This window comes from Mytilus trossulus, chromosome 2 (genome assembly GCF_036588685.1).
Source record: "Mytilus trossulus isolate FHL-02 chromosome 2, PNRI_Mtr1.1.1.hap1, whole genome shotgun sequence".
In the NCBI taxonomy this organism is placed as follows: domain Eukaryota; kingdom Metazoa; phylum Mollusca; class Bivalvia; order Mytilida; family Mytilidae; genus Mytilus; species Mytilus trossulus.
The window spans coordinates 12,363,938-12,506,485 of NC_086374.1; the positions used below are offsets into that span (position 1 = coordinate 12,363,938).

General features: G+C 31.4%; 3 protein-coding genes across 3 annotated transcripts; 2 read left to right on the top strand and 1 right to left on the bottom strand.

The window, feature by feature from the left end:
* Positions 1 to 14,604: 14,604 nt before the first annotated feature.
* Positions 14,605 to 33,805, bottom strand: LOC134706515 (uncharacterized). Its single transcript, XM_063565526.1, has 13 exons — positions 33,417 to 33,805; positions 32,721 to 32,822; positions 31,166 to 31,264; positions 22,963 to 23,061; positions 21,947 to 22,045; positions 20,476 to 20,576; positions 19,878 to 20,217; positions 19,490 to 19,681; positions 18,264 to 18,538; positions 17,501 to 17,762; positions 17,105 to 17,408; positions 16,352 to 16,408; positions 14,605 to 15,158 (listed from the first exon to the last, which is right to left on the bottom strand). The coding sequence occupies exons 1-13, from the start codon at positions 33,543 to 33,545 to the stop codon at positions 14,857 to 14,859; spliced, it is 2,361 nt and encodes a 786-aa protein (XP_063421596.1). The 5' UTR covers positions 33,546 to 33,805; the 3' UTR covers positions 14,605 to 14,856.
* Positions 33,806 to 44,911: 11,106 nt separating this feature from the next.
* LOC134705607 (degenerin deg-1-like) lies at positions 44,912 to 83,388 on the top strand. Its single transcript, XM_063564330.1, has 13 exons — positions 44,912 to 45,174; positions 69,998 to 70,336; positions 71,351 to 72,210; positions 73,039 to 73,116; positions 75,307 to 75,398; positions 75,782 to 75,945; positions 76,872 to 76,961; positions 77,801 to 77,942; positions 78,799 to 78,877; positions 79,904 to 79,961; positions 82,168 to 82,259; positions 82,524 to 82,599; positions 82,989 to 83,388. The coding sequence occupies exons 1-13, from the start codon at positions 45,040 to 45,042 to the stop codon at positions 83,184 to 83,186; spliced, it is 2,403 nt and encodes an 800-aa protein (XP_063420400.1). The 5' UTR covers positions 44,912 to 45,039; the 3' UTR covers positions 83,187 to 83,388.
* A 43,790-nt stretch (positions 83,389 to 127,178) lies between these two features.
* LOC134705608 (amiloride-sensitive sodium channel subunit beta-like) lies at positions 127,179 to 136,648 on the top strand. Its single transcript, XM_063564331.1, has 7 exons — positions 127,179 to 127,264; positions 128,240 to 128,331; positions 128,893 to 129,056; positions 129,749 to 129,838; positions 133,640 to 133,722; positions 135,917 to 135,992; positions 136,490 to 136,648. Exons 1-7 carry the CDS (start codon positions 127,224 to 127,226, stop codon positions 136,646 to 136,648), a joined length of 705 nt encoding a protein of 234 aa, XP_063420401.1. The 5' UTR covers positions 127,179 to 127,223.
* Positions 136,649 to 142,548: the final 5,900 nt, after the last annotated feature.

Genomic DNA, 142,548 nt, shown 5'->3' on the forward strand with positions numbered 1-142,548 from the left:
TCAAAATAACCATTTCATTATTCAAAATTGGCTATTTCTTAATTTTCACGCGTATTTCGACATTTTAAAAGTCCTCTAATATGCGTTACTGAACATGTTGACTATAAACATTTTGTTACGCTCGTTATAAGCTTTCGAATGAGGTATAAAGTTTATCTATAATTGGGATCCTAAAGGGTCGCAGCAGTCCATTCCATTATTCAAAATAACCATTTCATTATTCAAAATTGGCTATTTCTTAATTTTCACGCGTATTTCGACATTTTAAAAGTCCTCTAATATGCGTTACTGAACATGTTGACTATAAACATTTTGTTACGCTCGTTATAAGCTTTCGAATGAGGTATAAAGTTTATCTATAATTGGGATCCTAAAGGGTCGCAGCAGTCCATTCCATTATTCAAAATATCCATTTCATTATTCAAAATTGGATATTTCTTAACTTTCACGCGTATTTCGACATTTAAGTCCTCTAATATGCGTTGCGGAACATGTTGAGTATATGCATTTTGTTCCTCTAGTAATAAGCTTTCGAATGAGGTATAAGGTTTATCTAAAATGAGGGGCTTAAGGGTCGCAGCAGTCCATTCCATTATTCAAAATATCCATTATATTATTCAAAATTGGCTATTTCATAATTTTTACTCGTATTTCGACAGTTAAGTCCTGTAATATGCGTTGCGGAACATGTTGACTATATACATTTTGTTCCTCTCGTTATCAGCTATCGAATTAGGTATACTGTTTATCTATAATTAGGGGATAAAGGGTCGCATCAGTCCATTCCATTATTCAAAATATCCATTTCATTATTCAAAATTGGCTATTTCGTACTTTTCACGCGTATTTCGACATTTAAGTCCTCTAATATGCGTTGCGGAACATGTTGACTATATACATTTTGTTCCTCTTGTTATAAGCTTTCGAATGAGATATAAGGTTTATCTATAATTAGGTGCTAAAAGGTCGCAGTAGTCCATTCCAGTATTCAAAATATCCATTTCATTATTTAAAATTGGCTATTTCTTAATTTTCACGCGTATATTAACATTTAAGTCCTCTGATATGCGTTGCGGAACATGTTGACTATATGCATTTTGTTCCTCTCGTAATAAGCTTTCGAATGAGGTATAAGGTTTATCTATAATTCGGGACTAAAGGGTCGCAGCAGTCCATTCTATTTTTCAAAATATCCATTTCATTATTCAAAATTGGCTATTGCTTAATTTTCATGCGTATTTCGACATTTTTACAGTCCTCTAATATGCGTTGCGGAACATGTTGACTATAAACATTGTGTCCCTGCCGAAATTAGCTTTCGAATGAGGTAGAAGGTTTATCTATAAATAGGGGCTTAAGGGTCGCAGCAGTCCATTTCATTATTCAAAATATCCATTTCATTATTCAAAATTGGCTATTTCGTAATTTTCACGCGTATTTCGACATTTTAGTCCTCTTATATACGTTGCGGAACATGTTGACTATACACATTTTGTTCCTCTTGTTATAAGCTTTCGATTCAGATATAAGGTTTATCTATAAGAAGTGGCTAAAGGGTCGCAGCAGTCCATTCCATTATTCAAAATATCCATTTCATTATTCAAAATTGGCTAACATGTTTAACCCCGTCGAATTATTTATGTATGTGTCTGTCCCAAGTCAGGAGTCTGTAATTCAGTGGTTGTCGTTTGTCTATGTTTTACATATTTGTTTTTCGTTCATTTTTAAAAATAAATAAGGCCGTTAGTTGTATTGTTTAAATTGTTTTACATTGTCTTATTGGGGCCTTTCATATCTGACTATGTGGTATGGGCTTTGCTCATTGTTGTAGGCTGTACGGTGAGCTATAGTTGTTGATGTCTGTGTCATTTTGGTCTTTTGTGGATGTTTGTCTCATTGACAATAATACCACATCTTCTTTTTTATATTTCCTCATTTTTATGCATATTGTGGCATTTAGGTCGTCCGTAAATCCTCTTATGGTCATTGCGATCAAAATATAGCTATAAAAGAGGGACGAAAGACACCAAAGGGACAGTCAAACTCGTAAATCTAAAATAAACTGACAACGCCATGGCTAAAAATGAAAAAGACAAACAGAAAAACAATAGTACACATGACACAACATAGAAAACTAAAGAATAAACAACACGAACCCCACCAAAAACTAGGGGTGATCTCAGGTGCTCCGGAAGGGTAAGCAGATCCTGCTCCACATGCGGCACCCGTCGTGTTGCTTATGTGATTACAAATCCGGTAAATAGTCTAATTCGGTAGGTCAAATTCATGAAAGGGAAGGGGATTGTAGTTACGACGTAAGGAACATATCCATAGTGTCACGGTCAATTTTTTTTATATTTTTTTTCACTATTCACCGCTTCAATTTGAATAATGAAACATAAACCATTTCATTTTTCATTATTCATTTTTCAATATTGAATAGTGAATAATGGACTATTTCATTATTCATTATTGAATAATGAATAATGAACTATGAATAATGGACGTACTTCAGCCCGGTCTTTTCAACCAAATTTCCGAAATCGCTTTCTCCGTTAATTTCCTTCAAGTTAACGTACGTAAACGCTTCGAAAAAGATTATGAATAACCATGAAGGCATTTTTTTGGTACAAATATTTCGCAAAGTATAAAAAAAAAATCAATGGACCATAGAAGCTGATATGTCAACGATTTTTCTTGGTAGAAAACCAATATCTTATTATTCTTAGTCAATTTGCACTTACAAAAGGCAGAGATTATGAATAACTATTGAAAAATACTTCTTTCTCAATTGGATCAATGTTTTAAATTTCCTACAGTTTTAACCATCGCATACGATAGACTTATTGGTGGTGCAAATTTGGTAAGAATTTTTGAGGAAGCACAGTGTATGTGATAGGGCCACGTCAAGAGCATGTATGTTGACATGCTACATTTATTCATTCAATTGACAAATTTTGATTTTTTCGTAGATATTCAAAATACAATAAATGTTCTACCTCAGGCGTATATATTACCTAAGCCGTATTTTAAATAGGATTACGTGTTTTTAAATATTCTTCGAAGTTTTACTTGGTTCGAGCGTCACCGATGAGTTTTATGTAGACGAAACGCGTGTCTAACGTAAACAATCGATCATATGCCTGATATCTTTCAAATTGAATTGTTATTCACTATGGTTGTCGTTAGTTGCTTTTTATAATTTTTGCTTTTGTTTGTAGTTTTAAGCATGAATCAAGCTTTTTGGGTATCTAATTAAAATTGTTTTTGAACCTTTATAGCTTATTATACAGTGTTGGCTATTGCTTCTTATTTAGGCCATACGATAAGCTATAGTTGTTTACCTCAAAGCATTTAGTCTCTGGTATACAGATATCATAGTGTCCTTTTAATCATACTTATCAAAGGTACCAGGTTAAAATACGATATCGTTAGGCTTCTTATTCTCAATACGGATTAACAATTTAAGAGGAGTAATGTCAGAGGGTCAACTATGACCTGACACTTCATTGAATTCTAGACATGGAACAACTGTGTGCTGTTTACGACTTCTCTAACCAGTGAGAATTATGGTTAGCGATGCACCATGTTTATTGTGCATGTATAATTGTTTTTTTTTTTTTAAATATATGTACCTTTACCAGCAGTTCATGCTCTTACATGTACAACTTTGTACTTGTTTTGACTTTCGAACTTTTATATCTGGGCGTCACTGGTAAGTCTTGTGTGGACGAGGCGCGTTTCTGGCGTATTGAATTTTAAACCTGATGCCTTTATTTATCTATTATTCATGTGTTTCTTTGACTAATATGTTCTCCTATTTATTTGTATTGTAGTCCTGTAATATCATATTGTCATTTCAATGTTATATGTAACATTGCCATTAAAGTGCGAGGTTTGGCATGCCACAAAACCAGGTTCAACCCACCATTTTTTTCTTTAAAAATGTCCTGTGACAAGTCAGGAATACGGCCATTGTTATATTATTGTTCGTTTCTGTGTGTGTTACATTTTAGCGTTGTGTTTCCGTTGTGTCGTTTGTTTTCTCTTGTGTTTGAGTGTGAATTCACATTACTATAAGACGTGTCACGGTATTTTTTTCTATCCCAAATTCATGTATTTGGTTTTGATGTTATATTTGTTATTCTCATCGGATTTTGTCTAATGCTTAGTCCGTTTCTGTGTGTGTTACATTTTAATGTTATGTCATTGTTCTTCTCTTATATTTAATGCGTTTCCCTCAGTTTTAGTTTGTTACCCCGGTTTTGTTTTTTGTCCGTGGATTTTACGAGTTTTGAACAGCGGTATACTACTGTTGCCTTCATCTAACAGCTCATCATCTATCTTTGTTCCTACGAAAACTCTCTTTTAACGCTTTCGAAATCATCAATATCACAAAGTAAACAAAATTCATTTTGACACGTAGATCGGTGCTACAAGAAAACTCTAAAGTGTCCGAAATCAAAAATAAGTATGTATGAGTCTAATCAAGACGATTTTAGCAAGCTACATATCAGACTTCCAACCAAAAAGGTTACCATTTTGTCACGCCTACCAACAAGTGCATCATCATTCAAACTACATGTTCTGAAAGCTAGCAAACAAAGACATGGCGTCATAACAAACACATACGGAAGTAGGTTTACCCAAGTATGAGTACGGATGACAAAAGTGGTCTTAATACGTCATACCTTCTTCAGGATTTGATAAATTTGTTCTTGTGAAGGAAAATATATGCATTAGGGAACTTGTGCCTGTACTGAAATCATTGTAAGCCTTTGTTACTCAGAATAATGCCAGTAACAGCGAAGTATCAGGAATTGTTCTAGTAAAGCAAAAGCTTCGCAGGCTCAGTTTTAAAATATGAATTTCGACTGTCTTATATTGTCCATAAATCACAAAATTGAAAATTGTATTATTTGTAATAAAGTAGATTTAATTCGTTTCTTTTAAAGAAGTAGATTATTCACAGAAACTCCTCCAGAATGACAAAAAAAACTGCAAATTCATATTAGTTGATAAATATCTATATCTATATATCTAAGATTTGAATACTGGTAAGAAATTAATGCTTGCATATTTTACTGCAAACCTTTTGACTGCACAAATGTGAGTGAAAATAAATGCAGTCGTAATAAAAAAAAATACGTTAAGAAATTAAAGTGTTTGTAAAGTAGATAATTCCAAATGTCAAAATAAAAGTCACCGTGGGACCTAACTTTGGTTTGTAAATCACCGCATTCAAATTTTGCATCTGGGGTCATTTTCACAACAAATCTTACGACTAAAGCTGGTCGTAAGTCATGAATAGTTCAGTTTACTTACGATTAATCTTGTCTTAAGTTTTTTTGTGAAACCGAATTCTGTATCTGAAGTTAGGTAAACCTTAGTTTTGCAGCTATATGTTGCGCGGAAAGGATTCCATTATGATTGGATCCATATCACAGTGACCTGATTTTAGTTTTTGACCATCTCCTATTATATGATGTATATGCATACTTAGTTTGGAAAACACAGATTCAACGGTTCAAAAGATATGGACCGGACACAAACCAGACAAACACGAATCGAACAATGTTTGAAAACTTGACGGCTCAAATATAAATGTCAATGTCAAAATGAACTGATTTAATTTATGAAGAACCACGTGCCATCCCATTATACATCTCTGAACTAAGTGTGTTTATCATCAGTTCTATAAAACAAAGCAATGCATTTTATATTTGAAATCGTTGTTTTTAGGATGAACTGTATATCTGTATACATGTTTAAGTTACCTGATTTAATTCGACACGGGCCGCAAACAAGTGGGGACTGACGGACGGACAGACTTAAAATGTGATTCATATATCCTCTTTAACTTTGATTGTGGTTGTATTAAACATTTAAGATAGTGATTTCCGATCTTGACACGGTGTGTAGGCTGTTTACAAACAGGAGTTTATTGCCACTGTTGATGTGACAAAGACGTAAACTTTTTACTCTCTTTATTGCGTTGTTTTCTCTCCCTTTTACTCGTCCAACTTACAAATATTTCATCATAATTTTTTTATTTTACATGGCACACCATCAATTACAGTAAATATTAACACATTTAAGGTCAAATATTTGTTATTATACGTCGTTTTTGTAGAAAGTACCGTTTTACCTATAGCAGAGTGAAAACGTCAAAATGACGTCAATTATCGCCAAACCATGAACGATATGCAACTAAGAATCAGAGAGGCGTTATCATAGTATCGTGTAAAGTAAAATTTGAATTTAACTCAGTTTCTCCGAATAGAATCACGCTTTCGCTACGCTCTCGCTACGCTCTCGCTACGATGGTACAGCGACCTTTGCGATAGTGCGCTCTCACTACGCTTTTACTACGACCTGATTTCGCCTCGACCGCACCACGATTGTTTTTAACATGTTCAAAGTTAGCCACGCTCATCACAATCTTGAAGACCTCACCACGACCGTGACACGACCATACTGCGATCTACACGATCCAACTACGATCATCAAAATTTGCATTTTTTTCACAGATCGTAGTGCGATCGTGGCCTAGTGAGACTGGGATAGATGTTATTATAATAATGTCTATTACTTGTATCGTATCGGTTTTTAAACAATGCTAGAAACATACGTTGTCATATTCTTAAATGTACATACTCTATGTTGTACGACCTGCAAAAGCAGTATTGATTATGGATCTAGGTTTAAGGTTTGTGCATTCCAAAATGTTAGTTATTATGAAAACCTTTAATCAAATTATCAAATGTTATGCAATGGAATGAAATGTGCAGTAGAATCTACGTTTTTCATTTCTCTTTTAGAAAATCAAACGGGTAAATTATTTGTTACATTTGATGGATAACGTATCAGTTAAAATAAAATTCAAATTAAAGTACAAAATGTGTTCACTGTCACAATTTCTCAATTTGTTTTAAAATCTTTATTTTATTCTAGATATCGTGGCGGTTCCAATAAATACATTCGCTTTGATTTCCCAACTGATCGATGATAAGCTCAAAATTGAAGTATTAAGGGAATCGTTCTCATGACGATTACACTTACTCAAGAACTTTTATAACGTTAATTGTCTTATATTGTTTCAACAAATGTGAATTGACCATGTAATTTGATCATCAAATATTTTAAATGGTCAGTTAAACAAAACAGAATAATTTCCCAGAATAGTAAACAAATGTATGTCTGTTTTTAATAGTAAATTGGACATCCACGCAATTTGCTTGATGATTAGTTGAAAACACTTTTTTTATATTGTTCTTGCTTTAAAAAATTTGATGAAATCGAATTGCAAGTTAAATTGAAAGATTTTTGTATTTAATATATTTTGGAAACACAAGTTTTGTTTTCACAGATATAATTGTTTTACATAATATTTACGTATGAATGGGTTTTCTCTTTTGTGTAACATCTCTGTGAATTAGCATATTAGCTGGCTGTTTGTCGTTTCTAACAGATGTATGCTATTATGTTTCCATTTTAATGTTTTCTATACAAATTTGTTTCAAATTATGGCCTTAGGGTTTTTAACACATACATATTGAATAATTTAGGTCTTTCCTTTTTCTATAAGGAAAGATCTTACTGTTTTTCTTCTGATTATTATTATTCTTTCCGCCAAACTTTAACGAAATTTCCCAAAAAAAGTACGCGACATGTTGAAATGATATTAAGTTTCTAGTATTGGCTGACCAAAAGCTATCTTGTGGTGAGGGCACGACCCCGTAACATTTCCTTTTTATCGGTTATCTTCCCCAACATCGAAAACCTTGTTATCATTCTAACTTAATAACCATAATAGGTAGAGTAAAAACAAAGAGTGGAATTTGTTCAGGAACAGACCCTGGTTCTTCGTTACGTTTGGATCGAAAAGATTCAACGACTCCTTGGTAGAGTTATGCCCCTTTGATAATTAACCAATGTCGGTTGGCCACTAAAACTCAGAAACCATAAGTTGTAGCCACCTAGGATCATCACCAATGATCATAAATTCACGTGACCATGAAAATTTACTTAAAGTCAAAGGTCAAGGTCATGAACTAGATTTTGACCTTAGCTTGTTATCGGATTTACTCAATAACCGTAAAAGATGACTGATAAAATGTAACGGGGAAAATGTGTATGAGTGGCCGTTCATGTCATTTGCGCGATTATATACGCGTATATAATTTTCAACGCGTATATATACGCGTATATTGTGGTTTTCAACGCGTATATTGTGGTTTTCAACGCGTATATTGTGGTTTTCAACGCGTATATTATCGTTTTATACGCGTATATTGTTAAAATAAACACGTTTATACTTTATTCCAATTTATTTATCATATACGCGTTAATATACGCGTTATTTGCATAAATATACGCGTTAATATACGCGTTATTTGTGTTAATATACGCGTATGAAATCATTATATACGCGTTAATAAACATTCGTTTGTCTTATTGTTTTAACCAATGAAAGCTGCGTTCTTAAACTGGTTTGCATGTGACAATTGGGTTACACTAATGACTGGACCGAATGACAGGACCGAATGACAGGACCAAATAAAAATGCTAATAACTTTTTCATTTTTCAAAAGAATTATCTCAGATTTAAAAAATAAAATGATATGTCACAGTTTGAAATATCTATGTTATAAAAAGTATAGATTTATTGTCAAAAATTTTCAAAAACGTAACATGACCATCGCTGACTGACAGGACAAACCTCGACAATGACCGGACCAGATGGCATTGCTAATTACTCTTTTATTTCTCAGAATATTTCTATGAAAATTTAAAATATGAGAAGATTACACCATTTTATACATAAATATAAGAAAAAGGTATAGAAAGCTTAATTGCGGAACTGTGACCAAAATAACGTTGCCAATGACCGGACAATCATCTACAATTAATGACAGGACCAAATAAAAATGTTTATTATATATTTGTCAGAATATTTCTCTCAAAATTTAAATAAATGACAATTTATACCATTTCGCACATCATATAAGAAAAATATAGAATACAACGTATTGAAAGCTTGCGTTTGTGTGACCTGACCAACATCAGCTATGATCTGGCCGATGATAAATCATAATGTCTTTCTTATTTTACTGAATTTGTTCAATTCTGATCCATAATTGATAAGATATATCTTATTCAGGAAAAAATATTGTATGGTGGTTAAAAATCTTGATCTAGCTACTAAACATATGTTGGCGGAGAGCAACAGGACAAAAAGACACGAATGATCACTATATTTAAGAAAGAGATCTTGAAATATTTATATGTTATAACATATAATCATTTTAAAGTTTAAGAGATAGTTCACATGCAAACCAGTTTAAGAACGCAGCTTTCATTGGTTAAAACAATAAGACAAACGAATGTTTATTAACGCGTATATAATGATTTCATACGCGTATATTAACACAAATAACGCGTATATTAACGCGTATATTAACGCGTATATTTATGCAAATAACGCGTATATTAACGCGTATATGATAAATAAATTGGAATAAAGTATAAACGTGTTTATTTTAACAATATACGCGTATAAAACGATAATATACGCGTTGAAAACCACAATATACGCGTTGAAAACCACAATATACGCGTATATAATTTTCAACGCGTATATATACGCGTATATTGTGGTTTTCAACGCGTATATTGTGGTTTTCAACGCGTATATTGTGGTTTTCAACGCGTATATTATCGTTTTATACGCGTATATTGTTAAAATAAACACGTTTATACTTTATTCCAATTTATTTATCATATACGCGTTAATATACGCGTTATTTGCATAAATATAAATGTGTGTCTTGTCGAGATCTAAATTTGGTATGTGAATTCAAAATTATTGGACCAACTGTTATGGAACTAGGGCACCAAAACTGTTTTTGGGGTCCGAAATAATGATTTTTTGCTTATAACTCAAAAGTGGTTAGAGTAGAAAGAAACTTTGAATTGCAAAAATGTTCAGCATAATAAGATCTACAAAGTTAGATCAAGGTTAGAGGTCAAGTCCCTAGCAACGACATAAAATACCTTAGCAACCATATATTTTTTTAACCTAGAAGGCTATGAATAATATAAATATGAAATTTTTAATACTGGAACATTTTTGTCCCTAGCATCGACATATAAGTCCATAGCAATCACTTTTTTTTTTAAATTTAAATACTATGAAAAGTAAATATGAAATTTTTAATACTGGTAGTAATATTTTTATCCTTATGAATGATTTTTGTCCTTAGCAACCACTTGTTATGAACAAGTCCTTAGAAACCATATATATTTTTTTAACTAAGAAGGCAATTATTAAAATAAAAAAGGAAAGAACTTTCAATTGTTAATGAACAATTGACTTTTTAATTTGTATTACATTTCATTTTATAACCAGTTCGTACTTAAAGCAATCAAAAGTAGGAAAGAATGTTTATTAATTGCTCTGACACTGTGAGAGATCATAGAATGCCATCTATGAAATACGAAATTCAATTGAAACTTATAAGTTGATGACAAACTTACAAAGTAATGGCAAAAAAAAACCCAAAAGACCAAACACATACAACAGTATACAACACACAACATATAATACAATGCTTATATTGAGCTGACTATACGCTATGGTTTTCTCATTATTTATAGCTTTGTAGTGGTATGAGCATCTATATTTGCTACATCCACAATTGATGGATTGTTGTCTCATTGCCCTTATATCACATCTTCTTATTTCTATAGAATTAAAAAGGCAGTATTTTTTTAACTGGTCTGTACAAACACTACATTTGGTTTGTCATTACTGTTTTCTTCAATAAAGAAGAAATAGTAATGAAAGATTCTTAAATTATTAAGATTTCTATGAAGTATTTCAAATTATTCAGGCTTTGTAGTCGTTTTTTGCCATGTTCATTTTACAGTTTTCTTTCGACTTTATATTCTATCTTTTCGTTTCTGTTGTTCAGTTTAAAAAAAAACAACATATTTTGAAAAAAAGGAAAATAACAAAACTACTGAACTCAGAGGAAAATCAAATCGGAAAGTCCCTAATCACAGGGTAAAATGAAATGACAGAACACATCAAAAATGAATAGACAACAACTGTCATATTCCTGACTTGGAACAGGCATTTTCAAATGAACTGCCAGACTATGTTTAAACCCCTGAATTTACGAAGTAAAGGCATTTTCACATTTTGAACAGGATTTTCCTACCCTTTCGGAGCACATGATATTACCTCCATACTTTGTTGTTGGGTTTCTTGTTGTTTTCAGTTTTCGATGTTGTGTTTTGTACAAAGTCGGTTGTCTTAAAGTCGTTTTCGATTTTTTAACATGAATGTGTTTCCTTTTTATACAAAACAACTGAAATAATGTTATTAATACCTTATTTCTAAATGTACACAACGAAAAAATTAAAAAACCGCTGACAAACACTAACGAATTTTATTATTTCAAAATTATAATATAGATCATAAGTCATTAAAAACAGTCTTACTCAATCAATGTATAATATCATGTTCTATAAAATGTCATGAGGTATGAATTCTTCACAGACATGTTGGAAGCCGATTTTCAGTACGTGAGCATTCAATTCATAATTAATACTAAATTAAACGGTACGAATGTTACTGTACAAGGTGCACATTTCCTTAGCAATGACTATGAAATGTTCATGCGGGAAACAGATTTCTCCAAATGATGTTTTCTTCTTTAATAACAACAAACACCATTAAACTTTATCAGTATTTTTATGACAGTTCCGAAACCCTGATTGGATTGAATCTACCGGATATTGAAATCCCAGAAGCAGACGTTAAAGACCAGATGGTAGTATCAAATTTAATGGTACCAATGCTTATGCACGAGATGACAGGCTTAATTATAGGACACAACACCTATGATTACATGTGGCATACTTTTTATGAAATGACATAAAACATACATATAGTTATAAACACGGAAATCATTTTGTTTTTATAAGACAGTTATGTACAAGATTAGAAATTTCGGCAACATTGTGAATTTACATTTCAAATTAAAACAAAATATAGCAACGGTCAAAAACTGATATTTGCTATGATTATAATGGCAGACGTAAACTTATATATTTCTGCGACATTATTTCTTTCTTTCCCCTTTTCTTGCAAAAGGCCGGTATGCTTGTTCATAATTAATTACTGTACGAGTCCTTTTTGAGAAATGGTCAAAAGTTATTTTCTCAAGCACTTTTTATAAACTTTATAAAAAAAAAAGTCAAAATGTGCATACTGCACAAACAGATTAGTCATTTGTTTTAGCTTGTAAAATTGGCCAAAGGAGGATAACTGCAATAAAGCAATATGTTTACCCTTCCGTGTTTAGATATATTTTATTTAAATTATGGGTTAGATGATGATATAACTTGAAGTAGATTTTCAGGAACTAGATGATGTATTAAATACATAAACCATAGCACAATTTTAAGACCGATTCTGGTGTGAAAAAAAATAGTCAATGAGAAAATTTTCCAATTAAAATTAATGAATGATATAAAATTTAACTTTTTTATAACTTCCATATACAAATAAAATGTTGTATGAGTGTTAATGAGGTACGACTCTATCGAAGTCACGATGTAGAAACAAAATTACAATTATAGACCCAAATCTTGGCTCACACCGAACAACAAACTATCCCAAATAATATGAATTTTAAAAAAAAAGTCTTGCATTACTCAATAGTTATCCCAAAAGCCCTCGCAGGAGCTGATTGTAGAGGTATTGTAAAACCTGACAACTGAAAAACAAATATTTAGTTAAATATAACTAATAAAACAAGAAATGATTATCCGGTGGTAAAAAAGACTTGCCGTATTTAGCGTATTAAAATCAAAAACTCGAAACTATTTTTGAATGTATGTATACGCCTTAAACATTGTGCAAAACAACACTAAAAAGAAAAAAAGAAACAATGAAATATGTAACATATATCTTTGATCAGTATGAGTATGACGATCTGAACTGAATAATATCAGTCTGTTCTGATTTAACTGCAACAATATTAACATGTATATAATTGAATACCGAATAACGCTGGTATAATTCTAAAACTTCAAAAATGACGTTATTTAAGTATTTACAACAGAGACTGCAGATGTATGATTCTAAACGGAAAATTTATATGCAATATACACTGACACAATTCTAAAATTGCACATGTGGCAACGTTAAGTTCTTAATGGAGAGACTGCGCAGAAGATAGTGTATATGGATGTCATCCTTCACGATCTTGTATACATGTATCCTATAATTATTTGTTTATTAATTATTAATTATATTAGCAGATTAATTTTAAATACATCAGTACTAATATTTAAATCCTGTTGCATTATACAACGACCTACAACAGCGAAACAAATTTGCATACTTATATTCCCCTTGTTCATTTAACAAACGATTACACAAGCCTCTCTGGGTTAAATCACCGAGTACTCTTTTCATCACCGAGTTGAAATCCTTAATTTTATCCGTTCAGTTATATAGCATGATTTAGGAATATCGGTTACATTGTATGTTAACTTGAAAAATTTCACTTTACAGTAATTGGAAACAGAGTAATGCGGGGTTCACACATTGCCGATTATTGCTCCCGTTTGAGATCAGACAGCAATACGATATGAAAAGTGAAAAAGTCGGATTGGTATCCTCAATTATCTGGAATGTCCTATCATTGTCTGAACGCATTCGTTTTAGTTCGTAACAGATTCCTACGGATCGGGAAGGGTCCGAATAGTTCGGCAAAGCATCCCGACAGTTAGGTGCGTCGCGTAACATTCGGGGCAACTCAGCCGATTTTGTCTAATCGGATAACAATCGTGGCTATGTCGTGACAGATTCTGCTGTATCGGATCGAATTCCGAACAATGTCTTGTGTATTCTGGACGGTGTCCTGTGAAACGGGAATGATCCGGAGTAATTTTTCATAGCTGTTTTTCTGCCGATTGAGTCCAGATTGCATCCAGATCTTGTCGATTGCGAACCGTTTTTTGCCGAAACCGCTCCGAAACAGTCCCGTTATTGATACGAAATTTGTCAACGATACCCACGTCAGAGTCTCGACAACTACAGAATACAATACGACTGAGACCAGACAAAGCCGTTTGCAATGCGATAGAGCGGACCGTGATAGGATTACGTTCCGACAGTACCTGATCATCCCGAATATGCCGACAGTTTTCGAACAAATAACTTCCGTCAGCGTCGGTTCACTGTCTGGTCACTGTCTGATCTCAGTCGGATTACATTCGGTAGAGTCGGGACGCAGTCGTGACAGAGTCGGTCGAATTTTACCTGGCGAAAAATACAAATCGGATTAGAAGCGGATTCAGAACGGGATTATCGGGACTTATTCGCTTAGAAACGGTTGAATATCGGTGCTTCCTGAACACTATCTGATTGTTGTCGTGATCAAATTATTTTTTTTACAAATTTTAATTTAAGTTTGAATTTCCATCCACGATTCACAGGATCTTGATCAGACTTTTAATAAATTTTAATCGGGAATGGTCCTGTCAAGAACGGTAGTAAAAATCGTGAATGTGTGACCCCAGCTTAAAATAGGACGTTATATTGATTTTCATTCGGGTGAAATGTCAACCAGTTGCGTTTTGGATGGGTATATTAAGAATAAAACTATAATCCGAGTGTTCCCCAATGGTTCTTATATTAAATATATATATTTATAAAATCAGCAGCATTTTTCCAACTCAAATCAATACCAGAATATTAAAAAATTATGAACGAAAAAAGAATATCAAAATAAATAAATGTTCTTGTCTATGTGTTATCCATGTACTACTAAATTATCAATCAAAACAAATTAGTCTTTCTTCTTTGTGAGCTGCTCTGACCTCTGCTGCCTCCAATGCTTTTCCACTTCTTTCTAATGCGTTACCCAGAGCCAAAGCCTGGCTTGCATATGGACGCTTCCCCCTCCATTTCCAGAATACTGCATCACAGAAGTCATCAATTGTAGGGAAATCTCTAGCTAGTGCTGCTACTTCAGCTGGGGTCAATTTTAGAAATGTTGCTACTTCCTGGGCCTCAGTCATGTTAAGTCTTTTCGTTAGTTCCTTTAATGAATTCATCTTAAGAACTTTTATTATACCTACAATCAAATACGTCAAAAAGAAAAGGTAGATTATTTCAGTGAATATGTGTGTCTATATAAACAAAAGGATCAGATTCTGATTAGCATAAAATATTATATCGTGTATACACGTATATAAATTCTAACACTGCATCTGGTGTTTGACAATATTTATCTACTTAAAGCCGCGGTTAGATTTTCAAATTTAAAACGTCTAGATTGGAAGAATATCGTATCACTCAAGTTTCGATTTTTGAACCAGTTTATCTGAGGTCTAAAAACGAAATGTAAATAAAGTCTCTTATTATTTTCAAATGATATGCAAAAAGACGTGATATTTCTATGAGTCGTCGTCAAAGATGGTTATTTTTTTTTTCGTGACGCCAACGCCACAAGCACAAAATCCAAAGAAAGCAAAACAATATTAAAATTGTGACCAATGAAAAATGGAAATCAAACAAGGCTCAATTTGATAATAAAGAAAAAAAAAGTCATTTTGTCGGAAAAATTATAAATCTACTTGGAACAATTATACTATACAGTTTATTCACGGAATAATCAGTTTAAAAAGTTTAATGAAGCATTATGGATGAGAAGAAAATTTAGAAAAACTATTTACATTTTTTCCAAGAAAAGCCGAGTATCAAAAGTTTAGAAGTTTTCGTCATATATTTTTTCTATCGAATATTTTTGAAATCAACAATTTTAATTTTGAACATGTGCATGACAGTCGCTATCCATCTTTATTTTTTTAAATTCTCCACTTTAGAATATGTCTCATATTTGACAACTAATTGTATCTAATTCAATTTTTCGGATTTTGTTTCAAATTTGAAAATAATGAACATTATTATTTAAAATTTTAAGCTTCTGTACAGTCGTAGGCAAACAATCTGTCTGCAAAATGCATGTTTTGTTGTGTAATGTTAAAGTGTAGAACTTCTTCTTTAAAAAAACTTGTATTACCCGTGTTCATAGATCTGCGTCTGACACTGCATATCGTATAAATTGAATATACAAATATCATTTAACTAACTTAATTTAACTTAATAATTGTATTGCCTAGTAGGAATTTCCAAATTTTAAGGATGAGGTGGGTGATAAGGATTTATAGTACTTCACATAGTTGAAAGTAATAATGACAATTACTCTGTCTTCATGTAATTGTTTAATGAAGAAAAAACAACAGAGCTAAATATATTGCTACTCACAGTCATTATCGGTCAAAGGCTGGACTACCTTCACTTCAATGGGTTCAATGGGTGGAACTGTAAAGACAAAAAAATGAAACTGGTAATTAATTCATTAGCGATGTTTAGGCTGAAATAATGTTATTCGGTTTTTGCTTTCTTTGAATTTTTTTCTTCTTCTACTTTTATACATACAATGTATATTTTGTTGTTATCTAATGTACATTATAACTAGAAATGAGTACATATAAAAAAGAAGATGTAGTATGATTGCAAAGGAGACAACTTTCAACAAGAGACCAAAATGACACAGAAATTAACTATAGATCACCGTACGGCATTCAACAATTAGCAAAGCCCATACCATATCGTCAGCTATAAATGGCCTTGAATACAGTTTTGAAATAAGTAACTTTGTCTTTCCTCATGCTATAGTAAAACCGATGCTCAATAAAGAGGATGTCATCCGTTAAGCTGTTCGGAATGTAAAAATAATCAGCATCGGAATGAGGACGCTACATACTAAGTCATGTGTATAAAGATTGTACTGAGCTTAATTTCCGTTGCACATCCTCATATATATATATATATATATATATAGAAATATAGTTGTAACCATTCTGCAGTTAAAGAAGGAAATTTATGTTTATTATCATACTATTGCAAAACTGAATCAATGACTATTTATCGCGCAGTAGTCATACCATGATTGAACACTATCCGATATAATACTCAATCTAAAAACCGAAAAAGTGTCAATACATTTACACTCACCGAGAGCTACCTTTTCTGGAGAAAGGTGCATGGGTAAGGATGTTAGATTCGCGTAAGTCGTGATTGGATCTCTTGTTATTATTGTTTCTTTACTTTTGAAACAATTTTCACTGTCTAAAACTATGATTGGTTCCTGTTCTGTCTCTACTATCAGTTCAATTTCTATTCGTCCAGTCGGAGGATTGCGTTTGTCTAATAACTCAGTGCTGAAAATATGGAAGTTATCTCTGTTTGGATGAAACATAAGCCTTTGTGTATCTGATTGCTCTGTTCCTGCTATTTTTATATTCCCGCCGAACTTAATCTGTAAAAGTATAATAAGGTTATAATAAGCAATCGGTCTCCAAATTTTTCTGAATAATAAAAATCAATATATAAAATAGGTAAACTACTTACTCGAAACCACTGATTGATCTGGACTGTATGACACATTCCTTCAACTTTTTGAGGGCTAAACTGCTGTTTCTCCCAGTCCTTCTTTCTCTTTGCTGCCTTTCTCTGTAAGGCACATTCTATAACTATTGCGTACTCATCACTAGAAAGCGTTTTTGCCAATGCAAAAAATTCCACTTGTCGTTCGTTGTTCAAAGCTTTTTGTATACTTTTACATACACCGGCCATATCCGTCTCAACCTTTTTCTTTGAAACACCTGTAAATCTGCAAAAAAAAAAGAATAGAACTAATACAAACCATCGAATTTGATCTTTATAAACAACGTAGAAATTTAAGAATTTCATAAACGTATGTCTAGGTTGCACTTTGTAAATACAGTGCTTTAAATCATGCTAATACCGAATAACTTACCAATAACCCCATGATACCATCGTGGAATAATATATCCCAAACAGCGGTATCGACCATGTGCTATACAAAATGTAAAATGACACTTTATAAATGTTATGAGTTGTAAGCGATTTCTGGATTCACCTTCACAAGAAACTTTCAAAACCATATATTCAAAGGTTGTGGATTTAAAAGACCCGAAACATTAAAAGAGCTAAAATATAAAAAAAAACCTACACATACCAGCCAAACTCATAGGGTCATTTGTTGGAGATGATTTGAAAATTTAGTTTCTAAATAATTTTCTTGTTTTAAAGGTACTATTCATAGGAGGTAAGGACATTCAGACAAACTATGGTTAACATATAAACATACATGGAGAAATGCGAGATTCTGAAGGAAGCGCGGTTTTTCTCTTTTTTGGCTTCTATGATTTCCCAATCTTTTATTTTCTCTGGATATTCTTTAGACGAAGTTAAAATAACAATGTCATTATCTTCATTTGCTTTCGAGTGCATTGGTAACTTTACGTCGATTGGTTGTTTAGGTTGTTGGTGGTTACTCATGGAGAGATCAATTATATTTGTAACTATAAATGATTCCCTATTCGATACTCCATCGTCAACGCCGACATCTTTAGTCTCTACCACCTGTAAAACATAGTAGACTTAAATGTAAACAATATCTCTTAGATTAATTGCAAATGATCACTCATATATCGCGCCTAACGACAATGCTGTATATATCAAATTGTAAATTAAATGTTTGAATTAAAAAATCAACCATTTGCCGAAAAAAATGTCAAATACCAAAAACACCCATACATTATTGTATCAATATCGTGTATATCTTAAAATAAACTGTATTTTGAAAGACATTGAGTGGTAGTGAGCTGATATAAGAAAGCCTGGAACCTTTTATAGCTGACAAAGCTTTGCTCATTGTTAAAGCCCGTACGGTGACTTATAGATGTTAACTGTTGTGTTATTAAGTATCTTGTGAATAGTTTATATGAAATGACTCGTTAAACCAATTCGTGATGATGACTATAAAACTGATGTAAGCTTTATTTATGTGTGCTATTTTTTGTCTTCAGCTTTTTTGTCATTGCGATGTCAGTTTGTTTTTCACGGTATTGCAAAATGGTTATGCCTTTCGTTATATTTTGCCTCTCATAAAGTAATGTCGATGTCGATGCCACTTTCAACATAATTGTGCTATTTTGTGGTGGTTAGTTTTAAATTGTGGCGGAAGCTGCAGTAACTGGAGAGAACCACCGACTTTCGGTAGGATAACTTATCCCTTATATATTAAATTCCCTTGAACTACACGAGCGTTACGTTTATTTTGTATTCGATATTCTGTTTGGATACTGATGCAATCTAACAAGCCTTTCATTAGGGGTGCATAAGTTATACCGATGGGAAAATTGACTGTCTGTTGAAATATGAATCCAACAAATATGCTGTCGTTCATAAAAGACTTTTAATAGAGCACCCAGAATAAAGCTCATTAAAATGACATGCTGATTCTTAGAAAAATACTCATTAACGGTTATCAGGTGATAAAGCAACTCAACTAAGAATTTAAAAATATCATACATTAAACAGAAGATCTCCCGGAGAATCAAACGTGTCCTTAGGTATATCTATTACAGCATCCGGCTCCAATTGTGGTTGAATGGTCACTGCCCGCTTAGTAATGCCGAATACCTCCGGTTTTTTAATAGTAACAAACATGAATGTAACAACTGCACCATGTTTGATGTTGACAGTAACAATCACATATGTATGCTGCAAGAAAAAAATAACAATCATCAACATAATTTTACCTGTTGTCTTTTTAGATGTAACATATGTCAAACAGAATAAAATTATCTGGATTTAATATCTTTATAGCTGATGTATGAAAATTATTCTAAACCTATGTTGCTTGTGATTATATTTAAGAAAACTAATTTAATTTAAAACAATAGAAGGGTTTACGTACGTTTGTTTCTTCATTCCGAGAGGAGCTGTCGATGTTGACGACATTTCCATTTGGAGAAATGACTTTCAAGGTTTCGTTGGAGTTTGGAATTCCACTCAGTTTTAATTTCAAATTAAATGTAGTACCAGAACTTCCCCATGCTTTACACTCGTATGTATCACTGAACAGTTTTTCCTCTTTACTAACATACTTCTGGACATTTATGTATTCTACATGAATTCTAGAGCAGTAGAAGTAGTAAGGCTTGTGTGTTGACTTCTTTGACATCAGAGTTGCTCCTATTTTCTTCATATCCGTATCACTTCCTGATTCGATGTATTTAACATCGAATGTTATGCCACTGATAAAACAAGAAATAAAGCTCACATAAAATTATACTTTTATTATTGATAACTTAAAAGTAATGAAATATTTGCAATATTCAATGACTGATCGAAATAAAAGAAATTCAAAAAGAAACATTTAAGCTTGTTCAGACGTTTCATGTAAGAGGTTTTGCTTTGCAAATTTTCTCAAAATGTATCCATATTACCCTAAAATGAATTGTTAATTTTGTAGAATAAAAATATAAACATGATTATAAATTAAACATATATACCCATGCTTAAATCCTAGTATACGATTATTGTGCTTCAGGAATATATCAACAATAGACTGATCTTCTTTATCACGTGACTTTATTGCTTCTTCTAACCATTGCTGTCAAAGTAGAAGTGGAAAGATAATACAGATGTGTATTTCCGTTCTCGTATACCTGATTACAGATGTGTATTTCCGTTCTCGTATACCTGATTACAGATGTGTATTTCCGTTCTCGTATACCTGATTACAAATGTAAATAAATCTAATACAGATGTGTATTTCCGTTCTCGTATACCTGATTACAGATGTGTATTTCCGTTCTCGTATACCTGATTACAAATGTAAATAAATCTAATACAGATGTGTATTTCCGTTCTCGTATACCTGATTACAGATGTGTATTTCCGTTCTCGTATACCTGATTACAAATGTAAATAAATCTAATACAGATGTGTATTTCCGTTCTCGTATACCTGATTACAGATGTGTATTTCCGTTCTCGTATACCTGATTACAAATGTAAATAAATCTAATACGTACGTATATAGTTTTTGTTCGATTTTAGATACGTTAGTCTTTTTCACACGGGAAAAGATATACAGCAATTTACTACAAAAGATTCGTTCCCTATTGTAAATCAACTCCTCATGGCTACCAACATTTAAATGATCCTTTTTAAGACTAGGCTGTTCCTTTTAGTCACTTATTACGGTGTGTATATTTCACAACCTGAAGATTTTTTTTTCTTTTCGGAAGTCGCGATTAAGATTTTAATGAAAACATATTTATGCATCCGGAATTTTTTCATAACACATTAATTAAAACCTTTATTGATTTTTTCTATCGCTAAATGGTTTTGAAAGAAAGTTTGCTAGAAAGGTTTCATAAATACATCACAATTCAAATGTTAATGTCATGTTTTTGATTAAGCACATCAACTTAGATACGATCAATGTAAACTCATTGATTATTTGCATAAAAAAGCTAATGACTATGCGGTATGGGTATGCCCTATGGACTTTGCTCATTGTTGAAGGATGTACGGTGACCTATAATTGTTGATTTCTGTGTCATTGGCAATCATACCACATCTTCTTTTCTTCTTTGTTATATATAAATCAAGATGAAGTCCAAAAAATGTTTGAAAAGATGACTTCAACTTATCTAAAAGTAGCAAGTCTGGCACTTTAGAAACTCATTAATATAATGTTATTAAATATGACACTTATATTTTTCCAGTATCAAGTTCAGTGAAGGACGATACAGTCATCTTTTAATAACATTCAAAAGAAACATACAATAGAATTTCGTTTATTCAGGATTACTTCTTTTGTTGGTGAAATAGGGGTATATGGGAGAAAGAAATGAAAATTACTTGTGCATACTTTGGTTTTAAGTTTTTGGTTGCTATATAAATAAAGTTACTATTAATTATTTAATTAAGACTGATAGCTGTTTCAATGGTATATATTACAATTCATTCTTACCCAGTCTTGCATGACAAGATCTGATCCAAAAAGACACAAAGCTTCGATAATCTTTACATGTCTACCAATGACAGCTAGTTCTAAGCAGGTCTGACCTTGCTAAATTATGAATGATACTATTAGTTAGTTTTTTACATTGAAAATTAAAGAACATTGAGTAAAAAGTGTATAATTATCAAAAAAAAAATGCAATTTGATACATCCATTCTTTGAAATCATACAGTTTGGTGAAAATATTGTTACCCCGAAATATTTGTTGCAGGGTAAAAAAATACAATATTAATCACTTACGCATCCCGTTTTTGTGATATTGTCAAACGTTTTTGTATTTTTGTCTTTCATTTTTTCTAATACATTTTGTCTATGTGCCGTTTTATGTTATTTTGATACGTATGTGACATGTCTCTGTACTTATACATCCCGTCGTTGTGTTATTGTACTATTTTAAATTGTTGTATGCTTGTCTTAATGTTTTGGTAACATACTTTGTCTATATGCATTTTATTGCTTCTTTTTTACATATTTGTTTGTTTTGTAGTGATTAAGGTTGAAGCACAATATTGATAGTTGTACCCCTATTTTTTTTCCCCCAATTATATAGAAAAAGGAAGATTTGGTATAGTTAACAATGTGATAACTCTCCATCCAAATCACAATTTATAAAGGTAAACCATTATAGGTCGAGATACGGTCTTCCACATGGAGCATTGGCTCACATCTAACAGCTATTATGTCTGGTTGTTTTTGTTCACACATCATTGACAATATAATAATGTAATTTGATGCTACTGTCATACAAGTGGGAGATAAAGCTAGCTTTCATACCAGGTTTAATCCACCATTTTCTACATAAGAAAAAGCCTATACCAAGTCAGGAATATGACACTTATTATCCATTTGTTTGATGGTTTTTTTTAAGCTCTGAGCTTTCCTTTTTGAAATTTTTCTCAGAGTTCAGTAATTTTGTGATTTTACTTTTTTGCACATTTATTGTTCTTAATGTTGAAAAATCATACCAAGTTTAATACATAAACATTTGCTTCATTTGCTACCAAAGCAACAACGGCTTTCTCATGACCCGAGCGTGCAGCTTTATGAAGCGCTGTTTCACCATTCTGAAATACACAAAAAAATATGTTTATCAAAACATATTGTTGAAGATGAGTAAAAGATATCAGTCTCCATTGTTGCATTGTTTGTGTCATGAGAAATTTAAATTATCCAATGTATCTATGAAGGTTTATACCTTTACCCGTGTTTTAGTGTATATATGGTAGTATCAGGAATGAACAACGTATTTTACAAAATTGTTTTATATTTGGTTGTAAACGCCCTTATATCTGTGTATAGTCTCGTCTTTAAATCAGAATATCAAATCATTATGTTTATGGTACAGGTAGTTTAAAAATATATTTATGAAAATATCTAAATATGTTTTATTCATTGCAAGTTATTTGTGTCTTGATTAAACTTTGAACAACATAGACTGTCTTAAAATAATATCAATATATATAAAGGAAAAGGAAAGATGGCGACGTGTTGTGGTCGTCCTCCGGACAGTGGTCAGAATTCCAATTATAATGACGATTCCATAAGACCAACCTTTACAGAATTAGTGTCCGTAAGACTTAATAGCAATTTAGAAGGTAAAACAAACGGAACATTACAAAAAACTGATGCAATTGATGTATTGAACTCATCTCAATGTGACCAATGGTTCGAGTCCCAAAATGTAAACAATGACATTAGCCTGTCCATTTCGCAAGAGAATATTACATTCAGCCAAGACTCATACATTCCATCGCAGCAAACTATAATGTACTTAGATAAGGTTTTAGATGGCCTTCCCAGAGAAAAATACATTGACATGATTGTGCATACTTTAAAAGGCAACGAATCATTAGTAACTTGGTACCGAAATATTCTGCTATCACGGGCGGGCGAGATAGACGGGTGCCCAAAAGGAAAACTTTGCAATAGAAAAACCACAAATAAATCTAGTAGCATACAAAAATACGCCAAGGATTGTTATATTCTACAAATGTTTACTGAAGGCGACGCCTCTGAGATTGACTCTGTTTTCAGTAGGTCGGTTAATTCAACAAGTGACAATTTGCATAATGATACCATTTGTGAACAAAACCCCGTTAACCAGGTTGATATTAACAGTACATTGCAGTTGCTAATTGAAAGAGTAAATGGGTTAGAAAATATTTTAAAAAGTAAAGACGGGATTGAAAAGAAATTAAAAGCAAAACTTGAAAAACTTGAAAATGTAATCGACGACAACAAACGTCAATTTGAGTTTCTAAAAGCTGAAATTACTCCAAAAATAGTGAAATTTGAATCGGAAATCAAGACCATGAGTTGGTTAGCATCTGACGTGGGCGAGTTCAATTTTATTGCACATAGTAGTAAAATGAAAGAAATCCAATCGGAAATCAAACAAAATCGTACTGCAATTACGTCTTTACAAAAAACATTCAGAAAAAATCAACCCGTAGTGAACCCCAAATTACTAGTAAATAAACAACCGTCAACAATAGGTACGAGTGAACACATGTCTACACCTATGCGTCCCGTTAATACGAATAAATCCACTATGTCAAATGTGTCAATCGATTCATTGATTGCAACCGAAATTGATCGTATGATGTATCCGATCGACCGCCAACAATCCGATCCTATAATACCTGGCTCTTACGACTCTGTAGATTTTCTTGAACATTGCGGTAAACGCCCAACAGAAATCATTGAAACGGAGAAAAATTCTGATTTAATTACGCCATCGTGCGGAGAGGAAATTTCAATAGCAACGAATAATAACATGATAAAATGCGATTCATATAGAGACAAACTTTTAGAAGGCATAAACGAAAATCCTGACTGCGTAGTTACTAAATTGGCAAAACCATTAGAACACGCTTTTCAAATTCCCGTACGTATAAATGGGTGTCATAATGATCCCAAACCAGCAAATGAGAACTTTACCGGTGTAAGCCGAAAACGGACGTCCAGATTTTACATTACAAACATAGATCCTTCCTCGAGTAAGGAGGGCCTATTGAGTTATGCGAAACAACGTGGTGTTAATATTACGCACGTCATTCTATTCAAACCACGCAAAGGAAGAATTTCCGGTAGAATAAACGTTACGATGGAATCCAAAGCAATACTCCAAAACAGTGAGTTTTGGCCTAACAACATAATCTGTCGACCTTGGTTTAATAATCGTGCATGGAACGATCGCATTAACAATGAGAACTCTACGGAGACACATCACTATCAAGATGGCTCTTAGTTACATTCATCGTGTACCTTTTGGATATTTAATAACTATATTAATGCTTTCTCTAGTGACTTGGAATGTACGTGGTATCATGTCATCATCAGTCTGCTTATCTGAACTCTTTAAGTATACGAATTGTGACGTTGCCATATTATCGGAGCATAAGTTATTTAACCACTCTTTGCAATTTCTTAACACACTAGATAACAATTACCATAGTTTAGGTATAGCGGATACAAGTGTTAATATTGAAACCAGTAAATGTGGAAAAGGTGGCGTTGCAATTATGTAGAAGAAAACATTGAAGTTCAACATAAAACCAATAAACTGTCCCGTCTCCGAAAGAATACTAGGAATTGAAATACAGTGTAACGATAACTACTCTATATTTGTTTTCTCGGTATACTTACCCGCAGACAGTAATATTCAGAATTACAAATATGAAATGAACATTGTTGAAGATTATGTCAGCAACTTTTCAAAATTTGGTCCCGTAATTGTAGCCGGTGATTTCAACACTAGTTGCAGAGTAACCGACCTTGATCGAACCAATGTGAATAAATCTATCGTATTTTCAGATTTCATTTTAAGGAATAACATTATCCCTGTTAATGCAAGCACGCTTTGTGATGCTTCATCATTTACGTACATCCCAACTCGAACTTTGCTGGATTATTTTTTGGTTAGCGAGGAATTAGCTAGTGACGTAATTTCCTGTGAAAATATTCCCGAAGGAACATTAAGTCTTACTTCGGATCACCTACCTGTTTTCTTACAATTGAGTATACCGTATGTTTGCAATTCAACAAACGATTGCAATAATGTTTGGCCGTCGTGGCGCAAAGCATCGGAAAGCAGTCTTGGTGCATACAACGAACTTACCAATAAAATAGCAGATGAGCTCTTGGACTTGCCGTTATGTAATTTGTCCGATTTAAATACACTAGCAAACAAACTTACCGATAAATTGAAAGACTGTGCAAACGAAACAATACCGTCGGGAAGGTTTAATCCCAAAACTAAGCCGTATTGGTCAGATGAAGTAAAACAAGCACATACAGCTGAACGTTTGGCTCGTTGGAAATGGATTAACCATGGCAGACCCCGAGGGGCGAACTTTCCTTCTTACGTCCAATACAAATCTGCGAAAAACGAATTCCGGAATCGCCAACGTTATGCCTATAATGCCTACATGGACAATACTTATCGTGAAATCGACGAAGCAGCTGAGTGTGATATAAGACTCTTTTGGCGCTTAATATCACGTCAGAAAAACCGTAAAACCAACCAAATTTCAGAAATACTACATCACAACCGAAAATGTAAATCTCCAGAAGATATTTCAAATGCTTTTGTTGACTTTTATGCAGACGTTTATACACCAACCGAAAACGCCAAATTTGACAGTGATTTTAAGGCTCATGTGACTGAGTTCGTAGATCGCACACTCGAGTCATGTGCATCAAATAATGGCCTCCTCCCAGGAGGTGATATAACCTTATACGAAATCGAAACAGTGGTTAGAAACCTCAAGCTACGAAAGGCACCTGGATATGACAAGCTGCAAAACGAACATGTGAGATACAGCGGCAGTAAACTACATACAGTCATTCTCCGTATTTTTAATGCAGTGATTAGATTTGGCCGTATTCCGTTGTGTTGGAAACATGGCTTATTGATTCCATTGTTTAAAGGTAATGGAAAGTCCAAACAGGCGCCCGAAAACTACCGTCCCATATCGCTATTGCCAATAATGTATAAGCTGTTCGAAACTATATTAAAGAAGCGACTAATAACCTCTTTGCAAAATGATTTGTTCCCAAATTCACAACAACAAGGTTTTCTTAATGGACTTAGCTGTATCACTGCCTCCTTCAACTTCCAAGAAACTATATATTACCTTTTAGAATTAGGATGCAAATTGTACGTTGCGTTTCTGGACAGTTCCCGTGCGTTTGATACGGTGTGGCATAGCGGCCTAATTTATAAATTGTACCAACTTGGGATAAATAGTAAAGCTTTAAAACTTATTTCTGATTGCTATAGTGATATAACAAGTGCCGTTTACGTCAATGAACACGTATCAGTACCCTTCAAAGTCCGACAGGGCGTCAGACAAGGCGGTGTACTATCGACCATCCTTTACTTGGTGTACCTTAATGACCTTTTAAATGCATTATAATTAGTTGGAACCGCAAATATTTCAAATATTCGTACAAGTAATCCATCATTTGCTGACGATGTTGTTTGTATTGGTACTTCGCCACAACGACTCCAAAATATGTTGAATTGTGCGTACGATTATTCACTTAAATGGAGATTTGAGTTCAATCCTCTGAAATCTGTTATCTTAGGCTACAGAACTGAACTAGATCTTGTATTCAATCTAGGTGATAACAGTGTTAGCATTTCAACTGAGACCAAGCATCTTGGAATATTAAGGACGGTTGACTTATCACCGAGCACAGATATTCAGCATTCATGTAGGAAGGGTCGCAATGCTTATTTTGCTATAGCCGGTACTGGATCTTATTTGTTAAATCCGTTAACTGTATGTGGCCTCTACAACAAAATTGTTATACCAGCGGTACTTTACGGATGTGAGTTATGGAACGGGATAAAATCAAAAGACACAAGGTGTCTTGAAACTTTCCAACATTTCATTGTTAAACATATGCAAGGCTTTCCGAAACGAACACGGTCAGATATGTGTGAATCTATGACCAACCTCGAGAGACTACCTATACTAGTAGAAAAACGGAAATTGATGTTCCTGTATAAACTTTGTGAAATGAAGGCCCAATCACTTACCAAACAGATTTTCATTTATAGACTTTATCAGTATTTCGGAGATACCAGTAGGAAACAACATGGATTCATCCCAGATGTGGTTAACATTTTATCAAAATATTCACTTTTGAACTTTTTGAATAGCTATATGTTTACCGGCTGTTTCCCAACCAAATTACAGTGGAAAAACATTGTCAATAGTGCGATTAACCTGGAGGAGAAACATCAAAAGGAAGAGCGAATGCGTAGTGACAACGATTTTACACGATTTCTAAGATTGTCTGAGAACAATGGCTATGATTTTATATGGCGATATGCAAAATATACTGGCCGACTTCGAATTGCTAAACATGTAGCTAAACTTTGGTCTACTCCCCCGACAAGCGGAAACTGCAACTTGTGTGGACACTTTATTCAAGATACACTTTACCATCAAATTAAAATGTGCACAGAACTTCAAACACAAAGACACTTGCTCTATAAAAGATTATCAGAAATTACTAGTGACAATTTCTTATACACACTTCTTTCAAAATCAGACGAGTACGTGTCCTGTTTTCTGCTTGGCAATCACGAAGCTCTATTGGACTTTTTATCACCAGAGCATTGTTTAGACGTCATGAACGAAGGCTTTTCCTTTCTTAAACACTGTAGACTGTAAATACTTTTGATTTCAAAATATTTAGTGACATTAATTCTATTATCTAATTTCAAAACTTTGTAATTGTACATAATTCATATGCATTTTGTCAATCTCCTTTAGGAGGAAATAAAGTATGATGATGATGATGGTTAACCGGACTTTTTTCAATTTAGATAAATTTGATATAAATCTGTATTGAAATCATAAAAATTGTCGTCGTGGTAATTAATTTGACAGATCAATTATCCAGTATATTGATTGCTATAATTGTTAATCCTAAAAAAAATTGATTAGAGTTGGGGGCAGGATCTTAAAGAAACTTAATTAGTATACATGTTTTTTTAACAGTAACTTTAAATCAGTAATGAGATTAAATTTTACTAATTACTTCATTATTTCGTTTTTGATCTGATATAATTGTGTTAACCTACATCTAAATGTGCAACCTCCGTATAGTAGTGCAAGGTCTTGCTTTAAATTAAAATGTATTAAATGCAAACCAATGTGAACGTACTCAATGTATATACGTGGTAGTATGAGTAACACACTTCAAGAAAAAAAAAGCAAACACAGTAAAGCAACAGGTCGTACGATGACCTATAGTTGTTAATTTCTGTGTCCTGTTGGTCTCTTGTGAAGAAATGTCTTATAAGCAATCATACCACATCTTCTCTTTTTATAATTTATCATTTCAAATTGAAACACTACACATTATTTTGGGAGACAACAAGAGAAAAGGAAAGAATAATCGGTTTCAGACATAATTTTGACATATTGAATTCTACGAGATTAAGAATTTTTTTTCAATCTGAAGTTGGTACAAACGCTGTAGTTGATACGGTGTATTTGATTACTAGTATCAAAAGTCAAACTCCGCCAGGAATCCTCATTGACAAGCCTAAAATTCTAAAAGCGTATTTATGCCAAATTGACACTCATACCACATCTTATATCTATGTGTATGGTTCTATTGATAAGGCTTTCAAACACCAACTTAAACTACCGGTTAACCGGTTAATCGGTCGAACGAATATCCGAGTAACCGGTTAGACAAAAGTGTACGATTTGACAACACTTATAACAATCACACTGATTTTATCGTCAGTAATTCAATAAGACACTTGTGTGTTGTATGTAAAGTATGGTTATCCTTCCAGTGGACTTGAGATTACTTTTTTTTTTAAAACGTAATAATATCTTTATTGCATATAATTTGCTGTTACAATGTACTAAGTTTACAGCTTGTAACTTAGTATCATGTTAGTTTACCTGATATTTTAGGGAAGCACTATTTGGTAAGATATAACTTATTCATGATACTAGTAGCTATAGTATAATTGATTTCACAATTATATAAAAAAAAAATATTGTGAATATACATATAGATCTTTGTTAAAAGTTTCTTGCCTTTTTTTTATACATTAACCGGAATTTTTTTCCGTTATCGATTTCATCAAATGATCCGAGTTCCATTGAAAAAAATTGGGCATACCGTTGGTTCGGCAAGCCTGTGCGTTATCGCATTCTCGATTGTGTCTAAATACCAACTTCAGATTACGCCGGATTTTGATAGGTTTCGTGTTACTCAGTTTTTAGTTTTTTCTTTATTGAGTTTTGTATATTGTGTTTTGTGTTTGATTTGTTTTGTTGTTTTGTCATGGCGTACTTAGTTTACTATGACTAATAAGTTTGACACCACCCAACAGTAAGTATATATTTCCTTCAAATGAAAAAATTGATAACCTTTTAGAAAACTGCATTTCTGAAACCTGCATATATGTTTTCGATCAAGAAATGAACAAAATACAAGACTTATTATTACGCCACAGATCCATTCAGTATACCTAGCGTATTAACTTATTTCAATATAGAGAACGACTTTTAACGATTCGCAACAAACACATTAGCAATCAGAATCATTTGAGTAAAAAAGCTCACCAAACAACAGAACGGTTTTATTTGATAAGACTGTGTGGAAGTTTAGTTGAGATAGTCTAATAATCATTACTGATGATATTTGTGTAATTAAAGCAGCGAGTACAAATTTGAAATTTTCAAATAGTAAGAAAAATATAAAAGCTAAGATATGGCAATTATATGATTAACATTGAAAATAAAATTGGAATGCGCCAAAGAGTCATCAACTAGCAGAAAACAGCCCATCGCCACCAATGGGTCTTGATTGCTATTTGGTCTACTGTAAAGAGTAAGATCAGGAATGAGAAAGAATTTATGATATTATAACCAAAAATGTATGTATAGTTGTGTTTGGTTGTTTTAACTCACAACCTCTACATTATTGGCTGCTTTGTTCGTCATACCTGATTATTAAACTCGTCGCAAGTATATGTATTTGATCATTTTTTATTGTTTCAAAATTAGTAGTATGTGTGCACATTCAAAATGTCCTGTTGCCAATGTTTTTCATGTATTAATTACAAACTGAGTCATTGAATTTTAAGGTATAAGAAATTTATTGAATGTAAGAAACACTTACACAGTCCTGTAAGTTAACACTGGTACCTTTGGAAAGAAGTTTTAAAACCAAACCATCATATCCTGCTCCAGCTGCGTAGTGTAATACATTGCATTTTGTCTGAAATAAAGAAGATCGAAGGGAGATATGCATAATTAGTATAACATCTTTACTTTAATGTAAATATTTTTTTTAACATATTTACACTTTAGCACGAAAAAGACAAGTACTTGATAAATACCTGGTCACTTATACAAGGATTTTCGTTTAGATGCATCGACTCAATTGAAACTTTAAACAGGACAGTACTTTAGGTACATGATATTACCGCATCAACAATTTACAAGGAAAAACTGTAAAGCATTATTGAGAGCAATGTTAAGGTAGATCATTTTAAACCACTATTACCTTATATGTATATCATTTGTGTATCATAAGAAATAGATTATTAGAATTTTTTACATATTAAGTGAATAATTTTAAATCTAGAAAAAAACTCTATGAAATAATGTATCGGAAATATATAAACAAATGTATAACAATTAATGAACTTTATGCGGTCGAAACGCTGTCCTGCTTTTACCCTAATAAGAAACACTCATTACAAAATATTTGGAAGCCAAATAAGTATAAAACCGTGATATGTAAAGGACTGTATGACCAAACTGGACCCAAAAAAAATATAACGTTTTCAAACTATTTTCAAATATAATATCTAACGTTGTCAAATTATTATTCTAACATGACGTCCTTCAAACGCTTTGAGTACACACCCGTGGTAAAATTTGAATATATTGCATGGGCTGTTCCGATCGTACTCCCACGTCATATGTTTTTTTATGAATGAGTTTCGCGACGTCATAAAACGATGACGTTAGAATATGAGCATTTTACGGGAAAATACACGCTTTTAAATCCGAAAATCATCACAACATGGAAACGTAAACAAACGGTGCTAAAATGTGTTATAAGCCACATCTTTTGAAAAATTTAAGACATATAAGTCAATTATCATTTAAATTAATCAAAAACTATCTATATATGTTATTTTAAATAGTTTAAGCATGTCACTAATTCAGTTTGCTCCGTTCTTTTACGCCAATTTGATGGTGCGTTCATTTATGGGAATGGAACATATTTGCCTACACCTAGAGCGCTTTGATCCAAAAGAATTGCCGTATTAGACCTATTAGAATCGAAATAATTCATGAGGGCTTGAATATATCTAGATTTTACCACGGGTTGTCCCTTTATGCCGATATGTTACCCCTCGCTATCGCTCAGGGTAAAATATTTGTCATAAAGGGCCAACCCGTTGTAAAATCACGATATATTCAAGCCCCAATGAATTATTTCTTAAACAAATATAATATATGAATACAATTTTAGAACATGACATGTAAAGTGATGTGTTTAAAATAGTTTTTAAGCCCATTGAATGAACGCTGTTATGATCTTTATGCAATAAAGGTATGGTTTACCACCAGGATAGACAACACGGTTTTTCTCTTTTAAAAAAAATCAAAAAAAGGATGTCAAATTCAATACATAAAATAACATTGTGAAAATATATTACTTGATCAATAAAGTGTATATCGGCTCCGCTCTCCATGAGTTTTAAAGCTGCTTGTTTCTTTTTGTTCTTCGTGGCATACATGAGTGCAAAACCCTTATTGTCCTGAAAGTTAAGCAATTTTCAATATCATTATGTCAAAATTAGATAGAAGTAAAGCATTACGTAAAAATTAGATAAAAATACAATTGAAGCATTGCAGTAGTATAAATTAATCTATAGTAAACTCATATTAGATACCAGGATTGAAATTTTGTATTAGCGCCAGACCTGCATTACATCTATAAAAGACTCATCGGTGAATTTAAAAGTTAAAAAGCCCAAATAATAAAACATACTTATATATTGAAGTGACATATACAACATCGTTTACGTGTTGTTCTATTTGCACTTTATTATCATACTGTGAGGTGTATACTACAACGGTAAATTGTCCCTTTCTTATTTCATTAGCATCTTAAAACTTCACAAACCTCTTTTTCACGCTCACTTGAAATACATCCACAGAGAAGTGGATAGCACACAAAGCGTTTAAATAAATAGTGTGTGTTCTCCTTTATCGAATGGAACCAATTAATACGGATCAATTTTGTTATATAAGTTATTGGTTAATCATAATAAAAAAAATACAAATTAATATATTTATCTTGCATTTTATAATTCACTTTTAAGCTATGCAGTTGACCACATACAACTAACCTCTTGAATGTCATCTTGTATAACTGATATTTCTTCTCCTTTTGTAGTTTTAGCCGGGAAAACCTTGGAAGAGAATTTCGATTTAGGTCTGTTTGTTCTGTTCTCAATCGAAGCTATTTCCGCAGCCATAGTTTAGGTCAGATATGTTCGTTTTCTTTGTTTCTTTTGATATCTGTAATCATGCAAAGTTCTTATTAACAGACTTGGAAGATGATTAAAAAGTTCAAGGACACATGTTGTTTTTAAACAAAAAGGGTCAGGGTGGGAAGCACCAGTAATTTAAATTTAAAAAAAACTATGTATGCACGAATATGATATCAAAAACCAGAAGTTATCACAAAAGATAATTTCAAGGGACTATACTATTCAATTTGACGAAGTTTCGATACTAAAATCTTTGATACAATTACACTACACTTCCACTCAATCTTATCAAACAAAACTTGTCCTATTTAATGAATTAGTCAATTTGAAAACAACATATTTGCTGCAACTTAGATAATGCTTTCTTATGTAAATTTGCTAGATATCCTTACTGGAAGTGTAATCAGATGTTTGAAGCTGTAAAATTTGGCTATGAAAAAAAAATTGTAGAAAAAAGAAGATGTGGTATGATTGCCAATGAGACAACTTATAACAAGAAACCGAATTAATAACATGTAAAACAATTCAAAGGAGAAAACTAACGTCTTTTTTCGGCAGTGAAGTTTTGACAGGTTGTAGTTATTCAAATGGGCCCTTTCTGATCACCCTTTTACAGCAGATTTGTTCTAATACTATTATGAATTACAGTTTATGGTCAAACTTAGTAAACAACCGTCGAAATTGCATATGATTATTTCATTCAACAACACTTCTCGTTATCTTGATGATACCTTTCGTTAAATAATCAATAATTTTGTAAAAATACTGCCGAAATTTACCCAAAGTAACTTACTTTAAATACATCATATTAAAACGGTGATAACTGTCCATTCCTAGATTCAGTTATTTCAGTTTAGTTTTACACGGAAACTCTACACTAAAATATGACAAAAAGGATCATTTTTTTGGCTCCCTTTCGTTTATTTTTATAACTGGGAAATTAAATACTTTTACTAAATTCTTCCATAGATATCAATATTTCTTTTTGAATTTTATTACCAGAAAAAAATTATTTCAATCAGGATAGCATATCCTTATTTTTTATGAAAATGTAGTTTACCGGAATTTAAAAAACAATTCCGGTTAACCTGTCGATCCTTTAAATAGATTTAATCTAAAATGTGACCAGTTCAAGCCTGCAGTTAGATCTTTGAATTATACTGTTATTGGTATTACTATCTTTGCTATATTTATAAAGATAGGATTTTACATTTGTTAATTGAGAAGATTCTGTTTGTAAAAGAATATTAAATAAATAAAACAGATAAAAGGAAAAACAAAACACCTTCAAATTTCATATCTGTATTTAAATCTCTCCAAATTGAATACTTATGAGTATACGAATTCACAAAAAACAACAAAGGTAAAAGTTTGATGCTTGTGACGAAAACCTTCCTCGATCACCAGACCATATAATACCAATACCTTGTTTATTTGTCATTTAAAATATTCAAAAGAACCTACTTTCTTTTGTGTTAAAACGAACAATATTATGTACAGTTTTTCTTAGTAAATGCCACAGCCATTTTAAACGTTTATAAAATATACCTCTATTAGTATATTGACATGAGCTTCTTCCTCAAAATAGCAAGATATGGAAAAGGCACCAAGTAGTCAGTCAATATTTTAGGCACGAAGGACAGAAATATCCATAACCAATTAAAAAAAAAAACACCCAAAAACCCATAATATCTCACTAAATTGTACCTTACAATTTGACAACTAAATGTCAATAACAAAATAGGGTGAATTGGTGGTCAGACATGGCAAGTACCACCTAATCTAATATTGACACCCGTTATATTGCTCATGACAATTGATCAACCTGTGATCAGTTGCTTTCAAATAAACTAGGAAAGGAGGACACGCTTATAACTGCGACAAGTTCAACAAAGTCATCAGTAACACATATTGTATGTAACTGTAATTATAACGTTTACTAAATGTTTAAGATTAATGTTATAAACATTTATTCATTGAGAAACATACAATTTCCAAATACTGATGATCTTTTTTTTTAAATTGGTTTAATTGCATAGTCCTTGATGTAAAATAAAGATAACTCACACCTTGCAGTAGTCCTTATAATATTTAAAAATTGAATTGCTTGGAAATTGTTAAATCAATGTCCCTTTTACAAAAATTGCACGCAAATTCAGGACAAATACAAATTATAAATGAATAAAAAAGTTTTTTGCCCTAATAAACGGTTTAATCCTAAATTTATTGAAATGTCTATTCAATGTGCTAAAAAGCGTCGTTTACTCTCTATATAAAAAAGAAGATGTGGTATGATTGCCAATGAGACAACTATCTACAAAAGACCAAAATGACACAAACATTAACAATTATAGGTCACCGTCCAGCCTTCAACAATGAGCAAAGCCCATACCGCATATATCAAGCTATAAAAGGCCCCGATAAGACAATGTAAAAAATTCAAGCGAGAAAACTAACGGCCTTATTTATGTAAAAAAATGAACGAAAAACAAATATGTCTAGATGACACATAAGATACTATTATTATTTTTTAAATAATCTTCTGCAATGTGTTTTTCCTAAGTTTACACTCAGTAACAAAAACGTGTTATGTTTTGTTCATGATGACTGGATTTTTTTTTAGAGAATTGTTTACTCAAACAAAGACTTATTTCCGTAAGATGATTTCATTTGCAGTAAATTATCTTTATCTAAACTAATATATATGTTTTTACACCATTTACATTATGTTACATATTTTAATTTTGATATTTAACAATTGACACTTTTAAAAGTCGAAATAGATTATTGTTTTGTGAACAAAAAAGTGCGTGTTAATGTTCGTTACACTTTACAATTTTGTTTAAATTAGTTCTGTGCTTCCGAATTGATTTTCCTCTAAGTTCAGTATTTTTGTGATTTTACTTTTCGTTATTAGAATATTATTTTCCAATTCTAAATTCTTACGTCAAAAGTCAACCCCTAGTTCAGCAACTTTCTGCTCACACACTGGTGACGTTTAACAAAATCTGAGTTGGAGCTGCAAGCTCGTGAATACCGAATGAAAAGGGAAATGTATATTCCATATGCAGGTGCATTGTCTAAAATTCTTGCTACTAAGGTGAGGAAAATTTCAAAATTAAATCGTCTCCTTTATCTCCATTCTGGTACTCAGACGACAATGAATGTCAATACGAGGTATAAGTCTAAACATGAAGTTCTTTTACTCGAAATGTCACTCTGAATACGGTTTTTGGTAAAAGACTTTAATACAAATACTTTTTCAAAGAATGACGAAAGATACCAGAGGTAGAGTCAAACTCATGTATAGAAAATAAACTGACAATGACATGGCTAAAATTTAAAAAGACGAACCGACAAAATTACAGAAGACACAACATAAAAAAGGCTCCGGAAGGGTAGGCAGATCCTGCTCCACTGTGGCAACCGTAATAATGGAATATTACCATGTGACTAACGGTACGTGAAGCATAACAAAAAGATGAATTCAATGCGAATATTGACATAAAAATTATCCTTAAAACTAGACCGAGTTTAAAATTTGAAGCAATTACACAGAAAAACAATAATTGAACTATTTTCTATATACTGAAATGAATGTTCATAGTCAGGAGCATAACAATTGTTTTCCATTCGTTTGATTGGTTGAGATCTTGATTTTGCTATTTGATATAGAACTTTCCGTTTGAATTTTCCTCATAGTTCCATATTTTTGCAATTTTACTTTTACTTGTTTGGATTACTAATAAACATAAAATGAGATTAGAAAAGCAAGCAATTTTCTCAAAGGTACAAAAGTAAGAAAATATCTGTCGTAAACTCTAATAATTTAACTTGCACTGCTGAGCAGCCTCACGTCATGGTTAACGTAAAAGACTTATGCCATTATGAGTCAAATAGTCAGCACTTTCGTGTTGATATCAAATATCATTTGTTGCAAATTTTCTGTATACTTAGCTTAAAAATTGTTGAATTATTCGAAACACTCATAGGCTTATCCAGATTTAGAGTAAATTTTCTGAATTTTCGGTTTAAAATGTTTTCCATCTTTTCTCATTAAGATTTTCAATATTAACAGCTTGGCGGTGCGTTTCCTTAGGTAACTCCAGCCCAGCATAAGATCATGCAGGTTTACAAATAGTTTGTTGTAGTCTAGTAAAAATTATTTATCTGTTAACTGTTATTTCTCTAGATATAGATTTCATTTGATGTTAGATTACTGCAATTTAAATGGTGAAATAAGCAGATTGGTAATTTCATATGATACTTATTCAATGAAGAGTACACACGTGTTCATTCAATATATTATTTCTACTTGTAAATAAGACTCTTGAATAAATAATTAAAAAGAAGCAACAACATACCTTCAGACGTTTTACGTGTATTTAAACATGTCGTCTAATTGTATACTTATATAAGAACGGATTCAAAATCTTTTTAAAAACCAACAAATGTATTATGTTGATGCTTTGTAAGAAAAAACCTGTGTCGATCACCTGACCATAACAAAATAAATACAGGATCTTAATTATTTGTCATTTTAATTTTGTTTTGGCATGTGTAAAAGGGAACGGCACGTTTTATTCCAGTTTTTCTTGGAAGATGTATGAGCCATCGTATAGGCATTCTGAAATCATTTTCATTATAGTTCAACAATTGTTTAACCAACAGACTCTAAAAAGGGAAATATTAAGGGGTCAATGCATTAAACAAATAAAGACTTATGCTTGTATGACAATTTCATTTATAGTTATTCATCCTTATTTAAACTGCTATATATATATATGTTTTGTAGATTAGATGTTATTATTTTTTATCTAAAACAAATAATAATGTAATGGTGGACTGTTTTTATACGTGAAAGAGTGAACGATTTAAGCGCTTTGTCGACGCATCATATTGTAAATTGACTTCTTAGTGAACAAAGACTTCAGTGTTACTTTTCATGACCATACACATTTGGGTTTAACCAGTTTTATCCATATTTTGGATAACAGTTTTTGAAATGAAAAGGGAGCACAAAACGAAACTAGAAACGATTCTCAACAAAGGCAAACAATAAAAAACGTGATGCATATGTTAGGTAGCCTATACTTTAATATACACAAAACGGTGCAAAATAGCACCCATTTCTTTAAAATGAATGGTGAGTATGAACTTATGTCAAATCGTTCTAAATATTTAAAAAAAAATAAACAAAACATAATTTTGAAGGATGTGAATTTAAACACGGATGCAACTTGGGTACTCGTTATTACAGAATCGGGTGTGGTTTTGAGGTGGGTCAAACCCATTTTTCTATGATTCAATATCAACTCAAAACTACATTGGTGTAACTATGTTGTAAATACGGATTTATATAAGGTGAAATAACTGCCAAAATTGATGCAATTTGTTATGTGGGGTTCTCTACAGACGAGCTATACTATGTTAAAGAGATAAATCTCCGTTAGACAAAAATCCTATTGAGTCCCAAATCTAAAGATTTATCAACAAAAGATCATACAATTAGTTCATTTAAAGATAAATATGTTTTTCATAGACATTTTAATTACAAAGAAATGTAATTGATGTTGTATAATTGTTTATCAAAAAGATATAACATTTGTTAAACATGACTCTTATGTTACATGACAAAAGACTTAAAACCTTAAGATTTAATCTGACGAACTTTTAAACTTGTTGTAAACCCAATGCCTGTATCTTTTATTACATTAAAATCAGTATGTAATGTTTTTTTGTGTATAAAGTATAAAAGTACACATTTTTTTCTTTCATATGAATCTCTTACAGTTTGCAAAATGTACCTATCAATTTCGTAGACGGTAATTATTACGACAACACGTATCTCACAAATAAAGATCTGATGTTATTATGGAAATCGTTAGTGGTAGTCATAATTCCCACCTCCTCCATAATTACTGAATAGTTATCAAAAGTACCAGGATTATAATTTTATACGCCAGACGCGCGTTTCGTCTACATAAGACTCATCAGTGACGCTCAGATCAAAATAGTTAAAAAGCCAAACAAATACAAAGTTGAAGAGCATTGAGGACCCAAAATTCCAAAAAGTTGTGCCAAAATACGGTTAAGGTAATCTACTCCGGGGGTAAGAAAATCCTTAGTTTTTCGAATAATTCAAAGTTTTGTAAATAGAAAATTTATAAAAATGACCATATAAATGAAACGCGAAGCTGAAATTAAGCCACATAAAAAAAAATGTGCCTTCCTTGTTTAATCAAGAGATAAATTCCTACAAATTGATGTTAATCAAAGAAAACAAAAACTTAGTCCTCTCATTTTACATTCGAAGTAAATGAATAATACAAATAGATCACATTATCACGAATGATCACATATAATGTAGAATAATGGAATCAGTTCTGTGCAAAAAGTAACAGTAAAGTCCCTAATCAAATGGCAAAATCAAAAGCTCAAACACATCAAATGAATGGATAACAATTGTCATCCTCTTGACTTGATACAGGCATATCCTTATGTAGAAAATTGTGGATTGAACCTAGTTATATAGCTAGCTTAATCTCACACTTGTACGACAGTCGCATCAAATTCCATTATGTTGACAATGATGCGTGAACAAAACAAACAGGCACAATAGGTATTAATGTAAAAATAGGGGTACAACATTCAACATTGTGTTATCATATTAAAAAGAAAATGTAACAAAGCATCACAAAGAGGCGAACATCAAATTTAACAACCTCATTCAATGCTATTTCATAATACGCGTCCGATCGGAGATATACCGTAATACTTTTTTAATTTGACGTCATCATGCAATGATGTTTTTTCATGAACTCACTATGTAACTTTAAAATTAAAACAAACTTCATATCACTTTTCATTACAAGACAGGGACCTTATTTGGACTGAAACTCCAAAGAACATTCAAATCGGAAATGGCAAAAATCAAAAGCAAAAACACATCAACAGTAATGGCAAATAACTGTAATATTCCTGATTTTATACAGATATTTCATCAGAGTTCAAAATACATTAGTTGGTAAATACCCATCTCATCAGGTTGGGTCATTGTTAAAGTATTTGAAATTTCGAATATCAAGTCGTAGTGCACGAAATAATTTTGACAGCATTTCAGATTTTAAATGAAATTTTATTTGCATGTTTAACATGCGTCCTAACCGAAAAAAGTAAAAGATAGCATTGATACTTCCAAATGTTGTTAAATAGATAAATGTTAAAAAAAATACATTGGTTTTCTAAAAAACTGGTAAAAAAACTATTTCTTTAAATTATTTTCCATCGTCTTGTTCATTTTCATTATATTGATATGATTATTACAGGTCTTTTGATTTATTTTTCAATAAAATGAAGATATTCGACAAATACAATCTTCCATTTTTGGGCTATTATTCTTACAATTACAATAATGATTTAATAATTTCATGGTTTAGTTAATCAATTTACGCAATGTGTCGTTTTAGGTAAAACAAATCCATTCTTTGTTATACGAAGCAGTCATGGGGTGGACGGGTGCATGTTATGCGCAATACAAAAATGAAAATTTTGTAATATAATATCTGCAATTCCAACGATACTGCATTAAGATGAACTCGTTTTATAATCTTAAATCAATTTATAAATATGATAATATATGTGTGAATAGAATATATTTCAGTCGTTTAAGAATATTATATAAATTATAAAGGTATAAAGATGCAACAACATACCTTCAGACTTCATATCTGCATTTTAACTCAACGTCTAATTATACATTTGTCATATAATCCTTTGCCAAAAAAATAAATTAGATAAACTTTAATGTTTTGTTAGAACTTTGTTGTTGACCTGATTATATCGGTATAGATCATAATTATTTGTAATTTAAATCGTTGTTTTTGGTATGTGTTAAAACTAATAATACATTTTTTAAAGTTTTCCTGGAAATGGGTCGACATAATTGGAAATGTTGGTGTTATTGTACCACATACATATTTAGTATGTCAATGCTATCTTTTTAATAAGAGTTAGTATAGGTAAAACCATGCCAATACAAAGAAGTATTAAAGTCATTAAGGACAGCAGACACCTTGACCAAAAGAAAATTTACTTGAAGATAACAGTTGACATCTTTTTATTGAAGACTAAGTACAGACATTGATCGAAGTAAACGATGAATCAAAAATGGTTATTTTTATTTATTTTTTTAATTTATTTTAAAATTTGAAATAAAAAAGGTTAAGCTTCCCTCTTGTATGGCAGTTGTTTATAGTTCTTTAAAGGACGTTCCATTCGTATATACCTATGTATTATATGTTTATACTAAAACAAACGTTGAAGTATACTCTACATCTCCCTTTATTCGTGTTTAAGATTGACTTGTATCTAAGCCGATTAACAGTAAAAGTAATGACATATAAAAAAAGAAGATGTGGTATGATTGCCAATGTGACTTAACTATTCAAAACAGATCAAATGACACAGGTCACTATGTGGCCTTCAACGATAAGCAAAGTCCCTACCGCATAGCCTGCAAATGAACCACTAAGAAGCACTATGATCCTTAGGGTTCTTCTTCTTCTTCTTCTTCTTCTTCTTCTTCTTTTTCTTCTTCTTCAAGTAATTGAACTTTACACCGACTTTTGATGTGCTAAAACCACTCTCGAATTACTTTGATATCCAGAGACGTACACGTAGATATCTAATATTTGGGAAACTTTTTTTATGACGTTACCACCTTTAAAATGTAGTTATTTCTAAATATTACTACCTATTGTCGGGTAATAATTAATAATACTTGGGACTTTATCATTAGGACAAGCAGCTTACAATCTCAATTAATTCTTAACCCTTCCTGTGATCTTTAATATATAAGAGGTGTTCTTATATGACGACTTGATATTGTATAGAATTTTGTACAAAACTTAGTGTAATATAATTTAACTTAGCTATTAACTGTCATGAGTTACCTATACCTAAAGCAGAACCAAAAAGTTTTGAAAAGATAAGGAGAAGGTAATTGATGAACAAGAAACGAACGTCGACCTAGGAACACACTTGATGAAAAATTTGAAGCGTTAAAAAGAAAGAACAAATCCCGTTATTGGTTTGCATTTATTACAAGAAAGGTGAATAATATCGAAGGGATATATAAAAACTCATAAGTATAAACAAACCGACAATGTCATTATAAAAGATTAAAAACAAAACAAAACCGTCCTATTCTCATAGTAAACGCTTCTTTGATGATTTTTCGAAAACTATGAACCCGAATCACGAAACAAAACAATAAAATATGAGCTGAACATACAGGGTTTTCTAAAATAGGAACATATTTAATACGTCCCACCGTATTTATTGAACAGTCATTGATGAGATCCGTCGAATTGTGTTAATCATTGAGCATCGAAATTTTTAAAAAGCAAAAAGAATTGATAAATGAGAAAAAATATTTTAACAGCTCACATATCCACATGCCTTTAACACCACATTATCATATTAAAAGGTTGTTTTATGGTTTTTTTTCATTTGAGTTATTGTCTTTCTGACTTATAGTTTTTTTAATTTATTTTTCTATTCAATAAAAACATATCAACAAATTGACAATTCATTGAATACATACTTCTTAAACATATTACCTCTTTCCAATAGAAAACAAAATTGAATTTATAAATAATTATGTGAACTTGATAGTTTTGAAATTATTTTTACGTCACAAAAGTATATGTTCAATAGATTGTACTATATCATACTGATAATAACACTATATTTACCGAGAAACACATTTATAAAAAGCGTGACATAAATTGGAAAATAAATTAATTTAGAAGATAATTGTACGCAAAAATGCGGATTTTGAATGTGATTATGCTGTAATTGGAGTAATATTTGTATAACCTTTAAAGTGTGACGAGGTTGACATGTACAGAATCTTACGTTAATCAGGGCTCTTTATATTATCAAACATTATAACAGAATTGCACGAAACGTGTGTGCTTTATGACAAGATTAATTAAGTACTTACAATCAGGCGAACAGGCCTGAATACTTCAATCCTGTATTAATTTGTTAATGTAAAGTATTACTAGCACTTTCAGTAACCATATACATGTTTTTAAGTTCCCAATAAATATATTTTGTAATTCATTATAATTACTGATGTTCATAGAAGCGATGGAATAAGAAACTCATTTATAGGCAACTGATTATTTCGAAACTAAATATCTCTAGCTAGGAATATTTTTTTTGAATTGATATTAAATATTCAAATGTTAATCTTTAACAAGATGGATTCAAAATGTGAAGCAGGATCTAAATTTAGCCTTTCAGGGAACTTAAAAGATCTACCATAAAAAAACATTTTGGAAGCTTTGTGTTTCTCGATCTTTGTCCCCGAAAGTGATGGTTGTATTTTTTTTTTTTTTTTTTCATTATTTGTGTTTTTTTATTTATGCAATACAAAATCATTGTATACTATTTTTATGTAGTATCTCTCTTATCTGGAAGGCAGGAGATTACAATTTAAACTAGTCTTATGAGTTAGAAGGTGTTCCAATTTATTGTGATTCAATAACATCACTACTGGTGCCTTAACGGAAACTTTGTTAACAGATGAACGATTTCAACTCGAAATCTCTGTGGAACTTATTCAAATCTTCTTTGTATGATAATATAAACTCGTCACTCATATATTTTAATTGTAAAATTTCCTAAAAGATTATTGTAATACTTCCTTCAGATAGTTTTTTCATTTGTCTACTCGCATTACAAACAAGACAATAGCTTGCGACCAAGCATTGATATCTGTTTCTAGTTGTCTGATAATAGTAGTTTCCCCATTTACGGAGTATATGAAATGGAAAACAAGCTTGAATTACTTCCATTTCATAATTTGTTTAATTATCTTAAATATTTTCAAGGAGTTTCATTGGTTGGTATGTATAAATTGATGTGTTCTTGGTCCTGGTTGAAAGATATTACAAAAAATAATATTTTCAGTTAATCACTCTCTTGACGATAAAACAAAGTCACTATAGTTATGTTTATTCCTTTTTATTTTTGCGGCAAAGTTTGTTTTGATCTTGTAATGGGATAGTAAAAAATCATTTCTCAGAATTATATCATAAAAATATTTATGTTGACATATTTGTCTTCAATAGGTTACATTGTTTCGCATTTACATTTCATTAGAGACCGGCATAAACATGATTTTGTATCATATTACCCGAAAGATTCAGTGTCACTTAAGTTAATTGTTACTTTGAATGAGTCTATCAGAAGGCATTGGTGGAAATTTAAACAGAATTATTTGATTAATATTTCAGTATTAACTATCTATTACCATGATTACCAACTAACACTAACATCATGGCTGTAGGACTTCATTTTCATAAATATTGATAGATTTGTTTTACAATAAATCACATTTTCTGAAAGTACTTTGATTTTAACAATATTCGCTTCGAAAATAACTATATACAACGTCGTGATTATTATGACTTTGCAGAAGATAATCGTCAGGAGACTGTCATCTGTAAATATTCCTATGCATACAGGAGCTGATAGTTTAAACAAACCGTTATTTGATGTTCCTATTAAAAATGGACCAACTAATGTATCAACAAAAAAGGTAACGTACATGTATTTTATTTGATAATGTATTATGGTAAAGTAATTAAGTATCTGTCACATCGCCGAGCCGCATATCTGTTTGTTCAAATCATAGATATGTTACTTAGTAAGTCTATACACTTAGTTGAATAGTTGAACATATTCGTATATAGTATATTGCATGTTTTGGCACATATTGTTGTTACATCAAGCAGAAAAAATAATCCTGTGGAATTAATTGCTAGGTAAAATGTACATTTTTTTCTAGGTATCATTTTACGTGGGATTACGAGTAACTTACCTTTCACATGAGAGCAACTTGTCCTTGATATGAGATGATGCTAATTCGTATCTTGCTTCACTTATATCTGCTGTAAATGTTGGTTTTTAAAACCGTACTAAATTGTATTGTTGTCCTGGTAGACACTAACTAAAACTTAATGTAATCTGTCAACCGAATGTAAAGATAACGGTTTAAATTTACGAGAAAATACATTTGAAAAAAAAATTGTATACGTCCTTCACCCCTTATGTAAGAAAATAAACTCATCATAGATACCAGAACTAAATTTAGTATATACGCCAGACGCGCGTTTCGTCTACAAAAGACTCATCAGTGACGCTCGAGTCCAAAAAAGATAAAAAGGCCAAATAAAGTACAAAGTTGAAAAGAATTGAGGACCAAACTTTCTAAAAGTTTTGCCAAATACAGCTAAGGTAATCTAAAGAATCCAAAAGATTTCACTAAAGGAACTACCAATGCAGCACATTGTCTGTCTAGCGGGAAGTCGTTTTTTTATCATTTGTTATCACTTTTTTCTGTATTTATCTTTTCATAAAGAATTAACTCACAGTTTCATTTATCTGTTTAATAGGGTCTCCAAAATCCAACAACAATCAGGAGAAGGCCTTATTCAATTTTTTGCGGCACTTGTTCGCGGTTTGAAAGAAGCCACCATCCAATTTTTTTTAGATATAGACCATTTGTTAGTGTATTTTGTTTTCGATTTTTCCATAAGAAACAGATAACAATTTGAAAGATTAAGAGTTTAGTAACTGAATACCTGGACATTAAAATTGAGAATGGAAATGGGGATTGTGTTAAAGAGACCACAACGTCACCAGTGTCTTCAAAACTTATCAGAGGTACCAGGATTATAATTAAGTACGCCAGACGCGTGTATCGTCTTCATAAGACTCATCAGTGACGCTCATATCAAAAAATTTATAAAGGCAAACAAGTACAAAGTTGAAGAGCATTGAGAATCCACAATTCCAAAACGTTTTGCCAAATACGGCTTAGGTAATCTATGCCTGTGATATGGAAATCCTTAGTTTTTCGGTAAATTCAAAGTTTTTTAAACAGGAAATTTATAAAAATTACCACATACTTGATATTCATGTCAACACCGAATTGTTGACTACTGGGCTGATGATACCCTCTGGGACGAAATGTCCACCAGCAGAGGCATCGACACAGTGGTTGTAAATAGTGACCAAAGGTATCACGATTATAATTTAGTACGCCAAAGTATGCCAACACTAGGTAAAAATATGTTCAACCTATGCCTACAACAAAATACAATAGGTGTTGTTTAACAATTATTAATATATAGCAGGTAAACTACAGTAAGTATTTCAAAGCACTTAAATTTACTTCTTAAAAAATTTAAAAGCAAAAAATCAAATTTTGCAAAATGAGGTGGTAATTTAAAATGAAATAAATAATAAAAAATTATCACTTCTATGGCAGCTAACGACACAGGTCTCATCTACATTGAGATGTTTCTAGACGTAAAGACAATAAATATTCTTGACAAATGCTTGATCTGTTGATTACAAACAGGAAACCAAATAGCAATAATGGAGGAATAAGCATTTTTTCGACACTTAATTTTTGTTTCTTTTTGCATTTATTTTTGAGACGTAGAACACGTGTCTCAATTTTAGATCGTAATTTTACATGTACTTTTACTTACTTTTAGCATAAAATTTTTCTTATTATTCATTTGCAAACGGTGGAAAATATTTGCTGCAGGTCTATATTGTGATAGTTCAACCAAATGAAAACAAATGACAAAGTTACTTAAGTACATTAAAGGGAAAGAAATATAAAATATATCACACCTTTGGGTGAGGTTAGATGAGTATTTCTTGGCGTACCGTTACATATGCCAATTAAAGCCAAACTCTAATTTAAAAAAAACAGTTTAAGTATATAATATCACACTCTTTCCAAAAACAAAACAAAAAAATATTAAAACAAACAGGCATTAAGATAATCACACTATATTATGCTACTTATTTGTTTTTCAATCACAGAATATATATAATAAATAAAGAAAAAAAGAAAGGGTTTGTCGAAACGCTATCAATAACAATTGATCAGTGGAAACATCATAGAATTTCTCATCAAATACGGGTCAAAAGATTATCGGATTTTATTATTTTCTTGCTTTTGATTTCGTATATTACTTTTTATAATATCTTTTTCTCGTTTTTCGTGTTATTGGCAACATAATAAACATCGAATCAGCCCTGTCATTGATTACTAGACTTATTCCCATACTTCATTTTGCTGGTTCTATTATTTTACATTTTCTTATAGCTATTTCAAGGAGGTAACCGATAACTATAAATACTTTTAATAACTCGAACTTAGACCCCGTTCACACTAGGACATTCTTATCGATTTAAACTAGTCCGGTTCACTTCAGATCGGTTTGTGGGCTAATGTGAACGCTTCGAATCGATCTTCAATCGGTATAAACTCAAATTGGAGAATGCCTGTACCAAGTCAGGAGTATGGCAGTTGTTATCCATTCGTTTGATGTGTTTGGACTTTTGGATTTTCCTTTTTGAATTTTCCTCGGAGTTCAGTATTTTTGTGTTTTTACTTTTTTCTAAACTAAAACACCAATAGAGGTAGTTTAGTTTGAATCGATCTAAAGTAAACCGATCTTACTTTAAATGTGAACGCAGAGATCGGTTTAATTGACTTATTGTCTTTGCAGGAACCGCAGTATTTCCGGCGTCGTGTTGTAACATCGTTGCTACAGTTATTTTTTTTCAATTTTTTTTTCAAAATTAAACAAAACTGCAATAACACCAGTATCAAAATTTTAACTCGTGATCCAAGAGAAACAATAACTTTATCCAATTTTTTTTTTCAAGTGTGTGTATCAGTGTATCAACACGTGAATTTGATAAATCAGTTCTATTTATACACAATTGTTAACAGTTTTACGGGTGAAAAGGTTAGATCGATTGCGTTTTTAATTGTAGTGTGAACGCAGTGGTTCAGATTAGACCGATAGAGATCGTTTTGATTAAAGATAATGTGAACACTTACTGGTTTTATTTAGATCAATTCAAATTAGATCAATAAAAAAATACTAGTGTGAACGGGGTCTTAATCTTATTTTCTTGCAACTCGAAGAAGATGGAGATTGTTATAGTTTCAGTCAGTCGATACAATTTCCAAAAAATAGCTAACATTTAAGTTTGTTTCAAATATTGTCATCTTCCGCCAAAGAAAATTCATTTGGTCTTTTTTGATCACATACCATCCATAATGACAGAAGATTTAATTTATTTTCTCTTTTATTTCATGCTTCAGATCAACCTTTTGAATTGTGTCAAAAAGATCAAGTGAAGGTTATCGCTGGCAAAACAAAAAGTCTGGATTTTCATTATTTAGTAACCAATAAACAAGTGCGTCCCCTCACATTTGCAAAATCGGAAGGCAACTTAAGATTGTTTATATTTTTTGATGATAATGCACACATTCATGGTAGCTGTGATGAAAACTGTTATCCTCTTAGTCTATCAGTCTGAACAAAACAAAGTTCCACTGCAATGGAGACTAAAATTGTCCTTTTTCAAGATTGTTATTCGGAAGTGCTCCTAGTGTTGTTATATGTTATCCATGTTTCCAAATCGACGTCCAGACTCGCATTGATTAGTAACAACATTGATATGCAAATAGTTATGTTGTTAATGTTCGAATACGTGAGTATCCCTCGATTGCTGTCCGATTTTTACAGTATTTCTTTCTCATTCGTTAATCAATAAGTGCCATATTCCTAAATATTGAAAATTTAACAAACATTGACAAGCAATTACATGACTTTATGGTCAACTTCTGCTTCGTCAATCAAATGCGTAATGTTTTAAAACGTTTTAAAACACATTAACATATTATATAGTGTGTAAATGAATCTATTTGAAACGTTTATTAGCATCAATAAAAAAAGTCAAAAAGTCAAAACAGAACATCCAAAACTTTTACTAGGCAAATGCAAAAGTGTTTGAGCAGTTATGTAAAACAGAATGTGATTTGTTTGTCATCTTATCAATTCCAAAGTAATGCTTATATTTGTTTTGGAATTCTCACCCACAACAACTTTGCCAATTTAGAAAAACATCCTTACGCATCTTAAAAACATTGGGGTAGATAGAAGGTCCTATGACTCATTATGAAATAATATCCTTGTCCGTGATATGTTGTCACCTCCTTGTGGACAATAATTCAGAGTGAAATATTGTTCATAACCTCCCTTTCATGAGACACAATTAAATGACAATTTATTTTTGAAATCTTCTCTCTTCTCTCAATATACACAATATGCAACCTTGAATAACCTCCCTTTAACAAGACAAAATGGTATTCTGTCAATGTATGAAATATTGTCTGTTTTTTAACATTTGTTCTTTTCTTGACATTATTTATGGACAAAATTTTATGACGTAATGAAATATTGTCTTTGTGGTAAAAATTTCATAGGACAAGATTTTGTTTTACATATACAAAATAATATTTTTTTAATAAATATCAACTTTTCAGTAAATGAATATCTAAGCCAGATAGATTGCTTACAATTACGGTCTGTAGGGCAAACGTAATTTCACGTCAGACATGATGGGGTAATTCAATTTAAATCATCTCTGCAAATTAAACTTTTTTTGTAACAAAACATATTTATAATGATGTTCTTAGGCACAAAATATGTAATTCTGAACTGTCTAACTATTCAATAGAATTTCATAATAATGTGCACGAGATGCTGCGTGCCAAAAGTCTTTGAGAGAAAAATACATTATACTTTCTTCATCTGATAATGGCTTTTAATACTCTAAAGTTAATGAAGTAGTTAAGAAATCAAGGAAAAACACTGGAATTGTTGATGCATATAGAATGAGAAATTTGTTAAATATTTCATTAATATTTCATTGAAAGATAATTTTTTGAAAGTAAAATTCAACTTGATCCTTGCTCGACCTTAAACAAATAGTACATTTCGTAGTACCTGCATCCATCTGAGTCCAAGAGTATTTATTTCATATGGTATTCAATCTCTTGATATGAATTGATTGTTTTTTTTCTAATTAATTATAAATATAACAGCCATTAACATTTTCCAATCTTGTATCACAATTATTTTATTTTATTTTCTGAACTAAACAAATAATTAATTGATTTTTAAATTACACATATTAATTGTCCCGTATCTAAAGACTGTAAGCATCATGAGCATGTTAAAAGATAGAAATGTATTAAAGGAATTAAAAAAAAAACACGAATATGAAAGTGAAAAATTCTCATGTCATAATTGATGCCTGGAAGATTTCAAAGTCAACAAGTGTAAGTAATTTTATATAGTTGTATGAGCATGCATATTGTGTATGTGTATTTGCGTTTTTTTGGTTTTTTTTAGTTTTGAAGTACCTAACTTCAGAAAGCAATAATCACTTACATATCAAGGCGCACTCAAAATGAAGATAAGACTAAAATTGTATTTTTTTAATTAAAAATACATTGTGATAATTACCGCTGGTCAAATATCTCAACGATCTAGTTATTTTTGAGAAATTTTGTTCGCATTAAGTACTCGTTAAATTAAATCTCATTATTGATAGATGTACAAAAACGTACCTTAATTATCAAGGAGGTACAATTAATTAAAAGTAAGAATATTTGAAGTTAATGTATGGGATGTGTTTGAAAAGCAGCGAATAATATGCATTTTTTTTTTTTTTTTCTAATTGTGACTTGGATGGCGAGTGGTCCTATAAGCACTCATACTACATCTGCTTGTATCTATTTCTTCTGTTTTTCTCGATACTTTGTCTACAGAATTTGCTTTAATTTGAAACAAATGGTATTGCTGTAATCATTTCTGTTTTATGATTTGAAAAAATCTATGACCAGGTTCGTTTTTGCTCAGGTAATTAAAAAATGGCAAGAATTGAGAAATTAATAATGAGTTTTATGTTGTTATTTTTTTCTCTATGGGTGTAAATTTTAAGTAGAAATAATTCCATCTCTTGGAAAAAATACAGCAAGAAAATTTAAAACCTTTTACAATTTCGATGTTTGAACCGTTATATTCAAAATGTAGGTTTCTAGGTTATATTCATCAATTAAAGAAATTGTCATTTGGTTAATGGGAGTAAAGTCTGTGTGCAATTCACCCAGGGGTGTATATTTACATTTTCCCGCGTTTCAACGAACAGCGGGATTAATTTGTATTAACGATGCGAATGAATTTTCTAATTTAGTCACGTGAAAATTTTCATGTGCGGGAAAATATGTTGAAAGCCTTCACTTTCTACCCAACAGTCGTAGTGTCAAGTTTATTTTTTACATTCTCAGATATGTAACATTTTAGTTTAATTCATGCTTCTGCTCATAGTTAGTGGTTTTGTCACGTATAATTGTAATTCAATTTCATTTTTTTTATTTCTTTTTATATAGTGTCCAAGTATACCTCTGGAAACGGTTTTCCGAGCAAAGGGTTTGGGCGCAGGTTTCCAACTTTTTTTCCAATACATATTTGGTATTTAATGTAGTTTGACCCGAGTTAACTCGTTTTAGTTGGTTTTCCCTGGCCGGCGGGATAGTCGATGAAAGAGCCTTTGTTATTATTTGGTATTTAACTAAATATACAACATGTATGTCACATATCAACATTCAGTAAGCATCTATAATTGTATTGATTTATTTATGTATTCATGCTTATGAATTGTATACTCAACTTATTAAAAATCCGGTGTCCTTCAAGCTGTTTGGGTTATCGGCAATATGAATATATTGTTTTGTTTTATTAAACCTTATGTATTCAAGGAGGAAAAGGTTAAGGTAATTGTATGTATCTGCAGATAAACAATACATTATTGTTTCCTTAAAGCAACAGTATCGGTATTGTGTGCATTAAATATCTTGAACAACTTACATTTGTATGTTTGGGGCGAAATGTTTCAGACCGCATATATAAAAAAAAAGATCATGAATTAAAAAAAAACCTTGGGGCAACTTTGTTTGGTGGCGTTGCAACATTAGCTCAGTCAAATGACAAATGTATTTACCTGGAATTTACATACAACATTACTTGGTAAAATAATTTCAGTACCGAATAACAAGCTACTGTTTTTGGTATTGCCAAGGACGAACAGTCCACTACCGACAAAATGAGGATATCAGCATTTGATACTGGCTTTCATATCCACGACACTCGTATCACAACATTTGATAATTGATGTCGTTTTTTTTTTTTATATTATTCAACCTCAAAAAGATCTGGATGAAACAAATAACACTATCTTGTACAATAGACTAGACTTTTCGTCTTCAAGCCAGTACACTTGGTACAATAAAAAACCTGATAATAAATTGTTCAAATATTTCGAAAATAGTGGAATTAATTACTTTTGGAGTGTCAAGAACTCGTTGGAAGTACATGATAAATTGCAGGCTTATATTGGTGATTTTGAATCTGTGATCTCACGGGTCCGTGACTGAATTAAGTATATAACTATGCACGAGTCTTATTTTAAAATTAGTATTGTCATCTGATAAAGTCATGCCGATTATAAGATACACAGTTTTCTCTGCTTTCAAATCTTTCTGTTTGAACCCGTCGAACTGGAACTTTTCAATTATTGGTAATATTTATTAATTGGAAAACAATAGGTCTTGGAATGGAGCCAACAGCATTGTCCAATATTAGTTATAAATAAAGTTGAATTCTTTGATTCGCTGTTTTACGTCCCACAAATTGAAAACTGTACCTATACGCCTTATTTTTAGTCCAGATTTTTAGTATTCGTATTGTTATTTTAGAAAGTCTTACTGATTAAAATACTACAATAGGTAACAATTTGACAATTTAGTAGTGTCAACCCTGTGATTATGACCCGTGTATATAGCATATTAATTCTGGATACACCGTTTGGTGGTGCGCCTATCAGATGCGGAACGTAGATAAGGTAATAGGTAACAGGTGAATATACTATTGGTATCGGTATCGGACTCGACCGGAACTTCTTAATTATTGGCAATATTAATTACGTGGAAAACAAAAGGGCCTGGAGTGGTGTAATTTTTAATCTACGTCTTTGTACTATATTAGTCATATATAAAGTTGAATTCTGTGATTCGTCGTTTTTACGTGATGACGGCTGACAAATTGGACCTCGTAATTTTAGTATAATAGATATTTAGAATAACGAATAATAAAAAAATGTTTGCAAATACTTAACTTTAATATAGATATGATAGGCAAAACTTGCACAGGTACAAGCATACAAAATACCTACAGGAATTGTCCTGGATACTACCAACAAGCTTTAAGTGCGTAATTTAAATATAGAAAATCGACATGTCCCTTTATACTGTAAATACTATCGGTGTTGTACTTCTGGGTAGACGGCTTCGGCATGAATGTCGTAAACAGTGAAATCTTTTCCAATGTTTTAATAGATAAATCTAAAGAATTAACTCCCAAAACGCAATAAATGAATCAATAAAATAATTATATTCTGTATCAATTGATCTTTAAAGCCAAAAGCGAAAAATGACAAATGTCTATATCTCTAATTTCACACATGACAAAATACCTTTGATCTTACTATGCTGTAATCTGAATATTGCAGATTTGCATCAACTGACTAGATGAAATGCACAGTTCAATGTACTCGAACTTAAGATTACGACATGCTTGATCAGAAAACGACTTAAAACTTCAATCAACAGCATCGTTTTGAAATACAAAATAAAATTTAGGCTGCAAGAGATGTGGAGAATATGAAACAAGTCTTCAGTTTCTTTTGGACTGCTGATATATACACGGCATAAACATAAAACCCCGACAGTAAAAAAGGGTTAATTATTTCATTATAATAGTCCAAAGCTTAGTTCTAGAACACCAGAGACAAACGAAATCTTGATTAGAATTTTTTTATATAATCAAGCAATTTTTATTTGAGTTGTAAACAGCAATATACTCATATGAGCAGGAACATACTTTATCCGACATAACACGTAAAAATGGGAGGGGACACTTATTTCTTACATCTCAACATCAATATACCATCTGCACCTTCACATTGGATATTTCACATTTCCAAATACATTCGATATCTAAGAACTTGCGGCTGCTACTTACACTTTATAAAACGTCTCCAGTTTGACAGGGGTCGCTTGGTTGTCATTGATTAAATTTAATTCCTGTACTAAATTGAGTTCATGTCGAGCAACAACATGGAAGATTAGAATAAGTCTTAGTCCCTTTAGGATGTACAAGGAAAGATAGACACACATATTTAAGTATATCATAAGGGCTTTTAAAGTAGCATATTGAATTAAGTTGAAGATGAGGAACTTTAGTACAGAAAGACATTATTGTTACGTGAATATAATTTGTTGTTAAAAATAAACATACTATGTTAAAGTATTTCCAATATGTAATAACACATAGAATTTTAATATATATAAACTTTAAATGCAATTTGAGAGTTAATTCTGTTCTGGCTATGGCTTCAAATGTTATCAAATAACATTTTAAATGTTATGTTTTTGCCCAAAAAAATATTCAAATGCGTATTTGATTTTCGCCAAAATAAAACAAAACCTTTTCGGCAATTATACAGGTAAATAGTATATATATTAAACCTATATCAAAAAGAGAATACTTTTTACAATGTAACCAAACATGGCAGACCGCATGATAACACATACTCATGGATCATTAATCCTATTCATCTTAAATACACAATGAAAATATGTTTGTCTCTTTGGCAGTCATATCACATCTTCTTTTATTTGCCACTGGACGTTAAGCAAAAATAAAAACACAAAAATACTAAACTCCGAGGAAAATTCAAAAAGGAAAATCAAAAATCAAAAGGCAAAATCAAAAGTCCAAACACATTAAACGAATGGATAACAACTGTCATATTCCTGACTTGGTACAGGCATTTTCTAATGTAGAAAATGGTGGATTGAACCTGGTTTTATAGCTAGCTGAACCTCTCACTTTTATGACAGTCGCATCAAATTCCATTACATTGTCAACGATGAATAAACAAAACAAACATACTCAAAGAGTAAAAATGTGAAAAATAGGGGCACAGCAGTCAATAATGTGTTATCATCTTAATATCACTGTAAAACAACAAATGTCACCAACAATCAATCAATCAGTATTTTTTTTTATATTAACTGGTTGATTGTATTCAATGTAAACATTTGTTTATTTTAGTTTTGCAACTTTTAAAGTGCCATTATTCATGTGTCTCCATTTTTAATGCATTAAATATTTTTGAAGTATGTGTATTACAATCACCGATATGTTTCTTCCTTTATTTGTGTCCGAATAGATGATGTCCATTTTGTCACATTTGAAATCAATAAAATTGTATGTCATTAAGGAAGCTGGCTCGTCATGTTTTGGATTTTTTGTCAGATTTTCGGAATCCTCTGGTTTTATCCATTTGAATGCCTTGAAAACATTTGCCTGGTGACCCCCATTTTTCTTTTTGAAATTCTTTAACATGTATAATGATAAGCCATTTGTAAAAGTCTTATAAAATTTTAATTACTTTTTAACTATTTTTGAGAAATTTAACTAGTCAATGATAAAGCTATGAAAAGTCAAGAGAGAATATTTTCCCGCCAAAATTTCAATGGCTCATATATCGAAAACAAGCACGGTAACCTATATATTTTTTTTGCTCTATGGATTCTTTTATTAATTCCTTATCAATATAAACTAGTGTTTTGAAAAGTTAATTACTTTGAAACTGAGAAGCGAACTCCCTTAAATGATTCTGTTTGGTATGAGAAATGAGTATGATTGGCACTCACACCACATATTCCTATATATATGAAATTTCAATCGCTACAAAATTTCTTATTAGAGTTTGTAATTATGATAAAAAAATATATATAACTGTTATGTATGTTTTATCTGTATTTGGCACAAGACAGAACTAAATTTAGGTGCAAATAAAATACATTTTTTTCAGAACTTGCTCAAATATTGTCACATAATGCTTAATTTTATTTAAAAAGTAGTGTAATGTATACAATTGTGTTGATTCATATCGTGTCGGAAATAGTACTATGACCTATGAATATCCGTTCTCGTGTTAAATGATCATTACGATTTTGGTTTTTTTTCTACGTCCTAGTTCGTGATTTTCAATCATCCAATTACAAAACATTCTTATTTTCTATAGTTGAACAGTCATGTAATCTAATTGAAGTATAACATTCTACCTTGTGTCAATCTTTTATAGAATAAACAGGAAATAAATATAGAAAAGAAAAGAGAGAAAGCAATAATTCTGAATAATTCATTTTAAATTGTCAAAAAAACCAATCTGTTTTTCTGCGATATTATGTCAAATAACCTTATTACTTAAAAATGATGCTAAGATTATAAATTACTTTGATAGTGACTTGTATTTCTCATACACTGCTTCATACATTATTGAGATGAGAATCATAATAGAATGCTAAGTAACAATTCAGTTTGTGAATTGCGAAATGTTGGATTAACCCAAATATCAACGAATTTTATTAGATAGGAGTTCACTTATACGTATTTATTACGCTTTTATTAGACCTATATTAGAGTATGGTGCTGTTGTATGGGGCAATTGCTCCCAGCAAGAGTCTGACCTTCTTGAAAATATTCAGATAGAAGCCGCTAGAATTATTACAGGTTTACGACGTAATTCCTCAGGATAAAAACTTTATATTGAATTAGGTTTAGAAACTCTGGAGATTAGACGTAATAGACATAAGCTTATACTTTTCTATAAAATATTAAATGGGATGACAACTGCATACTTGTATGAGTTAGTCCAGCCATATGTTCCCAGACATACCCCTCATACTTTCCGGAATGAAAGTAACACTTTTCATCCGCCTCTTTCTAGAAATAGCTCTTATTTTAATAGTTTCATTCCTTCCCCTATAATACTTTGGAATAGTCTTCCTTTGAGTTTACAAACATCCCAAAGTTTGTGTATATTTAGAAGTGGGCTGGAAAAGTTTTATAGAACTGATGATATATTTAAAACTTCCATCTATGGGACAAGGAAAATTAATATAAGTCATTGTCAGCTCAGAAACAATGATAGCTACATAACATCTCATCTGTTTAATCAGTTCTTACCCGAGAACACTTTTTGTGCAAACTGTATCACCCTGTTGAGGATAACAACATTTCTTTTTCATTTGCCGTAAGTACAATGATAAAAGACAGATTCTACTTGATTCCATTAACTCCATTGCTGAAAATGTTGATATAAATATTGAATTATTACTTTTGGAAACAGATTATTTTCATATGATATGAATATTGCTATTTTAAAATCTGTTCATAAATATATCAGTGACACTCAAAGTTTTGTTTGAAACTTACTTATTTTTTGTTTCATTTACTTTTATTTTTTTATTTTTTTCTCCTCCACTTAAACATTAATTCATTGTATCCACTAAGCAAAGTTAGTGTCTCTTTCGAGCCATATATAAATATACATATTTATAATGATTTATAAAGGATATTTGCATGTTTCAAGGTTCTTGAATATGTTCCGGACTATTTGAGTATTTGGACCATACGCGTATGGTCATGACCATATGCGTATATTCATATGGTCCTACCATACGCGTATGGTCCGACCGTACGCGTATGGTCGGACCATATGAGTATAATACTCGTTTAGTTATTAACGGGCCGGACCATATAGGTATTTGTTTAATAACATTATAAACGTTTCAATAATACAAGAACTTTATTTAAAGAGCAGTGATGGTGATATGACAATTAATTGATTTTATAATAAAAACAAATACGTAAAAATTAAATTCTGTTTCATCGCTAGTGATCAATGCGGACAGTGATACTGAGGTTTTCATGGCCACGCTGATGTCTACGGTGTTTTTGAAAAGCTCTAGATCTAAAATATCGTAAAATGACCGCAATACACACTATTCAGAGGACAACTTAAATAAACTGCGTTGCTTTCAAGTGACTTTTTGTGTAACAGTTCATGAAAAAAAAATGGGAATTATTTTTTAGTCGACATATTACCTCATATTCACTCATCATAACAAACCGTAATGGTAATGACCATCGTTAAAAAAAATGTTTACTATAAATATGACAATTAAGTAAAATTAACTTTGTAACTAACTTCTTATTTTTATTTAGCTTATCTTTTTATTTTAATATAATAATAGAATTATCTATATGATAGCGTCTTTTTGATTAACGTTCATACCATATGAAGAGTTTAGAAGTATTAAAAGTAAACTGTAACAGAGTGTTAATTACCCCGACCATACGCGTACAGTCGGACCATACGCATTAAATACAGCATTTAAAAAATAAGAATAAATAACACGAAACCCAAATAAAACTGGGGTGATCTCAGGTGCTCCGAAGGGTACGAAGATATTGCTCCACATGTGGAGCCCGTCGTGTTGCTAATGTTATAACAAATCCGGTTAATAGTCTAATTCGGTAGGTCGCAAAATGGGTAGGGGATTGTAGTTACCACGTAAGAAACATATCCGATATTATCTGTGAAACGGTGATGCAATAACGGTCAACCAACTCGTGATGACGTTCGTAAAATTAACGAAGGGTTGATCTTAACTTCACCATTTGGAAATCTTGGTTTAATAGCGTCCTTGTGAGCAGCAACCCTCTATCAAGAAAATCATGATAGGAAATACAAGCACGGGAATATTGTAGCAATTGGGAAATATATAAATAAAGGCAACAGTAGTATACCGCTGTTCAAAACTCGTAAATCCATGGACAAAAAACAAAATCGGGGCAACAAACTTAAACTGAGGGAAACGCATTAAATATAAGAGGAAAACAGCGACACAACATTAAATGTAACACACACAGAAATTGACTAAGCATTAGGCAAAATCAGATGAGAAAAACATATAACCCGTATGCAGGTGCTGCTGAAATGCTGCTTCTTTGAAATAGAAAGTTCACAATTGGAGAGTTGAAATCATCTCTTTTGTCGTAAAGTTCTGTTTTCAATCGACACTCATGGTCAATTTCTAGATGTAAAAGGTAGAGAAATTGTTGCTTTCGTGAGATGTTTAACAAGGTTCAATACTCCATTGTGTACATAAGAAAATGCCTGTACCAAATCAGGAACATGACAGTTGTTAATTTCATGTGTTTGAGCTTTTGATTTTGTCATTTGATTAGGGACTTTCCTTAATGAATTTTCCTCTTTCAGTATTTTTGTGAATTTACCTTTTATCTCTAAATCATTAGTTATGTATATGCTTTAAGCCAGTATTCATTGTCATAAGGGTGTGTGCATGTGATAAAAAAAAAAATTATGGTCGGGTTGTTGTCTCTTTGATACATTCCCAATTTCCATTCTCAATTTTATTTATCTGACTGTACAGGTTGCATGGACCTTTTGCAATCTGTTCAAGACATTTGAGTAAACAACTTTCATATTATGTATTCTACTTCTTCTATGTAATGTGTAGATATGAACATGTATGTGTCTGTTGGTCGTAAAAAGTAAAATCACAAAAATACTGGCAAAATCAAATAACAAAACACATAAAAAACGAATGGACAAGAACTGTCATATTCCTGACTTGGTACAGGCATTTTGAAATGTAGAAAACAGTGGACTAAACCTGGTTTTATAGCGCTGACCCTCTCCCTTAGATGACAGTCTCTTCAAATTCCGTTATATTTACAATAATGCGTTAACTAAACAAGCACAATAAATAAATAATCAAAATATGGGTACAGCATCATCATGTAACAATTTTAAAAGGAACAATTTAACAGAACACAAAAACATCTATCCACAAACACATTCATTGATTTGCGTGTCTGACGTCAGAAAATTTTATACGTCACATATATTTGTCGTTCAATGTACAAACAAACAATTTTATAAATTTTCACATAATCAATGTTAGCATACATGGTTAAAAAATCAAAATATGTAAGAATTAAAATCAGAAATAGACAGAGATTTAAAATTGAATTTATAAGAATCCACAAATAGTTAATTCCACTACGCGATTGAATGATTTTGACGTTTGTGGTTTAACGCGTTTTATAATTTATAATAGAAGTATCATAATGACATAAAATAGAACAACGCATGAATTGTTCATCTGGTGTATTTTGAATAAACAGTAACATATATATTGAGTTTTGTCTCACGTAAGGCGTGGTTATTCCTCTATATATTAGAAAGTAATAACCTACTTTCAAGTACAATGGGATAGAATTCTCCATTTATATATGAAAATTCTTTTTTTTTTTATCTTTTATTTTTGTATAACTCAAATGTAAGTATCAGTACTGATCACAGAAGTAAGACCTCCCCATCTTTTAGCTGTTATGTGTACATTTTTTTTCAATTATAAACATACATGTATTCATATAAGAACCTGGAGAGGGTTCAATTTTTTTTTCCATTTTGGTCATAAATGTCAACAATGAAAAAAGTACAATGGGAGAATAGTCTCATATCGAAAAATATTGTTTTGTAATAACTAAATCCTGGTAGCCGTTTTAATAATTAAAATATCAGAGATTTTCGTTTGTTTATCCCAGCCTTTGCTTCATTTAACGTCTTCTCTACAAATGTTACTTTCTACAACATGGATATAAGAAAACATTATGTAACCTTTATTTTATGACACCGGTCAATATCCCTAAGACATAGGTATGCCTGGTACAAAGGAAGTAATAGAATGATTGTAATTGTACCCTTAGTATGTTTTGAAGTTATGTTGACGTTAAATTGTAGAATTTTCTAGTCCCATTTGTATTTAATTAATCAATTCGAAATTAATCAAGTCGACGTCCTGATTTTTAATGGACGCTCTTATGGGACCTATAAAACTTTAATTTGTGTCATCAAAATTTCTACTTGCTATTATGAATGATATTCTAGAGATAACCAATAACATATTCATTGTTGTAATAATGCATTCTAGAAATAACAGTCCAGAGAGGTCTTTTTGGGATATATGAATATATGATAGGGGATAAAAATACCAAGATAAAATTAAGAATGGAAATGGGGAATGTGTCAAAGAGACAACAACCCGATCATAGAAAAAACAACAGCAAAAGGTCACTTACAGGTCTTCAATGTAGCAAAAAATTCCCGCACCCGGAGGCGTACCATGAATACAATCAGAAACCATTAATAGAACGAGTCAGACAATTAGATGACAACAATTAAAGGTCAAACTAAATTAACAAAGTCCATTAGGCAGACAACTTTTACAAGTTATTAAAAAAGAAAACAGGACAAGACTGTGTAAACAACTATGAAAGTAATTAGTTATCAAAGGTACTAGAACTATAATTTAATACGCCAGACGCGCGTTTCGTCTACATAAGACTCATCAGTGACGCTCAGATCAAATGCAATATAGACAATATAAAAGTTCCATGTTACAAGAAACGGGATACAACCATTGATTGATTGCTTGTTTGATTGATGTTTAACGTCACTTACAAAACTTTCGTCGCGGTTATTTGGTGGAGGAAACCGGAGTGGCTGGAGAGAACAACCGAACTTCTATGAAAATAAATGACATCATAATCTTTCATCACTGCAGTCGCGCACACCTGCCACGTGTGGGGTTTGAACTCACATTTCCTCTATGACGCGCTTGTGATACAGAAGTTAAGATAAAAAAAAATACTTGAATTAGTGGGACTGCTTAGAACACCGTTATTAGTTAGAACACCGACATTAAAGGTATACAATGTCACCTGATAACGCCAAACAAATAAAGGCAAGAGTAGTATATCGCTGTTCAGTAGTCATGAATCGATTAAGCGAAAAACAATTCTGAGTTACAAGCGTAACGCGGGAAACACATCAATTTAAAAAAGAAAACAACGGAATAACATAAACGCTGAACTGCAACTTCAGAAAAAGCTCTCTTACATAGAAACGGGTTATTTTAATCCTGATTTGGTACAGGTTATGAAAGAAAAATAGTTGATAGAACCTGGTTTTAAAAATTACCAATATGATGCTTGTAATCCCTTCCACCCCCATGATATTCGAGTATAGCATAATACGAAAGAGTTGTGTTAATGTTACAGGTATGTATTAGCTTTCAGATATACATGTATTCATATGTGTCTCAGATGATAAAAACCCTAAGGGTTGATGGATTGTAATAGTGTAACACCTGAAGTTCTTACAAATAAACTGTTAATCACATGCTGAAAATGGCACATGTATGTGTGTCAGGTCTATGAATACCTAGTTTTTATACTTTAATTCCATCATGTATTACCTGTGAAGTTGATGAGGAATATCTATTAATAATCCCTTGGTATCTTCCGATGAGTTTATTAAGGACAAGAACGAAGTTTTTTGACATTGGTTCATTTACAAGTAAAATTACGAAAACTCCGAGGGAAATTCAAAAAGAATCCTTAATCAAATGGAAAATCAAAAGCTCAAACACATGAAACGAATGGATAACAACTGTCATATCCCTGACTTGGTACAGGCATTTTTCTTTGTATAAAATGATGAATTGCTACTTTTTTCTAGCTAAACCTCCCATTTGTATAACAGTCATATCAAATATCATTATATTATACGATTCGTGAACAGAACAAACAGATACAATAGGTAAAAACATCAAAAATAGGGGTACAGAAGTTAACATTGTGTTATCATTTTCGTCACAAACAAAGAAGCACAAAAAGGCATACACGAATTTTGACAAGCTCATTTCGCTAACTTTTTTATGAACTTTTTGCTTAGACACTTGTGATGTTTTATAGAGCTGCAAGCTCTTGAATATTTAATGAGTTGGGAAATGTTTATGACATATGCAGTTGAATTGTTATATTGCTGCTAAGGTGCGGGTAAAGTTAGATTAAGCAATTGGCAAGTCTAGTGAAGAAAGTAGGAAAGGGGTATGTCTATGGTTATTACAATTAACATGTGCCTATCTGTTATACGTCATCTGTTAAACAGTATTTTTATGTCGCTCAACCAAGTCAAGTTTAACATTAGAATCACTTTATTCGAAAGTTGTTTTGTTGTCATTTCACCTCGAGATTTTATGTCGCTCAACCAAGTCAAGTTTAACATTAGAATCATTTTATTCGAAAGTTGTTTTGTTGTCATTTCACCTCGAGATTAAAACGCGGATTTTTATGAAAGACGAAAATGTTTTTCACACGCTTGATCGAAAGTTGCGATTCTCTATGATAAAAAATGAAAACCAATTAAAATGGTTTAAAAAGGGGATGTTCTCAGCGTCAAATCTGCTTATTACATGAAATACATACGATAGAACCAAGGAAACGCCTCCTCACCATATGTATTGACTGACCTACGGACAGGTGAAATATAACTTAATGTTCCTTTGGTCGAATCGCAACAAACAAACAATAAACCTGTTTCTAAAAATTAAAAAATTGGTTGTGTTTTTGTGATTAGATTTTGTATGGAAAACATAATACTATTGCCTACTTGATCAAATGTTTAAATTTGATGAACGGAATATACTGTTGACTTTGGAAATATTTTCAAACGACATGATTTATTCATTATCATTTTAACAATATCTGAGAGACAAATTAGTTTCTTTTTTTAATTCCCAATACCGTTGAGTTTTATGGATATTGTTATATGAAAAAGTGTTGAAAATGTCTATATGTCTATAACTATAAAAACAAATTCTATGACAATTACATTAAATTCACGTAAAACATGGTCTAGTGGTCATATCATAACTATTTATGGTTTCTTTATTCATGATGCATAAGATATATATCTGGTTATTCGCAATTCGTGTTTTTCAACAAAGACATTTGATCTGTAACACATTTCCATCATTGAGTCATATTAATAATGTTACCATATAGTGAATATGCTATTGTTCTAAAACTGTAATATGGCATAAGGATTTATTTCTGCTTTCAAACAACAATCAACGATATTAGATTATAATCTTTCAATTCCAAAGTTAACAATAAACAAGTTATAAACCGAAACATTTAAAAAAACAATGCATTTATATAAATGCTTTTTTTGTCATGGTAAAATGCTTATACAATATCATATAGTGGCTTTACTTGTTTTAATGTATCTAGAGATAACATGTTGGTATTTAAGTACAAATTATTCATTATAAGTATAGTAAACTGCAACAGTTCATTTACAGAGATATAGGTTACCAGCAATTACTTGGGAATATTGCCGAACTGAAAATTTCCGTTTACCAGTTATACAGTCTTAACTTAATTTTTTTTACAGTGGTTCACAGAAAGCAAATACATTGACTAACTTATTAACATAAAGGGACGTTGCACAATACCCTCACAGTATTCGGTTTTAAAAGATGGACTTTTTTATGAGTCATATTCATTTGTACTCAATGTGAAAACAGAACACCATCTTAAAAATTTGAAATTCTTACCATCATTCAATAATTCAATTTACATGAGATAAACGTATCATTGACCCATGTCTCTTTTGTCTTTCTAACAGTTCCTTTCTAATTTTCTTCTTAATCAGGTGGAAGAACTTTTATTATCTTAATTTGCAAGCTGATGATTCCTTCTTGTCTTCTAATGTGCAGCTTTTGCCAAAATAAAAAACGTACATGTGAAAAAATCAAGAGTATTCTGAAAAAAATAATATCATGAGACCTAATGTCTTATCATACTTTTCAGCATAACGTACATTAAGCTATAAATTTCAAATATGCAGATTTTTTGCAAACTAAAAGCATCGTCCAGAAGTTAGTAGTTTGCTTAATTACCAACAAAATGGGGCGTTTGTTCTAATGCGAATACAAACTAACTGAACAAGAGATAAAGGATACAAAAGATACAGTTAAGTCGGCCTCATATCTTGACTTACATCTAGAAATTGACAATGAGAGTCGATTGAAAACAAAACTTCACGACAAAAAAGATGATTTTAGCTTTCCAACTGTGAACCTTCCATTTCTAAGTAGCAACCTTCCAGCACCACCTGCATACGGTGTATATGTCTCCCAATTGATACGATATTCCCGTGCTGGTATTTCCTATCATAATTTTCTTGATAGAGGGTTGTTGCTCACAAGGAAGTTATAGAATCAAGAATTCCAAATGGTGAAGTTGAAATCATCTCTTCGTATTTTTTACGGACGCCATCACGAGTTGGTTGACCGTTATGGAATTACCGTTTCACAAATGATATCGGATATGTTCATTAAGTCTACAATCCCTTTCCCTCTCATAAATGTGACCTACCGCATTAGACAATTTACCGGATTTGTTATTTCATAAACAAACACGACGGGTGCCACATGTTGAGCAATATCTGCTTACCCTTCCGGAGCAACTAAGATCACCTCTAGTTTTAAGTGGGGTTCGTGTCGTTTATTCCTTAGTTTTCTATGTTGTGCCATGTGTACTATTGTTTGTCTGTTTGTCCTTTTCATTTTTAGCCATGGCGTTGTCAGTTTTCGATCTATGAGTTTGACTGACCCTTTGGTATCGATATGGCATTCTGAAATTTGAAACACTGTCATTTTACTTGTTTTTCTTTGGTTAGAAGTTTGATAACGACTTACAGTATGTATACACGAATTAGTTTCTTACGTCAAGTTTATGTACTTTCGAAGTTGCAAATATTTCAGAAATGTGTTTGAATATAGACAATGCAATTTCCAATAGGGACTGGCTCTTTGTCATTAAACTTGTATCACTTTACCAGAAAGTTTCATGAAAAATTCCCAAGGGATGTCTTTATAAGATTAAACACAGAGATGATATCAGGGAACCAGTACGTAAACACACAAACATATCTATGAATATATTTTCACAAAAGAGGCGTGGCTTGTTAAAAAGCTTCATTTACAAAGTGCAACCTTAATATATTTATACAATTTAGTCATGTTCTTTTTTAATATATTTTCTATGTAGAATCATTTTGTACCTATTATCCTCTTTCAAGTAAGTTTTGAATAATTAATGACGGAGGATTAATGATCGTATCAATAAAAAAAGCATTATCCGTGTATATAAAAAAAAAGAAGATGTGGTATGATTGCCAATGAGACAACTATCCACAAAAGACCAAAATGACACAAACATTAACAATTTCAGGTCACCGTTCGGCCTTCAACAATGAGCAAAGCCCATACCGCATACAGTCAGCTATAAAAGGCCCCGATAAGACAATGTAAAACAATTCAAGCGAAAAAACTAACGGCCTTATTTAAGTAAAAAAATGAACGAAAAACAAATATGTAACACATAAACAAACGACAACCACTGAATTACAGGCTCCTGACTTTGGACAGGCACATCCATAAATAATGTGGCGGGGTTAAACATGTTAGCGGGATCCCAACCCTCCCCTAACCTGGGACAGTGGTATAACAGTACAACATAACATACTAGTAATATTTAGTTAGCTTTTAATCTACTTATAACAACGTCAATATTTATACCAATAAAAACAATATTCAATGATCTTATCACAGTGTTGAATAGGCAACCTTTAAAGAATAAGTTTATTTAAAGGAGCAACAAGTTAACATGGATCATTTCTAAATTTCCGGGCACGGTTAACAACATTTCCGTATGAATGAGGATGTCCTATCCAGTTTGAAATAAGTTTTCTACAAGTACAACCAAACTTCAAAACCAAATCTTTATATCTATGGAAAAATTTAGTAAAGGTTTTAAGTAATTCATGGTAACGATATCCCTGGTTTAATGTATTAATCACCGCCTTTATTAATTATATTTAATTTTGTACGATAATTTACGTTTGAAGTTGGATTTATAACAAACAGGACATATATATATATATTATAGTTAATTGCTATTAATAAGTATTGCAATATGCATTGTGTTTAAATGTAATATCAGTATTTAGTTCTAATATAATCTTAAATCAATCCTAATTCTATCTTACTTTTGAATTACAGTTTTTCATATGTGACGTACGTCATGCTGTTTATAAATTTCATAAATTCAAATGTGGCGTAATGTTTGTGCCTTTTCGCCATCGTATGTGACGTCATTTAAAAAATTATGATTTACTGCGTTTAGGCCTGAACTGAGTCGGGTGTGTCTATTCTGTGTTGGTCTTAGCATTATGTATTCGGGTTTAATTTTTAGTAATTAGTTAATACTTCAGTTTCATTATGTATATCTCTTTTATATTCATTTGATAAAATTTACTGTTTACAATAGCATTAATTGTTCTAAATAATAAGGATGTTCTTATCCCAAGCATAAAAACTACGCCGTATTTGGCACAACCTTTTTCAACTTTTGATCTTCAGTGCTGTACAACTTTGTACTTTTTTTCACTTTCGATCTTTTATATTTGGGCGTCACTGGTGAGTCTTGTGTTGACAGAGGCGCGTTTTTGACGTATTGAATTTTAAACCTGATTCTTTTTGTTATCTATTAATCATGTGTTTCTTTGTCTAATATGTTCTCCTATTCATTTGTATTGTAGTCCTGTAATATTATGTCGTCATTTTAATGTTACGTTTAACTTTGCCATTAAAGTGCGAGGTTTGGCATGCCACAAAACCAGGTTCAACCCACCACTTTTATTCCCTTTAAAAATGTCCTGTACCAAGTCAGGAAGATGGCCATTGTTTTATTATTGTTCGTTTCTGTGTGTTGCATTTTAATGTTGTGTACAGTCGTTTGTTTTCTCTTATTTTTGAGATATTAAAATAAGACGTGGCACAGTACTTGTTTATCCCAAATTCATATATTTGTTATTCCCGTGGGATTTTGTCTGATGCTTGGTCCGTGTCTGTGTGTGTTGCGTTTCGGTGTTGTGTCGTTGTTCTCCTCCTATATTTAATGCGTTTCCCTCGGTTTTAGTTTGTTACCCCGATTTTGTTTTTTGTCCATGGATTTATGAGTTTTGAACAGCGGTATACTACTGTTGCCTTTATTTAATAAATGTTTTTTATACATATATATCATCAGTTTCGATTTGTCTTTGATTTCTTCTAATTTGATAAAACCCAGTGTTCTTATACACCTTTTAGAAAGCTTATTACGTAAACTAATAAAGGACGAAAAAACTAAGCGTATTGAACGTTTTTCTTAGTCTTAAACATGGATATTCAAATTCCCAAGATATCTATTTCCAGAACTTCATGGCGACAAACATCGACAGAATAAACAAAAATACCGCCAGTTATAATGTAAATATTTCCGATGTATCTAAGATATTAAATTACTATTTAACTTGCCACTTATATTTCAATTTAGGCATTATCACACTTGAGTAAACGATGCTTACATATTGACTATAAGTATTCCCCATATCATTATACTCGAGTAAACAACGCTTAAACATTGACTATAATTCTATCCTATATCAATATGCTGATATAATATATCACATTATTACTTCCTATCAACTAAAAATCGTTTCAAACATAACAGCAAATGCCAGATGATGGTCTCTGTCGTATCAATATATCACATTACCTCTTGACACGAATAACACGGTTTATCAGATGGAATCTCACAAATCACTTTGGGTTAACCCATCCGACCAAAGTTACAACTTATCTGGCTGAATATCAGGTTAACAATAGTTCATCAATTAACAAAAACAAGATCAGGAAAAATATGAAGTCTTAACAAACAGAAGGATATTGGCACTACCATTAAGATACAATCTACAAATAAATCTGACAGATTACATCTATGATTAATTAAAAAATACTGTTAGTTTTTATGCAAAGATGTATTACGTTGACAGCACCATTTGAAAATTACTATTGGTGAACTGTGTTTCATAGATTGCAAAAACATTGACTAACTTATTACCTGCTTTGAAAGACTTTGATAAAAATTATTTTGATAGGATTTTCTATAGTATATAACAAATGCTGCTTGATCCTAACATTATTAGCTGGTACCTGAGGATCTTTTAGTAAATTATAGAAAAAAAAGAGATGAACGATAAATCATAAAAAACGTTTAGATATAGATTTTATATTAGCTTTTGGTAAACATTTCCAATGAATGATGTTTAAAAAATTATTTTGGAGATGCTATTGCATGAAGATAACAACAGAAAGAAAAGTTTCAAACTTTTTTTCAAAATTGAAGAAATTAAGAAACATGCAAACACAATGCAAATTGTGCGTATGAGCAACCAAATTGTGCGCACAAGTTGTAATTTAATATTGGATTGTACTCTAGGGCTTCCGTAGGTTACTTAGACTAAATCAGATTTGTTTATAGACAAGACAAGACAAGATAAGACAAGACAAATTCCTTATTAAAGTCACACCACTTGTTACATATAAAAGATATATCTATTTGTCTTGAACCCAAGCCGGAATATGCTTCATTCTTTGTGTCCATACTAAGCAAAGGATATATGTACATCTTGTACATATTGTGTGTTAGGAATATAAACATTCTCTTGTTTACGTTTATGCTTATTCGTCGTATGTAGAATATTTCAATCGATTTTCTTAAACATTTTTTTTTCAGAACATAGGCAATGGTGGACTTGAGCAAAAACCGTCATTGAAAAAACTTCTTTCAGATCTAGCAGGACAATCAAATGTTCACGGTGTATCTTATCTGGCTGGGTCTAAATCAGCGCCTTTGAAATGTGTTTGGACAGTCGCTTTTCTTGGTCTTCTGTCATTCGCCGTGTACCAGCTTTATACCATTGGAATGATTTATTATTCTTATCCTGTTAAAACCAACGTGAAGATGGAATTCAAGCCTCTTCCTTTTCCAGCAATTACTATTTGTAATATGAACACAATACGCATGTCCAAAATACATGAAATCAAAAGTGAAACATTGCAACAGATTCTCAATGTAAGTTTGACTGTTGTATGGACTTTTATAAAACTACACAGATTGGTGTCTGGACTTTTTTTCTATTTTGATTTATTTGATACAGGGTTGGTGCTCACAATGATGTTTTAAAAATAAGAGTTCAAAGTAGTGAGGTTAAAATCATCCTTTCATAAATTTTACACACATCAGCAAGATCTGGTTGACAGTTATAACCATGTCTTTTTTCAAAGATGGCGACTGACATGTTCTAATTACCTTAACTTCCATCTCGTTCTCTTTTCCAGACAGAATAACCATTTCTATTATAATTGTCTTAGACCAACTCAAAGTATACTCTTAAAAAATGATAAAAGTGTGTTTATTTCTACAAATACAGATATTACATACAATTGGCATACTCGACTGATACATATTTCTTGCGTTAGGGAATAGGTATACAATTGTTCAACGCGATTTGCTTTTATTTCATTCGCGAAATCATACATACAAGCACCAAATCAAGTTGGCAAGCTATGTTACTGGTGAATGGACAATGTTAGCTGCGGAACCGTAGGTCTTAGGTCCTTATGGTCTTTTTATTTTACTATTTGCGGACCACAGAGCTACGGATTTTTCCTATTTCAAAACGTTCGAAAAGATTCAATATGGCCAAAAAAATTAGGTGGAGTATGTATACAAATGGAAATAATTACATAAAAGTGTTAAGAAAATGAATATTCAAACATAAATAGGTACGTCATATCCTAGAAAAAGCTTTGCAGGGATTATAAACAATAGTTTTGGGGGGCAATAAATGCGACCTGAACCCTGGGTTGCAATTCCGAATGTTTTGAAATAGGAAAACTCCGTAGATCTATGGTCCGCAAACAGTCCAAAAATAACATAAGGACCTAAGAGCTACGGTTCCGCAGGCTAGGACAACGCAGACACGTTTCAATCTAGGTAGAAGTACTGCCATATTCTTGTTTTAACATTAGACATTAATTTAAAAGTAGCATTCAACTTAAACACATTATAATTCAATTATATTAGGGAACATACGAACAGCCATCACCAAATTATTCAACACATGGTTCCAGACAGCAACCTAAGACAACCTCGATTACCACATCTGGTCGTACAGCGTCATCAGCATCCACAACTACTGCCTCATCAGCATCCACAACTACTGCCTCATCAGCATCCACAACTACTGCCTCGTCAGCCTCCACAACTACTGCCTCATCAGCATCCACAACTACAGCGTCATCAGCATCCACAACTACTGCCTCATCAGCATCCACAACTACTGCCTCATCAGCATCCACAACTACTGCCTCATCAGCATCCACAACTACTGCCTCGTCAGCCTCCACAACTACTGCCTCATCAGCATCCACAACTACTGCCTCATCAGCATCCACAACTACTGCCTCATCAGCCTCCACAACTACTGCCTCATCAGCATCCACAACTACTGCCTCATCAGCATCCACAACTACAGCGTCATCAGCATCCACAACTACAGCGTCATCAGCATCCACAACTACTGCCTCATCAGCATCCACAACTACTGTCTCATCAGCATCCACAACTACTGCCTCATCAGCATCCACAACTACTGCCTCATTAGCTTCACAATCTACCTCTTATCCGGGATCTACATTCGTAGTACAATCACCTCGTGATACTTCTAGATCAGATAATTCTACCACCATGACCACCACCGCAAGTGATCCGGATCACAAAGATTATGGATTTGATAGTGACTTTTGGGATTATTGGGATTATGGAGTCAAAGATACAAATTATGATTACTCTTGGGATCTGTGGCAAGATTACTACTCATCTCCCTTGAATCACGATGCTACTCAGTATGAATATTTTTTAAAAGAATACTTGCAGATTGACAGGTACATGTATAGCTTTTATACTTGATCACAATTCATAGAATAAATACTTACAATTGAAGGAGACGGACAAAATATATTCATAAGTAGCTTATCACATGTTACACTCAAACCTCAAATAAACCACTGGTCAACAAGTAGTGTTAACAAATAAATTCATGTTATTTATATTTTTGATGATTTACACAAAGAAAGTTGTCGGGAATGATTTTTCTTTCAACATGTTTGATTTGAATTAGTTGAGTAAACATATGAATAGAAAAAGAACAACAAATATATATATGATTAAATACTCAACAATGCCGCACCAAACAAATTCAATGCCTACAGTTTCTAAAATATGTTATATGACATAGTCTGCTACTGTAGAAATCATCATGACGCCTTATACAAATTACATTTAAGCTGTTGTCATAATATTTTTTTTAAACGGTGTAGCCAATCTTTAACTTGACATTTCTCAGTTTCACTTTAACGTCTCTCGAGCGTACAATAATTCTTTCAAAGGAAGGACCGTCGAGATGAGATGGCAACTTGTAAATTAAATTACCTGTGTATGTTAAATTTTAAATGAGAAATGCCAAGTTGGAAGTGGGAAAAATAATTTTTGAATAAAGAAATGTCATAATATGAAACAATATCCTTATCAGTTTCTAGTTTCTTACAGAATCATAAGAATGTGTAAATAAAACACCCGGATGAACATTTGTACTTTATTTATAACGGCGCAGTATTATAAAATGCAATACTTAAAAAAAAATTGAAATATGGCATTGTTTTGATATATATGATGTATTGAAACTGGTAATGCAAATTTGTATCTCATTTAAGGAAAGAAAAAAAGGAAGTTGGTCATCAGCTGAAAAATATGCTTCTCGACTGCCAGTTCAATGGAAGAAAATGTGACCCGTAAGCTTTAAATCATTTTTAACCAACACAAAAAACGCATAAACATAAGAGCATCGGTTTCCTTTATATGTGAAAGCTCTAACGACACAATAGTCTGGCCCAAATGAACGTGTGATGAGAAAGTTTGTATTTCAATTAAACGAAAACAAAACTGTGCATGTCCTAGGAATATTTTTTTAGAAGAAAAAAAATGAAAACATAGACTTTTTTTTTAAATTTGAGATTTATTCTTTTTGTTCTAAATCCAAAAAAAAATAAGAAGTTTACGTTCCAATGTACCAATACGTTAATTAGAAACAGACATTATTAAAACAGCTTCATCAAAACAGAAATAAAGTTGTGCGACACATGTTGCTCACATTCCTATCAGAAAAAAATCGCACAACACGATAGCCGATCCATTTAAACATGGTTTGATTTGAATCGACTGGTTGATGATTCTTATAAACTCATTTAAGAAAATAATTACACATAAGTCGTTGTCGTTCTGCCTGGTTTTTTTTCCTTAAGTTTAATGTTCAAAATAGAATGTCCCTAATAAAATGACAAAATCAAAAGCTGAAACACATCAAACGAATGGACAACAACTGTAATATTCCGGACTTGGTACAGACATTTTTTAATGTAGAAAATGGTTGGTAAAACCTTGTTTATAGCTAACTAAACCTCTCACCTGTATGTATAGACATACTTTAAGTTATATAATGTTGATGAAACATGGACCTTAGTACGGAAATGTACGAATAGACGGTAGTTGGACATTATTGTTCTAACTGAAATAGTTCGATTAGGAACTTAGATAGTTTGACTTGGAACTGAAATAGGTCATCTTGAAATTGAGAACAAATGAAAGAATGAATAGATAAAAAGTATTGTACCAACATTTACACTCTAATGTTAGGAGCAGTTATGATTTTTCACTACAATACACACTTAAAAATTGTTTAATTTCATTAGAACTATGAATCAAAAATGGATTCTCTCTGATAAATGGAAGCCTTTAAACTTGTGTATTTTTTTCTGGTCTAGAATCTATTTGCTGTTACCTCAACCTATTTTTTATAATATTATTTTGTATGTCTTATGTTTCTCTAAACCAAGGTTCAACAAAGGCTCTTTCAGAATAATATATTTATATAAAATGAAATGTCTATGTAGATGTGTGAATCAAGTTTATTCAGAGAAATTGTAACAGCAGAAAAACCTTTCCGGTTATTTACAGAAATCAACATTTGAATTATTATATTAGATATAGGAAGATGTGGTGTGAGTGGAAATAAGACAACTCTCCATCCAAATAACAATTTAAAAAGTAAACCATAATAGGTTAAAGTACGGCCTTCAACACAGAGCCTTGGCTCACACCGAACAACAAGCTATAAAGGGCCCCAACATTACTAGTGTAAAACCATTCAAACGGGAAAACCAACGGTCTAATCTATATAAACAAAACGAGAAACGAGAAACACGTATATAGTACATAAACAAACGACAACTACTGTACATCAGATTCCTGACTTAGGACAGGTGCAAACATTTGAAGCGGGATTAAACGTTTTAATGGATCCAAACCTTCTCCCTTTTTCTGAAACAATAGCATAACATCACAACATAGAAATTAGTTTATTTAGGGGAGGGATAAAAACATTCTCTGAAACTGACGTTATCAAGATGCCTTATACCTTGTAAACTGATATCTTGCAATTCTAATATATTTGATATGTATTAAAGGCAAGGCAAAATATACCAAAGTGAAATAAAAACTTACACTTTCATGGCAAAACTCGCAAAACGACAAAAATGTCGAACAGATAAAACCAAATATTAGACATGAGAACATCATCTATATGCGGATCTTAAATTTAAATATAATGCTAGTTTATATTTTTTTTCATAAGGAGCTTCTGTATGACATCAGCTCCATATGAATAAAGGAATAGGTCGACAAGAAAAATATAACCAAATATTTAATAAATCAACAAATTAAAAGTCTTGATAATGTCAGTTTAAGAGTTTTGTTTGATCGGGATGTGCCTTAGACAAAATACTTGCATCTACATTGGGCCTTTGTTTTTTATTTATCAAGGTAGGCCCACTTCTAAGTGTGCCTCCATCTTAATTAAAAGGGTCGGAATATTGATTTCAGCACTTGAATCCTTTCATCATTAACTTCTCAATCTACCTTTGCAGATCAATTAAAGATGTTGTTACCTATGAATACGGTAACTGTTTTACAATCCAGTCATCAAAGTTTATTGCTGGAAGTACCGGACCACGAAGCGGTTAGTTGTTTTTGTACTTCTAAAATCAAACAATTGTTATATTTAATGCACTAACTGCAAGGTATTCTCAAGTTGTACATAAGCGGCATGTTAATTGAAAAGAGGATAAAACCCACAAATAATGCAAATGATAAAAAAGAATTAAATTAGAATCAACAAATATTTGATATATCATAAATATTTATCGCTGTCCCTTCAATATTTGTAAGATGGCGATTAGCATTTAAAGCGTGACTAATTACATTGTTGTCGGTGCACGTTTTCTCATAGATATTAGAAACAAAGTTTACGGAATGAACAAGATAATAAATATACTGATTAGTTTTTTTTAACGAAAAGAATATCAAACGCATTTTATATTTCGATATTGATGTATTTTTTAGGAATGGTGCTTACCATTAATTTAGAGAATCACGAGGCAGTAGAAGATCTTACTGAAGGATATGGTATGAGGATGGTAGTTCATGAACCTAAAAGCTTCCCATTACCGCTGGAAGAGGGATTGACGGTATCAGGGGGATATGAGACTTCAATAGGATTAAAAATGGTAAAACAAACAAAATCTATAATTTGAAAGCTTTTTAATATAGAAACTATTAAATACTTTACATATTTTCAAATCTCTATAATTGATGAACGGAAAATTAAAAACTAATCGAGGAAATCACATTTATTCCAAAAAGGAGCTAGACTGGAAAGATCAAATTTCATAAAATTAGTAAAAAGAAAAAAATCAAGGTAACAATTATAAATTTAGGAACTCAGAGGAATTCCAAAAGGAGCGAAAACTGAGTGTACATGTTAAGCGTTTCCTGCTATGCATGTAATATCAGTCTTTAAATATTACATTAAATCACTAAATCTTGAGAGCGCACTACTAGAACTATACACGCGTACTGAAATCAATTATTAGGTGTTGCAACGGTCGTCCTTCTTACAATTACAATAGCCAAGTCTGTATTTACAGTTACGCGACTCAAAAAGTCATCCAAGTTATATTGTTAAACTGAACATATTCAAACTTGGCTGGATGTCTTGGGTTGTATTGTTAATTTTTCGATTTTGTCGTAGTTATCATCCTAAAAAAAACCCAACTGAAAACAATAGAAGTCTAATTATTCATGGATATGTTATCATTAACGATTTTTCAACATACAGATATGCTACAAATTCAATAAAAGTCGTATCTTCTGTAAGTACATAATCTGTCGTTTTACCTTTTTGTTAAACTGTTTTGTTCGACTGTAGGTTTAGTTATAACAAAAATTAACTTATCATTTTTTTTGATACAATTGGTATCATTTTTCAACAAATCACGAACTAAATACTTTTCAACTGCTCGACAATGAAAAGTTATGTTTAAGTGAATGTCGGTCGTGTGATTGTTTAACTAAAGTGTTCAGGATTGTAATTTTTATATGTATTGTGACAGCAATATGTACTTTTACATTCGAAGCAATAAATTCATTTCAGACAAGAATTGAAAGAAAAGGTCAACCTTATGGGACTTGTGTTGATCCCAAAGAATACTTTAAGCAGAATGGAATACGCTTTTCAACACAGGTATAAAAGTCATACTTCATATTCATATTATGGACTATTTATTGTTCCTTGTTTCGTTTATTTGTACGTCTGTATTGGTGGATTTTGCTGGTTAAACGGTTTCTGTGGTCGGTATAATATTTATGATAATTTCTGTATAATATAAACACATGAAAACTGTTGGAAAAGAGAGAACATGAGTTTGATTCAAAACATGCAAATGTCCATTTTCATTACTTTCCAATCATCAATGCATTTCACAGAGCTAAAACAAAGATTTATGTCAATATACAAGTAGCCCCTGACATGAGTTTTGTACCCAGAAACTATAAATTGAGTATTTTTTGCTTCTCCGATGATCATAATGCTTATATTTGGGGCGTTAGCCAGGACTAAATTTAGGTTGGCATGTCATCTACCGACCTGTACGTTTGTATACTAGCATGTTAAAGCTACGACTAAGTGTGACGTTTTAAGTCAACAACATGATATTCATATCAAATTAACACGTTCTTTTCATGGTAAACATGTACTTAATGCCACTGGAAGTTAGACAAAAACATGAATAAATAAGATAACAAGAATATACACCTCAAACAAAATGTTGAATTTGTCATTTCTGGTACCCATTTTCAATTTAATGAATAATATCATTACTGAACACATACTTTACCTTTTAATGGCTTGTTTAAAACAAAACAAATAATGAGGGCAACAATTTGTTTGGTAAGTACTGTACTTAGAAAAGAGGTTAGCCAAATCATCCTGCTCTTGGTCATTCAGTGTTCAATTATAAAACTTGAGTACTCATGTATTATGTACATCTCTCATATCTGGTCTTCAATTATTTTTTAAAACAGGCATGCATTCAACAATGCTGGGAGAATTTGGCATATGCGAGATGTGATTGTCAAGTTGGAAATGTTCATTCTGAAATTGGTCGTTTCAATGACCAAACGGAAGTTAAAATAGAAACACCCAAAGGTTGTTTTACTGAATCAGGTGTGTATTTATACCCAAAGTTTGTTTATTCAAATTTAAAAGGTTGTTTTATATATTGTTTGATTTTATTCATCTTGTCATCAATGCAGTTAGTCAAAAAGCGTTATTGAGTGAGTTTAGATATTGGAACATTGCATGACAGATTAAAAAAAGATAATAAGAAAAATAAGAACGAAGTCGGAGCTTCCAACATAGCTTTAGATTTCATTTTTCTATATAATAGATATGTATTTATATATATGATATGTTTATATTTTCATGAATGTAACATAAAGAATCACACAGTGTGATGAGAAATTGATGTATATAGATATGAGATGTATATATGATAAGACTTTCATAAACTATGTTGCGTAGCATAATAAAAGAATCACAGTGTGATTAGAAATTGATAGAGGTAGATATGAGATGCATATATGTTTATACTTTCATGAGCTATGTTGCGCAGTGTAACATAAAGAATCACACAGTATGATAAGAAGTTGATGTATGAAGATATGAGATGTCTATATGTTTAGACATTTATGAGCTATGTTGCGTAGTGTAGCATAAAGAATCACACAGTATGATTAGAAGTTGATGTATGTAGATATGAGATGTCTATATGTTTAGACTTTTATGAGCTATATTGCACAGTGTAACATAAAAAATTACACAGTGTGATTATAAGTTGATGTATATAGATATGAAATCATAGGTTTGAACGTAGTTTTCAATTTAGACTCGGATATGAATTATGTGTATGCCTATAGAAGTTTAATGTTTATCTGAGTAAGATGCACGTACATGTATATATGAAGTTTCGATTGTTTTCTTCTATTTGCTTGTTTTCTTAAGTGTTCTATTTTTCGTTCAGAAAAGAGATGTTCTATTGATGTCAGAAGAGATTTGTTATCAGATATGAATAGATATTGTGACTGTCCACAGCCTTGTCTGTAAGTTTTACTTCTGTTTTAATTGTATGGATTATTTTTCAGGATATCAGCATAAATCTATGACAACGTCTAAATCCCCCTACCCTATAAATAGGTACAAACTTCCAACAGCTTAAATTATTCAACTAAATGTATTTGTTCAAATAAAAAAAACGCCTATGATTTCATCAAAACCAGAGATATAACAAATGTGGTCAACACCTTCTAATTATTTTTTTTGTATTGATTGTTTTCAATTCCTTTCATCTGAATTTTGGCAGATTTTAAAATGTAATTTTCTATTGCGTTTAAATGTAAATACTTTGTCTCTTCTGATCTCGTCTAACCTTTGTAAACGTTTTTTTCCAGCTTTATCATGAATTACCTTTTTAAGAAGTGTGAATTGTTTAACTTTATCTGTTCCTGGAATTTTTTTTTTTCGTATACCTCAGATATTGTGCAATTTTCTAAAGTTATACAAATGATTTGAATACAGGTAAAACTACAGTTCTTCTTGTTTAAGTTTTTTTTATGTATTTTTGTAATTGCTTACTATTATACGATATTTTACCTCCCTCTAAAACAGCTAAATATACTGAATTAAAACCAAAGAATCGTTTGCAAATACTTATCAATACATTAGGTTCGGACATTTTCTTTGTGGTAAATTAGGATGAATACTTCTGAGGAGCCAAACATTTCTAGAATTAAATTTGTTATCGTAGCTGATGTTTTGGGTCTAATGACTGTAAGAAAAGAATAGAAGAAGAAGAAAAAATGAAACAGTGGTGCGATTCTTTTTTCTAGTTCTTTTTTGCTCAGGCTATTCGAAAGAACCCAATTTTTATGACTCTCCCATTTTCATTAAAATTTACCCTAAGCAGTATTGGATAATTTTGTTATAATATGACTACAAAACGTATGTTCAGATTGTTATTTGTATGTGATAGTTAAAATGGCTATATCAAGACTAATTTCCTGTGCTATTGGTGAGTTTCTGTTGACTCATATTCAAGTCTTGTAAATAAAACTGAATATTTCCAACAGGGAAAATACTTACACTACTACATTCTCTGGGCGGATATGGCCACATGATACTAAATTGGTAAGTATATATATTAAGTATGCATTGTACAATTATAATTTTACTTTTATTATTATATAATGTCATCATTCTCAAGGATGATAAAGCTTACAATATATATATGGATAAGCCGTAATACCAGTCTACACATCTTAAAGGTTGTACTTTGTAAATACAGCTGTTTCTCAAACCACGCCTCTTTTGGGAAGATTTAGAATATTCATAGAAAATTAATTTTGTTTAAATACTGGTTCCCAGTCATGCTCTCTGTGTTCCATCTCACAGAGACATAAGACGATAACAATCATAACCAAGGAGTAAACAAAGACTCATAAAACCAAAGGACATTTACATCAACAGTTATAAATAATAGTTAAGAAACAACACGAACTCAACTAAAATACGGGAGTGAAATATACATAAATTGGAAATGTTAGCAGTAAATATACATGTGCCTATTGTTTACATTGAAATCTGTGGTATCCCTTTATTCGAGGAAGGGATAGTTAAGAAAATTAGTGTTAGTTTAAACTCTGAAAAGTTCAGGGCATATAAACGATGAAAATATGCCGCACAGCCCTATATGTTGACCTTTGAAAACAATGGCAGTGCATCTGAGTTTTCAATTCTAGGATAACATTTTTTTCCAAACTTCATATTAAAAGTTGTACAGTTTTAGTCGTAAAAAGAGTTCATATGGGGAATTGCATTGTCAATATTTACAGAAATGCAATTTCTAAGTGTTTCATTTGATTATCCCGTATCATCATATTATATGTAACACCAAACTGATCTTTTTTCAAAACGATATTACTTTCAGTAACATCAGTACCATATATAATTTAGAGTAAGCAATCGAATTATCATAAAAACACACTTGCAAAAGACAATTTTACAAAACACAGATCAATTTACATAGACTCATATTAAGTTAGCACTGGAGTATTTCTTTATGGCAGCCAGGGCAATCTCTAATATTATATATCATATCCCTAAAAAAATAAGAAACCTTGTATTTTCATGAGTAATTGCAACCTAGAACATCAACTTTCAATTATATGTCCTAGTCTGTGTTAAGAAAAAAATTAATTTACTGTTCATAAAAATTTGAAAAAATACTCGAAACAATAAGGTTTATTTTCCCCTAACACAGTTGAACTGAGCTAAATTTGATCGACTTTTGTTATATGCTGTATTTCAATTCTGTTTAAATACATATTTGTTTTTTACTTTCAACTGGTTTGACTTAAGTGCCACTGATATGTGAACTTCAATTGAACTACTTAGCTATAGATGGGTTTCGCATAAACAAGATGTGTTCAGCTAGTAAAAGAAAAAGAATGCCAACATTACAAGTGAATCAAGAGTGGTTTTTTTTATTGACTTTTTCGATATACAAACACTAATTTATATATAGGTAAAAACGGTTATTAACATATTGTTTTTACCTATAATATGAAGTGAATCAGACATTAAAAACTCCAATTGTACGAGTTCGCTATCTATTCATATCTATGATTATGTTTAAAATGGGTTATATAACCGTTGACAGTCTTTGGAAGGTCACCGTTATGGTTAATTATATGACGTCTATACTCAAATTCACACGAAATATTGATGCATAATTTCGAGTTTATTCATTTTGAATTGATTATTTTGGACTTTTTCATTTTGATTTACGTTTGAGTATGTTAAAGGTCGAATAGGAGAATTAACGTCTTATTGGTGAATATGAATGTGACGCCTTGTGTCTCTTAAAATTTTGGAAGAAAAAAATAATTCAAGAAAACTTAATGTAAGAGGAATAATTTATAAAGTCTAATGATCATGATTTTACCAATACTTATAAAAGAGAAGATGTGGTATGCTTGTCAGTGAGACAACTATCCACAAAAGACCAAAATGACACAAACATTAACAACTATAGTTCACCGTACGGCCTTCAACAATGAGCAAAGCCCATACCGCATAGTCAGCTATAAACGGACCAGATAAGACAATGTAAAACAATTCAAACGAGAAAACTAACGGCCTTATTTATGTAAAAAAAATGAACGAAAAACAAATATGTAACACATAAACAAACGACAACCACTGAATTACAGGCTCCTGACTTGGGACAGGCACATACATAAATAATGTGGCGGGGTTAAACTAGTTAGTCCGTTCATTGAGAACATATTATTATATCTATATAGTATACATATTTACATTTTTTCTTAAATAGAGCGAACTAACTGATCAGGCATGTAAAACATACGAGTTATACAATACAACTGGGGGTGACCATTGTGATTTAAGATACTGGCACAGCTTAAGGTAATATACCATTATTACTATTATTATTACATTTTAAAAATGGTTGATTGTTATGGGTTTTTTTTGTCGATTTATCGCAAGACAGAGTAGCAGATATAAAAAAAAACTTTAAAAAAAAATCTAACTTAAAAAAGAGAAAAAACTGTTTAAATAGTAAAATGAGGATCACTCTCTTGGATATTATAATGAGAGAACATTTGTATTCAATGTATGTAATCTAAAGTAACGAATTAAAAATCAAGTAATGATATTTTCTCTTTTTAGTAATAACTTTTTGAAAGTTAATATCTACTTTGAAGACTTAAACTATGAAGTTATTTCTGAAGAGCCATTATATGACGTAAGTAATGTTCTGTTCTGTCTTATTTGCAGTATCGTTTTAGTCACTGGTATTATTATTTGGAAAATTAATTACATTTTCTTCCAACTCTACATATAAATGTAAATACAAGATGTCAACCAGTTTTAGTTGTATCATCAGGATTTAGATCCGAAAATTAAACAATGTAATACTTTACCTATGAGCCTTTTGTAAACGAAACGAATGTTTGGTGTACACAATTTTAATTTTGATATCTAGGATGAGTGTATTTAAAACACAAAAAAATAAAAAGACTAAAGTAAATAAATGTGGTTTATCCTATTTTTCGACATTTATTAATTTTATAAGCTTTACATTATCTTAATTGTTTTATACTATAAACAACTTATATCAGATTTGAATTATAGGCTACACAGTTGATATCAGATGTCGGCGGATCACTTGGACTGTGCCTTGGAGCTTCACTGTTATGCATCTGTGAAGTGTTTGAAGCTCTGGTTATGATAGTTGTGGTGATGGTAAGGAAAATCCGTGGACGTTCAACAGTTTCCGAGGTCAATTTAGAGCGAACTTCATTGGATGAATTCAGATCTTCGAAAGCATAAGGAAATACATTGTGGCTCGAATTTTCGGTTATCAGTAACGTTTTCAATCAAAAACTAACTTGAGCGGAAGTCAATGAATCAGTGGCATGTATTTGTATTGGTTGGTTGTGGCTGTATTGGTTTCTTTCATTGTGTTTGTCTTGTATATATCATGCATATACATACAAGATTTATATGCCTATGAATCAACTCCCAATTAACACTGGAGCCCAGCAGACGACTTGGACCATACAACAAAGTATTTCATTGTCACGACAAACTCGGCACATGATTAGTTTTATCAAGTATACACTGTGTATGGCCTAACTCAGTAAATATCTTTTCACACTGAGTGTGACTTGTATTAACATAAAAATTCTACATGTGCAAAAATATACACCTTGTTCTGAAAGTCTAGTACGACTATTTACGTGCGTACCTAGGTGGTAATTACCACAGTATTTAAACGCTGAATCTTTTCCATTGATGTCCGAAATAGTGAAAAAATTATAGTTTCAATTTTAAAAATATATTGTATTCCACAATACTATTACAACAACTTATTTCCGAAATATTTTTAACTCTTTCTGGTTAAAGTTAATATGAATAAACAGAGAAATCCGTAAAAACCTACGATACATTAACCAAACAACACAAAAATCAAAAAGGCACCGAGGGCAATATACGTTTTAATTAATTGACATGTTGCTATGCAAAAAGACAAGCTGTAAGGTAAAGTAAAAAGATTTAGAGAGAATACCAAAAAATGAAATTCAAACTTTTCCTACAACAACATCTGTCAGGTTTAGTTTGCATGTTCAAATCTTTTTGTCACCATCATTTTACTCGGCATATAATGCTCAGGTGTTATAAATGGTAGTACAAAAACTTTTTCAAATGTATAGCAAAGCTAACCGTTTAAAGGATTGAGATTTTTAAGTTTGAATATCCCTATGGGATCTTTCGCCTCACTTTTCAGTAAATTTATAAAGATTGCTTGCAGTGGACTGAATTTCTTTGGATATAATAAAGAGTTGAACGGCAGCTTAAAATGTTCGACTAAATGTTTAGCACTTGCGGCCTGAAACTTTTTCTGAAAAACTATAGAATTGATAATCATACGGTATAAAAAAAATTGACATAATTAAATCAATATTATAAAAAATTACAGATTACATCAATTCCTCATTTCAGAACTCATAACTGTCTAAAACTGGTGTCTTACACAAAATCACTTAAGCTGGTGTTTATTTATAAATCAATAAGACACCAAGCGGTCAATATACGTTTTAAATAATTGACATGTTTCTATGCAAAAAGACATGCTGTAAATAAAGGCAACAGTAGTATACCGCTGTTCAAAACTCATAAATCCATGGACCAAAAAAAATCGGGGTAACAAACTAAAACCGAGGGAAACGCATTAAATATAAGAGGAGAACAACGACACAACACCGAAACGCAACACACACAGCAATGGACCAAGCAACAGACAAAACACCACGAGAATAACAAATATAACATCAAAACCAAATACATGAATTTGGGATAGATAAGTACCGTGCCACGTCTTATCTCAATATCTCAAAAATAAGAGAAAACACAAACGACTCAAAACGTTAAAATGCAACACACACAGAAACGAACAATATTATAACAATGGCCATCCTCCTGACTTGGTAAGTCATTCATATGCAGAGTAAAACGATGTAGAGAGAATACCTAACATCTACCAAAAAATAAAATTCAAACTATTCCTACAAAACAATATCTGTCACGTTTAGATTGCATGTTCAAATCTTTTTGTTACCATCACTTTACTCGGCATATAAAGCTAAGGTGTTATAAATGGTAGTACAAAAACTTATTAAAATGTATAGCAAAGCTAACCGTTTAAAGGATTGAGATTTTTGAAGTTTGAATATCTCTGTGGTATTTTTCGCCTCACTTTTAAGTAAATTTATAAAGTTGGCTTGCAGTCGACTGCGTTTCTTTGAACATATTAAAGAGTTAAACGGCAGCTTAAAATGTTCGACTAAATGTTAAGCACGACCTGATACTTTCTCTGAAAAACTATAGTGTTGTTTTTCATAAAGCCTCGGTCACACCTTACCGGATAGCTCGAACGGACGCCTAACGGATAACTTTTTTTCAATCCGTTCATGTCCGTTAGACGTCCGTTTTTATCCGTTAGACGTCCGTTCATTTCCGTTGCATGTCCGTGAAGCGTACGTTTTGTTTGTCGACGTCCGTTCTGTCCGGTGGAAATTTTTGAGCATGTAACTGTTGAAAACTTTGAACGGACGTCCAACGGATAGAAGATTCGTTGGACGTTCGAGTGAGGCGTCCGTTTTGAACAATACTCGTCCGTTTCGTTTCCGTTTTGTATCCGTTACGTGTCCGTTATACATCCGTTGGGGTTCTGGCATATAAATTCACCAACGGACTTCTAACTGATAAAACGGATTTTGAACGAATGTTGAACGAATGTAAAACGGACTTCTACCGGACGTATAACGGATAAAACGGATGATGAACGGATCTGAAACGGATAAATGCCAATTAGATTTCTTAAGGTTCATGAATTCTTATTATTCATAGTCGATCTTAGAATAAAGGCACATTTCCACAATCAAGCAGCTGTTATTCAGGTCAGACACTGCCCTTTAGCGGCATTTTGAAGAACAAACCAAAACCAGTTACACAGAACATTTTCAAAATTAATTCGATTTACATGTATTATTATTGTTGCTTTTAATTTTTTCGTATATCTTGTTTATCCATTTTATCCGGCACGCTTCCGTTAGGTGTTTGCTTTATGCGGTACTCGTCCGTTGCATGATGGTTCGACATCCGTTCTGTCCGGTACGTCTCCGTTTCTCGTCCGTTGCATATTCCTTGCATGTCCGTAATGCATTTGTTAGGTGTCCGTTTTAGTTGGTCAGTACATCAACGGACTCCCAACGGATAACAAATTTGTCAACGGACAACTTTTATTTTCATCCGTTAGGCGTCCGTTCGTCTTATATCGACCGAGGCTAACCAATTGACATGATGAAATCAATATTTTAACAAATTTACAGGTTACACCAATTCCTCATTTCAGAACTCATAACTGTCTTAAACTGGTGTCTTACACAAAATCACTTAAGGTGGTTATCATTAAGAAATCACCACATGACCATTCTGTCGTTAACAATTGATTAAATGGTATTTTCTAATAATGATTTACTCTAGTATACCTGTTTCATATTAAAATTTTGAACTAGTTGATCTCAAATTTAAAATTTGCATATATATCTTTTTTAATTGAATCTAAATTTTATACAATTTCTTAATAATCAACATTAAATAAAATATTTTTAGTTGATTACTTCATAAATGAAATAAAATAAAACAATCAGATACGATTGTCAATTAAGTATACATAAACGTCTTTCAACCGGAAACCAAAGGATGCGATTTAAATATACTTAATATCGCCTAATGGTCATCTAAAATGTACAACATCCATACCGTAAAGAAAACTATTATATAATGACCATGCATATCAACTGAGGCATTAAAAAATGAATAATAATTACAAACTGATAAAGGTAACACAAAATAATTTTTGTTTTCAATGAATCCGAACATATCTGTTTTTTTAAAGCACGTGAGGAGGGAAGATTACAAATTACACTCCTTAAATTAACAAACATATTAACGAATTGGTCGATCTTTACAATGAGCCTGTGTCTAAACTAAGTTATGACATTTTTACAGCATTTTCGATTGTGTTTTATCGTCTATATTATTACCAAACGTGACCTATCTCGAATATGACTGTTTTGCCAAGTGTGAAATTGCATTGCTATACGACGTGTCTCGTTATTTTATACAGCAAACAGTCATGTAATGGTTTATGATGTTTCTGTTGTGGTTTATGGTTGGATAATGTGGTAAGCCTTACCAAAAAATTATACAATAGCCTTTCATTACCGTTATTTTCTTGTTAATTGTTTTGACTAATGACAATAATGAATTTCAAGATAATATATACGTTACAAAAATACATCACAGTGACTGTTTGTAATGTCCTGTGCGTTTTTGTTCAGTGTTCTTGCGTGCGATTGTGATGCATTTCTGTTACGTATTAGTATTTGTGTCATTTTGAATATTGTCATATAAGCAAGAGGTTCCTCTAGCCATAAAACCAGGTTAAACCCACAACTTTGTCTCAAAATGTCCTTATCAAGTGAAAAATATGGCAGTTGTTTATTAAAAGATAATTCACAAAAATGAAAATTCATAACGGAAAGTCCATAATCAATTGGCAAAATTAATAGCTCAAACACATAAATAGATTTGTTTTATGTATGTTGTCATTGTTTTTGTTGCTCTTCAGTATGTTTGTTATTCCTTTGTCTTTCTTTTATAGTTGATGTGTGTCCCTCGGTTTTAATTCATAAACCAGATGTTTTTTTGTCAGTCAATCTATGATTTTTGAAGAGCGGTATACTAATGTTGCTTTTATCAAGGGAGCTCGATGAACAAAGATACAATCCTTGAAAGAAAGAAAAAAAGAATGAGAGAAAATAAAAGACAATACCAAGCAGACAACATAAATTCCAAAGAAAAAGGCAACACAATATCCAAAATGTTAAACGACGAAAATGAAGAGAGCGATTATATGGTTGAAATTTAAGTGACAAAGATGCAGCTAAAATAGTTTTGATTGTTGGTAGTAAATAACATAAAAACTGTAATATACACTTTGTTTGCACAGTAGGATTCAAGTTAAATATAGATACAACGGTTATTAAAATAGACACAACACTGTAAAACCTATTGCAACCATTTAACAGACTAAAAGAAACATAATAGCACGATGAAAAAAAGACAAAGTAAGTCGGATGCCTTTAAACGAAGCTATTACTTAAACGGTTAAGTAGTTCTCGTTCAACATGTGGTATCCATCGTTTTGTTCGTGTAAATAAAACAATGTACGTACAGTTATATCCAAAATGAGGAAAAAAAGTTAGGATTAAGGCAACGACAATTATAACATAAGAATGACACTTTCCGAAACATATATTCTGTAACGGTAAGCCAAAACATGATGACTTCCGTTAAAATGTCGAACGGATGATCTTACCTCTACCTCTGGTACCCGATATGCAACTAATGAAAGCAATTACCCTCCATAAAGGACAACATTGCCGGGAACGCAATTTCTGAATAATCGTATCCACGGAGAAATATCTACTACTTATTCGTTCCCCTTTGAATGTTATAACACAGAAGTACAAAGCTCAAAGAAAGAAAAATGTAATCGCCCTTTATATTGTATAGTTTGTTTCTCAAACAATCATCCATATTTTCAATCATTAATTGATTACTTAGATATGAAAGTATTCTGAATTTGGAAGTACGGTTAATTGCAGTCAATTATTTCATAAATGTTGAGTCACTCAGCGATAAAACATCAGGTGCATAGCAGAACGTGGAGATAAAGCATAATGTCAGCTGATATTTTTCCTTAGAAGACATTGAAAAAAGTCTGTCCGATGATAATACAGTTTGGTTAAGTAGATGGGCACTGTAAGTTCCCATATGAATGCCGAGATTGTCTGATGAAAATAAGTACTCAAAACGTAAAAAGTAAAATCACAAAAATACTGAACTCAGAGGAAAATCAATTTGGAAAGTCCATAATCACATGGCAAAATCAAAAAACAAAACGCATCAAAAACGAATGGACAAGAACTGTCATATTCCTGACTTGGTACAGGCATTTTCAAATGTAGAAAATGGTGGATTAAACCTGGTTCTATAGCGCTAACCCTCTCACTTTAATAACAGTCTCATCAAATTCCGTTACATTTACATGATGCGTTAAATAAACAGTCACAATCAATAAAATAGTCAAAATATGGAAACAGATATGTTGTTAATTAGTAAATCCCTAATTTTCGTAATTGTTATCGCTTTGGCTAAGTCGGTTGTGAATTTTATGTTCTGGTTTTATTCTGTGTTTAGTCACAACTTCGGTTTTATCATGTATATCTACTATAAAGTTTTTTTATGAAAATTTAATGTTTGCTTAATTATGAGTAGGTAGTACAACGATAACTCTTAATCTAAGTTTTGATTTGCTGATAACATATAACATATAAGTAGATAGTTGGGAAACATGTTACGTGGACTTAAATTAATAACATTAATTATTATTTCATCCCTGATAGTATCACGAGTCCTGGAGTCATCATTAATGTTTTGACAGGACCATTTATATGTTTACTTTAGGGATGTCAGCGAGTACTCGAGTATCGATTACCAAAATGGTACCCGGCTAATCATTTTACTGTTATAATGTCATTGCTTTCTAAAGTTTACACAAACCATATTTTTATTGAGAGCACCACCCTGGACACTATATCTTATTCAAAATTAATAATACATTAACATAGAGGTGTATATAGGATATAGGAACAAGAGCATGTTTCCAAAGCTTAAAATGTTAGCTTATCTTTTTTTTTTTATTCGCTTGTTTTTCTTACCTTTTAAGAAGTACGTTTCGAAAATATTCTATTACTTATGATCTAACATTATTTAGAAAAGTAAAATCATAAAAATACTGAACTCAGAGGAAAACCAAAATCGTAAAGTCCCTAATCACATGGCAAAATCAAATGATAAACCACATCAAAAACGAATAGACAACAACTGTCATATTCCTGACTTGGTACAGGCATTTTCAAATGTAGAAAATGGTGGATTGAACCTGGTAGAAAATGGTGGATTAAACCTGGTTTTAAAGCGCTAAACCTCTCACTTTGTACGACAATCTCATCAATTTCCGTTATGTTTACAATGATGTGTGAACTAAACAGACATGATAAATAAAATAGTCAAAATATGGGCACAGCAGTCATACTCGTGTTACAATTTTAAAAACAAACAATTTCGCATGTCTGAGGTCAGAAAATGTATACGTCACATATTTTTGTCGTTCAATGTTTATGCAAACAATTTTGAATTTCACATGGGCAATGTTAGCATACAGGGTAAAAAAATCTAAAGTATGTAAGAATTAGTTTCAGCAATAGACCGAGATTTAAAAAAGTCCAAAAGTTCTAAAGAATTTATGAGAATCCACGAATGGGTCATTCCACTACGTGATTAAATCATTTTGACGTTTGTGGTTCGACGTATTCAGACTATAATATAGTGATCGGTAATAATGTTGAAAGTTTAACGATTATAAGAAAACGACCTAAAATTTATAATGGAAATGACAACAGCAGAATGTACAGCCGTAGTGTAGTGGTTAGTGAATCGGACTACTATCACAAAGGATCCTGGTCCGATTACCGTTCGGGATGAAATTTTCAGGAACTCAATTTCGGCTCTCCCTTGACACCATTTGCGAGTATGGTCTTAAGGAAACGATGATAGTCCGTCGGAAAGGGACGATTATGGCTGAACCGTGTTAAGAGAGAGCCATATCTCTTGCAAGTTAAAGACACCCTTGTTTATTTTGATAAAGTAGGTTAATGCTGCTACAAGGCAGCATTCATTCCCGCAAAGTGGATTAATATAAGTTGTAAAACATGTTTCCAAATCCACTATAAATAAATATGTTTAAACTAAACAGCAGTTCACCAACAGGTCTTCAATTCAGCTAGAAATTCCCGCATCCGGGGGCATCCTTTAGCTGGTCCCTAATCAAATTTATACACTAGTTTCGTGATAATGAACGCCATACTAAACTCCAAATTGTACAAAAGAAACTCAAACTAGAAAAAGTACAACGCCAGAGGCTCCTGACTTGGGACAGGCGCAAAATTGCGGCGTGGTTTAACATGTTTATGAGATCTAAACCATCCCCTATACCTCTCGCCAATGCAGAAAATTGGTCTACCTTTTTGGTTCCATTTTCTTAATGATTTACCGAGCGAGTACTCTAGTATCGCTTATTAAATCCAATGAGAAATCGTTTAATAAATCTTCACCGAGTTGACATCCCTAGTTTATATTCGAAATACTACTTTTGAACCTCAGGAGGAGATTGCCGTAGCCGTATTTTGGCATAACTATTTGATAATTTAGTTTTTTAATGTTTCTTAACTTCGTATTTGATATTGCCTTCCAAAGCTTATTGAATATTCCTCGGAGTTCAATATGTTTTCAAGTTTCCTAAGAGTGACACGGATAATTCTTATTTAGACGTATCGCACTTCTGGTGTAACTTATTAGTAGCCTGGTATCTTTACTACTGTCCCAACTCCACTGTTGTTGTTTTGTCCCCCCCCCCCCCCAAAAAAGAAAGGTTATTACATGAAATATCATTAATATGTTAATGTTTTGCAAAATCAGTGTTTTAAGATGTTTAATTGTTCAAAACCCTAAAGTATTTCTACCCATTATGCCCTAGCCTCACTTTGCACACATTTTTTGGATTTTCTGTTTTAGTGCTTTTTAGTCTTTGTTTTTAATTGCACTGTGAAGTGTTTTGTTTGTTTTGCACTGATGGGAATAACAAAGACCGACCACATGTTTTGTGTCCTTAAGTATAAGCCTAGTATCATTTATGAACGTTTTTCCTTTAAATAAACTTTTTTAATTAAGGTGAGCGAGATCGTTGAATATTGCTTTTAGCGGAACTAACAAGTATTTAATTAAAATGTATAAGCTTGACATTTAAATAACATTAGATTGATATCCCGTTATATTAGCACTTATGGTTTTCCATCCTATTGGTACTTTAAAGGGGACGAAAGATACCAGAGGGACAGTCAAACTCATAGATCGAAAATAACTGACAACGCGATGGCTAAAAATAAAAATAAAATCAGACAAATAAAAGTACTGAAGACAGAAACATATTATACTAAAGATTAAGCAACACGAACCCCACCTAAAACTGATGGTGATCTCAGGTGCTCTGGAGAGGTAAGCAGATCTTGCTCCATGTGTGACACCCGTCGTGTTGCTTATGTTTTAAATATAATATATTAGTAGCTTTACGTAAGTATATCTGTATTACAAAGATATCTCCCCATCCAAACCATAAATTCAGTTAGAAAAATGAAAGAAGATATCACCGAATGTGTCTGCACATTGCTCAAACATGACAAACATGACAAATATGACAAACAGGTCTGTGTTTAATCAACACACATTATTTTTCTTACAAAAGAACTTTCAAAACTGCAAGTCCAGTTTATTTTATAACCTCTGCTTAGCCGAACTGTGGTATTCAATATAAAGGATTCACTGAACATGCTTTGAATTAACGCACACGTGAACATAATGCACCGCTTCCGAAGACATTAATGTGTCGTTTTACAAAATGAAGATTAAGAACAATTATAATATTGAATTAAAGCTAGCATTTGTAAATTGTTCAAAAAATAAATGGACAAACAAAAAGACACCATATAAAATCAGGAAAATTAGATTAATTATACCGTAAATAGTTGAATGACTGAAATGTTCAACACTTGTTTCTTCATACGTTAGTAATACTGAATTGTATATGCTATCAAGCGAAAAGTATAGCTGAAATATAATTTGGACTATACATTCATCACTTCCGGTGTTAATAATTTTGTAAAAGAAAACGTCTTATTTCTTGACACCGTGAACATGTAAGATTATGATTATTAAACAGATAAACTACACATTGTCCAAGAGCGTGAGAAAATGATTTTGAAAACAGGTGCTGAAATATTTTCCATCTTTTATAATTGCATTGAATAAATGTCAGCAAATTCATATCCTACAACTACGAAGGGAGTATTGTGACTAACAATATGTCCATGAATGAACTAAATATTCATAAACACCGTTTAGTTTATAATAAAGTAGTTATATAACGCGGGTCTAATAAGAGTTTTATAAGAAAAAATGCGAATCATAACAGCTTATATGACGACATTGAACATGATTGAATATTGTATTGTAGTTATCCATCGGCTGATGTAATCGCCACTAGAGTTGAATATTGACAACAATGGTCTTTTGTGTAAATGAATATTAGATAAGGACCTGAGCGGTAGCTCAACGTAAAAAAACATGTTCCAAGTCATCGTGTTTACATATTGAACATAAAATGTCACGTTGAACGTTGATTTAACCGTCAGATGGAAATAAATGCACTTTATTATACCTCAGTATGTTTTTTTCTATATAAAAAGTAATGAAATAGTTGTGCTATTTCATTCCACAGACTTTTTGCCTTTCAATAGTTTCAAAGGCGGTTTATAGTTTCATAATCGGTTAATAGTTTCATAATCATCTTTCCCGTACTTTTACATGCTTTTTTTTATTAGACAATAATGATGTCATTGACTATTTTGCTTAGCAACGTCAAACTCTAATATTGTAAACGGTATAATATGTGTTTGTCCATTGTAATTACACTTACAAGAAGCAATTTTAAAAGAGAGAAAATCTTCGCGCGCATTTTTTAAAGATCTAAAATATAGTACCTTATTCACAATATGGGTTCGGTCGTCTTATTCTAATTAGTTATCAAAAGTACCAGGATTATAATTTTATACGTCTAAAAGTGAATTTGCGTTTGGTGTACTTTAGCTTAAATTTATCATATGCACGGAAAATTTAACACAAGTATGTCTAGTCTTGATTTCAATTAATGAAATATTTACAATTACAAGAAGAACTGTAAAAAAGACGTATAGTTCATCATGTGCATGTCAAATTATGTGACATTTTTTCCCCCTTTTCTTTCAGATGATATATGTACACTTTTAGAAAATTAGTTAATTTGGTATATAAAAACACTTAATGACTGTGTTGTTCAGTATAATAAAACACCTAATGACTGGTTGTGCGGGTAATAGCAAGTTTGTTGTCCCTTTGCATATCAACTATTGCTCTCGGCTTTGCCTCAAGCAATAGTTGGTATCTCAGGGACAACAAACTTGCTATTACCCTCACACCCAGTCAATAGGTGTATAAAATTGTAGTTAGCTAGAAATATTTTACCAAAGTTCAGGTAACGTTTGATGACTACAATACCAATATATTGCATTGGTTGCATGATTATAAATCAAAACATGTTTTATTTTTATTAATTTCTTACACTTGATGGTGATGCTGAAGATCAAACACTTTATGTTACATAGTTTAAAAATTACCATGCTAAATACCCATTAATACTATATAAATAATGGAATAAGATAATTTCAATAAAAACTTGCGCAGTTGTATAGTGACAAGATTGTTGTATAGCCTGTTGTACTACGTCTCATTGATGCATGCTTAAATATTGTTAATAATACGGAACAGTGATACTAACTGATTTCCCAATTAACATTAGAAGAATATAATTGAAACTGTGAATATTTTAATATTCTATGCTGTTTGAATAGATTTATAACTAAATATATGATTTTTTAATTTACATTATTAGAATGTGACGAAAACTGTGTACTTAAAATTTTATCCTGTTAGGATAGTTGTGTTTGAAATAATTGTAATATTATCATTTCTTCATTTTTTTTAAATTAAAATTGCCTTAAAAGCAGCATCATTCGAGATTCTAATTTGAAATTAAGAAGATTAGAAATTCGTTTTCTAATGTAGCCGATCATAAGAAAACATAAGAAGAACACAAATCTGTATTTAACATTTAACTGATAACAAATTGATAAGTAAATCAGGTAATAGACCATATCAAATATTGAACACGGAAGCAAACATAAAGAAAAGCTCTTCAACTTCCAAGTTTCAACATCATATGATTTTGATTTTTATCAGCAAGTATATAAATATATAAAATGTATATACAGATCATTTATCATTTTATGGACTCTTTTGATTTTGAAAAAGTTTCTATTGAATAACCTCATATTAAACAGATAATTTATAAATATGACAATATCAATAAGTATTCAATTTAACAAAGACGTGATTACCATCGGAATGACGATACCTTATCGGAGGAAACCTGGAGGTCATTCCCAAAAACACATTAAATGGAAAAAAAATGAATTGTCTCATTGTTAATCTTTTTGAAGATGCACATTTCTTCTGTTTCTTTAAAAAATGTAAGAAAATGATAAATAAAACATCAATTTAATAATACTTTTAAAAAGATTAAATAGTTCAACAAAAATGAAAAAAAACATATCACATCGCTTGGAAGTCTTGTAGGATGTTAATATGAGTTTCAACATGAGTCAAAGTCATGATTTACGAGTTGAATATTTGTATACTATTCATTGTCAGATTTTGTCAGATGAAATATTTGTATCAGTGTTTGTATTTAAGAATTGAAAGCTTCGTTTTGTAAATTTATTGGGGTGTAAAAGCGTTGACCGATGTTCATTGTGCATGGAGCACGAACATGTGCAAACGGTCAAGGCTTTTACAACCCTATAAATTACTTAAAAAAATACTTATAATTACATTTTTTTATCAGATCACGAAACCACGATTTCTAGCAGGTTTTTCTTTTATCTTTTGTATATAACTGAGCACTTTACTGTGGAAGCTCGTATCATTATGAATAATTACATTTCATTTTGAACTGAAGGTTTATTACAAAATGACGCGAGATTGCTGTTAGCCAATCAAAATAACGTACTATAATGAAATATATATATATGTATGAAATGTGATTGACAAAGTTGCATGTCATCTTAACATTAGAACACTGTTTATTTATCCTTTTTTATCTTTCGTTGTATAACTTTCATTCTAATATGCATTATCTTTTTTTTTACTGTGTAATTATTTATGCATTCGTATACCTTAAAATTGTACCATCACATGTCATTTGAAAAATATTGTTGGGTCTCAACCTAACCCAAATATAGTTATATAACTACTCTAAATATCAGGAAATCTGAACATTTCCGAAAGAAAGTTTTAAGTTTTCCCTCGCCAGGTTACGAATTCATGCTATTGGGATATCGAGACAGCACCGCATGCACTGTGTCCATCACTCAAGACCACGTTGCTACCTAACTTAGTCATTAATCTGATACATTGATGGATCTGTCGTACAGTTGTGACTAGTTTAGTCATAATAATTTTTTTGAATGTATCAAACAACCGTACATTTACTGGCTCATCGTCATTTTTGACTTAACGATTGTCCATTAGATTAAAAAAAATCCATACGCGGTGAAAGATAAAAAAAAAAAAAAAAGGAAAAACGATACCAGAGGGACAGTCAAACTCATAAATCGAAAATCAACTGACAACGCAATGGAACTGTTTACTCGCAGGGCGGTATAAATGGTATTTATATGTCTGGACTCTATAAAAAATGTTCGTGTCCTTCATTGTTGCTACTATGATTGGTCTATATGCCTTGTTTGCGTTACTTTGTTACATGTACATACCGTCATATTGTTATTGAAAAAAATTTGTATTCGGGTCTTTCCTATTAGCTAATTTGCTTTGTCTTTATGCCTTTTTATTCTGTTTTTTTTTATACATTTTGTTTGTTTTAATAGTGATTAAGAGTATAACACAATGTTGACTGCTGTACCCCAATTTTTGACACTTTACCTATTGAATCCGTCTGTTTTGTTCACACATCGTTGTCAATATAATGGAATTGTATACGACTGTCAAGTGATATGTTTTCCTATCTATAAAACAAGGTTTATTCCACCATTGTCTACATCAGAAAATTACTGTACCAAGTCAGGAACATGAAAGCTGTTATTCATTTGTTTGATGTATTTGAGTCGATTATTTTGAATTTTGATTAGGAACTTTCCGTTTTGTATATTCTTCGGAAAGTGTGGTATTTTTATGATTTTATCTTTTATTATAGATATTTAGCTAATTTGCAATCAATTCCATCATCATATCAAATCTATCATGTACTGTGTAACAACTCTAGATTCTTCTCTCGAGGAAAGGTAACACTATGCCACCGTAAGCTCAATTATTTAGTTCAATATAGTTGGCCGGGGGTCTGGAGCGATGGACACATTGCTAGCAGTTTTTCCCGATATACCAATAGCACGAGTGCGAGTCTTGGCAAGCAAAAAGCCCCAAGTATTTGCTTAAGCAAATTTGTAAATTGAACATTGTTGTTCTGACATTTAGAGTAGTTATGAATTTAATTTGTGTTCAGCTATGAATTACCTTCTCTGATGATCCAATGGATTGGTCATCTGTAATGTTGTCACTTGTTTAGATGTTTTTAAATAAATATATAAATATCTATTTTTAGCAGTAACCTTATGCACAAATGTATCCAATTTCTAGCCAATCAATTCAGAAACGATCATTAACTCAACCACTCGGTTTGATTTATAATTACATATTGAATAGCTTCCAGTGTGAATTGCTTTAGACATTAATGATAGAATTTATAAACGATTTACGTTCGATTTAAGTTCTGAAATGTGATCAAGCTTTGAAGTTGTAAGACCTCTGAATGGATAAAAAATGTAAGGAGCTGAAAGCTAGAGAAGTTTGGCAAGTTTGGCATCAACATATAAAGGTAAGAAATATTAGATAAAAATGACAAAAACATATCTTCCGTCTTCTAATCAATTAAAATTTTTTGGATAATCTATATTTTTTAAAAACTCAATCAACAAAATTTGTTATCCCGGAAAAAAATGAGCCATTTTTGAATTGCTGTAAATGCAGATATTAGAATTCTGCAATGCTTAAAATCAAAAATATTTCAACTATAAATAGACAGATTCTTTACTGTGATGATACCCTTTGTGCAAATGGCTCTGTGACATGTGTCAATTGCCATATGAATTTAACCTGAAATATCATTTTACTAATTTTTAATGGAAAATTGAATATGAACAAAAACGAAATCCCAAAACGATATGTAAATCAAATTAAAATATGATTACAATGAGATTATAATAAAATATTGAAAGCTGTACCCCTATTTAAAAGTACATTATTTTTTTTACCTTTTTGTGTGTTTGTTTAGTTCACACTTTGTTGTCAGTTATGGTATTTTATGTGACTGGCATACAAGGAAGAGGTTTCGCTAGCTATGAAACCAGTTTTAATCCACCCTTTCTACCAAATCAGGAATATGACAGTGGTAGATCCATTTATTTGAGCTTTTTATTTTTCCATTTGATAATGGAATTTATGTTTTCTGTTTATTTCATATTAAAATTCGATTTTACTGAAATGTAAAAGGTCTAATGATATGAAGAAAAACTGCGAGACAGAATTTTAAAATGCTAATTTCTGACATCTTTCGATCATCTGAATAACGCTTTTCAGCTTAAAATATTTTTTGTTTTAATGTATGAAATAACATCTATCCAAAGGTTCAAAATTTGCATTATTACAGCTTTACATAAAAAAAACTATGGCCACACTAGTAGTTTTTAATTGTTGTATGTGCGAATTTAATTTTCAGCCAACAGTTGTTTAAGACTCATTTCAAGTTATTTAAACGGCAAATGTAAATTGACTCCTCCATCCTTCATTTAGTTTAAAAAAACAATTGACAGGCAAAGCACTATTGCATGGTTTGTTAAATTAGTCCGACGATTTTCATTAAAAACGAATAGCCAAATAAGATACAAAACCCTCACTTTGCAAATAACTCACAGATTTTTTTATATCGAATACTGATATAACAAGGATACTTTCTTATCTTATTTTATTTGTTACGTTTATTTGAGGTGTTTTTCGACGGACCGACGGTATACTAATGGGAGTAGACCAGAACCTTATTTAGAATAATTGGTTCATTTTTCTCATGACGCAGAGTAAAACCGTTGTTTCTCAAGGAGAACGACAAAACATAGGTTTAAACTTTGACTTGCTGTTCCAACTATGTGGTTCGCATAAATATAATTGTAGTTAGGATAAATGATACCATAAATACAGTTAGGACTGTTTTACCTCTTGTTTGCAGATAGAAATTGTCAGTTATAACATTAACGGTACCAATGTTCCTACACCAGATGCGCATTTCGACAATACATGTCTCTTCAGTGATGCTCAGTAGCATACATTGAAAACTAAACAAAAAGCGTTAATTTTGATTTTTCTCGTGTGAACTTCCATTTTAAATAGCGACATGATACGATATTCCAGGGCTTGCATTCCTATTATACCTTTTTCACACGCAAACTGAATTAAAATCAAATATTATAAAATGATACTATATAAAGTGTTTATCAGGGTTTGTCATAAAGGAATTGAATCCAGGTTGCGTTTACTAGTGGTTCTAAAAACAATAGTTATTATTGCTTCAAATCACGTTTAGTTCGATGTTTACACAATCTTGAAATTATTACTAAGCTTATATTAATTGGTTCTATTGGGTTGTCTTTTATTTAATTGTTTAGAATGAGATATAGAATTGAGAACATGTCCCGGACAGGACATCATTTCAAATTACTATATGGATATTCAAGACCCAATTGACACGTATTGCTTTATAACGGCAACAGTAGTATACCTGTAGGTGTAATTTATCTTACTGCCCAGCACTCCGTTCCATTTTTTTGAAAGGTTGAACTTGACTGAAGTTTTATTTTCAGTTTGAATACCAGTGAAATTTTAAAAAATCATGCACGCATATGATTTGATTGTGCTCAAAATACTACTCCAAAAAATAGTCTGCACCTTGCTTTTAGGATCGAATATGTTTTTGCGTTTATATGTCTATTTAATTCTAGGTTCAAATCCATTGGTAGTTATTCTAATATGCAACTAATTATATTATGTGTTATTAAAGAAATTATATTTTTGAATATTTCGATTTTTATAGGATAAATACGGCCATTAAAAATCTGAAGCGAGGGTAGATTTGCCTTTTGTATTGCTGTTCTAGTTTACCATCTGTTAGATAAATTTTTAAATAACCGCTAGAAAAAATGTTCTTAATTCTATAATTTTTCAGACACAATATTTGCCGTTTTAGATTTACATTTTTCTTGTAAGCTACAGTCAAAATCACTGTTAACACTTTGTAACCAAGGCGCTTCCTGTAGGAACTTGCTGAAATCAGTAAATGTGCAAATAATGCAATAGAATAGCTTCGGAAAAAATTCAGCTTTGGCGTTTTCATTCGTGTGTCGTCATGTTTTGAAATAACGTAATGTGCATAAAAAAACATTGGAATTCCTCGAAACTTCACTCATTTTGAATGTGTACATTTTCCAAGCTCAATTTTATTGATTTTTTTTTTTTTTTCATTATTGTGCACATCTCAGATTTTGCGCTTAGTATAGAAAAAAATCAGAACGGAAAGTCCCTAATCAAATGACAAAACAAAAGATTAAACATATCAAACGAATAGACAACAACTGCGATATTTATGACTTCGTACAGGCATTTTAGAAAATATGATAAAACTTTCTTATATTAACACCTACCTATAGTTTTGAAATTAAAATTTATTCAGATTGGTCCCCTTCATCTTTATTGAAAGTATGACAATAAGTTTGATTGTGGAAATGTGATTTTTTTCATGATTAGAGCCCAAAAATAGGTAAAAACTGATGAAAAATGGGAAAATCATGAAAATTGGGTACTTTCAAAGGGCCGAAGCAAAAAAAGAAGTGCACCACCGTTTGATTTTTTCTTCACCAATTATTTTTTTACAGTCATATGAACACAAAAAACAGGTTTAGAAAAAAGTTTAATTCTAGAAATTTTTGGCTCCTCAGAGATGTACATCCTTAATACAATGAAAATTTCGGGATTTTTTTAAATTTTTTTTAAGTTTTTTTTATTGATTTTTCTACTGTTATGTGGGACTTCGTCCCCATATAATGATGACAAGTATCAAAAAATAACCATTACATTAAATAATGAAAAAAGATAGTATGTATGTTTATTCCAAATAATAGGTAAATCGATATTATATTTGAAACGTTTTTTTTTGTGGTCAGGAAACGACTTTTAATAAGTTTGGGGTTTTTTTTCGTAAGAAAATCGCTGTTTCTACTGTTCCCGTGTCATCGGGTTTCCACCTGATCCTCCTTTCATCCAATGCGACTTATCACAAGGTACTTACTTGACATAAGTAACAACACGAGAGCCACTGTTGGAACTGGGACAGTCTATCCGTTCTGTGGATCTGATTGGCAAGTGTTGTTATATTTAATAGACTGGTAATCCACAAGACGATTAAACAAATTTCAATTGAACATTTTTTCCCCGCCTTTATTCATGGGTCAATGTGATTGTCGTTGTTATTTGACTGGTTGGTGGTATTGCTCCTTGGTATCATTTAACCTTTATCTCTCAATGAAAGAATTGTTCTAATGGTAAATCCAGAAAACCGCTTCGGGAGCATGACAATTATAATTGTCGTTTTCATTTAAAAGATTTAATGAGAATGTTCAGTATTATTTTCTTCATAAAATATCCATTGAACTGTATTATGAGTACATCCATTCCTTACTGCGTCTAAGCATGATCCAAATGTATTTGACTTATTTATCCTCACTCCGTTCAAAATTGGGAGTATAGTATCATTGGTGTTAGTGTTAGATCTTTTTTCGTGAAACTAACCATCAATTCTTTTTCATATCCTGCAGATATAATTTGTAAAGATTACTAGAAAGAAGATATATAATATGTATCGATCAGCAGTTGACAGAAATTTAACATAATGTATGTATGTTTAATTTCAATCAGAATAGGTAGTACCCTACATCCCATAAAAAATATGTAAAATTTCCAAATTTCCATAAAACTTTTTTAGATAATGAAAAAAACGTTGTTTCAAGTTACACTTTGTACCCGAATTTCCATAAAACTCACCCGTTTCGGCCTAAGACCGGGGATAAATTCGTTATCTACAGTCATATCCGTAGATATTAATATTTTAACATTCTTCAGTACCCTACACACCCTTCAGCTACGCCTCATGGTGTTAAAATATCCATATCTACGAATATGAACGTATATAACTTATAAAATACGCATTGTTTACATTGATAATTCATAAAGTATATGAAATGGTGACTATGTATATGAATTATTTGACAGTTGTCCGCTGAACCTTTTTATTAAAAAAAAACCCTTTGTTTTTGAGTACTTTTATCTAGTATTTAAGATTTACACGTAAAGTGTCTCTATAGAACCTACAAGTCCAAGGAGTGATCGTCAGCCTATTAGCCAGTACTTTGGTACTGGCATATACAAGGGAATTCTGTTTATTAAATCTTAGATATCATTTTTATCGATTTAACAATGTATCTTCTTCGTGTATATTTCTGACTGCCTGTCCGGATTTTGCTTCATTTTTGGATTGATGAGCTCTTCGGCGTTTGTTTAATGCTTTGGATTTTTAAAAAGTTATGCCATGCAAATTCGTTAGGTGACATTAGTCGGTTCGGGCCTAGTAAACGGTTACCGTTCATGTAAAAACTACTACAACGTCGATGGCTCTGTTGGTGGACTGTAATTTCCCGAGGATATGACCGACCAAAAATCTAATAAAGCTTAAAATAACAAAAATATCGAACTCCAAAGAAACTCAAAAAGGACAGTTCGTAATAAAATGGCAAAATCAAAAGTATTAAACGAACGGATATCAAATATCATAATACTGATTTGGAACAGGCATTTTTTGTATTTAGAAAAAAAGTAGATTAAACCTGGTTTACAGCTAGCTAAATCTCTTACGTATATGACATTCGCATCAAAATCCATTATATTGAAAACGGTGTGTGAACAAAACAAACAGACATAATATGTAAACATGACAAAAATAGGGGTACAGCAGACAACATAGTTTTTTGTTTATCTTAATCACTATAAAAACAAACAAAAATGCAGCAAAGAAACCCCAAAAGGCACATAAACACAGCACATAAGTGAACATGAAATACAAGAATACAAACATTTGTTATAGCTCAATAACACAATGATGGGATCTATCTGTACAGAGTCACGTCATAAGTAGCCAAAAAACACGAAAAGACAAATAGACAAAGCACATAATCAAAAATGAAAGACAAGAATACAAAAGCTTCACCATAGAACAACAGTAATAGTTAATTTGATAAAGACAAATAAAAGAATATTTTAACAAGTTATTCAGATGATAAACAACGTCAGTTACCAGAATCTGTACTTCAAGACCATTGTGTATAATTTATGAAGTAGATACCGAATACTTATCAAATAAGGTCTCGGTACCTTCTGGTGAACTTTTTTTAGAAAAAAAGGACGTCTCGTTCCTTTACATACCCCTGGTCCATTAACTTTCTACTCAGACACAGGTTACGTTTAAATAGCCTGGGTAGCAGCTGCACTCTCTTGAACAAAGAATAATTTGGACCTGGCTAGAAAAATAAAAAGGTAACAGGTATTGTTTGGTCGTAATTTTCTGTAGTAAAAGATTTGGCAATTACATTAAATTAGGGATTTGCATAAGATTTTGGATTTTAAAATATTTTGGCTTCCATCATCTCTGAAAAGACATTTAATGTGAGATGCGCATCTGCTGCAGTTAACATTTGGAACCGTTATTTTTATTGGTTAATACTGACATCCAATTATAAAACTACACAATGATACATTGACTTATAAAGGAACATCCAGGTACACTTACATGCCAGAATGGTATCTACTTACAAAGGTAAGAACAAGTAAAACACTTTCTACTTTCTATTTCCATGTTGATAATACACACAATGACCGCATAGTGTTTTTCAACGGAATAATTATAAGACATGTTGGGTGAATTTAACAGCAAAATGCAAATAAATCGCAAACTTTTTTAATATCATCGCAGGATTGGGAAACGCTTACATATATAATACGACTTAAGCCCTTGTATTATTGTCTTTCATGAAAATAAAAACATTCAATGTGTACAATTTGGTAATTCTATGAAATTATTTGAATTACACAATTGTGCTAAGATAAAACTAACATTTATTTTTATCATATTGGTTAGTCAGATGTTATTAGTATAATGTTTAATACATTTCAAAACAAAATATAAAAAAGAAGATATGGTATGATTGCCAAAATGACACAGACATTAACAATTATAGGTCACCGTACGGCCTTCAACAATGAGCAAAGCCCATACCGCATAGCCAGCCATAAAAGGCCCCGATAAGACAATGTAAAACAATTTAAACGAGAAAACTAACGGCCTTATTTATGTAAAACAAATGCCTATCTAGCTATTGTCAAATTTTGATAAATATTTGTAGTTTTATTGTTTCATATTTGTCCATGACAAGTATCTTCAACTTGTAAACTATTAAATATCTTTATTTGGCAAAACTTTTAGGAATTTTTAGTCCTCAACGCTCTTCAACTTCTTACTTTATTTGGGCTTTTAACATTTTTTATTCGAGCGTCACGATGAGTCTTTTGTAGACGAAACGCGCGTCTGGTGTAATACAAATTTTCCATCCAGGTATCTATGATGAGTTTATTTACATCAACAGGATCAAACTTCTTCATGGTCATTTTAGGTAAGTATAGTTTCAACATTGTCAAAAGGAAAAAAATCATACGTTAAAAGGGCAAACCATGTATTTTACACTCGTCTGTTAACATTCATCTTGCATTATAAAAAGATTGTGTAAAAGTTCCTTTAAATATTCATATGAGTGTTACTTTTTAATATCAGATAATTGTTTCCATAAAATTGACAAAATTGAGACCGAGATTGACTTCATATCTGCAGAACACCGTTTATTAGAAAACAAAGTCTATAGTTTATATAACCCATTGATTCATTGGCTTACATAATCACTTGAAAACCACATAGATAACACACTCTTGTTTTCTTTATTGTACTTATAAACCTAAATGAACAGACGTGAACTATTGAATATTTTACTAGGGTAGTGTTATGAAATATATGAAAATGTTGTTATTACAGGATATTTGAAATCTGATTAATTTGAAATCCATGATAATTATAAGTTATACGTTGTGAACTTTAAATCTTATCAATTTAAACATTGTTATAGATAATAGTGATCTGAAGTATTAGCAATCTTCTAGAACCGATAAATGTCATCAACACAATGAAATATGCATTTTTTGTACTTGACGCACCAACTGCAATAATCGAGAGTCCAAGATTCATTTCAAAATCATTCATTAATGAAATTTGATTGCACAGTTCAAAAGTTTGTCTATACATGATTATCCTGTTTGAGATTAATATTTTTCGGATGCCAAGGATGTTGAGGAGATGTGCAACACTTTTCTTGACAGCGATCGGGGTGCATGCTATCTAAATATGTAAAGGCACTTAACAGCGACAGTCCACGGTTTGACAATGAGATTGGAAAAATCATTTGAGGAAGAGACCGATTTGAAAAAAAGGTCGTTAGACATACACATTAATAAGATATTAGTAGATATAAAGCAGAAGAGAGTACGAGTGACTAATTTGAAAACTGAATAGCTATAAAGAAAAAATTAAAATAAGATTTGAAAAATAAAATTTTTGAATAATGATTGATGTATTTTTGTTTGCACTATTTATATAGCTGATTATTATTGACGATGAAAGAAGAGAAAATAAATAGTTTGCAAACGACGAGAGATGTGAACTTTTAAATAAGCATTTTAGTATAATTTGTATATACCATGGAGAAGGAAGGTTTGCCTACCTACAACTGTCATTGATTAAGATTAAGGGGAAGTAGTTGGTGTATTAAAATATAATATCCTAACAAGGAATATTGACCTAACATTTTGTCAACCATACATTCTTGAAAATATGCGCGCTGAAAAAAGATGCAATCCCTTAATAATAATATTTAGTGATTTTTTGTAGGATATCCCAATGTATCAAAAAATTGTAACTGATAATATCTGACTGACCCATATGACAAAAATAACATATTGGAGATGTCAGTGCATATTTATTTTAAAGAAAGATAGACCGTGAACGTCTTATTTCAACATCACTTATAAGTTGTGATAGATAACTTATGGAGAGGGTTGTTTAAAAACACGTATCAAAACCTTTACATAGAAATAAAGTTGTGTTAAAATATCAGTGTGGTTTACGACCAATACTGTAAAAAATGCACCAGTTAGAATTGCATAGCTGTATTTTACAAACTCTTGAAATAAACGAAATCCTCTGGTATGTTCTCAGTGACTAACTTTAGTATCATAACTTATGACCTCGCGATCAGTATTTACTTTTTGTGTTTGCTTTAATGTAAGTCACAATGTCACAAATAAACTCCAAGTCATCTTTTCATTCAAACTTAGAATTGGCTTATCTAAAAATTACTTCCTTCGAATTAAAAACAGATACATGTATTTATACATTATAACTTTTGCTAAGCCAACGAAAAAGTAACATCACTGAAATACCAAATGCCGAGGAAAATTCAAAACGGAAAGTCCCTTAACAAATAGCAAAATTAAAAGCTCAGACACATTAAACGTATAGATATAACAACTGTCATATTCCTGACTCGGTACATGCATATTCTTATGTAGAAAATGGTTTATTAAACTTTGTTTTATAATGAAATGATCATCAGCATGATATTATTAGTGTTAGATATCTTTTAGACAAAAATTGCATTAATAAAATTCTAAAAATACTCCTCAAACTGGGATAAAACCTTAATGTTCCTTCATGAGAAGAAATATTTTTCGATACTATTTTCTTTTACTATAAAGACTTTGTATGGTCCATGAAATTTGAAAATAGCAAGAAACTATTGTGTTCTGAAATAAAAACAGGAAATTCTTAAGGAATATGAAGTCAAGTATTCCGATTTGACTTCTACTTTCCCCCAAAAGGGATAAATGAAAATATCATAAAACGTTAAAACAAACTGGTATAAAAATACAAAGTTTAGGGGTGCAAAGTGGCAATATGTATAAACATTTTGCCAAAGGGTTAACTTCAGTAAAACAAGATCTCTCTTGGATTGTTCATATACTAACATAATTTCTGCAGGCAGTTTTCAAACAATGTTTTAAATCTTATGGTGACACATGATATTATGGAATACCCATACTACAAAAAATCATAGCAGTTTGTATTAATTTTCTGTTTCTGATTATCTTCACTAGCAAACTATTTAGTAAATCTATTGTAAAAAATATTTGTCGTTTCATGCATAAGAACAGTTAATCTGAAATGGGTTAAAATGTATTTCTCATTCAGAAAAGGTCATGTAAATTCATTTGCTAGTTTAAGTTAATACATCAAACGCAATATGTTTATCAGAGTAAGGCTACTGTAATATGTTCTAAATGGCAGTTGGTAAAATGGTGACTGGACACGATAGTTTTATCATCTTTCTTTCTTGAATGAAATGAGATACCAATCAATAGCAAAAACGCATGTCGTACTATGTTATGTTTCAAAATTGCTGGTTATCTAACTTGTGTATTTCAAAACCATTTTAATCTGTTCCATACAAGTCAACATAAATAATTGATTTCATTGGTTTTAATATTTGATCACATACATCTGAGACTACTTAGTTTTTTTTATCGCTTTTCTTCCTTTAGTGTATCCAATTCGTCCGGGACTACTTTGTTTGATAGTAATCAGAAGGAAAATGTATGTCTTTGAAAAATATGTCCATAAGTGCATATGTTTTTAGTGGACTTATATCACAATTTATCATGATACAAATGTTGGCATTCAAGCAGTATGGAGCATGTTATAAATACATCAAACTTTTAATCGAAATGCAACATTTTATATGCTGTCGTCTTTGATACGCATAAGAGTTGCATAACGCACTGTTAAGTTACGTCCTAGTCGTAAATCATTTTTGATTATGATACTGGATTATAAGACAAAATGGAAGACTAGTTGATGACATAACGGCTGTGGCGAAGAAAAACAATATCCAACGTATTAAAGTTAATAAAAAATTAAAGCAAATTTCTCCTCAATATTCACAAGAGTTTCTGAAACTGTCTTCTATTTGAATAAAAGATACAAAAATGTCATCTATATCTGCTTCGGTGGGTATTTTTGCACAATTATGAAGTTTAAGATTTTTAATCCTGTTTTAAACTCTATTACGCCATTGCAGCCCCGGGAATTAAGTATATTCGGATGAAGTATGTATAGTTATAATTGTAAGTGCATGTTAGGTGTCAAATCTAAATCTCATACAGCAAATGTTCAAACTGTGGCCAGTGACGTTCACACCACGATTTGCATCAAATAAATGAATAATTAACACGAAAATGACTCAAGGTAATCATGATAACTCGGTTGCTTTCCAGAGGGAAATGCGCCCTTTAACATACTTTTACTTCAGACAAAGTAGTTAGTGTTAAAAAAAATTATTAACTTTCGTAATTAGTTTTTCGATTAATTACATATCGTGAAGCCAATTTGATCATATTTGACAGATGCAGGTTGTGAATAGCTTAAATCAAAGATGTAAAATGTGTAAATTAAATTGGCCCAGTCAGCGGTCCCGTGTGAATCGTGATACACTGCAATCGATCAAAGAGATTTCAATGTGCCATGTGCAGAGTGTTACCTTTCCTATACAAACAGTCACCGAATCACGGTACAACTAAAAATGAAAACAGGTACATGATTCAAATTTGATTGTTTGTTGCCGTTTTTGTAGAATATAAATGACAAGTATCGCAGCAGGTAAAAAAAAGATTGTCAATTTCATACAACTATTTCTTCTTTTTCTGTTCAGTCTACCGAGGATTTAGTTAAATTGGACAAACATATTTGTAATGTTTAGCACATCAACATATTTCATCAATTAAAATGATAAACGAAACCTTATATCATATGTTCATAACAGTTAAACGAAGTCGGTTAAGATGGTACACGCAAATTCTTTAGAAGCAAACTCTTTGTTTTTCGATGTGAGCACTGAAGGTGTTTTCGTTCATTGGTACATTAGATTTATGAGTTTGACTGTCCCTTTGGTATATTTCGTCCCTCTTTTAGCAACTATGCATAATAAAAGCAATATAAAAGTATTAATTAAAGGGACAAAGATGTCATTGATACTATTAATCATGTTAGTAAGCTTGCTGGCAGGTCTACAATTCATTTGATATTTTTAACTTTGTGATTTGTTTAGATATGTCTCCCAAAGATATTGGGTGATGAATTAGAATCGCCCCTACATTGAAACAAGCGTTGCAATATTTCTTTCGGAAAAATTGTCGCTTCTATGTTTATTGTAGATGTTTAAAACGTTGCTACTGTAAAATATTGAATGGACTTAATCCATCTTTTATTTTTTCACTAAAACGCCAAAAAATATCGATTTCGTTCATACCGGTAGCAGCAGCCTTTACTATTGAGTGTAAAGTTTCCTGAACTGATTTTTTTCTTCAGTATATGTTATTCTTATGAGCTTTTGGTAGGTCATTTTGATAAAGAGTAAAACAATATATTTGAGAGGATGGTCTTAACATATCAAATGTAATAATAACAAGAAAACTAAAAACTCTTCAATGATAGTTTTTTAATTATAATTTTGATCATTTATGGATTTCGAACAGCGGTATACTACTGTTGCCTTTATTTATATTCTACAATTTTAAGAATTATGATAGTTTTCAGTATTTTAGTACAAGAAAAAATCAAGTTACGATACAACCTTTAAAATAATGAAATCTGACAATTGAAGTGCCGTAACTCTGGAACAAACTAGAAAATGAAAAAATCGAAAGAGAGCTGACTTTTATCAATCCAAACAATAAGATAAAAATTGACGACAATTCAGTTACACTGAAGTAAGTGTACAAAATATGAAAAATTGCCTCAAATCGAAATGTTAGAGTCCCATTACTCCGGAACAGCATGACACACAATTAATAAAACCATAAGAAGGCATTCGTAAAGTGGTTTACATGAGAATAGTTTAACGCAATCTTTAGTTATCGTACTAATTAATGATAGACAGACTCTTTCTATATTATTGTCGACGGTATCTTCAACGCGCATTCAAAAACTGATTGGTATGTAGCAGCAGTGTTCATTCTCAAACACTTGTTTCTAGTACGATTTCATTTCATCTAATGAAACTTTTTCAAGTTTAAAAAACGTCGTAGCGTGACGATTTTTCTCAAAATCACTAGTTATCCACACAAACGTATGAGTCATTAATCTTTACCACCGTTAAAATAACCGTGAAACTATACTTATTGAACAATATCAATATTTTATGATAGTCATTTATTCTACTTAAAGCTTTTCACATTAGAAAACCACATAATTCATTAACTACATAAGCATACATATTTGTTTTTCCCGCATAAGAAATACATTCATAAATATCCTTTTATACCTATCAACCTAAAGATGTTGTACATAATAACCGATAACCGTTAGAGTGGACTAGTTGTAGCTTGCTCTCCACTAACGCAAGAGATCGAACAAAAGATTATATTATCTACAAATGTACAACCGATACTGATTTCGACAATTAAAGTTTCTTTAGTCATTTTAGAGGTCAAAATATTGCAAATTCCAAAACCTATTCTAAAAAATGTTCACACACAATAGAGGAATCGGAATCAGAGCTTTCTAAAATCTCTATGATAGGATCTTGTGACTAACACTTTAAAAATCTGTTATTGGCAATTTGCTTTTCAATGAAATGGGAAAATTCAGTTCTTCATACAGGTTAATGTTACTAAATTATTATTATTATCATTTACTTGGATTGCTATTAAGATTATATCACAACAGTTAAGTTTAGCTGTGGGAATACTGTTGAATAGCCAGAAAAATAAAAACGTCCCTCTTCAAGCGGTAACGATGACAAAATCAATAGTTTCTTTATGTTGGTATTATTATTAACTATACTGATTCAGAGATATATTGAAATTACTATCTTATAAATATTTAAAAATATTATTTTTAAAAAGGTGTTTTCAGCCTTAATTGCATCAACATCACTGGTTTATGTTCACAGATGGAAAAAATCTATTGTAGATTTGTCACTGAATTTTAAGACTTTTGATAATTTCTCGATGCAAGGGAGTGGGAACATTATTTTCTTTATAACTTCTAAATTCATCAACGGAGATAACCAACAAAAAAAAGTATGTGTTTCAATCATGTTAATGAGACTTCGGTAAGTTTTTACGAAAATGGTCTATTATATTCTGTATATGCCTGTCCGAATTCAGGATGCTGTAATTTAATAGTTGCCGTGTTTTGCTGTATATAATATTTGTTTTGTTGAGGTTTTTTTAAATTTTTTTAAATGTCGAGAGCTGGGCTCATTTATATTTGTTTTGCATTTTATTTTTATTTATTTTTTTGGGTGAGGGAATTTTTTTTTCATATTTTGCTATGTGATAAATATCTACAAAAAAGTCGATAAACCTGTTTTTATTTTTGATATATCCTTAATTCTGGTGTTTTCATTTAAGTTCAAAGATTGATTAATTGATGTCAAAGAATTCAAAAGATTGCTGATTTCATTTCAGTTTATCACGACGACTATAAAAGAAACCAAATTATCAAACATATTTATTTTTAATGCCGAAAGGAATGGCAAAAAATATAAAGATAATTTATATGTTCAAACACGTCATATTAAATACGCAATAGATTGTATCATTTAACAAACAAACACTAAGTCATGATATCAATGCACACAATGACGACAATGTCATATCCATCAAATGGTTACTATAGGGAATCAACCAACGTCAATCTACGGAGCACAACGAAAACAATGCAATCCGAAAAGACATCTACAGGTAAACACACGACCTTAAATAAAGCTGCTACAATGGAATAAGAATCGTCCCAAATGGTGAAAATGTCAATAAGGGACAAGGTATCTTAAGTGGAATTCGACCCCTCTGCAAATGATTTTATAGTTGATCCATCATTTGTCTATGCATTGTGACTTAAGAATGTTGAACATTTTTATGTGAACATGCGGTTGACTAGCAACGGGAATCAACAAATTAACTCTAATATCCAACTTTAATGCATTTACCCTTGAAAAAGACTCTTTTACCAATTCAATGTTAGGTAATATATATTATTTTTGGATCTTTCATTTAAAAGAGGTCCAAATAGCAACCTAGCAACCATAACTTTTTAAAAATAATCATGGTTTTTTTGATTCTTTTCATTATAATGTCAACCTAAATATGGGCCAGTTATAATAGCGTATCGTTCATTCACAAAACTACAGATTCTATAAAAACAAAAACAAATAACAACAACAACAACAACAATAAGACATGATACCACTTTAAAATTTTCTGACTGCAAATATGCTTAGAAAGATATAAAGAATGGGTTTTCATTAAATTTTAGTAATAGACTGGTCACCTTTTTAAATGATTTCGTTTAAAACGCTTATTTACATACTAAGTGCCCACAATACAAATTATTCAAGAAAAATATTGTGTCTTTATAAAACGGTATTAAAGAGGAAGATAGACTGGTACAAGAAAAAAAATTAGCTACATCGTATCAAATAATGTTCTATTACTGAGAGCACCAAGTACTAAAAATGTTGACATACCAATTAAGGCTGAGCAACCACTGTAATAACTCTGACTGCATATATGCTTATAAACATATAAAGGGTTTGTATTAAAAGAACTAAACAGGTCACCTTTGTAAATGATTTAGGTTTTTTTAATAAGTTCATAGAAATGCCCAAAATACAAATTTTGTAAGAAAAAGCTTTTTTGTTTATAAAACAGTATTAAAGAAGAAGAAAAACGGATCCAAGAAAAAAACTATACCGTATCAAAACATGTTCAGTTACAGAAAGCACTAAGTACTACAAATGTTGACATAAAAATTGAGGCTGAGGATATCTCAGATGTTTTAGTATCAAAATATGACCAATTAAAGCGCCAAATATTTTACTCATTTAAATAAAAATTAAAACTATAAATGTCAATTTTAGCGTCAGATGTTTATCTATTTTCTAGTATTTGTCTTAAACATAAATTGTGAATTAATTTTATTCAAAACAGCACAATATTGAAATATTATGTTCATTTAAATGCAACACTAAAAGTCTGAATGCTTTGAAGTCGTGATCTCATTTGAACCATTTGTTTTTAAATAAATATTACTAATCAGTTTTATAATGGAGTTTGTATTCTTTGCTTAATTTGAATGTGCTTTTGTTTCTATAAATTGATGCGATAGTTGTTTATCGATGGCGATAGTAGTTTATCGAGGTTCAAATCTCGAAAATCGATTAGAAATAGACAAATCAGGTAACAAAATCACGCATCATGAAGTACTTTGTCTATACTACCTTTTTCGTTTTGTTTTTCTACGGCGTGATAACAGATTGACAGTGTGAAGGTTGAGATATACTAGTAGACTAATTACAGGATAACTCAAGTTGTAAATATGTGCTTAATTATATATTAATTTTGTAGTCTATGAACAGATATCAACCACTCGCTCTATATTTCATAGTATATACCTTTTTCATAGACTATCCTACACTTAGATTTTAACAAGGGGAAAAAATTATGTCTTATAATATTTTATTTGAAGTTGATAACCTCGTTGGTGGATGCCTTTTATAACTTTTTAAAGTTTTACTTTTTTGGTCTGTATGCAATTTTTTCACAAATTTTCTAGAGTCGGGCGATTTAAGAACTTAACAATGAAAAAACATTTGACCTTTTTTAAATATGTATTTTTGGCCTTTTGATATTTGTTGGCTAAATAGGGTTTTGCGTCGTTAAGTTGATCTTTGTTGACTTTAACAACTGACCTTCAAGCCCTAACACACTGGAGAACAAACGCGACTGCTGATGACGTATAAAGTTTTAATTGCTTTAAATGCTATAATATGATACTGTTAAAATATTGGCAATCAAAAGAAACAATTTTGTAACAAAACTGTCAAAACAGACGTCTATGTTCGACCTTAAAGTTTGCATGTCTGTGTGTCATTCCACGTGAATATTAATATTAATCTGCGGTTCCTTACGTGAAATAATATTATATAAAAGAACTCAAAATAAACAACCTATACATTCTATTGCACAAAATCAAATAAATATTAATAATGCAGGTAAAAACATTTCGAGACGGTAATTTAATTAACTGTGAAATTAGTATTTATTCGTCATTGAGAAATTTATTGTTCCCTGAAGAGAATGAAATAACCATTGAGTTAACATTAAATCAACATCAATTAAAACACAATTAAAGTATTCCGATTTGACTTCTACTTTCCCCCAAAAGGGATAAATGAAAATATCATAAAACGTTAAAACAAACTGGTATACAAATACAAAGTTTAGGGGTGCAAAGTGGCAATATGTATAAACATTTTGCCATAAGGTTAACTTCAGTAAAACAAGATCTCTCTTGAATTGTTCATATACTAACATAATTTCTGCAGGCAGTTTTCAAACAATTTTTTAAATCTTATGGTGACACATGATATTATGGAATACCCATACTACAAAAAATCATAGCAGTTTGTATTAATTTTCTGTTTCTGATTATCTTCACTAGCAAACTATTTATTAAATCTATTGTAAAAAATATTTGTCTTTTCATGCATAAGAACAATTAATCTGAAATGGGTTAAAATGTATTTCTCATTCAGAAAAGGTCATGTAAATTCATTTGCTAGTTTAAGTTAATAACATCAAACGCACTATGTTTATCAGAGTAAGGCTACTGTAATATGTTCTAAATGGCAGTTGGTAAAATGGTGACTGGACACGATAGTTTTTATCATCTTTCTTTTTTGAATGAAATGAGATACCAATCAATAGCAAAAACGCATGTCGTACTATGTTATGTTTCAAAATTGCTGGTTATCTAACTTGTGTATTTCAAAACCATTTTAATCTGTTCCATACAAGTCAACATAAATAATTGATTTCATTGGTTTTAATATTTGATCACATACATCTGAGACTACTTAGTTTTTTTATCGCTTTTCTTCCTTTAGTGTATCCAATTCGTCCAGGACTACTTTGTTTGATAGTAATCAGAAGGAAAATGTATGTCTTTGAAAAATATGTCCATAAGTGCATATGTTTTTAGTGGACTTATATCACAATTTATCATGATACAAATGTTGGCATTCAAGCAGTATGGAGCATGTTATAAATACATCAAACTTTTAATCGAAATGCAACATTTTATATGCTGTCGTCTTTGATACGCATAAGAGTTGCATAACGCACTGTTAAGTTACGTCCTAGTCGTAAATCATTTTTGATTATGATACTGGATTATAAGACAAAATGGAAGACTAGTTGATGACATAACGGCTGTGGCGAAGAAAAACAATATCCAACGTATTAAAGTTAATAAAAAATCAAAGCAAATTTCTCCTCAATATTCAAAAGAGTTTCTGAAACTGTCTTCTATTTGAATAAACGATACAAAACTGTCATCTATATCTGCTTCGGTGGGTATTTTTGCACAAGTATGAAGTTTAAGATTTTTAATCCTGTTTTAAACTCTATTACGCCATTGCAGCCCCGGGAATTAAGTATATTCGGATGAAGTATGTGTAGTTATAATTGTAAGTGCATGTTAGGTGTCAAATCTAAATCTCATACAGCAAATGTTCAAACTGTGTCCAGTGACGTTCACACCACGAGTTGCATCAAATAAATGAATAATTAACACGAAAATGACTCAAGGTAATCATGATAACTCGGTTGCTTTCCAGAGGGAAATTCGCCCTTTAACATACTTTTACTTCAGACAAAGTAGTTAGTGTTAAAAAAAATTATTAACTTTCGTAATTAGTTTTTCGATTAATTACATATCGTGAAGCCAATTTGATCATATTTGACAGATGCAGGTTGTGAATTGCTTAAATCAAAGATGTAAAATGTGTAAATTAAATTGGCCCAGTCAGCGGTCCCGTGTGAATCGTGATACACTGCAATCGATTAAAGAGATTTCAATGTGCCGTTTGCAGAGTGTTGACTTTCCTATACAAACAGTCATCGAATCACGGTACAACTAAAAATGAAAACAGGTACATGATTCAAATTTGATTGTTTGTTGCCGTTTTTGTAGAATATAAGTGACAAGTATCGCAGCAGGTAAAAAAAGATTGTCAATTTCATACAACTATTTCTTCTTTTTCTGTTCAGTCTACCGAGGATTTAGTTAAATTGGACAAACATATTTGTAATGTTTAGCACATCAACATATTTCATCAATTAAAATGATAAACGAAACCTTATATCATATGTTCATAACAGTTAAACGAAGTCGGTTAAGATGGTACACGCAAATTCTTTAGAAGCAAACTCTTTGTTTTTCGATGTGAGCACTGAAGGTGTTGTCGTTCATTGTACATTAGATTTATGAGTTTGACTGTCCCTTTGGTATCTTTCGTCCCTCTTTTAGCAGCTATGCCTAGGAAAGCAATATAAAAGTATTAATTAAAGGGACAAAGATATCATTGATACTATTAATCATGTTAGTAAGCTTGTTGGCAGGTCTACAATTCATTTGATATTTTTAACTTTGTGATTTGTTTAGATATGTCTCCCAAAGATATTGGGTGATGAATTAGAATCGTCCCTACATTGAAACAAGCGTTGCAATATTTCTTTCGGAAAAACTGTCGCTTCTATGTTTATTGTAGATGTTTCAAACGTTGCTACTGTTAAATATTGAATGGACTTAATCCATCTTTTATTTTTTCACTAAAACGCCAAAAAATATCGATTTCGTTCATACCGGTAGCAGCAGCCTTTACTATTGAGTGTAAAGTTTACTGAACTGATTTTTTTCTTCAGTATATGTTATTCTTATGAGCGTTTGGTAAGTTATTTTGATATAGAGTAAAACAATATATTTGAGAGGATGGTCTTAACATATCAAATGTAATAATAACATGAAAACTAAAAACTCTTCAATGATAGTTTTTTAATTATAATTTTGATCATTTATGGATTTCGAAAAGCGGTATACTACTGTTGACTTTATTTATATTCTACAATTTAAGAATTATGATAGTTTTCAGTATTTTAGTACAAGAAAAAATCAAGTTACGATACAACCTATTAAAATAATGAAATCTGACAATTGAAGTGCCGTAACTCTGGAACAAACTAGAAAATGAAAAAATCGAAAGAGAGCTGACTTTTATCAATCCAAACAATAAGATAAAAATTGACGACAATTCAGTTACACTGAAGTAAGTGTACAAAATATGAAAAATTGCCTCAAATCGAAATGTTAGAGTCCCATTACTCCGGAACAGCATGACACACAATTAATAAAACCATAAGAAGGCATTTATCCGTCAATCGTAAAGTGGTTTACATGAGAATAGTTTAACGCAATCTTTAGTTATCGTACTAATTAATGATAGACAGACTCTTTCTATATTATTGTCGACGGTATCTTCAACGCGCATTCAAAAACTGATTGGTATGTAGCAGCAGTGTTCATTCTCAAACACTTGTTTCTAGTACGATTTCATTTCATCTAATGAAACTTTTTCAAGTTTAAAAAACGTCGTAGCGAGGCGATTTTTCTGAAAATCACTAGTTATCCACACAAACGTATGAGTCATTAATCTTTACCACCGTTAAAATAACCGTGAAACTATACTTATTGAACAATATCAATATTTTATGATAGTCATTTATTCTACTTAAAGCTTTTCACATGTGAAAACCACATAATTCATTAACTACATAAGCATACATATTTGTTTTTCCCGCATAAGAAATACTAGTACATTCATAAATATCCTTTTATACCTATCAACCTAAAGATGTTGTACATAATAACCGATAACCGTTAGAGTGGACTAGTTGTAGCTTGCTCTCCACTAACGCAAGAGATCGAACAAAAGATTATATTATCTACAAATGTACCACCGATACTGATTTCGACAATTAAAGTTTCTTTGGTCATTTTAGAGGTCAAAATATTTCAAATTCCAAAACCTATTCTAAAAAAATGTTCACACACAATAGAGGAATCGGAATCAGAGCTTTCTAAAATCTCTATGATAGGATCTTGTGACTAACACTTTAAAAATCTGTTATTGGCAATTTGCTTTTCAATGAAATGGGAAAATTCTTAAAATTGGCTCTGGCGCATCATCTTTTATTCTTCCTAGTATCTAGAAATTTAAACCAATTAGGGGAGTAGGTATGTGTATAAATGAATGTTTCCACACTTTACTTTTACTTTAAAATTACCATACGTGTGTAATTCATAACTTATTTTCCAAAGTTTGTAAAAGCTAACCGAGGCATTTTTTGTCAAGCCCACAGGTATTTTTTTAATATGATAACTTGTATTTTATTTTTCATTCCCTGGGACTACTGTAACAGTAGTTGCTGTTCATAGTTCCAGTTCGCCAAGATCGAGAATGATTACTTGGTAGCACGCTCAGTTCTTCATACAGGTTAATGTTACTAAATTATTATTATTATCATTTACTTGGATTGCTATTAAGATAATATCACAACAGTTAAGTTTAGCTGTGGGAATACTGTTGAATAGCCAGAAAAATAAAAACGTCCCTCTTCAAGCGGTTACGATGACAAAATCAATAGTTTCTTTATGTTGGTATTATTATTAACTATACTGATTCAGAGATATATTGAAATTACTATCTTATAAATATTTAAAAATATTATTTTTAAAAAGGTGTTTTCAGCCTTAATTGCATCAACATCACTGGTTTATGTTCACAGATGGAAAAAATCTATTGTAGATTTGTCACTAAATTTTAAGACTTTTGATAATTTCTCGATGCAAGGGAGTGGGAACATTATTTTCTTTATAACTTCTAAATTCAACAACGGAGATAACCAACAAAAAAAGTATGTTTTCAATCATGTTAATGAGACTTCGGTAAGTTTTTACGAAAATGGTCTATTATATTCTGTATATGCCTGTCCGAATTCAGGATGCTGTAATTCAATAGTTGCCGTGTTTTGCTGTATATAATATTTGTTTTGTTGTGTTTTTTTTTTAAATTTTTTTAAATGTCGAGAGCTGGGCTCATTTATATTTGTTTTGCATTTTTATTTTATTTTTTTTGGGGTGGGGGAATTTTTTTATCATATTTTGCTATGTGATAAATATCTACAAAAAAGTCGATTAACCTGTTTTTATTTTTGATATATCCTTAATTCAGGTGTTTTCATTTAAGTTAAAAGATTGATTAATTGATGTCAAAGAATTCAAAAGATTGCTGATTTCATTTCAGTTTATCACGACGACTATAAAAGAAACCAAATTATCAAACATATTTATTTTTAATGCCGAAAGGAATGGCAAAAAATATAAAGATAATTTATATGTTAAAACACGTCATCTTCAATACGCAATAGATTGTATCATTTAACAAACAAACACTAAGTCATAATATCAATGCACACAATGACGACTATGGCATATCCATCAAATGGTTACTATAGGAATCAAGCAACGTCAATCTACGGAGCACTACGAAAACAATGCAATCCGAAAAGACATCTACAGGTAAGCACATGACCTTAAATAAAGCTTCTACAAAGGAATAAGAATCGTCCCAAATGGGGAAAATGTCAATAAGGGACAAGGTATGTTAAGTGACATTGGACCCCTCTGCAAATGAATTTATAGTTGATCCATCATTAGTCTATGCATTGTGACTTTAAAATGTTGAACATTTTGTGTTTATGTGAACATGCGGTTGCCTTGCAACGGGATTCATCAAATTTACTCTAATATTCAACTTTACTGCATTTACCCATGGAAATAAACTCATCATAGATACCAGGACTAAATGTAGTATGTACGCCAGACAAGCGTTTCATCTACAAAAGACTCATCAGTGACACTCGAATCCCAAAAAGTTAAAAATGCCAAATAATGTACGAAGTTGAAGAGCATTGAGGACCAAAATTCCTAAAAGTTTTGCCAAAAGTAGTTACAGCTAAGGTAATCTATGCCTGAGGAAAAGACTTTTCAATCAATTAAATGTTAGGTAATGTGGTGTTACCAAACACTTAAATATATATTATTGTTGGATCTTTCATTTTAAAAGAGGTCCAAATAGCAACCTAGCAACCATTACTATTTAAAAAAAATCATGATTCTTGGATTGTTTTCATTATAATGTCGACCAAATTATGGGACAGTTATAACAGCGTATCGTACCTTGTCCTTTCACAAAACTACAGATTATATACAAACAAAAAAACAATAAGAAATGATCCCTCGAAACAACCACTGTAAAATTTTCTGACTGCAGATATGCTTAGAAAGATATAAAGAAAGGGTTTGCATTAAATTTTAGTAATAGACTGGTCACCTTTTTAAATGATTTCGTTTAAAAACACTTATGTTCATAGAAGTGCCCAAAGTACAAATTATTTAAGAAAAAGCTTGTGTCTTTATAAAACGGTATTAAAGAGGAAGATAGACTGGTACAAGAAAAAAAATAACTATATCGTATCAAATAATGTTCTATTACTGAGAGCACCAAGTACTAAAAATGTTGACATAACAATTAAGACTGATCAACCACTGTAATAACTGTGACTGCATATATGCTTATAAACATATAAAGGGTTTGTATTAAATTTTAGAACTATACAGGTCACCTTTTTAAATGATTTCGTTTAAAAACACTCATGTTCACCTGACTGCAGATATGCTTAAAAAGATATAAAGGGTTTGCATTAAATTTTAGTAATAGACTGGTCACCTTTTTAAATGATTTCGTTTAAAAACACTTATGTTCATAGAAGTGCCCAAAATACAAATTTTGTAAGAGAAAGCTTTTATTTTTATAAAACAGTATTAAAGAAGAAGAAAAACGGATCCAAGAAAAAAATTATACCGTATCAAACAATGTTCAGTTACTGAGAGCACTAAGTATTAAAAATGTTGGCATAACAATTCAGGCTGAGGATATCTCAGATGTTTTAGTATCAAAATATGACCAATTAAAGCGCCAAATATTTTACTCATTTAAACGAAAAGTAAAACAATCAATGTCTATTTTAGCGACAGAATATTTATCTATTTTCTAGTATTTCTCTTAAATGTAAATTGTGAACTAATTTTATTCAAAACAGCAGAATATTGAAATGTTATGTTCATTTAAATGCAGCACTAAAAGTCTGAATGCTTTGAAGTCGTGATCTCATTTGAACCATTTGTTTTTAAATAAATATTACTAATCAGTTTTATAATGGAGTTTGTATTCTTTGCTTAATTTGAATGTGCTTTTGTTTCTATAAATTGATGCGATAGTTGTTTATCGATGGCGATAGTAGTTTATCGAGGTTCAAATCTCGAAAATCGATTAGAAATAGACAAATCAGGTAACAAAATCACGCATCATGAAGTACTTTGTCTATACTACCTTTTTCGTTTTGTTTTTCTGCGGCGTGATAACAGATTGACAGTGTGAAGGTTGAGATATATTAGTAGACTAATTACAGGATAACTCAAGTTGTAAATATGTTCTAAATTGAATACTTGTAGTCTATGAACAGATATCAACCCCTCGCTCTCATACCTGCCAAGTTTTTAAAATGACCATGGGGGTTTTGCGTGCAAGATGGCTACCATGCTGCTCAAAACCTTCAAGGGGACCTTCAAATTCAGTGTAATGTTGTTTTTTTGCTTCTTCATACTTTAATAACCTTCCATTTATTGTAAAATTAATTGTTTTGTTAAAATTGTGGACAAAATTGCTCTTTAAAAATTTCAATTTGGGAGCCTTCATTGGGAAAATCCCCCGCAAATAGTGACAGTTGGCAGGTATGCGCTCTATATTTCATAGTATATACCTTTTTCATAGACCTCGTTGGTGGATGACTTTTATAATATTTTAATGTTTTACTTTTTTGGTCTGTATGCAATTATTCACAAATTTCTAGAGTCGGTCGATTTAAGAACCTGACAATGTAAAAACATTTGACTTTTATTAGATATGTATTTTTGACCTTTTGGCTAAATAGGGGTTTTGCGTCGTTAAGTTGATCATTGTTGACTTTAACAACTGATCTTCTAGCCCTAACACACTGGAGAACAAACGCGACTGCTGATGACGTATAATGTTTTAATTGCTTTATTTGCTATAATATGATACTGTTAAAATATTGCAATCAAAAGAAAACAAATTGTTACAAAACTGTCAAAACAGACGTCTACGTTCGACCTTAAAGTTTGCATGTCTGTGTGTCATTCCACGTGAATATAAATATTAATCTGCGGTTCATTACGTGAAACAATATTATATAAAAGAACTCAAAATAAACAACCTATACATTCTATTGCACAAAATCAAATAAATATTAATAATGCAGGGAAAAACATTTCGAGATGGTAAATTAATTAACTGTGAAATTAGTATTTATTCGTCATAGAGAAATTTATTGTTCCCCGAAGAGAATGAAATAACCATTGAGTAAACATTAAATCAACATCAATTAAATCTAATAAAAATATCCGTATTTAAAGTATTTTTTCTAAAAATACCCGTATTTCAAGTGTCAAGTTGGACATATGTTACGATACTATTAGTAATTGGTAGATGATTTAGATGTTTTTATGTAGCCACTACACTGGACAGTATTTGTAGTCTCGCGGACAAAGACGCCCCTTTCCTCATCTGTATTTTCGTAGTTGTGCATCAATGTATCCTCAGCATATACTCAGCATTATGCTTAAAACAGACGGAATTTGTTATTATTTACTAGCTTCTCGTGTATTTTTTTATATTTTCAGGAGAACGATGAGGCCAGAATGAAAGAAGATTCTAAGAAACATACAAAAATCAGAAGTCTGCTTGTAGAAGTCGGATCAGAATCCAGCATTCACGGGATTTCCAGAATAGTATCTGATCGGCCAATATGCGTACGCTTGTTGTGGCTAATTGCCTTTTTTGTGGCACTGTCGTTCGGGTTATATCAAGTCTACACAATCATACATCTATTTTTAAAATACTCTGTCAAAACCAATGTAGAGGTTCGGTATAGTCCTCTTGCATTTCCAGCAATAACCATATGCAATATGAATATCATAAAAAAATCTGAGTCTGGTAACCTTGGAAATCAAAATTTACAGCGCATTTTGAACGTAAGTATTGTACATGCAAATGCAGATATTGAAGATCTATAAAAGGACTTCCTATCCAGTAATAAATTAATTGTGTTTCCCTTTGAAAAAAATATTAAATCGGCATTTATATAACAAATTTGAAAATTTACTATTCTTAACCACAATACAGTTTTTCTGTAATAATTCAATGAGTTTATAAATTATTTAAAACATACGTTATGTCCCTTCAAAATGAAAATACCAGTAACGACAATTAAAATTCGAAGGTCAACATTGGAATGTTTGAAAGTTTTTATAAACTTAAAAAGATATGGTGAACTTGTTGATCTAAAATCCGAATTTCAAAGTTTAATCTTTTAAAACACCTTCTTATTGTTGCAAACAGACACATTTAGAATCTTAAAAATTATATATTTTAAGCTAATAAAAGTCGAATTTACAACATTTCCAGAAATAAAAAGAATGAATTAAATTACACACTAAAGTAGATAAAGTGAAATGTGGAGTCCGTTGTAAACACGACAAAGATGTTGGTTTTAACAAAATTTAGTAAATACAATATACTGTGCTCATAAACGTAGTAGTTGCAACAGTTTCTATAATAAAGATCGCATCAGTCTCAGTCAAGACTGTATACGTTGAAAATATCAAAGAGTAATTTGTTTTCCAATTCGTGATTCTGGTTTAAAAATGAAAAAAATCATTACCATTAGACTTAATGGTTGGTACATAAAATTAGTCAGCTCTTATGATGTCACCGTGAAGAAGTTTTCACACACAAAACAAAAGGCGTATGAGACATGCAAAAGAACCATCAATTAACATATTTTTTTGGAAAACAAAATAAGACATAAGACAAATACAAAACGATATCGGTGGTATTCCATTTTGCAGCCTATGTCACATATAATACTTGTAAAGTATCATATAAAATCACTCAGCAATGCTCTAAAAAGGTTTAGCTGTTCGTATAATTTACATTTGTATTGAGGTAATGATAGGCATGTATTGTATGATTAATTTTAAATGTTTTGGCTACAAATATACTGTATTGTTTTGTTTTTAACACATTTTACGGATACTTTTATGTTTATTAATTAAAAGTAAGGAGTATTGCTATTCTAGTCATATGAAGGCTTTGTTGAAATATTTGTATTTGATAAACATTATATTTTCAAAAGGGATCATCTTCTTATTCAACAACGCTACCAACATTGCTTCAGACTTCTAGTACGACACCATCTTCTGGTACTCAACAACCTACAACTACTACAACTCAAAGTTCGATCCTAGGTTTACCGAATATAATACCGAATATAATACCCACTGAAATTGCTATCCCAGACTTGAATTTGAACTTGTCAACATTGCTTGATGAGAATATCTTGTCAGATTTTTATGGGAGCGACCAGTTACAAACGGACGCCGGGAAGTTGCAGGACGATTACATTTTTTATCAGAACTTTAAAGACGAATATCAGAAGCTTGAGAGGTATTATATGCACTAGTCATTATATAGACTTTGCTTGATATAAAAATTCATTTTTTTTCATTATTATGTTTATTTTCGTGTAGATTCAGCACATATAATGTAGTGTGTAACTTTATAATAAACCTTTATATTTGTGGTTATTTTTGACATCTTTTCAAGTCTTTAATATTTTATTCTTTTTTTTTAAACAGTGATGAATATGCTGGTTGTACCTTCTTTTTTAAGGGGTTGAAATATGTAATGTATCAAATACTTTCTTACGTATCAACCTTATGGTTTAAGTCGTTTTAATCTTTGAAGACCCTTTATATGATGGGATAGTTGTTACCTTGTCTTTGTTCATACTTCTCTAATGATATTAAAAAACATGACACATTTGATGACTTATTGTATACCTACAAGTGTTCAAGATTCAATAGGACAGATGCACTAGGATTTATGTTCTATGATTTCACGGCTAATTATTCATTTTCTTGAAGGTGATACCAACCACCTTGACTAAAATTAATTTGGCTCGTTTAATTTTCAAAAATTTTTGACAAAGTATTTACTTTGGCCATTTGACAAAAATATAAAAATTGAACCAACCAATTTATCAGAAAAATTACACTGGTTATATAGCAGTTTCACAAACACAAATTTTGATCAATATGAAGCTTCATATTCTCTTAACAACACAACTTAATTAAAACGTTTAGCTGATTTTACAGAGTTATCTCCCTGTAGTGTTAGGTACCACCTGAAATTAAATTTCTCATTCAAAATTAGACAGTCGGTAAACTTTTGTGCCAATTAACATTTCATTTATGCAAAATATATCTTATCCATTTGTGCAAAATACTTCTTATCAATCCCCCCCCAATTAAGTAGCAATATAACAACCTGCATAAGTGATATGCATTTCCCGACTTATTCGGTATTCAAGAGACTGCATCAGCTACTCAAACTTAGAACAATGTCACCGCTAACAGTTCATAAATCAGGAGTACGTCAAAGAATGTCTCGTCCATTTTCTAAAATATTTCATCAGACGGTAGTAAGAACTTGTTGATATTACGTATCTACTTCACAAATGATACACGATAGCTTTGAAGAATAGATTATGGGTGCTGACGTTGTTTGTCATCGTAATAGAGTATTATAGTATTCTTTTATTTGTCTTTATAAATATTACTTTATTGTTTAGTCAGTTTTTGGTGGAAGTAATTTGACATGGCTCTGTACTTACATCCCGTCATTTTGTAATTGTTCTATGACAACTTGTATTATTGTCTTTAATTTTTGCTAATATGCTTTGTGAATATGCCTTTTAGTGTTTTTGTTTTTTTTACATATGACGTGGTTCTGTACGTATTCATTTCATCATTGTGTAATTGTTATATTTTTGTATTATTGTCTTTCATTTTTGATAATGAACTTTGTCTAAACGCCTTTTTGTGTTTCTTTGATACATATGACGTTGCTCTGTACTTATTCATTTCTTCATTTTGTTAATGTGCCAATGTTTGTTTATGTTTTTGTTTGTTTTGATAGTGGTTAAGATATTAACATAATGTTGACTTCTGTACCCCTATTTTTGACATGTTATGTCACCTGTTTGCTCTGTTTGTTTTGTTCAGAAATCGTTGGCAATATAAAGGAATTGTATGCGACTTTCATATAAGTGAGAGGTTTGGCTAGCTATGAAACCATGTATAATCCAACATTTTCTATTTAAGAAAATGCCTGTACCATGTCAGGAATATGACAGTTTATGTCTATGTGTTTGATTCGTTCGGGATTTTAAGTTTGCGCTGAAATAAAAAGTTCCATTTACGCTAAAATAAATCATTGTCCTGTGTGTCACTTATTCAGATAATCGAAAAGCATGATATGATAATAAATCTGTAACTCATCATTAATAACTTTCATCAATAAACCAATTGAGAACATTCTTTGCCGTTTCAAGCAATGTATATACAATGATTTTGCTGTCTACATATGTGGAAATTCTGATTTTGCAAATGTGTGTGGTACATTCGTACGATTTGTCCCTGTTTAAAAAAAAAGAGAAAATATAGATGTAGGTCTTAAAAATAACAGGCGGATTTTTCTTCGAATACTATGTCCATTTTGCCACCTCGACTCTCAGTTTTGTATGAGATATGAATATGAACTCACTTTCTTATCTAATGGGGAGGAGATACTTCTACAATATTTCTTATACAAGACTCGTATTCAGGGTAGAACTTATTTCAAAAGTTTTCGTTGATTAGGGACTTTCCGTTTTGAATTTTCCTCGGTGTTCAGTATTTTTGTGATTTTACTTTTTTCAATATATTTTAGCTGTAAATTGGCGCAAAAGAAATATTACTGTGGTGTGTAAATGATGTCAAACCATGTTCGTTTTTAAACAGTTTATTTTTCTTGAAATGAAAATAAAATGGTTTGCACTTGAGAGTTTTATATGTATTTCAAGAATGTTGACATAAATTGATAAATTGTTCTTAAAACATATTTGTTGGTGTTACTACCACTGTCAATACACTATTCTTTCGTCTTGCAATATCTTTGTAGACACATAAAAGTGCATGCAGGACATCAAATTGAAAATATGCTTCTGGAATGTACTTACGCTGGACATAAGTGTGACAGGTAAGTTTATCATTTCAAATGTAGGTTTCTCTACGAGTGAATGGAGAGGAAAACCAAAAAATACAAATTGTAAAGGGGTGAAACTGTTACCGATAATTTGAAAAACGGTAATATGCAATACATACGTTAAGGGGATAGCTGAAGATAGAATTTCCTCACTGCATTGAAAACCTAGTGTGGCCTTATTACTTACAAATGGGAATAAGATCTCATATAAACTAAACGAGTTAGTGTAATTATGTGTACGAATTGATTATTGTAAGTCTATTTACAATGTGTTTAGACCCAGTAAATTGCAGAATTTACAGCAATGATTAGATAAAATAAAAATGCGGTATGATGAAGTTTGTTTAAGCTGTGTAAATATCAACAATCATAAGATAACTCAGGGGATGATTTTTTTAATTTTTTAATATAGACGGAATTACTTAATATAATTATATAAGCGTTATTTGCAAACATATTGCCGTCCGACATCTGAGAATGTGTATTATTGAAAAATACTATAAAATACTCGAAACAGGAAAACACTTTTAGTTTTAACAAATACGTGTATTTTTTAACACCAGAGATAAAAAGTAATAATTCTAGTTACTATTATTGAAATAGTCATAATAAATGAACTAGCACAAAAGCTCATGGGCTTACAATATCCTTCATGTGTATTGTAGACTATTTTACAGTTTCTAATGACAATCGTACTTCTTTTCTACGTCTCTTTTTTTAACGTAATATGCAATACCATAACCTTATGTTTCAAATATCAACCTTATCTCTCTAACTCTTTTCGAAAGTTAACTAGAAAAAACTGACGGTGGATGGTAATTAATGCAGTACACATTTGACATTGAATTCTATTTTTTTCCAAAAGACTGACCAAAAGCATGAATTCCTATCCTAACAATTCAGATAAATGAAACAAGGTTCATAAATGACAATCACAACTATGATCATCTTGTAATTTGAAATTTTTAGACCATCGAAGAATAGTGTTACCCCGGACTATGGTAATTGCTACACTCTTCAGTCTCGAAGATATATTTCTGGAACAAGTGGACCAGTAGGAGGTAAAACTGTATTGCATAAGTTTTGACGTGCATTTCAGTTACTGTTTGTCTAGTTTCGAGCACATACAAATTGTCCGTCATATTTGATCACAGAATATATTTGTCTCGTAAAAGCAGGCGTACAAACATACCTGAAATTTAAATATTGCATCTCTCAACTATAAAACATAGTGCTATTTATTAGTGTTATACTTTAAATCAAAATTAAGTGGAAGTTAATAAAAAAAGGTCATTAATGTAAAAAAAACTATAAAAGTATGAAAAGAATATGAAAACGTCGAATCTTTATACGGGAGCATATAATTCAGTGGAAGAGGACGTTTTAACTACTATAAATAGTTTTTGGTGGGGTTCGTGTTGTTTATTCTATAGTTTTCTATGTTGTGTCATTTGTACTATTGTTTTTCTGTTTGTCTTTTTCATTTTTAGCCAAGGAGTTGTCAGTTTGTTTTAAGATTTATGAGTTTGACTGTCCCTTTGGTATCTTTCGTTCCTCTTGAATATTATCCAAATGGTGATTTTGACAGTAGATCATACTGTAGTTGTGTGCTACCGTTTCAGGTATGACATTAACCATAAATCTGGAAAACCACGAAGCAATTGAGACAATGACGGAGGGTTTTGGACTACGACTGGCTCTACATGAAGTTGGAAGCTTCCCATTACCTCTGGAGAAAGGCATGACAATTTCGGGAGGATTTGAAACATCACTAGCGCTTAAATTGGTCAGTAGAAACAGTAATAGTCTAACCAAAAATAAACTGTATCTTATGTATTCCTATGTTGAGTGAGTTTTAGAAATATAGCCATTTGAACTTTTTCAATTTGTTTTGTATTGCAATGTACCAGTTTTGTAGTGCAGAAAATATGATTTCATATTTATTTTATGATAGTGTCGAGACTGAAAATACTTTAATGAACCTTAGCAACAAGTAAATTACAATAAAACTGTTAAACCAAGCATCATACGTAGTATACAATGCAAAGCTCTGTCCTATTTTTGAGAAAATGAATTGAATAATAAATATTTTATGCGTCTTAAGAGTATACGAAAATGTAACTTTTTTTTTAAATGTCGACAATGTTCAAAAGGATGATAAGCTTATACTGAACATATTTCTATAAATATTCCAACTTATATGTTTCAAAAATTTAGATTGATTGGAAAAAGCTAAGATTATAAATCATTTCTATATCATTTCTAATATTTTAATGTACAAGCAGTATTGTTCGACACACAATGATTAATAGATCTTATAAACACTTCAGCTTTATGATGCAGAAAACTAGAAACAATCAAAGTTAAATCATAATTGGAATCTGCAGTTCTTTATGGGTTCATTTGCATATAATATTGTGTCTGACATTTTGCAAATGAGAAGTCATATGCACTTCTTGCTTCATGTTTTGTTTACAGACGACCATAAAACGAAAGGGGCCCCCATATGGAGAGTGTGAAGATCCAGTAGCATATTTCAAAAAACATCTTGTTCGTTACACAACACAGGTTTGTGATTTTTTATTTTTACATGATTGATTTTATAATTTGTACAAGTCTGTCGTTACCTATTGACAATGGTTTTCTTTGGATTGTCTATATTTTCCTTTTTACAGAATTTGCCTTATCATTGGTTGTCAATTAGCATTCGTAGCATTAGGACAAATAAGGAAACTCATTATAGATATATCAGGATTTTAACTGTGTATGCCAGACGCTCATTTCGTAAACAAAAGACTCGTCAGTCACGCTTGAATGAAAAAGGCAAAATTAATACGAAATTGAAGAGCAAAGAGACACAAATTACAGGGGTAAAAAATCCGTAGTATTTTGAAAATATCAAAGTTTTAAATAAACTTCATTTAAAAAATAAATACATTTTTTTAACAAAGTGTATCTTGCTTATAGAAGCGATATGTGTCGACACTATGGTTATGTTCACCTGGTTAATTCAGAACTGAACTGTAAAATGTGGTATATAAAACAACCTTTTGTAATGAAGATGATCGAGCTTTCAACAAAAATGAGCACAAACAACGGCAAAATACATACGTAAACAATGTTGGGATTGAAAAAATTATTGTTATGGCATTCTCTTAAACCCTTCATATATTTATATTTTAAATAATTTCATCTTACCAATATTAAAAACTGTCTAATCCATGTTTTAAAAGTTTGCCTATCGCACATTCACTCTTTTACTTGAGCCAATTACAACAATCATCATTTTCTGTTTACTCTGCTGCTGTTTTAAAGGGTTGCATACAAACATGTTGGGAAACTCATGCAGCAGCACATTGTGATTGTATGGCTGGCTATTTGTCATCAGAAATCCACTTCTACACGGATCATAAATTAAATGTGACCGAAGACTCCAATTCGACTGTCTCTGGATGCTATACAACAGAAGGTAAACTATATGTATGTTACAGTCGGTAATTATGTATATACATACTTTTATAATATTTCATTTTTTTTATATACCCATTAGTAACAAAACAAATGTAAACATATGTTTCACAGAATTGATTTCAGTTTAATTTTTATCTTGTTGGTTTTGTGGTAGCATGGTTGTCTTTATGCGGACTGTCCTTGTGAACCAGCATGTTAAAGATCCTACTCATTAGGTCGATCATGAATATTATCATATCATATTACCATATTCTTCGTCTTGACACCATCATCATCATCATCATCATCATCATCATCATAATCAATTTTCTTCGATGTTTGTATCGTTCAACCAATTTTTAGAAAAACAAAAATGTTTGGTAAGTAAAACTTTTTGCATTTATAAATGCTTTCATTTGCTGACGTATGAAGGATCGAAGTTACATGACTCAAAAACTGTTTTAGGTTTTCGAGGTCAATTAAGGTCCGTGCGTTCTGCGATTTTGTTTGGTTTGATGTTTATTTTGGAGAAAATAGCTACATATATTAATACATTGTAAAAATGTTGAAACAAAATGTATAGTCTGGTTGGTAAAGACATAATTCCCTGAATCACAAAAAGATTGACTGATTATTTGATTGATTGATTGATTAATTGATTGTTTGTAGGTGTTTTGAACGCCACTTGTAAGCGCCATTTTGGGCTATTTCGTGGCAACCAGTTTTTATTGGTAGATGAAGCCGGAGTGCCTTCAGAAAACCACCGACCTTCGATAAAAAAACTGACAATCCTAGTCAATCAAGATACGAGTTGATTGCATCAAAAAAGATTGACAAATGGCGTTGACGTGTGCACTTCTCTAGTCAGTATACCTTTACCATCGTTTGATTCCCAGTTAAGATCAAATAATGTTTTAATCAGTATATTATCATTTCAGAAAAGGATTGTGTTGCAAAACTACGACCTGGTTTTCTCATGAGTGTATCTACATATTGCACATGTCCACCTCCCTGTGTGTACGTATACACATTTTGTTGTTTTTAATGATAGTAATAGTCTTATGATCTAATGATTACTCAAAATAAAATACTCAAAATGAGTCTCAACTAAAATAATATACTTAAAGAAACTACAAGTGAATGAAGTAGTATTTAACGGTAATCAGTTGACAAAACTGCACCGAAAAAAAACATTGTGATGACTATAATAAATTATGTTTGAATGATAAAAGAATCCAAATTGTAGTATTTAGTAATAATACTTGTTTTAAAATTTCTTCCCAAAAAGGTGACACAATAATTTCAGGTTTTTTTTCTGTCTTTCAGTGAAAACGTCTATACAACGTCATTTTCCGGAGCGATATGGCCACATGACACAAAATTGGTGAGTAATTGCATTCTATTCTGCAGATTAACATTTTAACAATGAAGCCAGAAATTCTCACAGTTTTGGCATTTTCTTTACATGCAAATTACTCAACGGTATTGGAAATAACACAAAAACCTGTTCCGTCAATTATAACAGTTCATAATGTCAAAGCTAGCTGCGTCAATTAGACAGATAAACAATGACCTAAAACAAATCACAAAAAAAACCAAAAGTCGTCTTATAGTTTATTTCATAATTCCTATTTAAGCATTGCTGGACTTGTAACTGATAAGCATTATAAGAACGCTTAAAAACGTAAAAATGGGAAAGCCAAGGATGTGAATTACAAAAGTTTACCTAATAAATAGTCAAATGCATATAATTTCAACTTTGCTTATAGGAGATTAAACCTTAGTTTAAGGTGGTATGGGAGACTAAAATAAAAATGATAGAATTTGTTCATACTTTGTCAAAACGTAGTATCTATTGATATATGTTGAAAAATGTAATAAAAATGATAGGTCACCGCGCATTTTCTCAAGTTACAGGGCGTGACAAAATGACACATTTTGTATGGATTATATAGGGAAAAACACAATTTTTTGATTAGAAACTAAACAAAATGATTGAATTGTTAAATACTTACGGAAAGGATAGCTCTCGGGCAATGCTTTGAGAATATCAAAAGAAAAGACAGGGTCACCGTACTTTTTTTCCGGCTAAAATAGAAAATATGAAAATTCCAAGTAGAATCCTTCAGAAAATGCAGTTTTAGAGTTACCTCCCCTTAAAATGTCAATTTACTTTTTTTTTTTTTTAAACAAACAAAAATAATCATCATTTTTAAAAATATCAATATTTATAAGTTATTTTATTATAAATTGGTTCATTTAAATGAAAATTTACTTTAAATATCTGCATTCCTGCATCAATTTTGCTAACTTGATAGAAAATCTGAACCTTTGGTTCTCTGTTTTTAACAATCCAAGATGGAGGAAGACACCCATACCACCTTAATATAATATTTCCAAATTCATCTACGGCTAATATTTAAGAAATACCGAAGGAAATAAAAATAAACTAAATGACACTTTATAAATTAAGTATAAACAAAGCACTTTCTTAATTGAGCGTGATCATGGACCTTGATACGAGAAAAACAGTAATGCATCAATACATTTTTAAAATACGTTTGAAGCTGTATCAGCAAAGTGGACTACAAATTAACTTTTGTTGGAGGGAAGTGGAAACTTAGCTTCTTAGTAATTTATGAGTTGCATATTAGACCTAACTTATATACGTTCCTGAAATTCGCTGTTGAAAAATGTAAAAAATGTAGATAAGCATGTAAATAAAGGTTAAATGGATGTCTGCGATGAGAACAGAGCAGGGAACTGTCAGTCATGGAAATAAAAACAAAAGCCCAGATATGAAAAAACACCAGCTTTAATGCCAAACCTTATTTTGACAGCCCTATGAAATAGATTGGACATATCTACAGATCTATATTTTTACCACAATTTAAAGAGAGTACTGATCATATTTTACAGGAGGAGCTGAAAAACACATCGTGTGCAACCTATGAGAATAGCACAGCATGCAGACTGCATATGATGACAAATTCTACTCCCAGGTAGGCATATCCTAAATTTTTGGATTAACTATTGCTGATAACCGAGTATTCTTATATTATGAATTATTACACTATATCCTTTCCTTTTTGTTCGAGTGTCAGAATTTGGTCTCTAGTCCAGTGTTTTATGGGTATGCTCTCACACACAGTTATTCTAGATATAGCTTAATGTTTGTTAACTTCTTTACATTTTTAGCTCACCTGGTCGAAAGGCCAAGTGAGCTTTTCCCATCACTTGGCGTCCGGCGTCCGGCGTCGTCGTTAACTTTTACAAAAATCTTCTCCTCTGAAACTACTGGGCCAAATTAAACCAAACTTGGCCACAATCATCATTGATGTATCTAGTTTAAAGTTTGTGTTTAAATACCCGGCCAACCATCCAAGATGGCCGCCATGGCTAAAATTGAACTTAGGGGTAAAATGCAGTTTTCGGCTTATAACTCAAAAACCAAAGCATTTAGAGCAAATCTGACGTAGGTAATATTGTTTATCAGGTCAAGATCTATCTGCCCTAAAATTTTCAGATGAATCAGACAACCCATTGTTGGGTTGCTGCCCCTAAATTGGTAATTTTAAGGAATTTTTACTGTTTTTGTTTATTATCTTGAATATGATTATAGATGGAGATAAACTGTAAACAGCAATAATGTTCAGCAAAGTAAGATTTACAAATAAGTCAACATGACCAAAATGGTCAGTTGACCCCTTTAGGAGTTATTGCCCTTTATAGTCAATTTTTAACAATTTTTTGTAAATATCCATGATCTTTTACAAAAATCTTCTCCTCTGAAACTACCGGGCAAAATTAATCCAAACTTGGCCACAATCATCATTGATGTATTTAGTTTTAAGTTTGTGTTTAATTACCCGGCCAACCATGCAAAATGGGCGCCATGGCTAAAAATAGAACATAGGGGTAAAATGCAGTTTTTGGCTTATAACTCAAAAACGAAAGTATTTAGAGCAAATCTGACATGGGGTAAAATTGTTTATCAGGTCAAGATCTATCTGCCCTGAAATTTTCAGATGAATCAGACAACCCATTGTTGGGTTGCTGCACATAAATTGGTAATTATAAGGAAATTTTACTGTTTTTGGTTATTATCTTGAATATTATTATAGATGGAGATAAACTGTAAACAGCAATAATGTACAGCAATTTAAGACTCAAAAATAGGTCAAATGACCAAAATGATCAATCGACCCCCTAAGAAGTTATTGTCCTTTACAATCAATTTTTAATCATTTTCATAAAATTTGTAAATTTTTACTAACATTTTCCACTGAAACTACACGGACAAGTTCATTATAGATAGAGATAATTGTAAGCAGCAAGAATGTTCAGTAAAGTAAGATGTACAAACACATCACAATCACCTAAACACAATTTTGTCATGAACTGCCTGCTTCCTTTGTTTAATTCACATATACCAAGGTGAGCGACACAGGCTCTTTAGAGCCTCTAGTTTCTGTTGGTACTTATGTTATTGACATTATAATGTTATTCGAATAATTTGCATTCAGTATTATTTTCTTCCGAGTTATGTAACAAAGATCATGTTGTGTCCTGTAGTCGTCTCAATGGTTGTGTTGTTTCGGTACAGTGACATTTGGAAAAAACTTACAGTGTTTGTGAGATTTCGCTGACTTGTATGGTTTATCATTGTAATATGTTGAAATAACCACTCATCTCTACATATCTTAAATGCACAGTTGAAGCGTTAAAGAAAGTAAACAAATGTGTTCCTCCACAAAGAGGTGCTATAGACAGTTCTAATATATAAAAAAAAAAAGAAGATGTGGTATGATTGCCAATGAGACTATCAACAAAAGACCAAAATGAAACAAACATTAACAATTATAGGTCACCGTCTAAACTCGCTTTAATATGCGACTATATGCTCCATACTGTATGCCTTGTTGCGATTTTGAGAGGGAATAAACGCAATAAAAGCGATATTACTTTCTTTTGTTTTGTCTCTCTTTTTTTGTGAGTTAAGAGATTTTGTTTCATGAATAAACTAATACAACATACCCCTTCTTGTTTGTTTCTGTACATTTAAACAATGGAATATATTGAGGACATTTTGGTGAACAAGCAGCCAAGGGGTTTATACCATATGTCAAGGTATAAATTACCTAGACTATACAAAAAAATCTAATATAAAGGCAACGAACTATTGTTATTTTTTAGCTCAAATTTCCTGAAACTTCATATCTATTTTGAAGAACTTAACTATGAACAGATTGTAGAAGAACCTATGTATGACGTAAGTTTTTATTGTTTAGTATACTTTAAAGATATATCTAGATTAGATCTCCAATTGAAAACGTCTATCGCCGTTTACTTTACAACTTCATTAAAAACAATATTTGTTATACATATAGTTTTTACTGCTGCACTAGCACTATTTGCTGGGACTACATATTTGCACTTTCTGATAGGGCAATGTCAAAAGTTATTGATAGCTGTACTAGCTATACCAAATGTCTCGATAGATAGACACATTTACCTAAAATGGTACAATTTTCGAACAACTAAATAGCGTTGAAAGCCTTGCGATTCATTAGGTTTTTTCTAGGTTTAAAGAAAGATTTTGTAAAATGCTACCCCCTAATATTTTTTATATGCATTCATTAACACAGGGTTGGAAAACGTAAATATTAGACCTCAGCCTTACGTCAGATTGCTGAGATATGACAAAAGAACAGCACATGTCATACTGACGTATATCTTCTGCTCTCTATGCTCACTTGTCTTTTGTAGATAACCCAAGTGATTGCTGATATTGGTGGTTCCTTAGGACTATGTATTGGCGTCTCATTACTATGTGTTTTTGAAGCAGTAGAAGCTATTGTAGGAGTTTTATTGGTGATGAAGAGAAAAATACAAGGACATACTCGCGTTAAAGCACAATTCAATTAATCATTCAAAAAACTAATCTACCAACACAAGGTAGACAATCTGACAGTGTTTATTAGGAATAACTTTAATTTGTTTAGATTCCCTAAAATCTTACCCTGCCAATGGGTCTCATAATTTCGTGTTATTTATCGGTCGTTATAAGTATATTGTTCGAGTTGTAGAGTTTCAGGAACATATGTATTCACATGTACCAAGATATGAAACATGTTGTTTCACCTTCAAACACATTTTGACTTACCCTATGTAATTTATAGAAATGTATAAAGATGTAAGAATTGTATAAGAAATCTAATATTGTTTGGCGAAAGAATCAAAATACGATGGTTTGGGGAGAGAGGTCAGATACCATAGTTGGTGACAGAGTTAAGATACGACAGTTTGGTGACAGATATGGTTTATCATTGTATTTGCACTCATTTCCTTTAAGTCAGTGATGCATGTTCTTTTGTAAATGTCACATAAATTATTTGGTCATTTTTATAAATTTCCTGATACAAAACTTTGAATATTTCGAAAAACTAAGGATTTTCTTATCCCAGGAATAGATTACCTTAGACGTATTTGGCACAACTTTTTTTCAATTTTGGGTCCTAATTGCTCTTCAACTTTGTACTTGTTTGGCTTTTGAACTTTTTTAATCTGAGCGTCGCTGATGAGTCTAATGTAGACAAAACTCGCGTCTGTCGTATTAAATTATAATCTTGGTACCTTTGATAACTAACTAAAACGTTACACTCATGACATTTTTTGTTACAATGTAGAATTAAATTTTTTATAGGAAGCACATATCGTTGTCAATTTTTGAAGTTAGAACCAACTCATCATGATACTAAGTACTTTATCGTAAACAAAAATACCATATCTAAAGTATTAAACAAGACTGAACAAGGTTCAAAGAAATATTTCCTTTTTTTTTATTGAAATAGCCCTTCTCACAAACATGTATAACCTCGCCACATTCTTTATGTATATACTATGTGCATATCCCATGTAAGGAACTTGAAATTCAGTAGTTGTCGTTTGTTGATGTGTTATATATATGTTTCGTTTATTTTCTTATACATAAATTAGGCCTTTAGTTTTTTTCGTTTGAATTGTAAATGCGTTTGTCATTTCGTGGCTTTTTATAGCTGGCTATGCGGTATGGACATTGTACATGGTGTGAAATGTTGGACTCTTGTTTATACTTATTTAAATTTTATTTTTTATTTTTTCACATATTTTTTATGACAAAAGTTTTATCTTTAACTAAATTCAGCATGGATTTTTTTATACGTTTCTCGTACGCAATATAATTTTGTTAAATCTTTTACTATTGGAATAATTTATAGTCCGTGTAGAACCGATTACTAACAACATACATGACATAAAGAGAATATCAACATCATATAGAATTTTTGAAACCAAATATGTAAATTATTATTAGTCACAATGAAAACGAGAAATGTAATTAAACACACATAAATAATCAGACATTTTAGTGTCACAGTATAACTCATTTAAGCACAAGATTTATTTCACATTTTAGCAATTCACTTTCATTTTTAGAGATAAACCTAAAGGAGTGTTTTTTTGGTTTTTTTTGTATATAACAATAATAAGTTGTATAATAAATATTCAATGTTAAAAAAAAATGCTGCCCTAGAAGTATGAAACTTTACAATAAACAATAAAACCAATGATGTTATCAAAACCATGTGCTTCTGAAGTCAGAAACATTACAAAATTAGTTCTAGCTTAGAATTATAGTCAAGTGATGTTACATTACGGACGCTTCCTACATTCCTTCAACATTATTATAATAAAACTGCATCAAACAAATCTTCTCTTTATCGTTCCTGGATATTTTTTTCTGTGTTTAAAGTCTGGGCCACAATCCGTTATATAAAGCTAAAATGAATAAATATATTTTTATCTTTTATCTATAAATCATCCTTCCCCAAAAAAATATTTATTGTAAATATGTTGAGATTTTAGTTTCAAGAGCATGTGCCATCTTATAACCTTCACCATATAGAAGTTAAAAGTATTCTGTATATGTAGAGAGATAATGTTGCAGGTACTTATTTGTCCAACGATTGTGTTTGAAGACGTCATTAAATGGCATCAAAAGGATGTCCGACTCTATATCTATAGTCATACAGGGATTGATATAAAATCAAAACAATTTCGGTTTCGATGAAATTAATTAAAAACTTCCCAGGATAAGTTTAATCAAAGGACCAATAAGTTTCCACACAAACCTTGGTTTTTGAACATTTTTTCTTCTTAGTTGTTCCTTGTTTTAATTGAATGACCATTGAGCACATACATTTTGATTTATTTTATGAAGAATGTATAAAATTGAAGATTATTGTTAAATATATAAATGAGATGTTAAATGATAGAAACCACCATATAAAGTGCATTAACTGTGTATTGTACGCGTATAGTGGTATATGTTAGTATATCAATAAAAAGTCTCTTGTTGTCAATGTTGAATGCTTGTTGTGTATATTTTTGCTTTTTTAAGAACAGTCGTATAGTAAAATTTACATTTATAAAGTGATTATCTTATCCTATCTTTTCTGATGTCATAAGTATGGATTATGTAAAAAAAAAACACCTGGTAAGCCAGATAACACGACAAAATTAACCAAAACCAAAAGCCCTACGCCGTATTTGGCACAATTTTTGGGAATTTTTGGTCCTCAATGTTTATGTGGTCATTTTTATAAATTTCCTGTTTACAAAACTTTGAATTTTTCGAAATACTAAGGATTTTCTTATCCCAAGCATAGATTACCTTAGCCGTATTTGGCACAACTTTTTGGAATTTTGGATCCTCGATGCTCTTCAACTTTGTATTTGTTTCGTTTATAACTATTTTGATATGAGCGTCACTGGTGAGTCTTATCTAAACGAAACACGCGTCTGGTATATTTAATCAAAATTCTGGTACCTTTGATAACTAATTAACCAAAATAAACCAAAAATATGATAATTCATGACATCGAAAATTTAGTGAGCCTACAAGAAACACAGCTTAGTTAGTTTCTTACATTCTGAAATAGGCAAAGATCTCTTAAATTTCAAAGCATTCGATAGAATGAACATGTTCATGATTTATTTTTTTCATTCGAAGCTTTTAAAATTTGATCATATGCCGTTTGAAATTTGGTCCGCTAGTTTATAAAAATCCACTGTTTAGCATATTGGAAATATATTTTAGTCGTTTCTATCGGGTTTGACAAATGGAGGTTTAACTATCTATAGAACCAGGTTATTTTCCTCGGACAATGCCTATACAAATTCAGAAATATGACAGTTGATTGCCATTCTACCGATCGTTTATAAAGTTGGCTTACGTTTGATTTTATCTGATTTTATAGACTTATATACATTAAAATGTGCTTGAATTTAGATTTTGGAGTTTGGTATTCTTACTATTACTTTATGATTAAATAACTTTCGTCGTAGATGTGTTTTGTTTACACGTTGACTGCTAATAAGTTTCCATGAAAACGTGTCTAAAATTACTGGCACTATAGACATTATAACTGTCAAAATATTACCCTTTTTAATTCGGTTTCTACCAAAAAAAGGTAACGAAATTCTTAGTGTATGAATCTCGTATTAATCTTTCAGTTCTAGATGGTTCTGTCCATAAAAGGAAAAGTAACAATAAGGAACGAAAAACGTCTTAATAAAGCAAAATATCATCAACAGCTACATGTAATGGTCATTGAATTGTGTTTATACAAATCTTCACTTTTTTAAACTGAGTTTGGCTAAAAGCTGTCAAATACCACTATACAGAAACGATTATGTCAGATACATTTGACTGGTTATTTTTTATAGGTTTTTGCTGCATAAACTGTTACTAGATAAACCTTGGTGTTTTATACAGTGTTTCTTCTATGGTGTTCCTTGTTTTAATTCAATGAGTAATAACCACGTATATTTTATTGTTTCTTGTGAAGATATATTGTAGATTATTGTCAAAGGAATCAGTGTGATATATAAGGGTGAGATGAATTATGATAGACACAACCATTAATGGTGCACATGAACTGTATCTTATAGTTTTATATGTATTTCAATTCAAGGTCTTCTGGTTAATGTTACATGCTTGTAATGTTTATATTTTGCTTTTTAGGAATATTCATATACTTAGATTTAACATTAATAAAATTATTATCCTACCCTAATTTTTCTTTTGTCAGTCATTTGGTCTGGATAGTAATACAAGTGTAAGACTCAATCTGATAGATTAATAATAATTAAGGACTGTGTATAAAACTTAACTGGTAACCCAGCTAACACAATAACTTAACCAAAAATATGATAAATTGTGCCATCGCACATTTAGTGGGCTACAACAAAGACTGCTAACAATCTTAAATTGGCAAAGATCTGTCGCATTTGAAAACTTTCGACTAAATGAACATGTTTCTGATTTTTTTTCATTCGATGCTTTTAAAATTCGATCATACGCCGTTTGAAATTTGGTCCGCTTGTTTATAAATATCCGCTGTTTAGCATTATGGATGTGTATGAAAGATAGAAAACAATTTACAAAAAACAAAATATGACAACCACTGAACAACAAATTACAAAAGTTAATAAGTTATTTAATTCTGATAAGGCGGTAAATTTTAAACACATAAACATTTGGTTTAACATTTGCCATTTGATTAGGGACTTTTCGTTTTGAATTTTCCTCGGCGTTCAGTATTTTTGTGATTTTACTTTTTGCAGTTGAACACTTACTTAAAGCTGGGATTAAAAGATATATGATGGTTAACGTAGCCAATATAAAGTAGGGACCTACAGTTTTTGTAAGTTTGTTTTAAACATTTATATCAGCACTGTATTAGATACATAAAACTAGAGGCTCTAAAGAGGATGTGTTGCTCGCCTAGATTTAGTAGCATCTCAAACATTGTGGACTAGAATATAAATCATAACAAGATTATTTTGTTTGTCTTGTATTTCTGATTTTTTTTCTGTTAAGAGTGTATCTATTTTTTATTTTTTTTTAATTTTTGCCCAAAACACACAAAAAAAAGAAGGGCAACCACTCCTACAAGGATAAACCAACAAACATATACTGAATTTATTATCATTGGACAGATAAAATATGTTTATTGGCGTTGGATATTACACAGCATTATATTATAAAAAAAATTATACTGGAAATGGGGAATGTGTCAAAGAGACAACAACCCTACTAAAGAGCAGAAAACAGCTGAAGGTCATTAATGGGTCTTCAACATTGTGAGAAAATCCCACACCCCGAGGCAGGCTTCTCATTTTATGTTTGTTTTTAGTGTTGGTGCTTTGCTATTTATTATATCCTTATATTTGTCTTGTAAAATTTGAGTACTGGGTTATTTCGTATCTTTGATTTCTAGTTATTCTAATGTTACTCCTTATATTCATTTTTCTGTTGGTTATATATTTGTATATATAATACTGTTGCAGTAAAATATTTAAAGCAAAAGAGCATACTCTGCAAAAGTTGGCCTATTTTTCTGATCACAATTTATTTTTTGTTGAAAGTCTTTTAAGATAAGTTATCTTCAAGTATAGTATATACTTGCCATTACCAAAGAACCATACAATTACATTAATGGTACCAATTTTACTGCACCAGATGGCATATAGACAATACATACCTTTTCTGTTATGTTTAAAGAGAACGAAATTGAGTCCAAATATAAAAAGAAAGTGTGGTATGAATACCAATGAGACACCTCTCCGCAAAAAACAAAATGACAAAAAACTAACAACCACAGGTTACTGTACAGCCCTAAAAAATAAGCAAACTCTATTCAAAACGTTGAAGAGCTGACTAAACCACAAAGAATGAAAGCCAAACCTGACAATGAATCAGACATGCATTAGGGAGATACATT

Bases quoted from the DNA above. Each gene is read 5' to 3' on its own strand.
- LOC134705608 (XM_063564331.1), top strand. From the start codon at position 127,224: ATGCTTCTGGAATGTACTTACGCTGGACATAAGTGTGACAG. The intron at 128,332-128,892 runs GTAAAACTGTAT...CTACCGTTTCAG, and splicing joins AACAAGTGGACCAGTAGGAG to GTATGACATTAACCATAAAT. The intron at 129,839-133,639 runs GTTTGTGATTTT...CATATTTTACAG, and splicing joins TTGTTCGTTACACAACACAG to GAGGAGCTGAAAAACACATC.
- LOC134705607 (XM_063564330.1), top strand. From the start codon at position 45,040: ATGACTTTGCAGAAGATAATCGTCAGGAGACTGTCATCTGTAAATATT. The intron at 72,211-73,038 runs GTACATGTATAG...ATCTCATTTAAG, and splicing joins GAATACTTGCAGATTGACAG to GAAAGAAAAAAAGGAAGTTG. The intron at 77,943-78,798 runs GTGTGTATTTAT...TTTTTCGTTCAG, and splicing joins AGGTTGTTTTACTGAATCAG to AAAAGAGATGTTCTATTGAT.
- LOC134706515 (XM_063565526.1), bottom strand. From the start codon at position 33,545: ATGGCTGCGGAAATAGCTTCGATTGAGAACAGAACAAACAGACCTAAA. The intron at 32,823-33,416 runs GTTAGTTGTATG...CTTAACTTTCAG, and splicing joins TACAAGATGACATTCAAGAG to GACAATAAGGGTTTTGCACT. The intron at 31,265-32,720 runs GTAATATATTTT...TCTTTATTTCAG, and splicing joins ATATACACTTTATTGATCAA to ACAAAATGCAATGTATTACA.